Here is a 144,179-nt window from a genome sequence, read left to right on the forward strand (position 1 = left end):
CATAAAACATTGCTGTGTTACTACTGGTCTGTCCTCCATTTCTCCGCCTTTTAGTTCCCATAACTTGCATATGTAGGGTTCTCTCCCTTCACCCAGACCCTCAAGGCTATTATTCTCAGAGCACCTGCTCTTTCTGCCCTCCAAAGTTAGTCACTTTTTGGCCACTTCCTGCTGGACATTCTCACCACATGTGACTTTGCTCAACCCCAACATCTATGGCTCCCAAGGTTTCTTCTTCATAGATAAGTCTCTCTTAGCCACTCTAGGCCACACTGTGATAGTTCACTTGATCTTTGCTCCTGTGTGCCCAGAGAGCTGATTAAACAGTGTTGCTGGTGTGTCTGTGAGGGCATCTGCAGGGAAGTTCATCATTGGAGCTGGTAAAAGTGGCTGACCCTCTGCTGTGGGTAGGCCTCGTCTAGTCCACTGAAGGCCCAAATAGACCACCAAGGTGGAGGAAACAGAAACACATTCTCTGACTCCTGGAGCTGGTTCATGGGTCTGCTCAGCAGTAACAGTTTCTCAGATCTACTGGACTAGAATCTACTGCATTGGCTCGTTGTTTCCCAGATGTCAGATCTCTGAACTGCACCAGCAACTCTGGGATTTCTCAGGCTGTGTAATCATGTGAGCCCACTACCAATAACAAGGTTGACTGATACATAGATTATAGATGGATAGTTTATATGGCTCTGTTTCTTTGACAAAACCTAATACACTCTGAAGTATTTCTCAGTTTTATCTTGCCTCTTTGGTAATACCCTCAAGGCTCCACTAGGACCAGTCCCACCCTCCCATTTCCTCCCCCCAACTAGAGCATCTCGGTGGATGGCCCACTTAAAAGAATGTCCAAGTTATAGACTCTGTGGATGCAGCTTTTCTGAAATGCTGACTTTACTAACTGAAACCATGAAAGTGGATAAATTACAACTTATTAAGAACCAGATTCCCACCCCGCCCCATCTTCTTTAAATGATGTTTGATTCTGCTCCAAAACTAAAGTGATTCAAGGCACCTGCACTCTCTCTCCATGTCTCCAAGGCTTGGGCCCTCTCTCCGTGTCTCCAAATCTCCACCTTGCTGTTTTCAGGAAGACAGAGCTTTGGATATATTTCTATTAACAAGGAACTGCATATGTCCAGCGTGAAGTTCTGCTTTCACACCTGCTGCACTGTGACAGCATTCCACGATATTTTTTCTACTTCATAAAGAAAAGAGAAGACCCAGAACAACTGTTTTAAACCTTGAGAAGAGTTTGGACTCAATTTGTTAGTATATTTCTAAATTATTCCTTGAGAATTTACTACATATATACAATGTATTTTGCTCATATTCACTCCTCTCTCTTCCTCCCAGAATCCCTCCCACTTCATGTCCTCTTTTTTTTTTATTAACCCATTAAAGCTAATAAGTGATGCCTGCATGTGCATGGGTGTGGGCATCCATTGGAGCATGAGCAACCAGGGGCCACACCTCTGAAGACCACTGGCACCCCCTACACACAGCAGCCACCAACTGCCAATAGCTCACTAGTTAGGGGTAGGACTTCACAATCCCCTCTCTCACCCATGCTGGAATTCTGACTGGCTTGATCCTCTGCAGGTCTCGTGCATGAAGTCCAGCCATTGAGTTCTTGAGAGCAATGGTCCCATGCAATGGTCCCGTGCAATGGTCCTGTGCAATGGTCCTGTGCAATGGTCCTGTGCAATGTCCTGTGCAATGGTCATTTCCATAAGATACTGCTCCGCAGCAGTCTTCCCCAACCTCTGGCTCTGACAACCTTTCTGCTTCCTCTTCCACAATGTTTCCTGAGCTTTGGCAATATGGAGTATAATGTGTATGTCCCATTTAGGGCTGAGCATGCCACAGTCACTTATTCTCTGCACTTTCACCAATTGTGAGGACTTGATTTTAAAAAAAAACTGAAAATAGTGGTGGAAAGGAAATGGAGCTGATGCTGGGGAAATGGAGCTGATGCTGGGGAAATGGAGCTGATGCTGGGGAAATGGAGTTGATGCTGGGGAAATGGAGCTGATGCTGAGGAAATGGAGCTGATGCTGGGGAAATGGAGCTGATCCTGGGGAAATGGAGCTGATACTGGGGAAATGGAGCTGATACTGGGAAATGGAGCTGATGCTGGGAAATGGAGCTGATGCTTGGGAATGGAGATGATGCTGGGGAAATGGAGCTGATGCTGGGGAAATGGAGCTGATGCTGGGGAAATGAAGCTGATGCTGGGAAATGGAGTTGATGCTGGGGAAATGGAGCTGATGCTGGGGAAATGGAGCTGATGCTGGGGAAATGGAGTTGATGCTGGAGAAAGGGATCTAATGCTGGTGTTTGGTCAAAGCACTGGCTTTTCATGTGGTTTCTGGGATTGAACTCAGGTCCTCTTGTTGCCCAGGAAGCATTTTACTGACTGAACCATCTCCTCCACCATAAAGCAATTTTTTTAAATGATGGGGCCGGTAAGATGGCTTAGCAAAGCACTTATTGCACAAACCTTATGATCTGAGTTCAATCCCGAGAGCCCATGAAAAGGTAGAAAGAGAGAATGACCCCACAAAATTATCTTCTGACTTCCACACATGTGCTGTAGCACACGTGTGCTTGTGTGCACAATACATACACAAATAATAAAAAAAGAAGAAAAATTATTTTAACTTGTCTTAGTCAGCATTCTATTGCTGTGAAGAGGCACCATGGCAATGGCAACTCTTAAAAGAAAGCACTTAACTGGGGCTCACCCTTCCAGAGGTTTAGTTCATTTTCCTCATGGCAGCACACAGGCAGACATGGTAACATGAGAGTTCTACGTTTGGATCTAAAGGCAGCATGAAGAGAGAGACACAAGCTCTGGCTTGGACTTTTGAAAGCCTAAAGCCTACCCCCAGTGACACATATCCTCCAACAAGGCCATACCTCTTAATCCCGCTCAAGTAGTGCCACTCCCCGATGATCAAGCATTCAAATATATGAGCTTCTGGGGGACATTCCTATTCAAATCACCACATAACTGGTGCTTATATAAAACATGAAAGTTATACATATTAATAGGTTGACATATATTGTCTCCATAAATGTACACACTGAGTGGTATCCAAATTATTTGCCTCTTGATATTAATATTTGTTATTTCTGCATAGTATAAGTGGTCAAAATCTTATCTTCTAGGGTATGTGTACATGTGCATGTGTTTTTGCAGTGCTGGGGATCAAATCAAAGACTTGTGTGTGGTCAGCATTCACTCTACCACTGAATTCCACCCCCAACACCCTCATCTAGCTTTCTGAAATATAGCGATGAACAGTATCTTAAAACCATGGCTCCACACATGATGGCCAGATGTAAGAAGTTTCCCATTTTCTCTTTCGTCCACCTCTGTGGTGCTGTTGTTTTGCTGGTATTTCTCTGTTGTCCTTGTTTACAGCATCTATATTTAGCTATAAAACTTCAAAGTAAGGTTAATGTGGTTAACGAAAAATTAAATATAGCCAGTGTTCATGGTATCCTTTTGCTATCATTTCTCTGTTAGAATTTAATTACTTAAAAACCCATCTCCATGAGGGTCTGTTGGACTGACTGTATTGCTGAGCATGGGATCCAGGGCTAGTCTTGTGCTAGCCAAGTGTTCTGCTGCTGGCTCTTTTGATCTTATTTGAAACAGGCCTTTCTAAGTTGCCCAGGCTGGCCTTGAACTCTCCATTCTACTGTGTTAGCATAACAAGTTATGGGATTATAGGTATGTACCGCCACACCCCACACAGATTGGTTATGTGTGATTGGCTCCAGATATATAAACTGTTGACATGATCACTCCAAGGGATGGTTGAAGGGAAAGTTTTTATTGTAGATATGAGAGAGAGAACAACCAGAGGCACCTGGAAGAGTCCAGAGCAGAGAGAAAGTAGAAGATTGAACATGGTTAGGAGATTGGACTTGGCCATGAGAGGGGCAGAGAGAGAGTGAGTGATGAAGAGAAAAAGATGAGAGAGAGAGAGAGAGAGAGAGAGAGAGAGAGAGAGAGAGAGAGAGAACATAGTCAAAATAGCAAGATTATAAGGACAATAAAAAGCCAGGGCTAGGGAAGTTCATGAGCAGAAGTTTAAGGTAAGGGGTGGGGTAAGAAGAGCCAGGATGTCAGCGTGGACTCCGAAACGTGTAACTGCTTCTTATGATACTGAGGGAGCCTGGAAGAAAGCATGAGCTTTGGTATGTTAACAGGCATCATAGATGGCCATTTCTCCTTTCTGCCAGTGATAAGGGAACTAGCTCCTTTGATAGAGGGGAACTGGACCACAATTCCTGAAGAATGCTGGCTTTTGTCTAACCACCAGAATTTGGACCTGACAGATTAATACTATTTTTTTGTTTTGTTTTTTCCCTTTTGAGATAGGACCCCATGGAGTCAGGCTGTCTTTGATCTCTCTCGATAGCTGAGAAAGCCTCAGAATTCTGATCCTCCTTCTAACTCCCAGGTGCTGAGATGACAGATGTACACCCAAATACCTGGTATAGTGGTGCTGGGACAAACCCAGGGTCTTGTGTATGCCAGGAAATCATTCTGACAGCAGGGCCAGATCCCCAGGCCTGGGCAGGCTGTAGGGTAAAAGATCCGAGACCACTTCTGGGTCTGAAAACCCATCAATCCCTAAGCTTGAAATCCTACCAATCCCTGATCTTAAAATCCCACCAGTCCCTGAACTCAAAACCCACCAATCCCTGAGCTTGAAATCCCACCAATTCCTGAGCTTGAAATCCCACCAATCCCTGAGCTCAAACACCCACTAATTCCTGAACCCCCAAACCCACCTATCCCTGGGCTTGCCTTGAAATCCCACCAATCCCCATACTGGAAAATTCCACTTCCCAAGAAACCCTATATAAAGTCTGCCTCCTGCTCGTTCCCTGCTGTTTCTGCCTGAGTAGAGGAAGCCACCCTCGTGTCTCTCCCAATAAATCTCTTGTGTGAGGTTTATTGTGTGGTGTGACTGTTATGTAGTGTATTTTTTTGTGTGTGTGGTATTCCTTGGCTCCTGACTGCCAGGATACCTATCCCCTCAGAGCTGCAACCCTTAACGCCCGGCTACTCACAAAAGGCTCGTGGAGAAGCACACTGGTGTGGCACTCCCTCCTGGGAAGTTTGTCATGCTTGTCACCCACGCGCTTGGAAAACCATTGCTGACTCCGAAACTCATGGGTTTTGCTCTTTCCTAAGTTCTTTGGCAGCCCATCTTTACTCTTGTCGACTGGGTACTGAATTCTCAAATGTTAGTTACATGACTGCTGCCATCTGTGAAAACAGGCCCCTCCCTCATGACATTATGATTTACACATAGGGAGAATGCATTTCTTAGATGTCATGGCGGCACATGTCAGTAATCCCAGCACCTACAAGACCTAGGTAGGAGAATCCTAAGTTTGTGGCCAGCCTGAGTCTCAATAAATAAATAAATAAATAAATAAATAAATAAATAAATAAATAAATAAATAAATAAATAAATAAATAAGAAAAACAGCAACAAAAGGACAAAGTACTTATCACCAGACATATGGAGGAATGCTTCACGATCATCCAAACCTGGTGAGCCAAAGAGTTTGCTGGAGTTACAGCTAGGGGTATGGGTGTGGGAGGAGTTACTTGCAGGAGCAGGGATGACTGGAAGACATTACTGTAAAGCTCACCCCAACATGGTCAGAGACCCAGGAAAGCTGCAACTGTGGAGGTCCCCACTACAAAACTTGCAAGTGGCTCAACAGTTGGGAGAATCTCCTCTAACTCAGCTGAAGCTGTTTATTGTTTCCATAACCTCCAGGATGGACCCTGGTGAAGCTTGTCTGTTTCAGCTAGCCAAGTCACGTGATGTTTGTTTACTTCCTGAGTCTCATGAGCCACACCTCTCCTTGGCGGAGGGGATGCTTCAATTCAGAGGAAATTGCTGTATAAGAGAAGAGCCTTCAGTTCTAAGGTCTGGTTTTCTTGGGTCCCAAATGATGGGGATTGGGAGTATTTCTTTAAGCCACCCCCACACACATTTCACAGGTGACATCATGGAGTCATTGACCACCTGTGCGCTGTGGAGAAGGATGTCTTGAAAACAGGAAATGGAGTATACAGTGGTAGCAGGCTCAGCTCCAGAAGTTTCAGCAGGGCCTTAGCAGGTTTCTCCTTCCAAGTCACGTGTTCATTTTTAGTAGCTACGCAAATGATCTCTTCTTTTCCTTTAGAGTCTGATTGCTTTACAGGGGCTGGTTCAGTGATGACTTTTCTGTATCATTTTCCCCTGTAATGTGGAAGACTTTCAATCTGCTCACTGGATTCCTTTGTTTTAGGCAACAAAGAAAAGAATCGAATCATCATTTTCATTATTTCTATGCTACAGTGGTTTTCTTCTTCTAGCACACACTTTGAAACACCTGTCACAGATATCCTTGTATGATTTGTTGGTATTCTCAAGGTCACATTAGTGAGCAATTAAAAAATGTGGCTGTACACTGGTTATATCTCTGCTTTGCAAAGTGCAGCACTGTGGTTGTTTGAATAGTATGGCTCTATAGACTCATGTTTAAATGCTTGGCCCATAGGGAGTGGCACTATTAGGAGATGTGATTTTCTTGAAGTGGGTGTGTCACTGTGGAGGCAGGCTTTGAGGTCTCATATGCTTAAGCTACTTCCCATTGTGGCACAGTATCCTTCTGTTGCCTACATCAAGATGTAGGACTCTCAGCTCCTTCTCCAGCACCATGTCTGTCATGCCATGCTTCCCACCATGATGACAGATGACTAAACCTCTGAAACTGCAAGGCAGCCCCAATCAGATGTTTTCCTTTATGAGAGTTGCTGTGGTCACGGTGTCCCTTCACAACGATAGAAACACTAAGACAAGCACCGAACTTATGAATCATTCATGAAACTCATTCAGTGAGTGTGACCTACCACAAGGTTAGCGGCTTTTCTACTGTAGACATCTGCTGTCTCACAGATGCTCTGGCCAGGACTGTGAGTCCAGCTTAGCCAGCTCCTTCACAGGGCTGCAGTGAAGATGGCACCTGAGCCGTGTGCTCATCTGGATACCCGACAGGGGAAGAAGCCTCCTTCAAATTCACTCAAATTGTTAACAGTGTATTTCCTCAGGTCTACATGGCTGAGGCTCCAGCTCTATCCTAGGTGTTAGCCAGCGACCAGTCTTGTTTCCAAACATTGCCCAAGTGTTAGAGCGCTGCTATGAAGTTTTACCATGAACGGTGCCTCAAGGTGACTATATTCTCACTGGACCACTCCTGTGTGCTAAGAGAGAAGTCACAAATAATGTTGTTTAATCATGAAAATGGCACATGACAACTTTTGCCATATTCTGTTGGCTAGAACACAAGCCACGGATCCTGCTTTCAGCCAAGAAGACAGGACTATGCAAAGTATCAACACTTGGAGGTGCAGGTCAGCAATGATCAAGTTAGGTCTGTTCTTACATCTGCCTTTCTAAATGAAATAGAACAGAATTACATAGACAATGTTAGGAAGTGTCACCTAAGACTACAGCCATCCATCCCCTTCTGTAGACGCCACAGCATGAGTTCAACAAACTGTGAATTAACAGTATTTGAAAAAGAAAGTTTCATCTGTACTGAGCATGTGTAGCTTATTAACAGTCTTATTAACAGTAGAACATAACAACTTACATTGTGTTTATGTGGCCTTGGGTATTACAGGTGATTTAATATATGAAGGAGTTTGGGAAATGTGTAGTTCAGGGGTGGAACGTGTATTTAAAATGTGCAGAGACTTGGGTTCAATCTCTGGCCACACACACACACACACACACACACACACACACACACACACACGCTGTCCTGGTAAATTTTTTTTTTTTTTTTTTTTTTTTTTTTTTTGTCAATTTAACACAAGCTACAGTTGTTTGGGGAGAGGAAACCTTAATTGAGAAACTGACCTCGCTAGACTGGCCTGTGGGCGAGCTTATGGGGCATTTTCTTGATTGAGTGATGTGCTTGGACCCAGCTCACTGGGGATAATGTTACTCTTGAACACCTGTTCCTGGACGGTATTGGGAAGCAGGAAGAGCATAGTGTGGAGAGCAAGCTGGTAAGCAGTGTTCCTCCATGGCCTCTGCTTCAGGTTCCTGCCTTTGGTATGAAATCAATGCCTTCCCAGTGTGAAGCCATGTCACCACTTAGAGATTAATAAAGGAAAAACTCTGGAACAACAGGTTTTAGCTAATGTGCCAAAGAGAACAAGCCCTGAACAGCAATCCCAAGGCCCCAAGTTACATTTTGAGCAATTAAACATGTTTCACAGTAACAGAAGTTCCAAGATTTGGTTGTTTGGGAGAGAGACTGACAACGTAAAAATATTATCACAGTCTTCCTGCCACGGACCAGCGCTGCTGGTCCAGCTCTGAACCAAGGTCATCCTGTCTGCCTGGCAGAATTACGCTGATAAGAGAACCAGAGTGCGCCTTATCCATTTCTACTTATGCGACTTCAGGTTTCTTGAGCAGGGTTAACAGATCCTTTGTAACAACTTACTCTGTTTCTTCTACATCACCTTGAGTTCCCACTCTGGCTTTTTTGATGCAGAAGCGTAAGCCAAACAAACCCTTCCCTCCCCAAGCAGTTTCTGGTCATGGTGTTTATCACAGCATTAGGAACCCAAATAAGACACACTCATGCCCATGCACACACTATAGTGGTAGATGTGTATACAGTGTAAGAGAATGCTACACAACTTTACATGAGGGACTTGAGTATCTGAGGACTTTGGTACCAGAGTCCTAGCTCCAACCTTCTGTAGATATATGCCTGTCCTTTGGATCTGAAATGTCCCCCAAAGGCCTCTATGGTGAAGGCTTGGTCCACAGCTTGGCACTATCGGGTGATGGTAAGCACCTTTAACAGGTGGGACCTAGTGGGGGAAATTCAGGCCGTTGGAGACGTGAACTTGAGGGGGACATGGTGACCCCATCTCTTTATCTCCTGTCCGTTTCTTCTCAGCTGCCATCAGATGATCAGGCCTCCTTCCATCGTGTCCCACCACAATGCACTCTGCTGGCGTAGGCTCAAAGTGACAGGGTCAGGAGACTTTAGATGGAAACCACTCAACGTGTGAGATAAAAGAAGCCTTTCTCCTTTTTTGTGTTTGTCTGTATGTATCTTCATGTGTGTGGGTGCACGTGGAGGCCAGAGCACAACCTTGTGTGGTCTTACTCACACACCCTCCCCTTCTTTTTTAGGAGACAAAGACTCTCACTGGCCAGGAACTCAGAAGTAAGGTAAACCAGCTGGCCAGAGAGACCCAGGGGCATCCTGCATCCATCTCCCCAGCACGGGGATTTCAGGAGCACAACAATGGGCTTCGCTTTTTTTTCTTTTTGCGTGGGTGCTGGGGATTGAGCCCAGGGAAGCACTTTCCCGGCTGCACCGTCTCCTCAGCCTCCCCTTTCCCTTCATAAGCTTAAACAAATCTCAGGCATTTCATCACAGTAATAGGAAGCCGACACAGATGTAAAGGGATAAGTACACAGACCTTTGAAGACGATGTTGGGGATACACAGGTATGTGTGTACAAGATAAAGAAGCACAATTCTCACCGACAGCCAGGATCAAAAAGCTGAGAGCTGCTGATATCCGAGAGTCTCTGTAGATACTGAAGGTAAGATAGCAGCTAAAGAGTGCATATGCCCTGGACCAACTTGGCTTGTTCTCACTGTTCACTGTGCTCCCATGGCAACCAGAAAGAAACGTTCTCCAGCCTGCTCAACTCCACTTCTGCTGGCAGTGATGGTAGCCATCGCCATTCCGGGGTTCTCAGAAGACTTCCGGGACTATAATTATTTCCTCTAAAGTAGAGATGTCCAAGCTTTTGGCATTGTAATATGACATTGCCATCTATAACTCTGTTGGGTTGCCTTCATAGCTAGCCTTCGGTACATGAATGCCACAGACCACATGTCAGACATGCCTCATGTGCTCTTATCAAAAGCTCCTGTGTAACTCAGCGAGACTTGCTGTGTGTGCACAGTCCAGAGAACATGGTCTCTGGGCAACCCATTTTCTGTGAAGGATCTGATCATGTTAGTGTCTGATCATGTCAGTGTCTGCCATCCTCCTACCCTCACAGGCTCTGCTTCTGGCTCTACAACCCTGTTTACCATCAGAGGCCTTCCATTATTTAATTTGTTTGTTTTTAGATATGTATATCAGCATGAGTGTGTGTTGTGAATTGTGTGGTTTGTACATGGCATTAGATGAGGTGTGAGTGTGAGTGTATGTGTGCATGGTGTATGATGTGTTTGCGCTGTATAATGGGTGTGTATGTGTGCATGGCATATGATGTGCGTGTTGTATGGTGTATGAGTGTGTGTTGTATAATATGTGTGCTGTATGATGTGTACATAAAAAGAGAGTTTGGGTGGTGGAGTACACCTGTAATTCCAGCACTGGGGAGGCTAAGGCAGGAGGATTGTGAATTCGAGTTCAACCTGGGCCACCTGGCGAGGTCTTGTCCGAAGGAAGTAAACAAATAATATAAAAGTTGGTTTGCTTTCTGCCTCCCACCACAGAAGCCTTGACTCCGGGAGGGATTAGGTTTGGGGGCTGTAAGTGATACCCCAGGTCCTCATGTTCAGAGACAGGACTCTCGTATTTTTACTACCACCAATTCATTATTGTCTCTGCAAATATTTTTTTGAAGTATAATAAATAAGTCACTGCTCAAGTGACAGACAACTATGCAGATGACAGGGGACCATATGGTGGTTACAAGACAGAATCGAACGTTCTAAAGGACGAAACACTCATATTCATTTGCAGTGATTAACGAGGGTGTGATGACCATCTGCCGTGACTCATTAGTCTCATGGACGATTGCACCATGGTAAGCACCACAGTTCCACAGTCTGAGCAGGAAGCATGCATTTTCTGTGGCTTTCTGACTCCTTGCTAATGTTGAAGTAACACCACTGGTTCAGTTTGGCTGCAAGGGAGCTTGACTCTAGGTTCTTCCTATGTATTATTCTCTCCGATCTGACTCAGAACCGAGAAGGTTTCTCCCTGTATGTTTTGTATGTCTAGGAACCGATGTACATGAGCATGTGTCGGGGGCTGTGGGTGTAGAACCAGAGGCTGACATTGGCTGCCTTCCTTAGTCTCTCTGCATCTTATTTTTTGAGACAGTATCTCTCTCTGAACCCAGAGCTCACTGATTCAGCTAAGACACTTGGCCAATAAATTCTAGGGATTTGTCTGTCTTCACCCCACTAGTGCTGGGGTTACAGATATGGACCACCGCACTTGGCTTTTTGTAGAGTCTGAACTCAGGTCCCCAGACTTGGGCAGCAAACATCGAGTCATCTCCCTGGCCCCTCCCTTGGAGTAGCAGTAGTTATTATTTTCTTCCATCTTCTCCTGTCCCTCAGGAGGAGACAGGAATGAAGCAGAAGCAGGCATGTCCCAGCAGACAGGGAATTTTCATGCCACCAGACATGAGGGTGGGCACTGAAGGAGATTCTGACCTTCCTGGGATGGGCAGCTCTGCTGGGCAATTTGGATAGAGCTTGTTCATCTTCCTAAAACAGGTTTTCAATCCTAAGTGTCCATCCTGAGACATTTAATGCCCCTAATGATGTACTGTTCTCATCAGAGAGAGACTTTTAAGCTAATAACACATTATCAGACCAAAAAGAGTGGGGGAGGGGAGGTAAGCAATTACCTAATTAATGCCTCTGCTGCCACGTGGGGCTTCATCAACAGGGGTCACTGGGTAGGGAGAAGCGCCCATCTTAACCTCACCCAGATAACCACCCAGTTCTTCAGCTTAGCCTTGTGGATTTAGAGAGATTTTCTCAGCACCAGGTTCCCATTTATTATACCAAGCCACGGCTGATGCAGTGGCTTTGCTCTCAGCAAAGGGCTGGAGCTCCAGGGAGACCAGCACTAGCATGTGTCCCTTCACCTGGCCAGTGCAGTCCGTTCTGTTTTTGATAGATGGTGGGAAGCCCTTGCCAGATGCTTCCTCTATTATCCTTGGATAGCAGGAATCAAAGGCCGAGACCTCGTAGAGGAAGCACAGAACCACTCCTCCAATTGGGAAGGTCAGGTTATGGGATGGAGAGGTGAAGGCTAGAACACATCTCACAATGAAGGGAGCACTCTTTTCTTAGGGATCAGGCTGAGATGGGGCCAGCCCAAGGGGATTAAGGCTGAGAGACCACCCAGACAAAGTGATGGCACAGTTTCTTATTCTCCAGATGTCCCTAGGAAGAGGAGAGAGGTGGGGTCAGGGTGTGCGCTCAGATTCATTGTGGTTTGCCTTTTTGCTTAAGAAAGGGCTGGCTTAGAGCCAGAGTGAGCTACCCCAGGAGCTGGCAGCCGTGGGTTGGGAGGGTGAATTAAAGATGTGGGAAACGTGCAAAGAGAAGGGAGAAAGAGAGGGAGGAGAGAGAAAGAAGGAAAGACAGAGGGAGAGGAAGAGGGAGCACGAGAGTAGGGAGTGGAGGAGAGGTGATTCAGCTGGGAAAGTGTTTGTCACACACACATGAAGACCTGGGTTTGGGCCCCTAGCACCCATATAAAAAACTGAGTTTGGTGGCACATGTCTGTAATTATAGTGCTGGGGTGGAGGGAGTTGGAGACAAGCAGATTCCTGGATTCATTGACCAGTCCACTGGATTGACGGGCTCTAGATTTAGTGAGAGGACTATCAAAAAAAAAAAAAAAAAAAAGGTAAGAACATAAGCTGGAGAGCAACTGAGAAGGACACATCAGCCATCGATGTCTGGCCTCCACATGCTTGCCTGTATGCACCCGGAAACATGTACATATACAACACAAGCATGCACACATGTGCATGCCCATCCCCCCATACACACACCCCATCCCACCCCACACACACTACACACACACACACACACACACACACACACACACACACACACGCAAGCAAAACTGTGCAGAAGAAACTATGGAAAGGCTTTAGAAATTTTATTGTTTGAGCTCATTTTAAGATTGTACTCTAACAAGTGAGTCTGGTGTGATTTCATGTGTGTTGATGGAAGACCCATCAGTGTGTCTGTGTAGGTTTCTAAGTCCCACAGGGTGATATGGCACACAGACACTTGCTTACACAGAGAGGAACCAGGAGAGGAACTTGAAGCTTAAAGAGCCACCTCCCCTCTATCCCCAAGGGACTCTTCATGCCTCCCTCCAGGTGGCTCCTTACAAGCTGTCCTGAGAGTGAGCTCAGGTAAAGTGTGGCCAGGTCTCATCCCCCATAGCCGTCAAGATGGCCCTAGTGTGAGCTGCCTATGACGGCAGGGGTAAGGACGGGGCAGCGAGACTAAAGTCAAAGAAAAGAAGCCTGGAGAACAGGGTGGCTGACGCAAGGATCCTTCCATTGGGGAGACATAAACATTGTTTACCCCTCCTCATAAAGTCTCAACAAGAAACCGAAGTAGGATTCCACCATAGTTCCCCACCATCTGGGGAACCAATGTGTTTATTAGGCTTATTCACAGAGCGTGAGTAAGGGTGATTGACAGCCCAAGAAGCTGTACTGTGACGTCATCTAGCATGGACGGTGGTTTCTGTACGTGAGGGGCCACAGTAGTAAAAGAACTACAGACATGACTACTCCGTGATCGAGGGGGGAGGTTTTTATTGTGAATAAGAGAAAGAGAACAGCCAGAGGCATCTGGGGTGTCTGCCATGGCTACCGCTCTGGGACAGAGAGAGAGGGGCAAGGAAAAAAGGTGGGGAGAGAAGCGGACCAGCAATTACCAGGGCTGTGGGAACAGAGATGAGAGCAAAAATGATGGGAACAGATCTGCCAGTTTTAAGGGGTTGTGCTGCAGGGGGAGGAGGGCAGGGGAAGACCTGCCAGTTCTAAGGGGTTATGCTGCAGGAGGAGGGGGCAGGGGAAGAGACCTGGAGTTCTAAGGGGTTATGCTTTAGAGGGAGGAGGGCAGGGGAAGACCTGCCAGTTCTAAGGGGTTATGCTGCAGGAGGAGGGGGCAGGGGAAGAGACCTGGAGTTCTAAGGGGTTATGCTTTAGAGGGAGGAGGGCAGGGGAAGACCTGCCAGTTCTAAGGGGTTATGCTGCAGGGGGAGGAGGGCAGGGGAAGACCTGCCAGTTCTAAGGGGTTATGCTGCAGGAGGAGGGGGCAGGGGAAGAGACCTGGAGTTCTAAGGGGTTATGCTGCAGGAGGAGGGGGCAGGGGAAGAGACCTGGAGTTCTAAGGGGTTATGCTTTAGAGGGAGGAGGGCAGGGTAGCTGGACCGGCCTTGGAACCAGCATGGGGCTCTGATCTGTTGGAGGCCTGTTTGAGTCAATGAGAACTAGACACCCTTTCTGGAGGCTGGGGAGCTGTAGCAGTGGATAAGAAATAATGGTTTTTCCTGGCAAACCGCCCCGCCCCCGACACAGACACACTTTACAAGTTTCTGGCATGGTGTGAAGGGTGTGGGGAGATTCCCACTGACTTTAATGTAGTGTGATTATCTCATGGAAATATCTCATTCTACTGGGCATTTTTACCTGTGGATTATTACGATTTCCTCCTAAGCTATACTGTTTAACTGAAACAATGATTTGATACAATAATAGTGTTAGCTTAAATAGGATTTTGATGATTAAGGGTCTTTAATAAATATAGTAAGGGATTATGATAGAGGTTAGCAAAGTAGGAAATTTAATATAGGTAAAGATAGGATAAAATATTGCCCCACCCATGATTAAACAGGAGCTGCAGAGGATAGAAAATAAGAATAAGGAAATGTCACACAGCTAGTTTCTCTTGAGAAGCCCTATAGACTTGTGGCTCAAGTTAAAACAATTGAATCCCAGAAGCCCAGCTAGCTAAAATTCTTTTAATTTTAATGTTGAGAGATGTGTTTACAGGTTTTGGTGTGCATTATAGCTAAAACAAAGCTTTAAAAATAACTTAAGGCTAGATTGAGATGTTTTTGTTAACAGCTTTGAGGTGAAAAACCTGGGGAAACAATCCAGAGTTTAGAAAGGAACAGAGTTGAGTGAGGGACTCGTTAAGGTCAGGGAACAAGAACAAAGCAGCCCAGTTATTATTAGCTGACATGCCTTTCTGGTTAGGATTGGTCAGCGATCAAAGATGATTATTAATTCCTTGTGCCCATTTCTGCCCTCCTCTTCCTGTTGATGATGGATATGCACCCTGAGGATTTAAAGTAGAGCTGACTTTGTTTTTCAGATATGAAAGTTTAGATTTGTGATTCTTTTAAGATTTCTTATAAAATTACCTTTTGAGATAAATAATAAAATGATTGGTAACCACAAAATGTAGCCTGCCAGGAAAAGAACTGGCTGAGAAAAATACCTTGCTTGCTCACACTGTTGATCTATAACAAGTTGCTTGGACATGAATGTATGTGGGTTCTTGGGACAACTTGTTTTTCACCTGTAATACATAAAATGTTTAGTCATGTAAGGGATATGGAAAACATGCTGTTTTTTTTACTTGTATCCATTGTAATCATTCACTTGAAAAATAGAATGTAACAACATTGTAATTCTTATATTGTTTGAAAGATTTTTCTGGGGTATATAAACTATAAGGGAAAAAAAATAAAGTTAGTTAGAAGAAAAACATCAAGAATGAAAAAAGGAAAATACCAGAAAAGATGTAAAAGGAAAATTAGAAGAAAGACATCAAGATAGACAGAAGGGAAACATTAAAAAAAATAGAGTAGAACAAGCAACAATAAGAATAATAAAATGAGGCCGGGCGGTGGTGGCGCACGCCTTTAATCCCAGCACTCGGGAGGCAGAGCCAGGAGGATCTCTGTGAGTTCGAGGCCAGCCTGGTCTCCAAAGCGAGTTCCAGGAAAGGCGCAAAGCTACACAGAGAAACTCTGTCTCGAAAAACCAAAAAAAAAAAAAAAAAAAAAGAATAATAAAATGAAGAGCTAAGCTTTGGCCCTCAGAAAAATCCTCATGTGTCTGTTTGTCTGTTGCCAATGGCCATGTCAGAGGAGCAGTAGGTGGCAATTCAAGTTCAGGTGTCAGCCCACCAGGCAAATCCCTGATGGGTGAATCTCAGATAGACAAGGCCCTGAGACCACAGACTCCAGAGTGTCTTTTGCTTCTGTGCCCTTACATGTTTGCTGCTGCCATCTTTCTCTGGTGTCTGGCATGGAGTGAATGGGTGTGGGGAGATTCCCCACTGCCTGTAATATAGTGTGTTTATCTCATGGAAATATTCCATTCTACTGGGCATTTTTTAACCTATGAATTATTATGAAGATGATTTCTTCCTAAGCTGTACTTCTAATTGGTAATAATAATGTTAGTTTAAATAGAGTTTTGATGATAAAAAAATAAAACAAGGAAGTGTCACACAGCTAGAACACATGAGTTTCTATTGAGGAGCCATCTGTATAGACTATGGCTCAGGTTAATGAGTCCCAGTAGCTCAGCTAGTTTAAATTCTTTTTTTTTTTTTTTTTTTTTGGTTTTTTTTCGAGACAAGGTTTCTCTGTGTAGCTTTGCGCCTTTTCCTGGAACTCACTTGGTAGCCCAGGCTGGCCTCGAACTCACAGAGATCCGCCTGGCTCTGCCTCCCGAGTGCTGGGATTAAAGGCGTGCGCCACCACCGCCCGGCTAGTTTAAATTCTTTTAACCTTAATGTTGGGAGATGTGTTTAGAGATTCCAGAGTGCATCATAGCTGAAACAAAGATTTGAAAATAACTTAAAGTTAGACTAAGATGTTTTTGTCAAATGAGGTGAAAAACCAAGGAAACCATCTAAAGTTTTAGAAAGGTACATAGTTGAGTGAGGAACGCATTAAGGTCAGGGAACAAATACATATCTTCAGTTGACATGCCTTTCTTGCTAGGATTGGTTGATGACCAAAGATGATGATTAATTCCTTATACCCAAAAGATTTAAAGTAGAGCTAACTGATTCTTTTTCATATGTAAAGGTTTAGGTTTGTGATTCCTTTAAGATTCCTTATAAGATTGCCTTTCAAGATAAATAATAAAGTGATTGATTATTTCTTTGTAACTGCCAGTATAAAATGGCTGAGAAAAATACCTCCTGTTTGCTCATATTCTGTTAATCTGTAACAAGTTCCTTAGATGTAAATGTGTGTGGGTTCTTGGAATGACTTTGTTTTAATTATGTAAGGGAAATGAAAAAACATGTTTTTACCTGTATTCATTGTAATCATTCACTTGAAAAATTTAATGTAACCACATTGTAATTTTTATATTGCCTGAAAGATTTGGCTGGGTATATAAGCTGTAAGGGAAAGAATAAAGATAGAGTTAGATAGGAGAAGGAAAACATCAAGAATGGGAGAGTAAGGAAGAATAAAGATAGAGTTAGTCAAGGAGTTAGAATAAAGATAAAGAGTTAGAAGGAAAACATCAAGAATATAGATAGAGTTAGAAGGAAAACAACATCAAGAATACAGACCGAGTTAGAAGGAAAACATCAAGAATACAGACAGAAGGAAAAACATCAAGAATACAGACAGAAGGAAAAACATCAAGAATGAGAGTACGAAATCACCAGAAAAATAAAGAAGAGAGAATACAAAAGAAGAGTAAAGAAAAGGTCTGAAGGAAACCGTCAAGAGAGTGTGTGAGTGTCTTTTCCCTTAACCCCCTCAGATAAAAAAGTCATAGTACGGGCTGACTCTGGGGATTCCTTTCGAGCTCTGTGCTGCTGGAGGCTGGCTCCCTAGGCAGCCATAGTCTGTCCAGTGGTTCACCTGCTCTGCATCTCCTCTTCAGTTTCTCTGACCTGCTGAAGGCTTACCACTCATCAGCACCCTAGGTGAGATACTGACATGTTGGAGATGTATCTTTGTGTGTTTTCCTTTTTTGTTGGCCCCAGGGAGTTAAGTTTAGCCCCACTCACTGGCCCCTGACAGTTAAGTTTTACTCCCTTAGATAGAAAAGTCAAAGGTCCACCAGCTCAATAGGCCCCCCTCCAAGCCCTGCACTGCTGGAGGCTGGTCCTGAAGGCAGCAATGTAAATCCCACCACCACCCCTGTCTCTATACTCTGGTACCTCCTTAGCCCTTCCTGAGACTCTGAGTCCACATGTTGCATACTTCGTTGCATACTTCAGACTAGCTGACATTTGAGCTTATATACAGCTAATCTCCTGTCTCTGCCTCCCACCTCCACTTAGGAGTGCTGGGATGACAGATGAATTCCACATCGGGCTTTTGTACATGGGATCTGGGCATTGAACTCAGGTCATCGGACTGCAAGTGCAGCAAGTCATTACCTTCAGGCCACCACACCAGCAGCTTTCCTGACTTTTAACCAGGTGCCGTCATGCCCACTGACATCTCTTATCTAACACCTGTATTCCCACACTGGCCTCCAGTTTGGACCAAAAGGGGGCTCTTACAGCACCAAGTGAACTTCACTTGCTTTGCAAAGACTTGGAGATGCTGCTGCCATTAGAACCTCAGGCCATAGCAGTTGTTCAAGATGACCTACTCACTAAACCTAATCAGAGATACTGTCTGCTAGCAGAGAGGGCTTAAGGGGATCTAAGGTCTCCTGACACCCACATACACCATCTAACATAAACTCAGTTGTCATAACAGAAACCAGGATAGTTACAACTGGAAAAAGAAAATTAATTCTGATGCCAGGATGAATCAGATACTGGAATTGCCTGGAGAGAATCTTAAAGAAGCCATCATGAAAATGATATTAAAAAACAATACAGGGGCTAGAGAGGTGACTCAGTAGTTAAGAGCACTTGCTGCTTTTGCAGAGGGCATGAGTTCCCAGCACCTACACAGAGCCACTCACCTGTAACTCCCACTGCAGTGAATAGGATGACCTTTTTTGCCCTCCCCATGCACCTGCACTCACACACACACGATTTAAAATAGAGATTTTTAAAAGAGTGAATCCAATTATGATTTATGAATGAAGAAACAGAGGAAGTCTAGCAAGAAAATAGCACATATACTAAGAAACCTAGAGGAAATGATAGACTTGAAGATTAACTTCAAAACAAAAGAATCTCTCTGGATGGGCTCAGTAGAAGAATGTGTGTATCAGGGGAAATCAGAGAAAGCAATAGAGTATGTACAGTCTGGAAAACAGAGAAGAAAAAACTAAAAAGAAGAAGTACAATGCTTCAAGGACCCATCAAAATCTAACTAAAGATTCAACATCCACTTATTGGGAATAACATACAGAAATGAGAACAAGGCTGGAAAAGAGAGAATGACCGGAAACCTTAAACTCGACAAAATCCCTGTATCTACAGTTTGGATATGCTAAGTGGCCACAGTAGTATAGACGCAAAGACATTCACAACAAGATATGTTAAGCTAAATATGCAGAGAGGGGTTGAACATATCTATAATCTCAGTGCTGTGGGGTCTAAGGCTGGAGGATCTCAAGTTCCAGGCCAGCCTGGGCTACATAGTGAGACTTCATCTCAAAACAGAAAGGAAAAGGACACAGAGAAAGTCTGGGGATGTAGCTCAGTTGGTAAAGCCCTTGCCCAGCAAGCACATATCCCTCAGCTCAACCCCCAGCACCTCTTAAACTGACTCTGGTGGCGTATGCATGTAATCTCAGCACTTAGGAGGTAGTGACAAGAACACCAGAAGGTCAAGGTCAGCCTCAGTTACACACTGAGTTTGAGGCCAGCCTAGGTTACATGAGACTCCATCTTAAAATATAAATAGATAGCAGGAAGAAGGAGGGGAGGGAGGGAGAAAGGAAGGGAGGGAGGGAGGGAGGAAGGAGGAAGGAGGAAAGGAAAAAAGGGAAGAGAGGGGTGGGTAGACAGAGGGAGGAAGGAGATATCTAAATTTCACACATTATATAACCATAATAGGCCACAAATGTAAATGAGAATGGTAGAATTATAAGGCCTTTATGGGAAACATGTGACAAAGCATTTGAATTTGGGTTACATAAAGAATTCTTAGCCCTAAGCCCCAAAGTGTAACCCATAAAAGGAGACTGTGGGTAAACAGGAGCTCACTGGAAGTTAACATTTTTGGTCCCCAAAAGACCTTGTTAAAGGATGAATGAGAAGCCACAGACCTGAAGAAACGCTTGCCAATCACTGACCTGGAAAATCAATTTTTTAACCTATACGCTCACTATAAAAAGCTGATTAGAAAATGGGTGAAGAGCTGGAATATGCATTTTATCCGGTAGCCCTTACAGATGGTGAGTAGCACAGCTGTCCATCATTGCTCACTGTCAGGGACCAGTCATCAACCTAGAGAGTAGTTTAGGTTGACAGTGCTTGTGACTGAACACTATTTTCTGTGTTTGATAAGCTTATTGGGGTGCAGCCTCCCGGGAAACCACTACTACTACCAGACATCATGGTTGCTTCTAAGTGTTGACAATAATGAAGGGAGCTGCAGTGTGTAAGCTTTGGAGCCTTTAAACTCCTTTGTTTAATTACAAGGAGTGGCTGAGTCACATGTGTTTAACTTTCTGAGACACTTCCAGATTGCCTCCTCAAGTAGCCACATTGTTTCACATTTGCACTAGCACTGAATGAACCAGGTGGCATCTTTGCCAGTGTTTGGTGTCACTGGTGGTTGGGTTCTGGTCTGTTTTTTTCCAGGGCTCAACTGCCGTCCCAGAATTGCTTTGTACGTTTTTCATACTGTACATTTCTCTTCTTCTGTTTGTTTTCTAGCCCCATAGCGTCTCTGGTGAGGTGTCTAGTCAGATGGCTTGCTCATTTAATCACACTGAAGCGTTTACAGAGTTCTTGCGTATTTTGGATCCAAGCACTTTATTAGATGGTGCTTTGCAATTTCCCCCCATCTGTGGCATTTCACTCTTTTAATAATATCTTTATCAGATAGTAGGTCTTTAATTTGAAAGGATTCATGTGCACACATGTGTCCGGTGCACATGTGAAGGTCAGAGGACGACCTTGGGTGTCAGTCCTCAGGTGTCTCCCACCTTTTGTTTGATACAGGGTCTGTCACTGACTGGCCCGGGACTTGGCCATGTAGGTCAGACTAACTGTCCCCAGCTTCCAGGGATCCTCCTCTCGGCTTCTCTGAGATTACAAGCACATACCACTGCGTCTGGCTTTTTACACATGGGTCCTGGGGATTCAAACTCAAGGTCACACCCACATAAGGCTTTGCAAAAGGAGCCAGCTCCCAGCCCTCAGAAGACTTTAATTTACTATTTTTTTTTCTTTTAGGAATCATATCTTAAAACATTACCAAATCTAAGGTCATTTAGATTTTTCCTGTGTTATCTCTTACAAGTTTTATAGTTTTGTGTTTTAAGTCTGTGATCCATTTTAAAAATAACTAACAGTATGATACAAAACGTGTGACATCCATGTACAGTTCTGTCTGCTGTTGCTGCCATTTAAAGGATCATCTGTCCCATTTCTTTCCTGTATTGGTTTTACTGCAGCTGGCTATATGTATGAGGATTTGTTTATAAGTGTTCTACCTGTACCTTCATTTATTCTTTCATCTATTCCATGCTATTTTGATTACTGGAGCCTCATAAAAAGACTTGAAGCTGAGTCAATACTCTGACTTTGTTCCTATTCAATATTGTGTTGGCTCCTCTGGGTCTCTTTTTGGTTTTCCATATAAATTGTTGAATCATGTTGTATATATTCTTGAAAAAGTCAACTTTGGGAATTGCACTGATCAAGTTGGGAAGAATGTCTTAACAATATTGAGTCTTATTCATGAACATGGACTGTCTTTTCTATGACTTCCTCCAGCAGAGATACATAGTTTTCCCCATATTTTTTTTTGTTCAGACATATACCTAAATTTCTCTCTACTCATTTTTATTTGAATATAAGTTCTAGTTATGGGATTCTTGTTCAGAGAAACCGGACACTGAGACTTTCTGCTAGGGAGGAGCTTATACGGTAACATACATTTTCATTAGCTGTTCTGTAGCTATAACACTAAGGTGACATGAATGTGACAGGGTGGCCATGATACTGAGGCTGCAGGGACACAATAAGGCTGTGCGTTTTTAAGTACGCTGACACTAATTAAACCTTGTTGTCCTTTCTTTGTTCTAAAAGGGTTCTTAGCACAGTCTGAATACATTTTCTATACAATAATTTTAAAGTACTAGGCTGGGGATATAACTCAGTGATAGAATGTTTGACCAGCATATACAAGGTCTTGGGTTCAATCCTAAGTACAGAAATAAACAAGTCTGGCACGTGGAGCTAGCTCAGTAGTTCAGAGCATGCACTGCTCTTGCAAAAGACCTGGGTTTGGTTCCCAGCACCCCCATTAGGACAATTGCCCATAAATCCCGGTCCTAGAGAGATCTGATGCCTCTGGCTTCTCGGGCAACAGCATTCATGTGCACATACCCACAGAAAGACACATAGACACACATAATTAAAAATACAATGATTAAATCGATGACCTTCTAAAATATTTTTAAAAGAAAATTAGTAAACAAATTATAGAAATGTAAACAATGCTAAAAGAAACAAAGATGGATGGTGACACAGTTGTTTTATACATGAAGAAACTGAAACTTAACAAGGAAAACAGTCAGCTCAACTCCACGGACACGGGAGTGGCTGAGAAGAGATTTGAGCCATTTGTGGTTTAAATAACTTTTATGTTCACAGAGCCATTGTAACTGTCCTACCCTCTGCCTTCCCAGGGTGTTTCCCTCTGGAACAGAAAGTCACACTTGACCAAATCTGGAGTTAAGTTCATCTTCAAAGCAAGCACAAGGCACTTGTGCTTTTAAAATCACAACAAATGTGTTAAGGTCAAGGTTCTCTCTACATTTTCAAATGAGTCATAGCCTGAAAGGAATCTAGCTTCTGTGAATACTGTAAGACTCATGGTGATTCCTCTCCTTCTCATTTTGTAGAGGAAACACACAGGAAATAAATTAACTGGAAGTCAGAAGGACAACTATCACATCTGCCAATGTGTGCCCTAAGTAGAGGGACACTGTGTGGTGGGGAGGAGAGGCAGCAGATGAAGGAAGGAGAAGAAGCTCATCTTTGAGTGGTGAGTGAGTGTCACAGACCAGAGTTTAGAGCCTCATCCCCTGCCGGAGACAACCATCCGTCCTAGCTTTACTCTAGGACAGAGAGAGCATCAGGCAAACAGTTCCGCCATCCACTGACCACCTGCTAGTGAGTGGGCTATGGACCAGCTGTGCTCCCTACATTTCCAGAACGACAGTCTTCCGGCTGTGTGCGGCAGTCACAGACTTACTCTCAAACCCTTATGCTTCTCCTAATTCTCTCCCAGATACAATCCGACTCACAGGACTAGTCAGTTTTATACATCCTGAGCCAGTCATGGAGTCTAGGCTCTTGGGAAAAGTACAAGTAGAAACAGCCAGGAAGAATAGAAACTTGGTCCCAACAGTTAAGAGTTAGGTGCTAATCGTTACCATTCTGAGAATGTATAAAAAAGAACTACTGTCCACATAACAGTGATGTGCAGACCTTTTAGAAATTATTAGACTTGTCCCTGGAAAATATTGTTCTACGTTGGTATCATAGCCTCTGCTAGCTCCAAAGGTATATAAAAGTTCCACACTCTTGAAGACTATAGGGCTTAAACGTCTTTTGTTTTTGTAGCCACATGTCTGCCGCCAGCCTGGGCACAGTACGAATAGGATGTGCCTGGCTAGATATAATCATTTGGCTTGCAATATAAAAATCATGTATAGTTATGAGGTAAAGGTTAATTAATGCCTAGATATGGGGGTAAAGGTTAATTGATGACAATAAGGGACTGGAGAAGAGGAACAGAAACTAAAGTGACTAAATGTTAATGATTCTTAGAGAAGGATTAGAGAGAAATGTATCGAAACTGCTCATGCTTGGATGCTTTAGAACTTGTATAAGACAGCTCGAGCTAGTCAGGGCCACTTGCTTAAACAAGAACTGATAGTCAGTGTCTTCATTCCCACTGACTCCACACCTCCATCCTGCATTCCAGAACCCTGCTGAGGCAGGACTCGGACATCTAACCTCTTGGGAGGAACAGGTCAGAAGTTCAAAGCTATCACCGCTTCACACAGAGTCTAAGGAAGGCCTGAGCTACACCCCATCTCAAGACAAAACAGGGTCGATGAGATGCCTCAGTGGGCAAAGGCACTTGCTGCCAAGACTCAGGACCCGAGCTTGATTCCAGTGGCACAATGATGGAGCATCTTCCACTTGTCCTCTGACCGCCAGCCACACTAATCACACACACACACACACACACACACACACACACACACACACACACACACACAGATACATACACACATAAAAATGAAAACAAAAGCAGTTTTCCAGGTCCTGCATATCTTATCATTGTCATGTTGACTCATCCTCCTGAGGTGGGATAAAGGATGACTAGTTAAGGGGACTTGGGAAGGGAAAGAAACCACTCACTCACAGAACTGCTTTGTGCTTCCTGGTGGCTCAGAGTCAAGACCTTCCCACTCATCTGACCATGCAGGCCTGGCTGGTTGCACACCTTTAATCCCAGCCCGTGGGAAGCAGAGGCAGGTGGATCTCAGTGATTCTGAGGCCAGTTTGGTCTACATACCAAGTTCCTGGGCAGCCAGGACTACATAGCAAGACCTTGTCTCAACAAACCAACCAACCAACCAACCAACAACAACAACAAAACCTCCTAAACTGCCTACACAGGTAAAATGTATTTCCCTAAAGACATCTCAAGCAAGGCTGTTAAAAGCAAGTCAACTGTGTTTGCCTGGAGCTGGAGCATTTTTCATCTCGAGTCTCTCCATATCATTATTCCTCTAGCACCCCTAAATCTAAACAACACACCCCAAAAGCTGTCTTCCAATTCCATTTTCCCTTTTATTGAAAATAGTTTTTGTCTTGTATAAAATATCCTGATTATAATTCCCCCTCCTCTATGCCTCCCAGTTTCTCCCCACCCACCCCTCCTGTCTAGATCCCCCCTTTCTGTCTCTCATTAGAAAACAGACTTCTAAGGTAGAACAATAAGAAAAAATAAATTAGAATTAGATAGAACAAAAACTAACATCAGAACAGGACAAAACAAACAGAAGGAAAAGAGACCAAGAAAGGGCACAAGAAACAGACACAGACACACTCACTTGTTCACACACTCAGGAGTTTCATAAAAACAGTAAACCGGAAGCCATAATAGATACACAAAGGTGTCAATAGATTTACTTTTGATTCTTCTTGCTCCTACTTGTCCTTCTAGATTATGGTGATATTGGAACATTAACTAATATTTGTAAATAAAATTAATGTGTGATGTTTTACATGGGAAGTTCCGAAGTACACTAAAATTAGATGTGGCAGTTTTGTACATGAGAGATACTGTAAAATGACAGAGAGTTTAGCACATCAAAAATATTGAGAGTGCTTACTGGTGCTCGAAATAAAATGCTTTCTAATCATAAAAGGAAGAAAATGAAAACTGATTTTTCTCACAAGCACAACTGTTTAAAGACTTGAATTATCTGCTTTCCTTAAAAAACTCCATTTCCTGCCTCAAATCATTTATTTCTAACAAACTCTATGGTATCAAGTTCTTCTCTTATGAATTTGAGTTTAAATCGGACCTAGTCCATAGACACGGTTCAGCAGTTAAGAGAGCTGCCTGTTCTTGTGGAGGACCTGGGTTCGGTTCTCAGAACCTACATGATGACTCACGACTGTTTGTACCTCCAGTTCCAGGGACCTGATGACTCTCCTGAACTCTGGGGCCTCCTGCTTGCACTAGTGTGAGCACAGATATGCAGGCGTACACACACACACACACACACACACACATACACACACACACACACACAATGGCATATACACAAAAGGATGAAGGATGGGAAGGGAGCTTTTGCCCAGATAGTACACCTGCACACCTCTGGCTCCTACTTCCTTTCTGGCCACCTCCAGCCTCTTCTGCTCAGCAGTGCAATTGGGTTTGGATTCCTCAGCCCTTGAAGATGGTAGTTAAAGTTGCTCATTTTCTTATATATTTGTTCACCCTTTCACTCCAGGAGGACACTCCTAATGAAACGCTTCCTAGCTTCTTACATCGTTTTGAGGGTTCTCGTGATGTTTCTCAGTCGGTGTATGCATTTGTAATCCAAAGAAATTAAAGTTTATAGGAACACAGACAGAAAAATATCATAAAAACTATTGTATCTCTACACAGAAAGACAAGTGCAGATGTTTGTCTAAGGGATCCTGAGGTCACTGGAGATTAGGCTAAATCTCTGCCTTTCATTTTCCAGCCTTGATCACTACGTCAGCCACCAGAACCAGCCACTCGCTGAATTTAGCATGTTTTCATTGCTTAGAAAGTGTTATTTACATGGTTTGAAATTTAACCAGGGTAACTTCAATTAAAAGTTAAGTTTCAAATCTATGTTCTGCACATTTTAGGTGACAGAGTTACACTGGATCGTGCTATGTAGCTTAGACAGACCTGGAACTCACGATGCAGCCTCAGATGGCCTATAACTAACAATCTTCCCACCTCTGTGACCCGGTGCGGTGTGGGACTCTTTGATATTTGTGCCACTGTGTATTTTGAGAAAATAGAAAGTTACCCCCCGTTTGAAGTGTCACTGTGTCAAGTAGGCAATGAGTTGAATTTAATTTGCCCATTTATGTCTCTATCACCTGCTGAATAGATAGGTAGAGGAGCCTGTGTTTGATAGGTAAAGGATCCTCAGTCGTTTGTCTTATGCTTTCTTAGGTTTCATCAAAATTTCATAAAAAGGAAGACAACACAAAACTCCGGTTATCAAATGGAGGTAACTGAGGACTAAGGACATGTTTGTGTGTAGCTGTTTGATTCCCACACTTGACAGTTCACGAGCTCCTGTGGCACCAGCTCTATCCAAGCAAGCCACACTTCTTGCCTTTTGGAAATGCAAATCAAAACTACATTGAAACCAGGCACAGTGGTTTATGCCTGCGCTCCCAGGATCTGGAGGCTGAGGCAGGAGGATTGCAGTGAATTTGGAGGTATCCTGGGCTACATAGTGAGAACCTGTCTCAAATCACCCAAAATAAATAAAATGCTTCACTGAGATTCCATTTCACCAGTTAGAAAGGCTTCCATAAAGAAGTCAAACAATATGTGCTATTGACGATGTGTGCTGGGAAGGAATCCTTATACAGTGCTGCTAAGAATGTAAATCAGTACAGCCAAAACGGAAGTCAGTATGAAAGCTTCTCAACAGAAGAAAAGTAGTTGAAGGGCATCTTCATATCAGCATTGTTTGTAATAGCCAGAACCTGGAAACAACCTAGATGCCCTTCATCTGGAGAATGGATAAATAAAATGTGGTACATATACACAATGGAATACTACTCAGCAGAGAAAAACAATGACATCATGAGGTTTGCAGGCAAAGGGATGGATCTAGAAAAAATCATCCTGAGTGAGGTAACCCAGACTCAGAAAGACAAACATGGTATGTACTAAATCATAGGAGGATACTAGATGTAAAACAAAGATGACTAGACTGCTACTCACAACTCCAGGAAGGCTACCTAGAAAACAGGACCCCAAGAAAGACACAGGGATCACCAGATGACAGAGAAATGGAATGAGATCTACATGAACAACATGGACGTGAGTGGGGGTAATGAAGGGCAAGGGTCGAGGGAAAGAGAGCTTAGGGGAGCGGGAGATCCCAGCTGGATCAAGAACAGAGAGGGAGAACAAGGAATAAAAGACCATGATAAATGAAGACCACATGAGAATAGGAAGAAGCAAAGTTCTAGAGAGGCCCACAGAAATCCACAAAGATACCCCCACAATAAACTACTAGCAATGGTCGAGAGACAGCCCAAACTGACCTACTCTGGTGATAGGATGGCCAAACACCCTAATTATCTTGCTAGAAACCCCATCCAATGACTGAGGGAACCGGATGCAGAGATCCACAGCCAGGCCCCAGGTGGAGCTCCTGGAGTCCAATTGGCGAGAAAGAGGAGAGTTTGTATGAGCAAGAATTGTTGAGACCAAGGTTGGATAAAGCACAGGGACAAATAGCCAAATGAATGGAAACACATGAACTATGAACCAATAGCTGAGGACCCCCCAACTGGATCAGGCCCTCTGGATAAGTGAGACAGTTGATTAGCTTGATCTGTTTGGGAGGCATCTAGGCAGTGGGAGCGGGTCCTCTCCTCAGTGCATGAGCTGGTTGTTTGGAACCTGGGGCTTATACAGGGACACTTGGCTCAGCCTGGGAGGAGGGGACTGGACCTGCCCGGACTGAATCTACCAGGTTGAACTCAATCCTCAGGGGAGTCTTTGCCCTGGAGGCGATGGGAATGAGGGGTGGGCTGGGGGGAAGGCGGGGGGGGAGGGGGCAAGGGAAACCGTGGCTGATATGTAAAATTAAATTAAATTATAAAATAAAAAAGCAAAACAACCTAAAAAAAAAAAAAGAAAAAGAAAAGAAAAGTAGAACTTCAGTAGGGTCTAGCTCATCCAGGTTCACAAACTACAGAGATGCTGCTACACCCATCCTTATTGCTGCTTCCTAGTCAACAGCCTAAGTATGCAATTAGCACAGATATCCATCAACAGACGAATTCGTAAAGAAATGGAGTTTCAGTCAACCATAAAAAAGCATGAAATTGTATCGTTTTCTGGAAAACAGATCTTCGATGGAGCATCTAGAGGTTGGCACCACCAAGAACCAACTGTTTCTCAATAACACCACCATCTGGGGACTAGGGACCAGATTCAACACACAAGCCTTTGGGCTTTTTCAGGGTTTGGATATAACACATTGTATTATTAATCAGTGTTCCCTAGAACCACAGAATTTATAGAATGAATCTCTCTCTCTCTCTCTCTCTCTCTCTCTCTCTCTCTATATATATATATATATATATATATATATATATATATATATATATATATATATATATATATATATATATATATATATATAGGTATGACTTATAGGCTGCAGTCCAACAATAGGCTAGCTGTGAGTGGAAAGTTCAAGAATCTAGTAGTTGCTCAGTCCCATGAGGCTGGGTGTCTCAGGTGGTCTTTTGTATACGCTGGAATCCTGAAGAAGTAGGCTCCAATGCCAATGAAAGAATGGATGTGCTGATAAGGCGGGGTGAACAGGAGAAGAATGAATTAACCCTTCCTTCTTCCATTGTCCTTATATAGGCTTCCAGGAGAAGGTGTGGCCCAGATTAAAGGTGTGCCTTCCTGACTCAAGATCTGGATTAAAGGTGTGTGCCATCTCACCTTAAGATCCAGATCAAAAGCCTGTGTCTTCCCACCTCAAGACCCAGATCAAGGGCATATTGTCTTCCTGCCTCAAGATCCAGGTCACAAGTGTGTCCTCCATATCTGGATTATAGTTCATTCCAGATGTGGTCAAGTTGACAACCAAGAATAGTCATCACAATTCGTCCCTTGTCAACTTGACACACAATCATATCCCCTTATGACATGATTAATTTCCAAATGAAAACAATAGCAAACCGGTCATAATAATGCCTAAATATAATATAACTATCCCATATACAATTGCAAATGCACTACATATACTTAACAAGGTCGTAAGTACACCAAACATGATATAACTATCCCTCGTACCACAAACACATTATAAATTTATTATAGGTGGCAACATCCTTTGGAGGACATCCTTCTAGTACCTCAAACTTACATATGATAACCATTAATAGTCTCTTAATTGGTATTACAACATCTGATAAGGAAATTGAAAGAAAACACAAAAATCTGTTCAAATACATTCTTAACAAAATACTACAGAAACACTCATGTCAGTTATAATCCCCATTTCTGCAACTGGTCATGTGGTCTTAGATGGTATTTATAACTACCTTCCCTTACTACCTACCCATTCTGTATTTCCTCCACTCTCTGGAAGCACTTCAGCAGGTCTTGGCTCTTTTCCTGGAGGAGTGACCCACACCTTCATTCCTGAGGGTCTGTGCCCTTTGTTATCCTGTCTGAATTAGGCTGTTGTAGCTTCCCATTGACTTTAATCACAGGGTATGGTATGCTCTAAAGGATCTCCCGTAATCCAGATGTAATCTTTCTTACCTACGTTGTGGAGAAGCAATTCAATTTCCCTGTGATAATCTGGATCTATCACCCCTCCTAACACTGTTACTCCTTTCTTAGCCTGTTGGTTTAAGAGCATCAGGAACTCAAAGGGACCAGAGGGAAGTCTGGGTTTCCAGTTCAAGAGAATGTTTGTTGTGGCTCCTGGCAGAAGCACTCTGACCTCTGGAAACAAAACTTCTAGGCCAGCAGAACTTAGGGTTGTGGCAACAGATAGTGAAAACTTTCCCAGTGGGTCACTAGGGGTGATAGTGAATGGAACTATTGCCTTTCCACCCCTTGATTCCTGGATCCATGGATCCTGGCTACAGGAGAAACTGCCATATACTGGATGCTGATTCAGAGCATATGCTGCCTTCTGGAGAACACTGCCCCACCCCTCCATGCTGCTGCCACCCAACCGGCACGGTAACTGTGTCTTCAAAAGGCCATTCCATCTTTGGCATATCAAGATGTACAGCTCTCAGCTCCCTCTCCAGCACCATGTCTGCCTCCACATGTCCCACCGTGATGATAATGGACTAAACCTCTGAAACTTAAGCCACCCCATTAAATGTTTTCCATGATAAGAGTTGTCATGGTCATGGTATCTCTTCACAGCAACAGAAACCCTGACTAAGACATGTCGCTATCTACTGAAAGATGGACAAAAATGTGACTAGTGGCTAACAAGAACTCAGGCATTTACTCAAGAGCAATGGTGAGGTGTGCACTAACTCAGTGTAGACAGCAACGTCATAAACTGAAGTAACTGAGCAACCAAGATTACTATAGGAACCATCTCATTCTGTGCCCCTGAGGTCTCAACCTCCTCTGGGGATTGAGCTTGCAGCTCTGTGCACGCTGGGTAAGCTGTCCATCAACTGAGCTACATTCCTAGTCCTTTGATTTTCTGCCCTCCCCCTGCTATTTTAGATATGTACTGTGTCTTGTGGAGTGAAAACGAAACTTTGATTATCTTTTCAACTCCTTGTTCTCAGTTCTAGTTAGTCATATGTCCCCCTTTAATAAGAGTGTAAAGAAAACTCCACCAAGAGTATTTGAGCAATACCTCCCCCATCATTCTCTGTTTGGAAGGAGCGTGCAACATTGTTTTCAGACATTGTAAAACACTGGCTTTGCAAAAAGTAGGAGTCTCAGGCTGGAGAGATGGCTCAGCGGTTAAGAGCACTAACTGCTCTTCCAGAGGTCCTGAGTTCAATTCCCAGCAACCACATACATGGTGGCTCACAACCATCTATAATGAGATCTGGTGCCCCCTTCTGGCCTGCAGATGTATATGCAGGCAGAACGCTCTATACATAATAAATATATCTTTAAAAAAAAAAAAGATTGCAAAACATCATATTCGAACTTCTGCCCTCCGGGGTTCTCCCATTGTGCTATAAGCCTGTATTTAAGACCTTCTCCCTCCTTCAATAAATGGCATTCGGCATTCAAGAAAAAAATAAAAAATAAAATAAAAAAAAAGTAGGAGTCTCATCCCAAACCACAGTCTTTCAATTTATCCCCAAAGGGAACTAACCATTATCAGTCCTAGAAATTGAATCATGATTGAAACACAATATCTAATCATGATATAAAGACAATATCTAAGGTAATTGTGTTGTCACAATACCTGCCCTTGCCTGTGACCTCCATGTTCACAGTCACAGAGACTTTGCAGAGTGGCATCGATGTATCCAAGCCTGTAATGGGAGCATGATAAATGGGACAGCTTTGCTTTCCTAGTCACCAGCATCGTCTCTTTATCACTAAAATGACCTCCAGTTGAAGGTGACTGTCAGAACAGGGGAGGCAGGGTCTCACAGTGAGCACCTCTCTGCATCGAAGTGTCCACAGTGGGCACATCTGGGAGGAGGGGTCTCATGACGAGCACCTCTTGCACACCCCCAGATGTGTCCACAGTGGCAGCTTCAGTTTTGTTTCTCATATAGTGCTCAGCCTTTCCCTACAGTGCCATCTGCTGCCACATTCTAACGTTGCAGTCTTCCCTGTTAGCCGGGGCCTGAGGAGAGAAGGGAAAGGGAAAGTCGCTCTCTCACTGCCCTAAGGGTTGGTGAAGCACTCAGCCGAACACACTAAAATAAACAGGGTCTAAAATCTGTATCCTGTCTCACCTAGTAGGATGCACACTAAGCGACATGAGGGGATATCGGAGGAAAATGGAGCAGAACAAAACTCAAGTGCTAGGCACAGTGTGCACACTTGTGGTTCCAGTTACTTAGACTTCTGAGGAAGGAGTATCACTTGAAGCCAGGAGCTTAAGGCCAGACTCTTAAACTATCCAGAAATGGTGGCTCCTGCCTGTAATCCCAACACCCAGGAGACTTAGGCAGGAAGATAGTAGTAAAATCAAGGCCAGAAGGGATACAAAGCAAGTTATAGGTTATCTTGGACTACACAGTGAGTCCTTGTCTCAAAAACCTGTATGTAGGTAGATAGATAGATAGATAGATAGATAGATAGATAGATAGATAGATAGATAGATAGATAATCGGCAGATGTTGGATAAGGACTGGTGAAGTCCAGTTCTACACTGTGTGGTCATAAACCTTTCTGTTACTCATATCTGAACTTACTGTAGACAATGAGACATGTAAATATCTAAGAAGATATTCCAGACCTAGGTTCAGGAAACGCTGAAATCCAGAAGATCTGTCAGGCAGTGAGAACCTCACATGTAAAATGGGGAAGCGGAGGTACACATGCCATTTCTGGGGTCCACGGAAGGGCAGAGTCGTCAGGACAGTGAGTGTGATGCAGTGGTGAGAGCCGAGATGGAGGTGGTGACTAGAAAGTGGCACTTCATGGTGGCCCCAGCGAGAACCTCAGCTTTACCCTAAGTGATAGAGCAAGTCATTGGGCAGTTTTAAACAGAAGGGTGCCAGACACCCTTAGACTTTGAAAGGATTGTTCTGAAGTGTGATGGGCCAGGAAGAGAGGAATGACGTGAGATATTCCAGAGCTTACAACAGAAGCTGACAGAGAAGATTCCAGACTCTGCTGTAGGTAAAGAGAGATGAAAACATCGGTGAATAGGTCAGATACTGACTGAGAGGGACAGATGTAAAGAATTGTGCAGGCCTGGAACTAGGAAGGTGGAGGAGAAGGGTCAGGAATTCAAGGTCATCCTCAGCTACTGATGAAGTTTGTGGTCAAACTGGGCTATGTGAAATCCTGTTTCAAAAACCAAAGGCAAGAAGCAAAACAAAACAAACAAATGTTATGTGAGGTTATGTGGGAACGGTGGTGCTAACTTCTGAGAGCAGGGATTCTGGAACAAAAATACGAGGCTTTCCCTGAGCAATTGATTTGAGATATCTTAAAAAAACATAAAATGAGTATGTTAAAAGCAGCCATCTGAAGTAGGAAGTCAGGCTTGGCATGGTGGCCCATGTACCAGTACTACAGGGTTAGGACATGGCCCATGTACCAGTACTACAGGGTTAGGACAAGAACGTCTTGAGTCTGAGGCCAGCATGAGTCACATAGCGAGACCCTGTGTCAAAAAAGTCTAAAGGAAAAAAGGAAAGAAGAAAAGAGAAGAAGATTCCAGAATCCTAGAAGATGGACATCTCATAGCAGGAAGAGCATCTATAATGGCAAGTTTCCTCAAGTAACACCCTAAAAAAAGGCAGGCAGTAAATATCGAGCTCTCCTGAACAGGAACTTCAGTGGACTGGGGGCCTGAGTCATCCTAGGGAAGTGAACTTGAACTGTTAGAGAGCATGCCAGTGGCTGTATAAGATTCTTGGTGTGTGGAACACTGCCAATACACCCGCCAAGAGATCTTAAGGGAGGCTGGTCTAGGCTCATGATCTATCTGGGGTGGGACTACTGTCCATCAGGATGTGGAAGGCATGGTGGCAGGTGTGTGCATCTGCAGTCAGAAAGCAGAGAGAAATGAATGCTGTGTTCTCCTCATATGCGCCCTTTAAGTCTTGAGCATCAAGTTCACAGAATGGTGTCACTGTCAGGGTGGCTCCTACCCACTCAGTCAAACCTATTTGGGTTTAGCCTCATAGATGTGCCCAGAATAATAATAATTCTAACAGGTTGGCAATGGAGATTAATCATCATGTAATATATTAAACATGGCCATGCTACACAAAACACCTAAGATGTGTGTGTGTGTGTGTGTGTGTGTGTGTGTGTGTGTGTGTGTGTGTGTTGGGAAGCTACTGCAGCAGTAGGTTTCCATATGACTTTTTCAAAAGATCTTTAGAGTTATTTACCCCGCCTTCCTCTACCCTGCCTTTTGCTCCCTGACTCCAACAACCTTTTCTTTATATCCATTATTCTTCTTTACCATTTTCTACAGTGCATTCTATCTCTCCTCTGTTAAAAGCCACTCTTCAACAATGCTCCTGCTAGACACCAGAGGCTAACAAACATAAATCCCAGCGTCAGGAATAGGTTATTGCTTTTGAAGTTGAAGTTGTCAAGTGAGGGTCCATTAACCCCAAATAGCTTAGGCTATTGCCAGTGCCAATTGGCTGCCCTCCAAAATTTGGTGACAAGACCCTGTTGCTGTTTGGGCATGGTTGCACATGCCTTTATCCCACCACTTGGGAGGCAGAGACAGGCAGATCTCTATAAGTTTGAGGCATGTTGTACATAGAAAGTTCTAGGCAAGCTAGTGCTACTTTGAGAGACCCCATCTTAAAAAAAAAAAAAAAAAAGATACCACATACGTGAGTCATGGAACATGGAGAAATCAAGCTGCTACTGACCTGGAAGCCTCATCAGTGCTAGCCAGCTTTCATAGTGCTGGAAGGTGTTATATATGGTACCAGAAGAGAACGTGATCATCAGTCTTCCTCAGCTAGTGAAACACGCACTCTACAGTTAATGGCAGGCCTGGCAGGACATGCCCACTGATGGGCATTGTGGATGTAACCAACCAGTTTCTGATTAGATTTAAGTTCCAATCCACAAGGTGAAACCCATCCATTGTACTGCTATCAGGCATAGACCTATGGATCCTTGGGGGATTAGTAGTATGTACCTACTACTACTATCCTGCTAAATGGACATAGTATTACACCAGTTCCTGGTATTTATCCACATATCAATGCAGCTCTTAGCCCTTGTCAGTAAGCTTCTATTTACAGTAGACGGTTATTGACACAGAGACCTACAGTGGCCGAGGCATAAAGAATAAGAGACTGCAGAATGCTCAGCCCTAAATGGAACTTATACACCACGCCCTCTCCTCCAAAGGCTCAAGGATCATTGCAGAAGAGGTGCAGAAAAAGTAGAAGAGCCTTAGGCAGGAGCTGGCTACAAGGAAAACAGGACAGCTGCACATACGATCCCATGGTGGTTGTGACAACACACATGAGATCTTAAGCCAGACCACATTTCAGCATGGAGATCAGAGTTGGGAACACAACCCCACCCCTAGCTGTGGCACTATGGACAATTGGTGGCTGCTAGGAGAGGGGAGACATTTCTCTGAGATTGTAGCCCCTGGTAAGTAGATCATACTCCAGTGGAAAACCCTACATTCGAGAATATATGGGCGGCACAGATTGGTCTTGGTGGGTTAACAAAAATGATAAAATGCTGGGTGGGTAGGGAGGAGCGGGGAGAGATATTTGGGAAGAACTGGGGCCGAAGAGCAAATATGATCAAAATGCATTGTTCAAACTTCTCAAAGAATAAACTCTTTTAAAAAGTGGGTAAGAACATTAAACATAAACCTCCCACTGTAGGAATGGCCCAGTTAGGGCAAGATACCACTCATCAAAGGTTCTAAATGGAGAAAATGCAAATTGATTTGAAGTGAGCATATCTAAACTGAGAATGTTGCTAAGAGGATCCTAGGCTTAATGGAAGCTACCAAGGACAGCATAGTCTTAAGTCTCATCCACTGAGATGCATCTGAGACAGGGCAGATCACATCCAGAGGTCTAGGCAAGCACTGTCCACATGGTATGGGATTTTCAGATTGCAAAATGCAAGAAAAAGGGTGGCATGCAGGTTAGTACTAAGATTTCAGAGAGCCAATGAACAGACGTTGTGTGTCTGGATAGCATTCCCCATGAAGAGGCCCACGAGAAATCACTGTACAAAGCTGTGAAGGAGAAGCCTATGTTGCAATTTTCACCCTGGGAGTGTTTATGTGGTTGTTTGAATTATAGTGATGAATGGATACCACATATTTTGGTATATTTCCTTTATTTTATACTAAAAGTACATACATAAAGAAACTGAAGAGAAAATAGTAGAGATGTGATCTGATGAAGGAGAGGGGATGAAAATGGATTGCTTAGAACAGAGCTTGGCAGGATGGAGTGCAGAGTTGAAAGAAAATATGGGGAAGAAAGACTGGAGGTTAAATTGTGCCAGACAATGGACGTAGACAGGGTCTTTCATCTCCTCAGAGACCAGAAAGAATGTACAGTAGGAATGTGTGCTGTGGGCTTGAGCTACTCCATGGCAGGTTCATGGCGTGTGGGTTTGACTTGCAGCATGGCAGATTCCCGCCACGGTACACAGAGGCATCTCCAAGCCACACATTACACTGCGTGGTGAATTTAGCCTTTGCTAGTACAGCCAAAAAAAGAGGTTTCTGGGCTACACACTGCTTTGATAGAAGCATAGATCTACTGCCTCCCAGAGTCAGCAGACAGCATGGCTCCCAGAGCTGGTGGTGAATTATCTCCACCATGTTGAAAAGCTGAGATGGGCGGAATCAGTAGCCAAGGCTGCTGCTTCAGTACTAATGACTGCAGTTTAAAGCAGTAGATTCTCAATGAGGCAGATTCAGATAGAATAGGACTTTAAATGGCTTGGAAGAGAGAGGAAAAGAAATACAGACAGTTACATAAAGAAATAGTTTTAAAAAATGAAGTCTTTAAAGAGACAGTAAAGGTAATATAAAAAATAAACCACATGAAGATGGATATTACACAGAGAATCTGGATTGTGCTGTCTTTGGGATTTTTAACTGCAGAAAGACATTTGATTGTAAAAACTGCTGAGTTAAATCAATATGTATATTTTAAAGATATCTTGATTTCAAAATCTATGTCTAAGGATATGTTGCTTTGGAAAAGAGGTTCTGCTTTTGTTTCTACAGAAGATAAGAACCTGTGGATTGCTTCCAGGCTCATATGGTTTGATCAAGGAAGACCCCCTAAGAGGTCTCCAGATGATCCAACATCCAGAATCAGCTTCAAGGCAACTGGCTCAGACAACGCAGCCTCACAGACTACTCCAGTCAGGACTTGACCATAATTCTTAATTTTCTCAGGATCCCCATAAGATTACCAGTGCCCACAAACAGCAGGAAGTAGTATGAGAAGCTATGCCTAAATTCCCAAAATATTTTTCATAAATATTTATTTTTATTTGAAGGGGATTGATTATAAAGGCAATCTCTTTCTAAAGAAGAAAAGGAGATAGTATCGATATGATAGGATGAAAGAGTAGATTATTGAATCTACTTTTAAAGAGCAACAACTTGTTTGAAATTTTTTTTGTTCGTTTGTTTTGTTTTTCGAGACAGGGTTTCTCTGTGTAGCTTTGCGCCTTTTACTTGCTTTGGAGATCAGGCTGGCCTCGAACTCACAGAGATCTGCCTGCCTCTGCTTCCCAAGTGCTGGGATTAAAGGTGTGCACCACCCCTGCCCAGCCTTGAAATGTTTTATAATGCTATGGATTTCAGTTTATTGATACAAGTTTAAAGTTAATTTTGTTATACTGTATGTATATTTCTACTCTTGTTTAAGATATTATGTTTGTGGAGCTTATTTAAATTGTAATGGATAATTAAGAAATACAGATTAATAATTAGTTTTCTAAGATAGTCAAACTTATAGTCATGTTTAAGTTGTCTAGGTATACATAGATATATTTCAATTAGGTAGGTAATCTTCAAACACTTCAAAGGCCTACAGAATATGGCATTTAAAATGTTTTAAAAACTTAGACTTTCTGGACAGTGAGACAAGTCTGCTCCTGGCAGCATTGATTTACTTCAAAGAGGAAGATGGGCATCAAAGACACTCCATATGGAGTTTATCTTCTTCTTGACAAAAAGTTAGTCATTTGGGCAAGAAACTGCTCTTGCCCGGACTGTTTGATGGTATATTGTATAAACTGGACATGCAGGACTCATAGGAAGGTGACCACTGAACTTTGCAAGGCGAGATGGTCCTTTAGGTTCCTGCTTCACAGAAGAAATTGCCAGACATTCTACAGGACACAGAGAGAAGTGATGAGAGACTGTAGGCCTGTAGGCTGAAGAATGGATGTGCCAACATTGCAGAGGATCTTTGGGTGACTGTCCAGGTAGTCAGCTATCTCTGTCATTCTAGATTTTTGGAAGTTGCTTACAATGATCTTCCTGGTTACTTAGGTAATATTGTATCCTTCTGAGGTCTTTGATATAATTGAAAACTAGATAGTTATAATTTTCCTTAGTTACGATAAAAGATAAGTTAGATATGAAAACTTAGACTCACAAATATAGGATAAATAGAATATTTTCTTCAAATTTGCCAAATATAAATAGACTAGATATTGTAACTGCAATTCTTGCTTGATAACTGTTTTGTTATATATAATTTTACTATGTTAAAGTTAAAACTTTCCTTTTTAATTAAACAGAAAAGGGGAAATGCTGTGGAATAATGCTTTTGTACATTGGTTTAATCAAACTCTGATTGGCCAGTAGCCAGACAGGAAGTATAGGCAGGATAAGTAGACATGGAGAATTCTGGGAAAAGGAAGGCTGAGTGAGGAGATGCCAGCCCACTGTCCAGGGAGCAGCATGTAATGGCACACAGGTAAAGCCATGAAACACATGGTGACATATAGATTAATAGAAATGGGCTGAGTTTAAGTGTAAGAGCTAGTCAGTAGTTAGCCTGAGCTAATGGCCAAGCACTTATAAATAATATTAAGCCTCTGTGTGATTATTTTATAAGCAGGTCCCGGGACTGCAGGGCCCAGGCAAGACTGGAGAAACTTCTAGCTACAAATGTGGATTTCACAAATTATTATCCATATGGAAATCTTCCACCAGGAACCAATCTACAAGCTGACTTAGGCATTCTCTACACCAGAGAAGCATTGATACGCCACATGAGCTGCATATCCAGATGGCAGCACAGAGGGGACATGGATTAACACAAGGTGAGACTGGAAGGGCAGGGCACTTAGTCATTTGAGTGGAGGTCACCTAAAGCTGAGAAGAATCAAGACAGTCTTTCACTAGAGGTGAACAGTCTTTATTGCGTTTTATCCTATTAAAGATGGGTGAGAGACAGTTACATCACCTAGGAAGAACATTAGAACTTTAGCCCAAGTAGAGAACCCCACTTGGAGGCCATAATGACTGAGAGTTCTGGGTCTGGCGCAGGTGATGGCATGGGCATGATGCATACAGGACTCCAGGGAGGGGACTGAGTGGCCCCAATGAGATGTTTGTGGCTTCTCTGCAGGTACTTCCTTGCACACAAAATTCTAAACGGTCTTATTAAAAAAGAAACAGAGCCAAATACAGGGTTAAAAGCCCAAGAGATCCCAGCACTAGCAAATAGCCTTTAGCTTACCACTCGCTGCCGTCCTTCCCCTGAGAAACCTTCTCCTGTGTGACCTGTCTTTTTATTGCCTTTCAGTTCTACCTTTTCATTGGCTCTAAACCCAACCACATGATTTCCTCGTCACTGCCTGTCTAGAGAGACCTCCAGGTCTCTATGGTTGGTACTGGGATTAAAGGTTTAGGTCATTGATTGGCTGTGTCCTTGACCACACAGAGACTCTGCCTGCCATGTGATCAGATTAAGGGCATGTGCCATCACTTCCGGACTTCTGCTAAATGGTTTGCTTTTAGCTCTGATCCCCAGGCAACTTTATTTATTAACATACAAATAAAATCACATTTCAGCACAAATAAAATATTACCATACTTCCTGAGTTACTAGGCAGACCTGTGTGACACAGCCCTCAGGAGCCATCCGATGTCACACACTGCAAGTTCTATTGTGGCCCCTGCTCTGGTCAGAAAGGAAGGCAGACTGTGAACAGTGTCACTGCCCTGTCACCCAGGCTGAGGTAAGAGGAGCTCAGCCTCTCCTCAGCCTGCATCAAGGTGAGTAGGGGATCCTGGGGTAGGTGTCTCTATGCCTGTCCTGTCGAGATTGTCCCGCCTTTGAACTGAGGGTTGAAACAGTGTGTGACATGAGAAGGTCCTTGGCTCCCTGTTGTCTCTGCACACCAACCTGCACAGTGACACAAACATCAAGGTGGAGCAAAGTAAGGGAAAAACAATGAGCCACAGACCTGGGTGGGGTCTTCACAGGGTTGGCTCACCCTGAAAGATCCCTAGATTCTGTTGTCTCTGTAACGATGGAATGATAAGTGCACAGTGATGGAACCGGGTGAGGATGACACCTCAAAGTGACCTTGCCTTTCCCACATGCCCCATCCCTTCCAGAGACTGCACTGAGGCAGAAGGAATGCTGACCTCCCCCTCCCCATCACTGCAAGACAGAAACCACTGTACTGAAAAGCACCAGCATGAACTAGAAAGCATCTCCTATCTCGGAAGGAGCCATTTGCTAAGAGAATGAGCTTCTGTAGGAAGATTTCCTTTGCAGGAAAAATCCAACATTTATTACCAGGAAAGCATGGGGGAAGAAAAGGCTGGGCAATGAGACAGCTTTTGGTAGAACTCTTGATGGGCAAAGGTCAAAGTGGCCTGAGGCACCCGCTCCTTGGCCTATGCTGGTAAGGTCCATTTGGGGTGACCAGCTCTCTGGGCAGCAGCATATGACTGCTTCTTGTCTCCACTTCCTCTGTATGTGACTGGATGGTTGTTCTCTCTAGGACCGATGAGGTGGCCACAGCCCATTCCCTTTTCTGTACTTTGATGTGGGTCACAGGCCCTCTGGACAATGCCTGATTGCTGTTTATCTCTAACATTTCTGTGCATAAATAGATGTTTGTGTCCTTTGGGGCTGGCATGTGGATAGCAGTCCCTTCCACTCTTCATTTTAATTTGATTTGGGTCATAGGCTCTCTGGGCATCAACATCTAATTGCTGTTTGTCTCCAATTCCCCTGTTCCTACATGGATGGTTGGTCCCCTTGGGAGTGGGGAGTTGGCCATAGCCCATTCCACTCTTCACTCTGTTCTGATGTTGATCACAGGCTCTCTGGGCACCAACAACCAACTGTTGTTTGTCTCTGATTCCCTTATACATGGATGGATGGCTCTGACCCTCGGGGCGCATTAGTCTCTTTGGTCTGCTATTCTTAGGGTCATAGAGACCCTTAGGAGAGTGACTCAGCTGGGATGTCAGAGGTTCCACTTTATACCGTTGTTCCTCTGTTGGGTCCCCTACATTAAGACCCAGCCAGTTCACCAGGATCTGTACCACAACATTCATGATGTATTGCATTTCAACTACCATACTGTAGATGAGCTTTTCTTTTGAGTCTGACTCCTGGGTAATCACAGTAGCTGGTGTAGAGTTTTCACTCTTCAGAGAATCCCCCTGCCCCTTGTCTTTTGTGTTGAGGTTGAGATATTGTAGAAAAATCCTTTTCATTTTCTTCAGATTATTTTCTGGCAGAGCCTGCCCCTTTCCTGGCATATCAAAGGAGGGCTGAAACTCAGTTATGGATGATGTATCCTTGAACTGGGTAAAGCTTGGGGTAGAGGGCCTCCCTCTCCCTGAACTTTCTTCCTGGCATGTGGCTCTGCTTCTCACCAACTCCTTCTTCTTGTCATTGGGATGAAATGCCTTGTGATTCTTTGCTTGAATCTTATTCTTGGGAACTCCGAAGTTCTGAGTCTCCTGGCTCCGATCTCTCCTCATGAAGATATCATCTAGGTCCTGGGAAGTCTTGGGTTTTTTGGATCTATTCTGGAAGCTGGGAAGCAAATGCTCTGAAGGCAAACTTACTGAACTGAGGCTGTTTTTATGATGGCCCACAGGCCGGGTCTGTGGCTGCTTGTTTGATCTGAAGTCAATCTCACTACACACTTGTGTCTTTAGAGCTGAATCTCCTGAGTGCTGTGGAGTAGGTGTTTGGAAACGGCCTGGGCTTCTACTGGCCTCTTTAAACTCAAAGTCCCTGAGATGGATATTGATGGCTTGTCCAATGGGAATCTCTGTGAATCCCAGACTCACTTTCCACGCAGGAGTTGTCTCTTTTTTCTCCTCCGATCTATTGGTTTGTTTGACCACTGAAGGTGGGACCCTTTCTTGAGGGCCCAGCATTGTCCCACTCCAGCAGGGATGTCCTGAGGCCACATCCTCAAACCTCTTCCATGCTGCATGCTTGGGCATTCTTGAGCTGGTCCTCGGTTGCAGGCTGCCTCTTCCAGTCCCTTGGACAATCCTGCTCTTCTGGGTTTTTGCCTGGAAGCAGAAAGCCCGGGTCTGAGTGCTCAGATAGCTCTGCAGTGTATCTGGATGAACCTTGGTGGGCCCATGGCTGGCAGCTGGTGGAGTCGCTCTTTGCATCTCCTGAACCTCTGAAGGTGAGTGTGCAAACAGAGGACTCTGCAGCCTGGACGCTGACACCGTTTCTACCCTTGTCCCTCCTGGATCTTGGTGATGCAATTTTTCCAGGATCATGGCAGCCTTGGAATAGTATTCAACCTTGGAAACAGAAGAGGGTGAGGAGGGATAGACAAGCTGGGGAAGGAATGAGGCTGGAACCCCTGGTGGGATGAGATCCCTTGACACAAGAGTCTGTAGATATGGTCTCCATCTGTGTTTTGTAGGAAGCTGTTTGATGTTTGAGTCCAGCTTCCTTTGTGTTTTTGGGTCAAGGAAGGAAAGGTCCTGGGTGGTGTTCACATAGGACAGCTGCTCTGTCCTCAGTGCACATTTTCTGGGTTCCAGACCCTGCCCAGGGGTGCTGCTTGAAGTGCAAGGCAAGACTTTGGCCCTAAAACTGGGGCCCTCCTTGATGAGTTCATGTATGTTACATCTTGCTGGGTCCTTCTTTAAGGGCATCCCTGAGGGCGTAGTCTCAATCATCTGACTTGACTTGCAGCTTTTGTAGTAGAGAATGGAGGGCTGGGCAGGCTGGGGGAGTTCAGGCTTGTCCTTAGACTGGCGACGACTGTTTGCTGGGAAGTGTCCCTGCAGCTGCGTCAGTTCCTGGGATGGGAGGAACCTGAAGGGGGGGCCTTGTTCTCTCACCTTCGTCATCCTGTATTCACTCTGTGGCTCCTCATGGTGCTGGAGGAACTGACAACGCTCAGGAGGGATGGAGGCCGACCTGATAGCTTCAGCGGGTGGGATGTCCCTGGGTAAGTTGTGAGTGGGCTGGCTAATGGCTGCTTGATGATTTTGGACATTAGAGCCTATGGTGTCTTTCCACTCCAGATCCTGCTGCCAGGGCTGGTTTTCAGTCAGGAGGGATGCCTTTATCCTTGACTTTATGGTAGGACATGGTTTTTCACTGGCTCTACTTGTGGATGAAGAAAGTACTTGGTTTGGTGTAGAGCTTGGGAGGTTATACAGTGTCTGGACCTCTGTCAAATCTGCCAAGCTTGGTGTCACAAGCTGGTGGGGCAACGGCTGGGCCTGAGAAATCTGTGGAGGTCCTTGAGCGGGAGGTAGAGCTGGGAAAGGATCAACTGTATCACTGAACCTCACGGTTTTATGTCTTGCAGAGTAAGGCCTCTTGGAGACCCAGGCAGTAGCCACCACTGACTCAGAGAGCACAGAGGACATGCCCCAGAAAATCTGGCTAAATTTTTGCTGTATAAGATCCTCCAAGAACTTGAGGTAAGAGAGCAGCTGAGAGAGGGGAAGCTGATCCTGTTTCTCATTGGATTTCCCAAAGGGGAGTGATGCAGAGTCCAATATCGGTTGCTCGATGGGGCTGCAGAAGACAGAGGCAAAACCATCAGCTCCAAGCAGAGGGTCAAGACGCCCATCCGTTGGTGGAAATATGACACCTATATCCCATAGTTGCTCCGTGGCTTCTACCTCCCATATCCTTTACTGTCATATCCAACAGGGCGGTATCTTAATCCCACCGTTCTTAGTATTGCCAGTACAAAAACCCAAAAGCCCGAGCTCACATTCTCGTATGAATAATTCCACAAGACAGAGATTTCTTACATTTCCACAGGTTGTGATGGATTCTGGTTCTCTTCCACACTCTTTCTGTCATCGCTACAACCTGGAAATAGTTATGTAGGATAAGGGAGAGGACCGAGATCTCACAGGAGAGTGAGGCACCTCTCTTAAAGACCACCCATGTGAGGACTCTGATGCCAACCGCCAGTGTCCAAGCACACGGCACACTGAAAATGAGCAGGTGGCATGGAGGGACCAGATCTCTCCATTTACACTCACCTTGCTCCTCCCTCAACCCCTGTCATCCCCATACAACACCGTGAGGGACACTGGACCAGCCATCTGAAAGAGGAGTGGGCCCAAGAGAACTGCAGCTACCTGTTGTCAGGTGGACCTGGAAGTCCCCCATACACAGGCACACCATCACTCCACTGCCTTGAACCGCACCCCCATGGGCAGCACCCACCCCAGGCCAAGCACCGCTTCCTTCTATGCAGGGCCTGGGGAGTTTCCCTGATTCTGATTTCCTTCCCTCCTCTTCTTTCTCCGTGTTCCACATCCTGTATCCTCAGAAACATGGCTCTCATCACTGAGGCACAGGGCAGATGGAACTGCCTCTCTAGAGGAAAGCAGAAACCTACCTTTTACAGAAGCATTTTTCTTCCTGGTCTTGCTTGGCCTCTTCCTCCTCATCTGACAGTGAGAAAGGACAAAAATCAGCTGGGCCCATTCTTCCTCTAATTGACAAGCTGCCTGCCCTCTGTGCTCATGGATAACATGAAATCCACATTTCCCAGAGAGCTTTCTCCCATCCACCCTTGACTTAGTTGTTCTATGCATAAACACATTTCCTTTTGGCCTTGTTGGAAGACACAAGCAGGGGCTGTCTATACCACACTTACATGGATGTCCTCAGTCAGTGTTCCTCAGACAGGATCCCACCCAAGGCTGAGCTCTGCTGCTGCCTCTGGGCTGTCATGTAAGATCTACTTCCTGAGACCAGAGGTGACTCAAACCCTGATCTCAGGCCCTTGGCCTCATCTCCCCCCCCCCCCCCCCCCCGCATCACGTCAACATACACAAAAGCTTATCTGAGCAGAGGACAGGTGACCCCTTTCTCAGAGCCTGTCCTGTCCCAGACAGAGCTCCCCACCATTTCAGAAATGGAGCCCATGGTGCCACCGTCTGCTTTAGTGGCCTCTCTTAGTAGCCACACCGCACAGATGGTCTGAGAGCTTCAGGCACACACCTCAAGGCCACTCTCCCCTCTGCCCTACTTTCCAGTCCCTGAAGATGAGGTACTGTTCTTTCTGGAGATTTCCTCTCACCTGTCTCTCTGCTTGAGTAGGAAATGTGAACATAACAGTAGTGGACAACAGACTGAACACACTCCATTGTGTTTCAGCCAAGGCTTTCCTCACCTTTGGGGTGTTCTTTCCACTCCCAGGTGGTGGTGACACTGGGTATGTCTTCAAGAAGGGGATCAGTAGGAAGAAGAGCCCCACTCCACACATAATGCCAAAGATCACGTCCATTGCTATGAAAATGGAGCTGAGACTCATCCAGGAATCACTAAGGCTTTTCAGCTGAAGGACAGAACTCTCCATCTTCTGAATCTCACTGAGGCTCTCAAGCAACTGAGTCCTGGGAGCACAGCCTGAGGCTTGTCAGGAGGGCTCAGGCTCACATCACACAGCTGTGGCCTCCTCATCACAAAGGGCTGCTGGCAGGAGGGAGGGAGCCACAGCCCCTCCCCAGCATGCAGCCCAGCAGACCCTCCTAACTCCTGGGTTCCCTGCTCCCTCCTTCCAAGTCCTCCTGCTGAAGAAGTCAGACAGACCTTCCTTCCCCCTTGCTTTGTTCCACCTCTCTGAGCCCCAGAATCTCTCTGTCTCCTGGACGATGTCTGCTTGAGTCCATCAGGTTCACAGTTTTTGACACATTGGGCTTCTTGTGGAACCTGACTTGTGTCTCAGGGATTGTCGCCCTCAGGATGTCTTCTGTCTGTAGATCCACATCTGTTTATTATGAGGTCATTCCTTGCCTCACCTCAGACATGGAACTTCCTTTTGTCTCAAACTATTTCACTTTGCCAATTTGTAATAAAATCTAAAAAATATAATTTTAATTTACTAACTTCAGTTAATAGAATGTCAAGGAAAAATGAAATTCAATACTCTATCGTAAGAATGTATATGGCTAATTATGAAATAAACCAACATTTTTAGTGCCACAGTCAGCATGGATGTGTGGGTATCTCCCTGGATGTAGATAGCATCCTTTGAGTCCATGCTCAGGATTGGTAGACCTGTTTTTTAAGAACCTCTGTACTGATTTCCACCATGCTGCTCCAGTTTAGACTCCCAATAGCAGTTGGTGAGGGTCCCTTCCCCACGTCCTTGCCAGAATGTCTCATCTTTTGTCTGATCGAAGCCATTGTGGTTTAGGTGAGATGGAATCTAAAGTGGTCTTAACTTGAAATTACCTTAAGGATAAAGATGTTCACTAGTCAATTTATTGATCATTTTTTTTTGTTTTGAATATTTGTAATTCTTTGTACATTCTAGATATTAACACCTCACAGGAAGTGTGACCAGCAATCTTACCCCATGCTCTGGGCTGCCAGTTCCCTCTAATGATAGCATCTTTTGCTGTGCAGAAGCTTTTAAATGTCATGCTAACTCATTTGTCAGTTTATAGGGTCCCTTCCTGTGTTACTGGTGTTCTAGCCAGGCAGCTCTTGTCTATGCCTATGTATGACGTGTTTTCCTTTCTCTCTTCTAACAGCTTCAGTACTTCATGGTTTAAATTCAGATCACCTGTCTATTTTGAACTGATTTTTTGAGCAAGATGAGAGATGCAGATCTATTTAAACTCTTCTTTAGGTGGATGTCCTGCTGCGCCAGCACCATTTATTGTATTTGTTCCAATAAATAACCATTTATTCTAAGGCTCTTTCCCAGTGTGTATGTATACTCCACTGTGTACCTGGCTAAAAGACAATGAAGAAAAAAGTCACTGAGTCATTTTTCTACTCCTCTCGTTAGAATATGCTGATGTCTGCACTAAAGAATCTTGTCTGTCTCCATGGCATCCACAGGCCCTGCCTGTGGGGAAGGTGGAACTTTCTGTCAGCTTCTCCATGGCTGGACTGCTCTTCCTCTTGTATTTGCTTGACCACATCCTGCAGACTCTTTGCCCTGAAGTCCTGCAGTGGTAAGCCTTGTAGTGGTGGTGGTGGTGGAGAGGCACTTTCCAGTTCATTTATTGGGGCAAGTAGCACATCAGCTCCTGAGGTTCTGAAAGAAGGGATGAAATGCCAGGCAGCATCAGTCAATGTGGGACAAGCTGTGGAGGATAATGAGCCTTCTCCTCCAGGGGTCAAATGAAGACCAGTTGCCTCCCTGTCTTCTCCTCAATAAGATCTTGGGATTTGCAGAAGGGACATCTTGGAGGAAAGATGTAGGGTGGGGGGCTGAAAATTGGACATATCCGCATCAGCCAGCCCTGTTTGCATTGTCATAGTGCAGGAGGTCACCCATGCCTCTCTGTTCTCATAGATGCTCCAGAAAACCTGCCTGAGCAGATTAAGAAAGAGTCTCAGCAGAGCCTTGAGAAGTGAATGCTCATCTGTGCCTGGCTGCTGGGCTGAATCTCTTGAGGAGGGCAGTGTCCCTGCATACCCTGTCCCAGGTCACCACTAACATAAAGATGGCAAAGTTGGGGGCAGCCAGTTGAATCATCTCTCATTGGTATCACATAGATACAGTTTACAGCAGACTCAAATACTGTAGTAACTGAAGTAGAAATCCAACATAGTTTTCATAAATTGACATTCAGAACACTGAGGCATGGCTGAGAGGAATCTAAAGGGATAGGCTCTCAGACCCCTGTTCTCCAGCAGCACAGTTGTTAAGGTGACAGATCTTTTGAACTTCATCTAAAGACTCAGCAGAATGACAAACCGATGCCCAACACATCAAATGGAGCAAGCAACTGGGCTTAACCCTGGAAGAGACGGCAGAGGACGGAAGCGACCCCCTCAAGACCCTGCGCTTCTGGTTCCAGCACTTACCAAAAGCCTCAGTGATACAGAAAGTGCTCAGGGGAAGGAATGGAGACTGGACACATGGAGCCGGCCAGAGTCCAGCAACAGACCCACCTAAATCAAGTCAACTGATTTTGTCAGAGAAAATGGTCCATCCGCAAAAGACTGCAGAACAAGTATTGGAAAAACAAACAATACAAAATCCATGTGGAAAAATTCACTGCCACAAAGGTTATGGCTGACTGTAAACATAAAATTAAAACATGATGTGGAAGCTGTAAAAGTCATAGGAGAAACCCATACAGCCTCACGCCTTATGACAAGGAAGCCTGAGACACAGAATCACACAGGGAAGATGACCTGTGGACACTGGAGCTCTGCTGCCACCAGCCTAGAAAACAGAACTGGAGGTTGGCTGGAGCAGATCCCCACTAGGCCACTAGAGGGAGCCTGGCCCTGCCACACCCCAGGACCTCAGAGCTTGGAGACAACAAATCCCTCTTCTAAGCCATCTGGATTTTTTGTTATTATTACAGCACAGGAATTGGTTCAGGCAAACGTGCTCTGCCCTTCTCCCTTCCTTGTCCATAGATGCCTCTTTGTAGCCAGAAGGTTTCTCCAGTCCTGTCCAGCCCTGTGGTTGGGATGAATCTCTCCCACTTGTGTCCCACAGCTGCTTGACCCCAAGTAAACACATAGAAGCTTATATTATAACTGCTCGCCAGTAGCTCGGGCTTATTACTGACTAGCTCTTACACTTAAATTAACCCATAATTCTTATCTATGTTTAGCTACATGGCTTGGTACCTTTTCTTAGTTCTGCCTTGCCATCTGCCAGTCTCTGTGTCTCGCTGGAGACTCCTGACTCTCCCTTCCTTTTCCCAGAATTCTCCTAGTCTGCTCACCCCACCTATACTTCCTGTCTGGCTACTAGCCAATCAGTGTTTTATTAAGCCAGTGTAAAAGAGCATTATCCCACAGCACTTCTCCCTCCTCCATCCTGTTGCATGAGGGACTGACTAAAAGCAGAGCCCTTTCCAGGCCCAGGTTGGGTTGTAGTTTCCAGCTCTAATTCATCTGGGAGCTCTGCTCTTGACTCTTCAACTTCTGGGACTAATGAGGAGAAGTGTAAAGAAGAAAAGATGGAATTTTTTTTTTTTTCGAGACAGGGTTTTTCTGTGTAGCTTTGCGCCTTTTCCTGGAACTCACTTGGTAGCCCAGGCTGGCCTCGAACTCACAGAGATCCGCCTGGCTCTGCCTCCCGAGTGCTGGGATTAAAGGCGTGCACCACCACCGCCCGGCTGGAATTTTTTACATATGTTATGATATGATTTTTGGTTGTCAGCTTGACTACATCTGTAATTAACTAAAACCCAAAAAATGACTGGGCACAACTGTGAGGGATTTTTGCTCAATTGAATCATTTGATGTGGGAAGATCCATTTCTAATCTTTGAGGTGAGAAGACCCAGGTTTAATCTGGGCCACACCTTCTGCTGGATGCCTATATAAAGGACATGGAAGAAGAAAGCTTTTGCTCTTTGCCTGCTTGCTCTTGCCCTCACTAGCAGTTCCATCTGTTTACTGGCTTTAGAGCCTACTTATTCATGATTCTGGCATATACTGAAGACCAGTTGAGACATCCAGCCTTGTGGGCTGAATATCTGCTGGATTCTTCGACCTTCTGTTCATAAGCACCCATGGCTGGATTAGGTGGACCACAGCTTGTAAGTCATTCTACAAGTTCTGTTACTCTCTTACTCTGACGAACAGATGGCAAGTCTCCTCCCTGCTGTTTGTGGAGGTCATAAAGTCCAGAGCTGCACAGGCCCATACCCACATAGACTTCTAGCTATCAACTTAAACATACCAGGCCCTGTTGTATAACAACACTCCCTGCCAATTTTCTTCATATGCATGGGTAGATATCAGGCATTGCAGCACAGCCTGCAAACTAGGAATGTATGACAGCTAGGAATACCTGTGAGTGTCACTAGGAAGAAGAGGTGTGTATAGCACATACAAATGTCTAGGTTTCAAGCTCCACTGGGCACCCCATCCCATTGCACATGTCTATAAAGTACTATGTATGAGACATGGCTGGACACTACTGTCCATCCACATAATGTGTTTTGTATAAGGCCATGCTAAACACTTCCACTTCTCATAGCCACGTAACATACACTGCTATTTATCAGGGCTAGCTAGACATCATGCCACTGACACTCCACATATACTAGACAGTATCACACTGTGCAGTATATGCCCCATCTCACATCCCACTCTGCTAGCTGCCTGGTCCTGACTGACATCCTTTACCATGTGTGGTGGTTTCAATAGATAGGCTTGGCCTACAGGGAGTGGCACTTTTAGGAGGTGAGGCCTTGTTAGAGTAGTTGTGGTTTTGTTGGAGGAGGAGTATTATTGTGGGGGCAGGTTTTGAAGTCTCATGTGCTCAAGCTACACTCAGTGTGGGAAACAGTTCACTTCCTGTTGCCTGTGGATCAAGATGTAGGTCTCTCTGCTACCTTTCCAGTACCATGTCTACCTACATGCTGCCTTGCTTCCTACCATGATGATAATGTACTAAACCTCTGGAACTGTAATCCAGCCCTAATTAAATATTTTCCTTTATAAGAGTTGCCATCACCATGGTGTCTCTTCACAGCAACAGAAACTCTAAGACAGAAGTTGGTACCAGGAATTAGGGTATTGCTGTAATAGGCCTGACTATGTTTTGAGGACTTTGTATTAGGAAAGCAGTGAAATGCTTTAAGTGCTGATTAATGGGTCATACTAGTAGGAGCATGGAAGACAGTGGTGCTGAGGGTGATTTGAACTGTGGGGGCCTGGTTCAAGAAGTTTCAGAAGAGAATTTTAGTATGTTGCCTAGAGATTGTTCTTATAATATTTTAGTGAATAATGTAGCTGCTTTTTGCCCTTGTCAAAAGAGTCTGCCTGAAGCTACAGTGAAGAGATTTGGATTAATTCTGTTGGCAGAGGAAATCTCAAAACAATCTAGTACATACTCTATTGTGTGGCTATTACTGTTAACTCTAATGAAGATTTATAATGAAAAGGAGAAAGCTGAGCAAGAAAAAAATAGAAAATGTACAGATTGTGGAGAAAAGGAGCCCCAGGAAGTGGAATGAAGCTAAATCCTGTGTTCAAGGAGATATACAGATTAAGAAATGAAGTAAAGGGATGGTGACCTCAGGGCAAGACCTCACACAGCTAATCTTCCAACTTGTGAAAAGGAATTAAAGAACAGCTTAGGTCCAGACATGGTGGTGCATATCTTTAATCCTAGTACTCAGAAGGCAGTGGTTGGTGGACCTCTGAGTTTAAGGCCAGCATGGTCTACAGATCAAGTTCCAGGAGAGCTACGCTTAAAGGGTAATGAAGGAAACCATTGAAAACAGAAAGCCTGTGAAGATGTAACTGAATGAGGGGGCCATGCCAGCAGAACTTGGAAGCTTTGGCCATGTGGTTCTGGCTTTAGAGTCAAGGACAGAGGTTATGGAATCTTCTTCTGTGACTAAGGAAAGCTGCTGAGGCCAGGCATGTGTCAGGGGTGTCCCTAAATGGAGGCTTAGTAGAGAGGGCATTGTGTGAAGCTGTGAAGGTGAAGCCTGTAATGCCATAGAGACCCCAAGATGTTGGAGATGCCAGAGCTGTGGGATACCTACCAATGAGAGCTTCTAACAGGGAGAGGAGCCAGCCCAAGAAAAAGAAGTGTGTTGCAGTCAACAAAGCTAAAAGGAGTTGGAAATCTTAAGAGTGTTTGGACATCAGACATGGAGATGCAGAGTTTGGAGTTTGCACAGCTGGTTTTTGGTCTTACTTTGGTCCAGTATAACCTCATTAACCTCCCTTCCCTTGGTTTTGGAGTGGTAATGTATATCCTTTGCCATTATATGTTTGAAGTATATGATCTGCCTTTTGATTTTGATTTTATAGAGGATTAAAGCTAAGAGATTGCATGAATCTCAGAAGAGCCTTTGGACTTTTAAGCATTGTTGAGACTGTGGGGACTGTTGAAGTTGAACTAAATGCATTTTGCTTATGTTATGGTTACAAGCCTGTGGGGGCCAGGGAGTGGAATGTGGTGGTTTGAATAGGTATGGTCCCCACAGACTCATGTGCTTGAATGCTTGGCCTATAGGGAGTGCACTATTAGGAGGTGTGGCCTTGTTGGAGTAGGTGTGGCCTTGCTGGGGGAGATGTGTCACTGTGTAGATGGACTTTGAGATCTCATATGCTCAAGCTATGCTCATTGTGGGATGCAGTTCACTTTGTGCTGCCTGTGGATCAAGATGTAGAACTCTCAGCTACCTCTCCAGCACCATGTCTGCCTGCATGCTGCCTTGCTTCCTGCCATAATGATAATGGACTAAATCTCTGAAACTGTAAGCCAGCCCCAATTAAATGTTTTCCTTTTTAAGAGTTGCCATGGTTATGGTGTCTCTTCACAGCAATAGAAACCCAAACTAAGACACCATGTCACCACTGCCCCATGTAGAACTCAAGATAGCAGGTGTTACTGGACTGTCCCCATCTCTGCTGCCAACCAACACAAACTGTTAGCGATCAGGTTCTTCTGGACCCACATATGTTGCCGAATATCCTCCATCCCACTGTCTTAGTTGGGGTTTTTATTGCTGTGAGGAGACACCATGACCAAGGCAACTCTTACAAAGAAAATTTTTAATTGTGGTAGGTTGCTTACAGATCAGAGAGAGGTTCAATCCATCATGGCTAGGAGCATGCATTATTAGGTATCAGGCCCTTCTGGGTACCACCATATTGCTGCTACTTCAAACACTGTTAGAAATCATGTAGGGTATATGTGGGGTGGGGGGGAGTAGGACCTGATATGCAAAGATTTAGAGGTGGTGATATGGAGGTGCCCACCAGTATAATCCCATGAATGGCAGTGCATGTTGAGTGTCCTCATGAGTGTATGTAGCAGGGCACAATATCTAGCACTTTATGTGAGGTGGAGGGGGTGTTCAGCTGGAATGGATACATAGTGCTGTGTTTGCAGCTATAATGGAGAATGGTCCAGGAAGGTCTAATACTTAGTTGTGTATGAGGACATTCCCATTATGTGTCATCCTGCATGTACTGCTAGTCATCAGGCCTTGATGGACATCCCAAGGTTACCTACCCCACATACACTGTTTTAACTGGATCAGACACGGCTGGACTTAAGATAGCTTATAGCCCAAGACCGGGGAGGCACAAGGCTGTCCTTGACTGCTGGAACATTTTCATAGTGGACATTATGACCTTGGTGATGCTGGTAGCCCAGTGCCAGTGTTCTCCTTCACTCAAGTTTTAAACGTTTATCTTGATAAGCTGGCAAGTTCTCAAACTGCTAAAGGAAGCAGATGACTGCTGTGTTTTTACTTCAATGAAGCATGGTTTACAAACTCAGCATAGTGTTTCAGGATAAAGCTTTGAAGGGACACATTTTTGAAACTGTACCCAGGCCCTTTGGGAAGCTTATTTTCCATCAGTCATCTGTAGCTGTAAACATTCATGAGGACCATCTCCTGTCCTGTTGTTATGGTAACTTCTGTAAAATGTTGAACATCTCTACCTTTAAACAAAGATGCATCACAATTGCTTCATTGAAGTAACATGCTCACACTGATAGGTTTGGGGGCTGTGGAGATGGCTCAGTGGTTCAGAGTACTTGTTCTTGCAGAGGACCTGGATTCAATTCCCAATATCTACATGATGATCACAACTGTTCCTAATTCCAGTCGAGGGCACCTCCAACAGACATACATGCAAGTAAAACATATATACATAAAATACATAATAAAATAAAATACATAAATTACAGTTTAAAAATTGTATACACATAATTACACATAAAATACAAATTAAAAATCTATTTTTTAAAATCAGCGAGTCCTTTCTCTTTTAATTTATTCTTCTTTCATACTCTATATCCCAACCACAGCTTCCCCTATTATCCAACAACAGTTTTGAGAGCTGTTAGTTACTATGAAAAAAAATAAACAAAAGCAGATTTCTGCTTGGTCAAAAATATAACAAGGTCACCTTTCAGTTCACTTCAGCTATGTATACAGCACTACGCTTCTGAAATTGGAGTCTGTGGTTTTGTAAAGGCTTGGGAACAGATGACTGCTGACCACAGAGCTTTGCACAAAGTTACACAAAGTTTGGATAGTGTCCTGCTACGTAAACTCTTCAAAGTCCTCAGAGAGACGAGAGGGTATTCTGCATCCATTAAGCAATAACTGGATACTTTAAAAGGAATATTTAAACAGGGCTGTTTAATAAGAAAATATAAAGGAGTAAAACCACAAATCTAGAGGCAAAACTGAGGACGTCTATAAAGTGAAGCAAGAAATCGAAGACTGATTAAAAAAAAAAGGTGAAAGTATTTTCAGGTAGAACAAAGGAGAAATGGTATACAGGATGTTTGGGGGGAAGGTTTCCAAGTCTGAGAAACAAATATCTGTTTTAGAGTGACCCATCACATACACATGCAGAGGATGGAAAAAGACTCAGGAGGAAAATTGACTTTTTTTTTTTTATGATGTTGGACACCACAAGGCGGTGCTATAAGCCATGACTTTTTATGATGTAAATTTAGAATTCACTAAGAAATGGTTAGTTAACATAGATTGGGCTCAGGCATTAAGGGGAAGACAGGGGCTGGGGTGAGGCAGTGAACACTTGGGCTCCTTAAGGGAGGGGCCCGTTTCCGTTTAGACCATCAGCTCCTTGAAGACAGGAATGTCTTCAGTTCTGATGATCCCTGAATCCAGCAGCTAACAAAGACCTACCTAGCAGGGAACCATTTCTTGACTGTCATGTCCCTCAACGAAGGGAGCTAGGAGCTGGAGGCAACCCAAAGCCCGACCTTCAGAAAGTCACTCCAGGTTTTTTACAAGTGAAACAGGGACTTGGGAGGAAAGAAGTTATGCCAAGAGTTCTGTGGACAGAAACCATTAGGGTGGGAGAGGCGGCATGAGCAGGCACATCCCTGGAGATAAGTCATAGCAAATACAAAAGTTGCGTCCTTCACTCTGCCCTCACAGGACTTGGAGTCTAGGCTAGAGCCTCCTTACCGCAAACCAGGCACGGGTCACATGACTTCAACCTTACCAATCAGAAGCGCTCTCCCTGCTTGACCATCCTGATTGGCTAGGTTCTAGGCATGTGATCGATTAGGTCATGGATCAGGACTCACAGTTGGAAGTTCGAATTAGGCAGCTGAGACAGTTGGAGTCCATCTTGTTATACTGAAGGCAGAGCTTTCAGTACAAGGACACCAGTGGCAGAGGCAGTGTGTGGAACCACAAATCTGGGAGAGGTGCTTCCTGTTCTCCTCATCCAACACCCAGGTACAGTCTTGCCTGTTGGCATTTGCCATTACACTGTTGGCGTGGATTCTTCATTCCGTTGGTTTGGTGGTTTGCTGAAGCCACATTGGGTTGGGTTTTATGTTACTGGCCACTGCTCCTCCTAGCTAGCTAGAAGAGAGCCTAGGGGTTGTTATGGCCAGGATTTTAAACTGTGGCTATTTGTGGTGGTTCAGGCATCCGGCCACCGCCTTCTTCCATGTACCTAATTCTCTCTCTCTCTTTCTCTCTCTCTCTCTCTCTCTCTCTCTCTCTCTCTCTCTCTCTCTCTCTCTCTCCTCGGCACCCTACACTCTAGACACTACATAGAATAGAAAACAGGAGACATCTGTTTGTGACACTGGCTAGTCACACATAAAAAACTCATCTCCAGCTCCTGAAAAACGTCCACATTTCACTCTTTATGGTGAGCATGGGATTTTACCCTGGATTCTGTTTATAGGCTGTATGTATCACGTATCAGTCTGAGTATGTGGAACTATCCCTGCCTGGATTGATGAGTCCTGGATGAACTTATTTTATCGTGACCTATTGTCTTTCTCATGTGTTGCTGAAATTGGTGTGAAATACTGAGTTTTCTCACTTAAGATTTTCACACCTATGCTCATCGAAGAAACAGGCTTATAATTTTTTCTGTTTATGGCATCTTCATTTGGTTTTGGTATCAGGGTGGTCTGGCTTTGTAGAAGCAATTTGAAAGTGTTCTTTCCCTTTGATGGACTAGTCCGAGGATCATTTCTTCTTCAATGGTCTGATAGGATTCCTCCTCATTACTTTGTGACACTGGACTTCTCCGCTGCTTAGGAATTTTTTCATTATCATTTCAACTTTGTTATTGGTCTACTAATATGTTTTACAAGTTATTACCTCAATTTTGATAGGTCATGTGTGCCTAGAAATGTGCCCATCTATTCCAAATTCCCCAGCTCACTAAAGTATGTTTTCAAAATATTTCCTAACAGTCCATGGAATTCAATGGTACCTGACATAATATCTTCTTCTTCTTTTCTGTAATTATATCCATCTGTGTCTCCTCTTTCTTGGTTAGTTTGGGTAAAGGTTTGTCAGTTTTGCATATCTTTTCAAATAGCTTTGTTCCTGTGCTTTCTTTCTGGAAACACTTAGTTAATTTCAGTTTGATCTTTTTAGGCGTTGCTGCTTAGGGACTGGATTTCTATGACCTGAAGTGCATCATTAGGTTGCTCGGTGTAGTTCTGATTATTGTTTGATAGTTAGAGGATGAATTTTAGTCATCTGCGTCCCTTTCCCCTCCCTCATTCTCTTGCCTCTCCCTGTCCTGTGTGTCTCCTTCTCAACAAGCCCTGCTGACTTACATGCATTCTTCTTAGTGTGTGGCCCCCTAAATTTCACTAGAATGTACTGCTCTAGTATGAGTGAGAGATTATTTGCTAGAGCAAGGGCAAGGGCATCTTTCGCCCTCGTTTATTTGTTTGTTTGCTTGTTTATTCTTCTCTCATACAATACATCCAACCACAGCCTGCCATCCCTCCACTTCTCCCTGTCCCTCCAACTCCCCCTCCCTCCAGATCCTCTCCCCTCCCTCCAACTCCCCCTCCCTCCAGATCCTCTCTCCCTCCCTCCAGATCCACTCCTCCTCTGTTTCCCTTCAGAAAAGAGCAGGCCTCCCAGGCACAGTAACCGACAGCATAACAGGATACAGTAAGACTAGGCACAAACTGTCCTATCAACCAGTAGGAGGAAAGGGGCTTCAAGATCAGGGAAAAGAGTCAGAGACGCCCCCACTCCCACTGTTAGGAGTCCCATAAAAACCCCAAGCTAAACAATCACAACATATATGCAGAGGACCTGGTGCAGACCCATGCAGATTTCATGATTTCTGCTTCATTCTCTATGAACCCTATGAGCCCTGCTTACTTTATTCTGTGGGCTGTGTTCTCCTGGTATCCTCAACCCCTCTAGCTCCTACAATTCTTCCCCCCCCCTTCCTTGGGGTTGCCTGAGCTCCACCTAATGTTTGGCTGTGGGTCTCTGCCTTTGCTCCCATTAGCTGCTGGAGGAAGCCTCTCTGATGATGACTGGGGTAAGCACTGATCTATAAGTATAGCAGAATATCATTAGGAGTCATTTCATTGACTTTTTTTTTCCAGTCATGTTTGGTTCTACCCTAGGTCTCTAGGCTAGAACCTAGGTCTTCCAGTTCCTGGCCATCCAGGCAATGTTGGGGCATGAACTCCTTCTTGTGGTGAGGGTCTCAAGTTAGACCAGTTATTGGTTGGCCACTCCCACAAGCTCTAAGGCACCATTTCCCCAGCACACCTTATAGGCAGGACAGGTTGTAGGTTGAAAGGTTTGTGGCTGGGTTGTCGTGCCAGTCTCACTTCTGGGAGCCTTGCCAGGTTACAGAAGACAGACAGCTCAGACTCCATATCTTCCATTACTAGGAGTCCTTGCTAGGGTCACCCTAATAGGTTTCAGGTAGTTTCCCTGCACTAGTTTTCCACATTGCCCACCAAATGTCCCCAATTCCAGTTATCTCTCAGTACTCTCTCCCTCCATTCCTCCCTGCCCAACTTTATCCCTCCTGTTCCCATCCCCATCTGCCCCCAGTCCACCTACAAAATCTATTTCCCGTTTCCAGAGAGATCCATGTGCCCTCCTCACTAGAACCTGCCTCCCTTGTTACTTAGCTTATCTGGGTCTGTGGATTAAACCATGGTTATCCTTAACAGCTAATATCCAATTATAAATGAATGCATGTCATGTTTGTCTTTCAGGGTCTGGGTTACCTCAGTTAGGATGACTTTTTTTTTCTAGTTCCATCCATTTGCCTGCAAATTTCATGATGCCTTTTTGTTTTTTGTTTTTGTTTTTTGTTTGTTTGTTTGGTCTTTGAGACAGGGTTTCTTTGTGTAGTTCTGGCTGTCCTGGAACTCACTTTGTAGATCAGGCTGGCCTCAGACTCATGGAGATCTGCCAGCCTTTGCCTCCCAAGTGCTGGGATTAAAGACATGGATGTCATTTTTTTTTTTTAAACAGATGAGTAATACTCCATTTCATAAGTATACCACATTTTCTTTATTCATTCTTTGGCTGAGGGACATCTATGTTGTTTCCAGTTTCTGGCTATTATGAATAAAGCTGAGTTGAACATAGTTGAGTAAGTGTCCTTGTGGTAGGGTTCCAAGAAACTGCCATATTGATTTCCATAGTGGCGGAACAAGTTTACATTTCCACCAGCAACAGAGGAGTGTTCCCCTGAGCAAGGGCATTTTGACAGTGGCTACACCACTGAAGAAATGATTCCTTCCCCACCAGTGGTACCCGCCCGTAGTCCCTCAGGAGCCGTGAGGTCTCACAGACCCCTCTCCTACCAATGATGGGGAGTTGAGGAGCCCAGTCTTGTTTAGATAACCACAGCTGAAGTGAGTTCATGAGTGTGTGGCCATGCCATGTCCAGAGGCAGATTTTTTGCTGCACTTCTCCCATCCTCTGGCTCTCAGTTCTTCTCATCCCCGTTCCCACTGTATTCCTGGAGTCCTGGAGGGGGCGATAGAACGGTCTCAGTGAGGGCTGAGCACTCCATCATCACTTATCCTTGTCACTTTGGCAAGGTTTGCACTAGCCACTGCCTACAGCAGTAAGAAGCTTCACTGATGTTGGTTGCAGCATCAATCTATGGGTATCAACGTGTATTTAGAAGGCCATTTGACAACACAAAATTAAAACAACAGTAGTAGCTTCCCTCAGGCCCATGACTTTCCGAACCAAGGGTCCTTGACCAGGTTTACAGAATCAGACGTGAGTGAGTTCCCTCTGATCAGAAAGTGGTTGTTTCCTCCCTAACAGTTAAGCTGCAGTTTCACTAGAGAGCATGTCTTGCTTGGTAAGTCATTACTGTTGCACCTATTATTCACAGCTGAGTCAGACTGTTGGTGACCTTTCTCCCCGAGCAGTCTTATAGCATCTTTTGGCACTGTGAAGGCAGCATCTTCAGGCATTGTGAAGACTAGCCCATAGGGAGAAAACTTCCAACTCATCTTCAACTTGATTTCTCTATGTCCTGTGACCAAATTAAGTAGTGTCTCCGGTAATAGGATCTTACCATCAAGTTTTGGTGAGCAACCAAGAGCAGTGGCAATGGTCTATATTGTTTTGAGAGTCTTTGGGGTTTCCTTGGCTGACACTGGAATCTTTACTTAATAACCTATGCCTACTAAAAGGAGTTATATTCATTCATCCAGGACACCATCATAGAAGTTTCCTTTTAGATTGTAGTTTTTAATAAGCTTATATGATCATGTTTCCTTGTGTCTGTTTCATACATCCTTAGTTTTGGCTACTGCTCCCACCCACTTTTTCCCCAGGCTCCCAGCAATCTTGATTAGATCCTTCCACCCCTAGTTCCCCCTTCTTGTCTGATGTTCTAAGGCCTCTTGTCTGATGTTCTTAAGGCCTCCTTCATACCTCCATCCATCTAATGGTCCCTTTCTATCTTTCTGACCATCACTAGCATTCAGTGTTAAACAAATAACATGAAAAATTTATAGCTGAAATTTGCACATAAGAGAGTTCTCATGGCATTTGTCTTTCCTTGCTTAGGTTACCTCAGTATGATATTTTAGAGACACATTCATTCACTTGTAAATTTCATAATTTCATTTCCTTGCCAATAAATAAAATTCCACTGTGTATATGAACATTTTCATTTCATCCATCCGTTGGATATCTAGGCTTGTTCCATTTCCTCCCTATTGTAAATAGAGCAGCAGTGAGCCTGGAAGTACAAGTAACTCTGTTGTAGGGCATGGAGTCCTTTGGGTATATGCCCAGAAGTGTTGTACTTGAGTTATACAGCAGTTCTGGATTTAGTTTTTGAGGAACCTGCAAACTGATTTCTACAGTGGCTGCACCCATTCATACCCCCACCCACAGTGAGTAAAGGGTCCTCTCCCCCAACGTCCTTGCTAGCATTTGCACTGGTTTATTTTCTTGATAATATTCACTCTGATTGGAGTGAGATGAAATTTCCAAGTTGCTTTACATTTGCATTTCCATGGTGACTAAGGATGATAAACACTTGTAAAATACTTATTAACCACTTGTTTTGAGGACTTGCTGCTCAGTTTTGTAGGCTGTTTTTAATCAGATTGTTTATATCTCTGATTGTTTTGTGTAGGAATTTACTGATATGAACTTCCCTCTTAGACCCTGCATAGAATGAATTAAAAAAATGCCCTCCATAGGTTCACATATTTGAACACTTGGTCCCCAGTTGGTGGTGCTGTTTGAGGAGGTTATTGTACCCTTAGGTTCAGCCTTGCTTGAATACATCCCTTGGGGTGGGCTTGGAGCCTTTACATACTCACTCACTTTGCTCTTCTGTGTGGTTGAGATATGATCTCTTGGCTTCTTCCACCTTTGACCACACCTCACCTGCCATTAGGATGCTCCCTCTGGAAGCCAAAATACACTCTACTATATGTTGCTTTCAGCCGTGCTGTTCTAGTATAACAACGAACGTGTAACAGGTCTGCTTTTGATTTTTTTAAATCCAGCATTGTGGCTTGGTTGGGATAGACAATGCAGAGCCGCAGACAGGAGGAGCCGGCAATGCAGCAGGATCCTCAGGCCAGCTCTCCTGAAGAGGAGGTCCTCATGAATCATTACAAGATCATCAAGACCCTCGGCACAGGTAACTTTGCTCAGGTGAAACTGGCCCTCCACCTCCATACAGAGGTACAAGTTGCTCTGAAGACCCTGGAAAAGGATAAAAAGAATGCTTCTTTGATTGCAAATGAGCTAGAGATCATGAAAATACTAGACCACCCTAATATAACTAAATTGTTCCATGTCATGGAAACCACTGAACACATCTACATGGTTCTGGAATATGCCTCCGGAGGTGATCTGGCTGGTCGTATATTAGAAGTGGACTATATGAAGGAAGGGGAAGCCCGGTGCATCTTCGCACAGATGGTATGTGCAGTTAACTACTGCCATGAGAATGGCATTGCACACAGGGACATCAAACCAGAAAACATTCTGATGGATGCACATAGAAACATCAAACTGTGTGACTTTGGCCTGGCCATCAAAGTTACCACTGAGCAGAAGTCAGTGTTCTGTGGCACCCTTCCATATTGTGCTCCAGAGCTTTTCAGCAGCCAAGGCTATGATCCCAGGGCACTTGATATCTGGAGCATGGGAGTGGTACTATATATCATGGTGACAAAGCACTACCCATTCAAAGCAACAACATATGAAAAGATGAAGGAGGAAATGCAAGAACCACATTACTACATTCCACCAAAGCTCCCAGCACACATTGCCAACCTCATCGTGCAATTGTTCACTATTGATCCTGGGCAGAGGCCCAAGATACGTGACATTATGGAACATCAGTGGCTCAAGGGCAGTGAAGAGTTTTCAAAACTAACCCAGTCCCTAGAAACACTCCCCAACAAGCCCAACCCCAATATTATGGCAGCCATGTGGGGCATGGGCTATAACCCCAAGGACATTAGAGACTCCTTACATGAAAAAAAATTTAATAGCATCATGGCAACTTACTTAATTTTAAAACATCAGCCACCCTGGGTGGACAACATTAACAATACTTTTAAGCTCATGCAGCCCAGTATTGCCATGGAACCTTCAGAGTCTTCTACCTTCCATCTCTTCCTAAAGAAGACAGGGAATGAGACTGACCATTCCACCTCTACCCTGCCAGCAAAGTATCAGTCTCATGACAATGATAACAAGCTTGTAAGGAAGGAAGACAGCAAGAATCTCAGCATGCCTGCCATTCTATGCTGCCAGCATAAGAGCCTGCCTCACCCTACAGGCACCCAGTGTGGTCCTTTGCAGCATACCCATGAGCAGCTCCTGAGCGGCAGCCTGCAGAAGAGAAGCAGGGCTTCCAAGAGTGTGTCCTGTGGTCCTGTGCAGCATGAGCAGCTCCTGAGCAGCACCCTGCAGAAGAGAATCACGGCTTCCAAGAGTGTGTCCTGTAGTCCTGTGCAGCATGACCATGAGCAGCTCCTGAGCAGCACCCTACAGAAGAGAAGCATGGCTTCCAAGAGTGTGTCCTGTAGTCCTGTGCAACATGACCATGGGCAGCTCCTGAGCTGCACCCTGCAGAAGAGAAGCAGGGCTTCCAAGAGTGTGTCTTGTAGTCCTGTGCAGCATGAGCAGCTCCTGAGCAGCATCCTGCAGAAGAGAATCACGGCTTCCAAGAGCATGTCCTGTGGTCCTGTGCAGCATGACCACAAGAGGCTCCTGAGCAGCACCCTGCAGAAGAGAATCACATCTTCCAAGAGTGTGCACTGTGGTCCTGTGCAGCATGACCACGAGCAGCTCCTGAGCAGCACCCTACAGAAGAGAAGCATGGCTTCCAAGAGTGTGTCCTGTGGTCCTGTGCAGCATGACCATGAGCAGCTCCTGAGCAGCACCTTGCAGAAGAGAAGCAGGGTTTCCAAGAGCATGTTCTGTGGTCCTGTGCAGCATGACCATGAGCAGCCCCTGAGCGGCACACTGCATAAGAGAAGCAGGGTTCCCAAGAGCATGTCCTGTGGTCCTGTGCAGCATGACCATGATGAGCAGCTCCTGAGCAGCAGCCTGCAAAAGAGCAGCACGGCTTCCAAGAGTGTGTCCTGTGGTCCTGTGCAGCATGACCATGAGCAGCTCCTGAGCAGCAGTCTGCAGAAGAAAAGCATGGCTTCCAAGAGCATGTCCTGTGGTCCTGTACAGCATGACCATGATGAGCAACTCCTGAGCAGCAGCCTGCAGAAGAGAAGCAGGGTTTCCAAGAGCATGTCCTGTGGTCCCTTGCAGCATGACCATGATGAGCAACTCCTGAGCGGCACCCTTCAGAAGAGCAGCACGGCTTCCAAGAGCATGTCCTGTGGTCCTGTGCAGCATGACCATGAGCAGCTCCTGAGCGGCAACCTGCAAAAGAGCAGCACAGCTTCCAAGAGTGTGTCCTGTGGTCCTGTGCAGCATGACCATGAGCAGCTCCTGAGCAGCACCCTGCAGAAGAGAAGCAGGGCTTCCAAGAGTGTGTCCTGTAGTCCTGTGCAAAATGACCATGAGCAGCTCCTGAGCGGCATCCTGCAGAAGAGAAGCAGGGCTTCCAAGAGTGTGTCCTGTGGTCCTGTGCAGCATGACCATGAGCAGCTCCTGAGCAGCACCCTGCAGAAGAGAAGCAGGGCTTCCAAGAGTGTGTCTTGTAGTCCTGTGCAGCATGATCATGATGAGCAGCTCCTGAGCGGCACCCTGCAGAAGAGAAGCAGGGCTTCCAAGAGTGTGTCCTGTGGTCCTGTGCAGCATGACCATGAGCAGCTCCTGAGCAGCACCCTGCAGAAGAAAAACATGGCTTCCAAGAGTGTGTCCTGTGGTCCTGTGCAGCATGATCATGATGAGCAGCCCCTGAGCAGCACCCTGCAGAAGAAAAACATGGCTTCCAAGGGTGTGTCCTGTGGTCCTGTGCAGCATGACCATGAGCAGCTCCTGAGCAGCACCCTGCAGAAGAGAAGCAAGGTTTCCAAGAGTGTGTCCTGTGGTCCTGTGCAGCATGAGCAGCTCCTGAGTGGCACCCTGCAGAAGAAAAACATGGCTTCCAAGGGTGTGTCCTGTGGTCCTGTGCAGCATGACCATGAGCAGCTCCTGGGTTTTCTTTCTGAAAACCACATCTCCCAGGTGGAGCCCCAGAGTGAAAATACCCCTAAGTGCAGCTCATCCATCCAGGATACACCATCTACAAGGAGCTCCAAAGAGGGTCCTCAGGATGTGACCACCACAGACACTCATCCCAAGGATAGGAGCTTGTCCCCCCAGGAAACATCTGAACCAAACCTCACCAGTGCCCAATCCCAGAGAATGACCACAGCCTTTCTTCACAACCTATGGGGTGGATGGAAGCGGGTGAAGAGGAGAATTGTGAGGTGTTTACGGAGATTATGCTGCTGTTTGCCAGCCCAAAGGAGAAGCTGCACTTCCCAGAGGAGAGTGGCTCCACTGGAAGGAGGGGACAGTGGAGTCACATAGAACCAGGTGGAGGGAAAGAGTGGAGTCACACAAACCAGGTAAGGGGGACCAAGATGCATTTTATTTAATTTATGCATTTTCTAACATCCTTTGGCAATGGACACATGATGAGTGTACCTGCTTCTGTGGTGAGGACCCATCCTCCCAACCTTACATTACTCTTCTTATGTGGAACCTGAGGAAGTTGACTAGAGGTAGAGAGCAGAGGATGGGGACTAGAAGCTGAGGGAGAGGACAACTGGGCGGGGGTTGGCTAAAGGGAGCAAAGATCTAGAAGGAGGAGTCAGGTGGGGGACTCTGCACAGCAGGACCGGCACAGTCAACCACAAGCTCTGTAGGTTTCAACCACAGACAGTGCCTTTAATGTGTCTTTCTGATTTTAAGTGATAAGCCTCCAGCGATGCTGAACCACAGGTGGGGATCTGCTGGGGTCGACTGAGACAGTTGCAGCAGGAGGCAGGCAGGACATCTAAGTGGCAGTGTGTCCATATGTCCTGCATGGAAGGCTTTGTCCAACATAGGAGGAGGTAAATGATCTATCACAGGCTTCTCCCCAGGAAATCCCAGCCAGGAGGAATCTGGCCCAGGATGGCATTCCACAGTATCCTGCTTGGGATGGAGCTGAAAGCTTACCTGAAACTACCTGGGGTGAGAAGCGACTGTAGCCCTCACTTGGGGTAAACATCGAAGACATGTGATGGGACAAGTACCCCTGTCCTGCTCACCTGTCTGTCTCTCATGTGTGAGAGGAGATGGCTTAGAACATTGGAGGAACAGTCTTCTCACCAGACAGACTGTTACTACCTAGCCTACCCCAGCTTTCCCAAGGTATGTTAGCCTGATTGAGTCCACACCCCAAGCAGTCTTTTGGGACAAGCTGTTGACACTTATCAGGGTGTACAGCTCCACAAGGACAGTTTCAGAGACCTCCTGACACAGGTTGTGAGTTCTTTGTGCAGACTTCCTTGTCTCTTCAGTGCCTCAGTTCCTCCTTGTCACTTGGCTTGACAACTGTTTTACTCATAGTCATGCCAAGGTAGAGTCACCTTAATGGGTTGCTGGTCTCAAACTGTCACACAATAGAAGATGCTGCATCTGTTGGTGCTGTAGGATTTGGATTCTAGTGTGACTAGGTTGGTGGATGGCCTTGATGGAGTAAGCATAGGGAGGTAGGATAATGTGTGATTAGGAGGCAGTGGGATTCCTGTGTTGGGATGCCTCTAGACATTCTTTTCAGGATGGGTGAATCCTGTGGCCCCTGTGGCCCTGTGCAGAGCAAAGCCTGGGGAAACTGAGCTTGACAGTGTCCCCAAAGAGTGCTGTATGCCCTCACTCCTCAATCTCCCCTGGCAGGTGTTCATTTTGCTACCTGCCCCATGGCTCTGCCTCCCTTACAGGCTAGAGGAACCAGTCTCATGGCATTCTGGGGCAGTGAGTCAGAAGGGGGAAGGAGCCCCTTATGCATGGCCGTTAATCAGAGCCAAGCCTGTCTTTTGTCTGACAGGACAGTGCCAGCGAGCTGGAGAATGTGTGTCACTTTGGCTGGACTCCTGAGATGGTGCTCCACTTCGGAGAGGTGAGTGGGTCTTGCCAGGCCTGGGGCACAGCAACTCCAGATGCTATTGCTAGTAGTTGAGGAACTAATCTGAGCACAGTGTTGGAATTTAGGGTCAGGCCTAGACAGAAACATTGTTCATCATAGGCTGAGGCTTTTAGCCAGCAGTGTCAGCTTGTGTGTCTTGCTGTACACGTTGTCTGCCTGTTCTCCTGCATGCTCTACCTCAGTGGTAGAGAGGGGCTCCTTGGGCTGAAGAGTGACCACACACACAATGCTGAATTCAGGGGCCAGATGTATGGGGCTTCCCCTGCTGAAAAAGTACTGCCCTCTCTGAAACGGTAAGTTTTGGGGATCTGATCTAACCTCAGTACTGGCCTGAGTACAAAGGAAAGTGTGAGGCTGCTGAGGCTTGCCTGCCTCAACCCCAAGAGTTGCTGGGTTCTAACGGCTCCCTCGGGGGATGGGGTGAGAAGGTGTGGTGTCAATGACACAGACACTGGGAGTCAGGTGAAAGGCGAACAGCAGGCTCCTTTATTCAGTAATAGGGGAAGTCTTACATACCCTCCTCCCAGCACCCAGGCTGTGTCCCAATCTGGTGACGTTGTGTGGTTGCCCCTCATGGACTAGGCACAATCAGGAGCTCTGGATAGCACCTGTTGCTAGGCCTTCAGGCAGACTCCAGGTTGGCTCATAAGAAAGTATGTTATGTGCATGACTTGGCAAATGGTTTGAGCCAATTTCCTTGACCCTATGGACCTGTTCTACTACACCCAAGGACAGCTGTCACCAGCCCTGCCTTACAAAGAAGCAAAAGCTAACTGAGAGAAGGCATAGATGTGACTTTGGAAGGGCCTTGAAGACAGCTCACCTCTACCATGGCCTTCTGTGCTGAAGTGGTTTGAAAGAAAATGTCCCCCAAAGGGAGTGGCACTATTGGGAGGTGTGGCTCTATTGGAGTAGGTATGACCTTGTTGGAGGAAGTGTGTCACTGTGGAGGTGAGCTTTGAGCTCTCATATATGCTCAGGCCATGCCCAGTGCCTCAGACCATTTCATGTTGCCTTTTGATCAAGATGTAGCTAGCTAGCACCATGTCTGCCTGGACACTGCCATGTCCTGCCATGATGATAATGGACTGAACCTCTGAAAATGTAAGACATCCCAATTAAATGTTTGTAAGAGTTGCGGTGGTCATGGTGTCTCTTCACAGTAATAGAAACCCTAAGACATGTGCCCAGACCATCATGGAGAAAGAGCTTGTATTAAAGATGGACAGCATCTTTTCACACCTGTACAGCATGGCAGCCATTCCGTATCACTGCTGTAAGGACCAGCCTCTAGCAGCTCAGTGTGGGAGGGGGAGCGTATGGAATTGGCAGACCTTTGACTTTTCTATCTGAGGGAGTAAAACTTAACTTTCACGGGCTGGTGAGGGGGGGCTAAACTTAACTCTCTGGGGCTGGCCAAAAGAGGAAAACACAAACAGATACATCTCCAACATGTCAGTATCTCACCTAGGGTGCTGATGAGTGGTAAGCCTTCAGCAGGTCAGAGAAACTGAAGAGGAGATGCAGAGCAGGTGAAGTACAGGACAGACAAACCATGAGGACTTTTCTGAGGACCAAAGCTTAGTTCTTCTTCATTTTATTATTCTTTCTGTTGCTTGTTCTACTCTATTTTCTGATGTTTCCCTTCTGTCTATCTTGATATCTTCCTTCTAACTTGCCTTCTACATATTTCCTGGTGTTTTCCTTCCAACTAACTTTATTTTTTCCTTTTATAGCTTATTTACCCCAGCAAAATCTTTCAAGTGATATAAAAATTACAGTGTGGGTTACATTCTATTTTTCAAGTGAATGATTACAATGGATACAAGTAAAAAACAGCATGTTTTCCACATCCCTTACATGATTAAATGTTCATGTATTACAGGTTTTTTTCTCAGCCAGTTCTTTCGCTGGCAGGCTACACTTTGCATTTACAAAGAAAGAACCAATCATTTTGTTATTTATCTCAAAAGGTAATCTTACAAGGAATCTTAAAAGAATCACAAATCTAAACTTTTATATCTGAAAAACAAAGTCAGCTCTGCTTTAAAGTCAGGGTGCAATAGCCACTCCTCAGCAGTTTTTTCTTTTTTTTTTTTAAAATCAGGAAGTTGAGGGCAGAAATGGGTATGAGGAATTAATCATCGCCTTTGGCCACCAACTCATCCTAGCAAGAAAGGCATGTCAGTGAATAATAATCGGATGCTTTGTTCTTGTTCCCTGACTTTAACAAGTCCCTCAGTCAACTATGTGCCTTTCTTTATAATGTTTCCTTGGGTTTTTCACCTCAAAGCTATTAACGAAAACATCTTAGTCTAACCTTAAGTCATTTTCAAAGCTTTGTTTGTCCGGCCTGCCAACAGTCAGCTAGGCGGATTGAAGAGATGATGAAGAAGACAGAAAAGAGTCGAGAGGTCTGCCGGTCAATGCCCCGAGTTTATTTCACAGTCAGCTTATATACAGTTTTGAAGGACAAAGGTAGAACAATGCACAGCACAGGCATTCAGCCACTATCTATCCTGCCTTGCGTCAAGGAGCAGGGAGTTTCATTTTCTATCTCAACGTACCTCTGGCTGGCATCAGCAGCCTGCATCTAGCTAGCTAGTGTATTCCTTCTTGTGGGCTAATCAGGACTTTCTCACAGCCCTTCAAGGAGGCTCTGTGGGCTAATCAGGACTTTCTCACAGCCCTTCAAGGAGACTCTGTGGGCTAATCAGAACTTTCTCACAGCCTTGGAGCAAACAAGCTTGAGCTCTATTGACTCAGAATAGACTTCAGATTCAAACTGGGAAACTGAGTCAGTTGTGGGCTCCCACATTTGTCTCAGCTGTAATGCATGCTGAAACCTGTGAACACATCTCCCAACATTAAGATTGAAAGAATTTAAGCTAGCTGGGCTTCTGGGACTCAATTGTTTTTCCTAATCATTAACCTAAGCCACAGTCCAAACAGCTCCTCAATAGAAACTCACATGTTCCAGCTGTGTGACACTTCCTTGTTTTACTGTTTATCCTCTGCAGCCTCTGCTTTATCAGAGGCAGGGGCAACATTTTACCCTACCTTTACCTATATTAATTTTTCCACTAAACTAACCTCTCATAATCCCTTACTATATTTACTAAAGATCCTTAATCATCAAAATACTATTTAACACTACTATTGTTCAGTTAAACAGTACAGCTTAGGAGGAAATCATCTTCACAATAATCCACAGGTAAAATGCCCAGTAGACTGGGATATTTCCTAGACTGTGTTAAGAGCCGTGGGGATCTTCCCAGGCCCTTTCACATCATGCCAGATACCAGAGAAAAATGGCAGTAGGAAACCTGTAAAGGCACAGCAGTAGCAAGAGACATTCTGGGGCAGAAGCTCTCTAGGCCTTGCCTATCAGAGATTCACCCATCATTGCTTCCTGGTGAGTCAGTCCCCTGAAGGTAATTGCTACCTGCTGCTCCTCTGACATGGCCATCGGTAATTCTGTCAATGGCCAGCTACATCATCTGTATTGGGTCAGGACCATGCATATGAGGTGAGCCTCACACAGCCTGGCATGTGAAACAGGCCCAGAGATACTGAGCAGCTTGCCCATGGGGCCAGAGTGGGTCCAGGTCATCAGATGACTACTGAGCTAGGCCCTTGGACCAGCTGCATTCCAGTGAAGTCAGGTCCTGGGCAAGGGGAGAGGTGGCAGCTATGTCCCTGTTAGGGGACACTAGACAGATGCTCCAGAGACCCAAGAGCTTGAGCACTAACTAGGTGGTGAGAGAGGCTTTGAATAGAGACCATGGAAGTAGCTGGGTAACTCTTCGAGGGTATGATCATGTTCTTGCTGCCTTTGGTCTTCAACACGAGAGAAGATAGTCAGGTGATAAGCAGGTCCACAAACACAGCACCCCACTCAGTGCCTGCCTGCACATTACTCATGCTGCTGGACGGTGTGTGTGCAGTTACCAGCAGCTACTGTGTGCCGGGATCTTTACATTCACCATCCCAGAGTAGCCTGCTGATGTCCACCTCACAGGGGAGGAAGCTGAGTCTCAGAGATGTGCAGTAGCTTGCTCTTTGGGACACAGGGTATTTGGTAGGGATAAAAGAACTCTTTAAGTTCTGAGCCAGGCCTTTTGGTCCCAGCAATAATGTCTGGTGTGGCAACATCAAGGTCCCTTGGAGTTTCAGAAGTGCATGGCTTTGCTTTCACTGCTAATTAGCTCAGCAGCTGTGCTAGGTGTGTCCTGGAAGCTTTTTTGACCATGTGTTTACCCTAACTCAGGTGGAGAAGTGTAAGGTAGAATCCAGGAACACAGAGTGCCCAGGTGCAGGCATGTTGATGGGGAGCTGTTTCTGTCCAGCAGCAGGTCCAGCCAGGCCAAGCTCATTCCTGCAGATACAAGTCCTTGAGCTTGCCCTGCTGGTTTCCACAGAAAGAGGTCACATAGGAAGGAGACAGGCACAGTATTTTCCCCTTTAACCCCTGGACCCCACACAACACAAACTGCGTTCTCTGCCATGTACACAGCCCTTGCTATGGGGGAATTTCTGACAATAGATGCAGTTATAACATGTAGTCTGTGGCTCCTTGACCTGATGATGTCACTGCTCAGTTGTGGTGTCAGTGATGTGGAGAGGGCCTTTGAAGCCTCCTAGGGAGAGTAGCACATGATTTTCTGAGGCTCTGGAAGCCAGTTTATTTTTGCCACACAGTCTCAGAACATGACCCCCTGTGGAGAGTGACAAAATGATTTACCTTTCTGGGGCCCATCCAAAGACTGGGGCATCCTTCTGCCTTCCTCCACCAGTTCTGAGGTTTGGCAGGAGGGTCTCATTGGGAGGAGGTCCCTAACGGGGAAGTCTCCTTAGAAGAAGGTGACAGTGGGAAACTTGCTGTGAGAAACAACCCCTTGAGCCCTGTTTGCATTGTCACAGTGCAGGAAGTCACCCATGCCTCTCTGTCCTCACAGATGCTCCAGAAAGCCTGCCTGAGCAAATTACAAAAGTGTCTCGGTGGAGCCTTGAGAAATGAATGCTCATTTCTGGCAGCTGGGCTGAATCTCTTGAGAAGGGCAATGACCATGGACCCCCACCCCCTGTCCCAGGTCACTGCTAATGTGAAGGTAGGAACTTGGGGTCATCCAGGTGCACCATCTCTCATTGGTATCACATAGATAGAGTTTACAGCAGACTCAAATACTGTAGTAACTGAAGTAGAAATCCAACATAGTTCTCATAAATTGGCATTCAGAACACTGAGGCATGGCTGAGAGGAATCTAAAGGGATAGGCTCTCAGACCCCTGTTCTTCAGCAGCACAGTTGTTAAGGTGACAGATCTTTTGAACTTCATCTAAAGACTCAGCAGAATGACAAACCGATGCCCAACACATCAAATGGAGCAAGCAACTGGGCTTAACCCTGGAAGAGACGGCAGAGGATGGAAGCGACCCCTCAAGACCCTGCACTTCTGGTTCCAGCACTTACCAAAAGCCTCAGTGATACAGAAAGTGTTCAGGGGAAGGAATGGAGACTGGACACATGGAGCCGGCCAGAGTCCAGCAACAGACCCACCTAAATCAAGTCAACTGATTTTGTCAGAGGCACCCAGAGAACCAAGGCAGAGAAAATGGTCCATCCACAAAAGACTGCAGAACAAGTATTGGAAAAACAAACAATACAAAATCCATGTGGGAAATTCACTGTCACAAAGGTTATGGCTGACTAAATATAAAATTAAAACATGATGTGGAAGCTGTAAAAGTCATAGGAGAAACCCATACAGCCTCATGCCTTATTATAAGGTGCTGTGGATGATTGATTGATAAATAAAACTCTGATTGGCCAGTAGGATAGGGAGGATAGGGTAGGCAGGACAAAGGAGAGAAGGATTCTGAGAGGTGGAAGGCTGAGGCAGAGAGACGCTGCCAGCTGCAACCATGACAAGCAAGATGTAAGGTACTGGTAAGCCACGAGCCACGTGGCAACTTATAGACTAATAATTGAAATGGGTTAATTTAAGATATAAGAACAGCTAGCAAGAAGCCAAACAGTTTAAATAATATAAGTGTCTGTGTGTTTATTTTATAAGTAGGCTGTTGGACTGCCGGGGCTTGGCGGGACCCGGAGACAAAACAACAAGGAAGCCTGAGACACAGAATCACACGGAAGATGACCTGTGGACACTGGAGCTCTGCTGCCATCAGCCTAGAAAATAGAACTGGAGGTTGGCTGGAGCAGATCCCCACTAGGCCACTAGAGGGAGCCTGGCCCTGCCACACCCCAGGACCTCAGAGCTTGGAGACAACAAATCCCTCTTCTAAGCCATCTGGATTTTTTTGTTATTATTACAGCACAGGAATTGGTTCAGGCAAACGTGCTCTGCCCTTCTCCCTTCCTTGTCCATAGGTGCCTCTCCATCCTCCATCCTGCTGCCTGAGGGGTTCGGCTAGGAGCCAAGCCCTTCCGAAGTCTACACTGGGTGGTCATTTCCAGCTCTGACTGTCTGCAGCCCTACACCAGGCTGCCAAACTCCTAGGGCTAATGGAGAAGAGGTGGGACTTAGAGCTGATGAGTCTCTACCTCGCTATCTTTAAGACCGGAAAGGCTAGAGCAGCACACACCATCATTACTGCTCCGCATACTAAGTCTTAACTTCTACTGAACAAACCATCCTGCAGCTGCTCATAAATACTGCTAGGCACCAGGCCTTGCTGGCCATGCCCATGCCCCACAGGAACCTGCCTGCTGCCCCATGTACACTGCTAAGAATCAGTGCCTGCTGTTGCCCCCAGCTACCCACCATACTGCTCCTAGATACACACTCTGCTGCTGGCATGCATGCATTGTGAGGTGTCAGGTTCTGTTTGATACCGCTACCCTACATACCACATACAGAATCAGGTATCATTGTGGGTCCCCTGACCCCGATCGGCAGTCCCAGGATTTGGAGGAGGCGTCTCAGGCAGCAGTGAGTATAGGGGATATGAATGACCCAGGAGACTGTTTTGACTATTTTGAAATAGCTCAGCTTATATAGCTTGAGTCAGGGGGGAGGGGAGGAAAGAGGCCGAGGGAGGAAGTGCTGCAGTTGGGGTAGGGGCTCTCCATGTGTACCAGTCAGATTAGCGGACTGCTGGTCACATGGTTTCTGAGAAGCCAGTTCCCTTGGGTGGAACAGAAGCTTGACTGACTATCATGATGTGGCCTTTGTCTCTATGGAATTGAGTAGGCCCAAGCCTGTTGGGGAAGGAGCAGCCCCACCCCTGCTGTGCTCTCAGAGAGATGTCCAGGATATGGGCAATGCTCTACTGCCCCTCAGCTGGCTTGGGAACCCACATATCATGCCTTTCTTATACCCCACCCCAAGAGCTAAAACCTACCACACTACTAGGTTTCAGGTTCTGCTGTCCCATGTCTTGACCTCACCCAACACACAGTATTTGGATTCGGGACCTGTTGCCTATATCCTTCCCAACCAAATAACATTGGTAGTTAGTTAATTGCCTCTTCTTGATACCCCCACCTGTTCCAAATTCCCAAATGCACTGCTAGGTGGTAAAGCTATGCTTGACAACCACGCCCAAGCCTCTGATGCCCTCCTCTGTCATGTTCTATGGGATACCAATCGTGAAGTCCTGTATACATCCATTCCTATGTATCAGGTACTATTGGACCATCTCTCCCTGCCCACATAAAAAAAGGCCCTGCTGGACACAGACCAACCTCATGGTCACAGAAAATACACTATTACTTTTCAAGCCAGGCTGGACAACTCCCTGCTTCTCCCTAGCAGTATAGGTCAAGAGGAAGCAGGGTTGGATATCAGAAATGGCCTAACACCTAACAACAGCTTAGGAGGTAGAGCTGGGGTCAGAGGTGTCTCGTTGGGCCTGATATCCAGCATTATAAGCATGGGAGGGGTGTCCATAAGGGTTTCATCTATAAGTTTGATAAGTCAAAGAATGTGCTGAGTAGTAGCATGGATGGAAGTGGGTGTCATTATATGGGTGGAGGTTGGAGTGATACACAGCACTCTATAGACTTTGGCAGTAGATGAGGCTGTGTCCACACGTCCAGCAGGGTCTGATACCATGCACTTTATGTGTGGCAGGGTAGAGAAGGACTGGATGCTGAGTAATGTTTCAGGGACAGAGAGCAGGTGGTTTCCGGCAGTGTCTGACCCCAGAAGTGTATTTCAGGTGCTGGTTAGGGAGTAGCAGAGGGGTGTCCTGCAGGGCATAGTACCTGCAAGTTTAGATTGGGGAGTGGCATGGTGTGTTCAACTGTATATGGAAGGTCTAATAGGTCTAGATGGTACCTATGAATATATGAGGGGTAGAAATGGCTTGGGAAGAGGTATGAAGCATGGCCTGATACCTGGCAATTAGTGTAGATGTCTATGCTGCAGGGACTGATACTTTCTAGTGAACTTGAGGCAGAAGTGGTGTGGAAAAGGGCTATACAGCATGGCCTGATGCCTGTCAATGTGTATGTGAGGGGTGTACTCCATGGCCTGCACTTTCCAATATATGTGGGGTATTAGGAAGTTGTCCAGCTGCCTCAAAAAAACAGTAGTGTAGGTTGTGTGGCTATGAGGGGTGTGGGTATATAACATTGCCTGGTACCTAGAAAATTATTTGGGACACAGAAGTGGGACCAGCTTTATCTGATGCATGCACTCTGTATTGGCAGGTGGGGTGGGACTAGGTGTCCAGCAGGGTCATACACCTAAAAATAACTATGTGCTGTACCTGCCCCTTGCCCTGTTGACAACCCACATTTTTGCTAGTTTTCAGACCACGAGGGACACCTGCTGGTGCTCCTTAAAGACTTGTAGGTGTCAGGCCTTCCTGGATAACACCTCCCAGGCCCCTGCACCTTGTCACTGGGTATCAGGCCCAACTGGACAACCCTCCACCTTTGTTGCCAACTGACATACACTGCTAGTTGTCCTGATCTGTGGGACATGCCACTCCATGGCAGTGACCCACACACATTGCTAGTTCAGCTGATGGCCCCCTCTGACCGCCAGTGTACGTCAGTCAGTATCATGCAGAGTTGAACACAGCCCTCTGCCCACCTCACTAACACTGCTATGTCTGACTGCTGAACAGCCACCCTCTTCCTCAAATACGTTCCTGGGTATTAGACCCTGCATAGTTTCAGATACATAGCAGTGTATCCAGGGTGGTGTGGAGTGTCCAGCAGGGCCCCATACTCAGTAGTACATATGGAAGGAACGTTGGTGGCTGGGATGGCGGGTCTTCTTCAGTGCTTGATACCTAGCCCCTGTGTATGGGGCAGGGGATAAGTCCAGCAATGTCTGACAGCTAGTAATGGATGTGAGTCAGAGGCAGGGAGGGATAGCAGCCCTGATCCCTTATATTGTATTTGGAGTGAAGAAGGATGAGTGTCTAACATGGTCTCATACTATATAGAGTAGATGTAGAGTAGAGGAGGCAACCACAGGGGGTTGTCCAGCCTCATACCTAACGATATATATGGGGCAGTAGTGGGGTTAAGTTGTCTAGTAATGTCTGATACCTCACACTGTGTATGGGATGGTAGCCTGAGGGGTGTCTAGCAAGACCTAATGCCTACAAATTTGGATGGGGAGCTGCAGGGAGAGTTCACCATAGCCTAAAAATAATAGTGTATTTTGAGTGACAGTGGGATATGGGATCTATCCGACAGGCCCTGTTGCCTTGTACCAATATGTGGAGTGTATTAGAGAGTTCAGTAGGACCTGATACATAGCAGTGTATAGAGGGCTGTAAGGGGTGTCGCGTGAGGCCTAAAATCAAGCAGTGTATTTGGGGCTGTGGCGGCAGAGAACCAAGTGTCCAGAGGACTTGATACCTGGAGTGCACTGGCAGGTTCAACAGTGAGTGGTGAATTTCTGTCAAGGCCTGATACCTAGTAAAGTGCGATATGGGGCCACCAGGACATGATACTAAGAAATTCATAGGTGGAGGGGACAGGACTGTTTGGTAGGGCTTGACAAATACCATTGTATGCTGGACCATCTGGGCTGGTTGTTTAGCATGTCCCGACACCCAGGTACTTTATGAAGGGTCGAGTGGGTGGTGTCTAGCAGGGCCTGACATGTAGCAGTGTATACATACATGGTGGGGCTGGGGGCTGTGCCCAGGAAAGATGACACCTATGAAGACAAGGAGTGGGGAGGTAGCAGGGCCTAATGTCCAGCAGTGTAAATGAGGGAATGACAGTAGGGTGTCCACCAGAGCGTCTTCCTAGTAGTATGGGGAGGTTGGGATGGGGAGCATGCTTCAGGATCCCCACCGGTCCTGTGTTTATGGCACAGATGCCCTCCTTTTAGGGCATCTGGAATCAGGCCCTCCTGGACACTCCTTGCCACATCACTCTATACACACTACAGTGAAGGAGGCACTCATGGATACCTTGCCCCCAGGCACCAACAGCGGTCACTGCTGGACATCAGGCACCACACCTCTCCCCGGCGTCCAGTTCAAGATATCCTGTTGGTTATTAGGCACACCATACCACCTTACATACGCTCCTAGCAATCAGATACCCACCTGTCTCCACACACACACACACACACACACACACACTGCTAGGTGCATGCACTGCTGTGCACTGCCCCCACCCCCACCTCACATAAAGTGCACAGTATCAGGCCCTGCCGCCACTCCCAACCCCATGCATATACTTCTAGATAGGAGGCCTTGTTAGACACCCCACTGATGCCCCACATACACTGTTAGCAGTTAGGTCCTGCTGGACTATTTCCCCTCCCAAACATAAAGTACCAGGAAAACATGCCCTCCTGGATATCCCATCCCTAGGGCTAACCCAAAATACGCTATTAATTATCAGGTCATCCTGCTGGACATCTTGCTCTTAGCAGTATACCCGCATGTACCACTAGGCTATAACTTTAATGGGCCTGATCTGCCACACCACATACAGTGTTAGTTGTCAGGCCCTGCTAGACACCAACCCCCCTCCCACAAGCACTGTCAGTCACCACTTTTACACTTCTGTGTGTCAGGTTCTAGCAGACTCCTTCTCCCCACATAAAGTGTTAGGTATTAGACTCTACTAGACACTCACCCCACCCCTCACTGCCACCTGGCATACACTGGTGGTTATCAGGACCCATAGGACACTCCACACATTTCCAATGTGTCACACACATTGGTAGATCCAGATCGCACTGGACATGCCAGCATACTCACCACATTACATACACTGCTAGGTATAAGGTCCTACTAGACACCCCACCCTAAAATGGCCTAGGGAAAGTCAGGCTGCCCCAACCCCATAACTGATCCTATACCTCTGTGGTGGTTTGAATAAGAATGTCGCCTATAGGCTTCTATATTTGAATGCTTAGTCACCAGGGAGTAGAACTGTTTGATAAGGATTAGGAGGCATGGCCTTGTTAGAGGAAGTGTGTCACTGGGGATGGACTTTGAGGTTTCAGAAGCCCATGCTAGTTCCAGTCTCTCTTGCCTGCCTGCCAGTGGATCAGGATATAAGATCTCAGCTACTGCTCCAGCACCATGCCTGTCTGCTTCTTACTACGATGATCATGGCTAATCCTCTAAAACTGTAAGCATAAGCAAGGCCCCAATTAAAGACTTTCTTTTATAAGAGTTACCTTGGTAATGGTCTCTTTTCACAGCAATAGAAAATTAACTAAGACAGAAATTGCTACTAGGAGCTCTGACAGACCTGACCATGCTGTTGTTTGGAAGAATATGGAAGACTTTGGGACTTTGGACTAGAAAAGCAGTTGATGGCTGTGAATGGGGCTCAATGGGCCATCCTGGCAGGAACATGGAAAACAGCAGTACTAAGGATGATCTGGACTGTGGGGGCCAAGCTCAGGAGTTTTCAGAGGGGACGAATATTATCAATTGGGCTAGAGATCATTGTGGTATTTTGGCAAAGAATGTGGCTACTTTATGCACTTGTCCAAAATATCTGCCAGAGGCTAACTTGAAGAATTTTGGACTAGATCAAGGACTGGCAGAGGAGATTTTAAGAATTGACTATGTCATTTGGTTACTGATGATCACTCTTATGCAGATCCTCAATGAAAATGAGCAATGAGGGTAAAGAAAAGCACAAAATCAAGAGTTTGAGGAGAAAAGAAGCACCAGGAAATGCAATGTTGGGGCCAAGTAATGTATATTCTGTGCCATTGTATGTTGAAAGTTTGTGATCTGCTTTTGGGTTTTGATTTTGCAAGGGGTTACTGTTAAGAGATTGCCATGAATCTCAAGGAGATGAGAAGTTTAAAGAAAAGCCTCATACTAGGAAGAAGGGAGTGATATCCTTAAGGCAAGTCCCCAATCACCTAATCTTGCAACCTATGAAAAAAATAAGCCTGAGGGATTTTCTCAGTTTAGAAAACATCAAGTCAAAACTTATTCAAATGCAAGTCAAGGAGGGGGCCAGGTTTCAGCAGAAGGGAGACAGTTTGGGCCATGAAGGTCTGGATTTAGAGTCAAGAAGGATACAGGAAATGGGTTGTATAATCTTCATCCACAGTTAAGGAACACTTTTGAGGCCAGGTGTGTGGCAGAGGACTAGCTGCATGGAGGCCAGGAGAGGCCGTAATGTGAAGCTGTGAAGGTGAATCCTGCATTGAGTTGGAGACCCCAGGACATTGGAAGTGCCATAGCTGTGGGATCAAGGAGAGCTGAAGACAGGGTATGGGATGAGAAGAGAGAGAGAGAGAGAGAGAGAGAGAGAGAGAGAGAGAGAGAGAGAGAGAGAGAGAGAGAGGGAGGGAGGGAGGGAGGGAGGGAGGGAGGGAGGGAGGGAGGGAGGGGAGGGGAGGGGGAGAGGGAGAAGAGAAAAGTGTGTTGCAGTCAACAAAGCTGGACAAAGTTGGAGTCTGAAGGGTGCTTTAACATCAGACATAGAGACAAGATTTGGAATTTGCCCAGTTTGTTCTTGGTCTTGTTTTGGTACAGTATTTCCTCTAATTTGGAATGGCAATGTATATTTTGTGCCATTCTATGTTGGAAGTATGTGATCTGCTTTTTGACTTTGAATTTGCAAGTGGTTACTGTTAAGAGATTTCCATGAGACTCAGAAGAGACTGATAGGTTTCCACTAATGCAAAAGGCCAGATCAGACCAGATTAAAAGTAGATACATGCAGGTTTATTTGGCATCACTCCCCAGAATGGGGCCAAGGATGTCACATGCCTAGGCTAAGGCAGGGAGGTTTTATAGACCTTAGGTGAGGGGTGATGATCTCTCAGCCAGGAGCTGGGACTGTGCCCAAGTATGGTCAAAAGCTAGAACCCTTTCGGGAGTTCTTGGGTGGCTGGCCATGTCAGAAAGGCAGGTTGCATCTGGTGCCAGAAATGCGGAACTGGGCTTTTGGCCCCATTTCTTTATTCAGAGTTTTCTCAGTGCAGGCAAGATTGGGGGAAGTAGGGCAGACAGGGTTTCCAAGCTGAGTGTTGCCACCTAGCAAGGCGTGATGATTCCCCTGCAGGCTTACAGCAGGCAGGGAAAAATGATCCACAAAGAGACAAGAAAGAAACCTGGTTCAGCCCAATTTTATTGTAACCAACACTGGACCAAGACTTCTAGAGTCTGGCCCAGATCATTTTACTTTAGCTGTATTAGAGCACAACACAATTTTGGAAAAAAGTATTCAGGTAACAATTAACCCAGTCCCAAGTGCACAATAATTTAAGACATGTTTACATTGAGATTTTTTACGGAGTACATATGGCTTCTTTCACAAGAATGGGTACTATTGACTCAGGGACAGTGCCCATGATCTAGGGTCTAGGGAGCTTGACTGAGGTAAATATAACACCTATGGGTGTCAGGATTGGCCTGGCCCTAAGATAACAGAGAAGTCACTTAGGCTGTTTTAGCACAAGTGACATCACTCATAAGAGTAGGTTTATGATCTAAAAGCAATGCTCAGGTCTTGGCTAAGTAAAGAACATAACGTGAGGGAGATATGGACAGAACTTGTCTCCTTAGACAGCAAAGGATCACCAGGTTGTAAAACTACATCATCCCCAGAGTTCCAGGAAGAGCAGCTGCACACCTCATTCCACTGAAGAGGTAAGCTGTGTGTTTAACTTTCCTAGCTTCTCCTGTGCTTATCTGTGTGCACAAGACCTTTTTGCCCTCTACAGCAGGGTGCAAACAGGATCTGATACCTTGCAATGTATGTGGGATGTTGCCTGGGGCTAGGGAGTTGGACAAGGCCTATTATCTAGCAATGTTTGTGTGGCAGACATGGCATCCAATCCAGCAATAGCTGATCCCATAGCAGCAGGGTGGTGAATGGTGTCTTGCAGACCTGATCCTTAGCAGTGTAAGTGGGGTGTCAGGAGAATATCCGTCACTGTCTGATACTGTGTTGTGCAGCAGCAACAGTTGGTGTCCAGTAAGCCAGGACACATAGTGCATGTTGGGTGGTGGCAGGGACAGAGGGGAGCACTGTCCAGTGGGACCTGATACCTAGCATTAAGTGTGAAAGCCAGTCATTTAAATCATTGGGTTTTTTAAAATATCAGACAAAACAGTTTTGAAAGCCATAAAACATTAAGAAAAAAAGTAGCAAAATCAGATGTCCACTTAGTCAAAAATATACTAGGTCATTCTTCCATTTCAACAATCTATTTAAATATTACCCTGCTGAGATCACCTCAGCTCTGCATGTAGTAATAAGCTTCTGGAACTAGAGGTTTGAAAACAAGTGACTGTTGGTGGCAGTTTTTCATGAAGTTACCAATTTTGATAATATGTCAATGCATAACATCTAACTCTGGAGATATGTATAGGGGCTTGCTGAAGTTCTGGTCTGAGAGACAGGCCAGAAAGCAGTTCCAAAGCAGCATAGCTGTAAACATTGCTAAAGAGCATATAGATGATAGATAGATAGATAGTTAGACAGACAGACAGACGGACGGACGGACGGACGGATGGATGGATGGGTGGATGGGTGGGTGGATGGATGGATGATGGATGGATGGATGGGTGGATGGGTGGATGGATGGATAGATATGAGTGCACATGCATGCACGAACACATGCACACACACGTATATTTGTCTTTGAGTGCCTCCTAATTGATTGTAGGAATGCAACAAAACTCATCACAGCATCTTTTCAGCAAAAAGGAGGAAAAGAGACCATCAAAAGACAAAGTGTATGACATTAAAACAAGAAAAACAGGGTTGGGGAAGGGCTAGCTAAAGGTACCAATGAGCCATTTTGAAATCAAAACTGCCCTTTTTATTTTTTGTTTATTTATTTTATTTTTTTTAAAGATTTATTTATTTATTATGTATACAGTGTTCTGTCTGCATGTGTCCCTGCAGGCCAGAAGAGGGTGCCAGATCTCATTACAGATGGTTGTGAGCCACCATGTGGTTGCTGGGAATTGAACTCAGGACCTTTGGAAGAACAAACAGTGCTCTTAACCTCTGAGCCATCTCTCCAGCCCTTGTTTATTTATTTTTACTGATTTCACTACATAAAAATTCTCAGTTAGTGGAGACTTGTTTTTCTTCTCTAAGACAGACATTCATCACCAGTTATTTTCCTTCCAGTAATGATTTATCTGAATCCCACATTTTGTGTTATATTTTCATTTTTGTTCAGTTCTAATTTTTTATTTTCCTTGAGTTTATCTCTTAACTGATGAACTATCAAGAAGTATGGACTTTAATTTCCATGTGTTTGTAAATTATAGCCTTAGAATTTTCTTTTCATTCATGCCTTTACATATTGAAGCTTATACATTGCACTATGCAGTATCATGCTTACTAATGCTCAGTATGTTCTCCGAATACTTCTGGGGCAATAGGTAACAGATCTCTTTGCCTTTTACTTGTAGAGCAACCAGTAGAGAATGTCCTGAATCCATGACCCCAGATGCCAGAGGCCTGTTTTCCAGAGGAGCTCACAGAGATGGGCAGAGGGAAGTTTGTAGATTACCAGGCATCACTCAGGGATTGAAGAAAACCATCATCAGTGGTTAGTCTAAACAGTAGTACCAAGATGGAGCATGCCCTGGTGTGTTCTATCTGATTGTAACAGCATCACTGGGTCCCAGTGTCGTACTGTGGCTTGTGTGCTTTCTGCTTTTGAGGTTCTCCTTCAGCACATTATGAAGAAGAACCTGTATTCACAGTCGTTCCAGTGGACTACAAGGAGAGAGCAATCCATCGTGACTCATTCCTCTGCCTGTGTTCATTAGGGATTTTATTCCTGTCCTCAGGTGTGAAAAAGATGACACCGCTGCTTAGTGACACAGCTTTCCTCTTCAGCCCTCATAGGCTTTTACAAGCACGCTCAAAACACGACCAGGGTTATTGTTGTTGGAGTGAATTAAGACGGAGGACATGCCAGGAGTGGACTACAGCATGCAGACTATACCACTAAGATGAGGGTGGGTATCAAACACTGTGAGCGCTGTCTTAACCACTCCAGTTGATTAAATGAGGTCAAAGACCACAGGTTTGCACACAAAGCATCTCTAGTGATGTCTCAGCTGAGGATTCAGGAAATGGCCCACAGTCTCGGCACAGATCCAATGCAGACTGAGGGGCCTTAAGAAAACCCCAGAAAGTGTCTTGATAGCCAGTTCTCACTGAAGTTACCCTCTGCCCTGAGCCTCCCATGAGACCCACATCTGGCTAATGCTTAACTTATGGACAGACTCAGCCAGGCCAGCTGGTGTCTTAGGTCTTTGGTCATAATGGTCGAGAGCCCACAAACAAGGACCTCTCACCAATCCTCCCAGTTCACATAAGGCTTGAAGAACTTCCTTCAACTGTGAATTATAATAAACATTATGCTTTCCTAGCTGGGCTTGGTAGTATAGGTGTAGTCCTATCAGTGATGAATATGGGAGGTTCAGGGCTAAAACAGGAGGATTGTCAGTTCAACCCTGCTTGGGCCACAGTGAATTCAGGACCAGCCTGCACAACATAGCATAGCCCTATCTAAACTAAAATGTGTAAAGAGGACTGGAGATGCAGCTCAGTGGCAGAATGCTTGCCTAGCCTGTGGAGATTCTGGTCTCAATCCCAGCAAAGGAAATGGACAGCAACAGGGCTTCCTGGAAGCAGGGCCTCCTGTCACTGTCAGAGGGCATAGCATTCGAATGATTGCAAGTTGAGGTCTGGTTGATGTTGTCAGCTGAACATTTCCCAGCTGGCTGTGGCTTTTCCCCTGGAAGCCAGATCTTGCCGTCAAACCACACACTCAAAAAGGCCCAGCCCCTGAGAACTGGGCCAGCCTTGGCACCTGTGCCATGAAGGAAGCAGAAGAAGCTCCCTGAGAAAAATGCAATCTACAGGCTAATTCTAGAGACTGGATAAGTAGTTTAGAGAGCTGAAGACTGGAAACAGCTCTATCTAGAGGTTTGGAGGGACAGCTAATGACGGCACACTCTAGGAAGGCCCACTAACCCCGACAGGCTTTGTGAGCAGTGGGTGGTGGCAGGGATTCCTGGAGCTTCCAGTTTGCATTCTCCCAGGAGAAGGGGCCAAATCTAGGGGAGACCTGGATCTGCACATTTGCACCCTAGATCCGGCATCTCTGGGTCCATTCCTCCAACTCTCCCTGCCCCATGGAACAGTGCAGATGTTAGACCAAAAGCAGCAGCCCGGGACGTTTTCAACAAAACTGCCTTCACTCACTGTAACTTACCAACTCCTAAAGTGGTACCCTCCCCTCCCCTGCAAGGGACTCAGCAAGCAAAGCCCAGTACTTCCTGGTCCATATTACATTTCTAACAAGTCATTATGACAACTATCACAAATACACACACACACACACACACACACACACACACACACACACACACACACACACACCACTCGTGCAGTTCAACAGCTAAGGAAGCAAGTTTAGTTCCAAACACCTGGGATGCCATCCCAGAACCGGGCTAACCCCAGGGCTCCAGATGCAGCTCACTTGTTCAACAAAGTCTTGGGACCACAGCTCATCATCGTAGCTCAGGAGTCCTGGATTGGAGTACAGTTCATCCTCTTTTTGCTCTGGCTTAGTGTTTTCCTTTCTTCTCCTTTCCCCAGGCTCTCTAATAGAAGATTCTGAGAGCCCCTTCAGCCAGTGCATGATGTATATATACTTCTGCATGGCTTCAGGCAGGATCTCTGAGTGTCTTGGTCTCTGGTGACTGCTGATATCTGGAGGCAAGCAGGTAGGTAGGGATACCCTCATGGTAAGTTTTCATGGAGGTGCATGCTAAGATTCAGGAGAGCATGATGAAGCAGGAATTTGGTCCAGCTTTACCCCAGCCATACCAGGGAGAGCAGGGTTCAGGGGAGCTGCACTGGCCCAAGATGAACTGGGACAGCTTGTCTTAAAGACCTATGAGAGGGAACTTTGCAAGAGGAACGTCTAGGACAGTTGTGTGGGAGAACACTTGGAACCACCAAATATCCCAGTTACTTTGCAAACCCAGTGCCCAGTTCCTGAGTATTTCCAGTATTGGGTCTTTGGAGAGGTGACAGGAAAGAGGAGTAATGATCTTGGCCAGATCATCACACAGCAGAGGACCGAGGGCAGCAGGGACCCCAGGCAGTAGGGAGCTCGTTGGCTTGCACAGCACATGTCCCGTTCTAAAGGAAGAGGCCCACATGTGGGACAGTAGAGACTTGTGACTGATTTGGCCTTTGCATGGACACCTGCAGGTAGGTGTAAAGCCTTACCTGGCTCTTCAACAACACCAGGAGCTGGGAACCTTGAAGATTCCTATTTCAGTGGGGTTATAGGAGCTTGGCACTACAAGGCTCATATCATCTCCAACCTTGGATTCTGTCTCCTCCACACGCTCAAACTCCATGAACTTAGGAATAAGAGAAGCTCAGTCTGAGGTGTGATGGAGGTCATGTTCATGTTCAGCTCCCAGCACCAGAAGACTGCTAAGGGCAAGCATGTGAAGCAAGGTCCTGGGCTGGGCTGGTCCAGTCCCAAAGAGGTTGCTGATATAAGGACAGAACCACAGTTCTGGAGACATCTGAAATCCCTTGGCATCTGCAGGACTCCAGTTCAGTTAAGGTGGCCCAGAAAGAGCCTTCAAGTAATCCTTCCTCCAGGCCCATCCTGACGTCACTCAGAACTACACAGAAGATCTGACTGACAAGCTGGTCAGGGATGTGACTGATGGAGCACACCAGGGATCTTGGACCAGATCCCGAGATGCCGAAGCTGAGATTGGGAGAGCTGGAACGACCTAGGAGAGAAGGGCCCAGGAGATGCCAAGAGGAAGTAGAAAGGAAGCTGAGAGCCGTGGCTGCTTCCCTCTGGGAGCTTTTGTTGGCTTGTGTGCACAGCAGCATCACATGGAGCAAAGGCAGAGAGACCAGAGACATGTCCTCAGAGTGTGGAAGGGGCTTCTCTCCTCTCTGCATGCTCTTTTCATTTTCATCAACATTAGGAATATAATTGAGTAGGGTTTGTTGAACAGCAGTGGTTCACTTTCAAGGCACCAGCTCCCCAGTCAGGGGTTGGCACAGGCTGGCACATTGTTCCTGTTGCCCAAATCCTAGTGTTGGAGGAGACCACATGGGGCTGAGGAGACCACTGGAGACCCTGTTCAGAACCAGGAGAAGACAGTGTCTGTGGTTACAGTCATCTAGTCTACCTGGCCATGTAGCCGAACAGACTCACAAATTGGCCAGAGTGGTTGGGAACCACTGGGATGAGCCAGCATCTCTCAGAGGTTGAGTGGGAGTTGTGTTTGAGGAGACAGATCCAGGGTCTGGAAGTGGATCTTGACCTGATCCCGCCTGTTAAGTATGCAGAGCTGGTGAACACACTGCAGTAGGCAGGATACCGGAAGTCCAGGCCCCATCTGGCCGGCCATACCAGGTCCTGGGCATTTAATGTGGTAGAGAGAGGAGTTAATGTGGGTTCTCGGTGAGGTCAGAACTGCCAGTCACCTGGGTTGGGGCCCCATACATCCTCATATCAAGTCTCAAGGGTGCTTTGTTGGGACTGAGTAGCAAGAAGCTCCTGAGCTGATTCCACAAGGGGATGAAGGAAAGTGTTGGGCTGCTGACACACAGAACTTAGCTTGACTTGCCATGCCTCATGCCTAGAAGGTAAACGTTCCCCACTCTGTGCTCTACCCTGTCCTAGGCTCAAAGCAACTGCACTCGTGACCATGGACTGAAACTACTGAAACTGTGAGCTCAAACCAACTCTCCTTGCAAGTTGATTTTCTCAGGGACTTATTCACAGAGCTGCAGAGCTAACAGGCACCTTCTTGTGCCTTGCCAAGCTGCCACTCCACTTGGTGGTAAATGGTCATGAAGGATTTGTTAAGTCCACACGTGAGTGAGTGCTCAGAGGGAAGTTTCCTTGTTTCTGAGCAGGAGTGGAGAAGCATCCAAGGTTCGCGGCTTTGTTCCCATGGATCCCACCTGGAGGCCCTTCACCCACTCCACATGCCAATTCAGCCCTTCTGGAAGTCCTTGAAACTCCTCTGCCCCCCTCCCAGATGGCTGCATCTCTCTGGACCCTGTTCCTCGGGGCTGCCCTCCTCACACTCATTGGATTTTCCCTCCTGAATCACGCTGACAGGAGCTTGTACCTCCTGAGAGAATGGAAGCCGTGGCCTGGGGTCTTCCAGGCCATAGAGGGTGCCAGGTGAGCGCAGCAGGGATTAGAAGCCAACAGGTGTAAGGGCTTTCAAAGGCAGTAACTCTCTAGGTTGCAACTCCCTGAGCTGTCACAGACACTCCCGCTCCTCTCTGGACCCCTCCACATCTGATCAACGTCAGGCTCCATCTCTCATGTAGGCCCCCACAGTTCCCATCAGTGCAGCCAGTAACACCTCTGAACTGGGGTGACCTCATCTTAACTCAAGATGCAGTTTTACTGAAGTGATAAGAAATCACCTGGCTGAGGGGCATATATAGTATTTGCCTGGAAATTGACTCATGGGAGGGCAGGGGACAGTAAGATAAACTGAGGTCTCTAGGAGACAAGGAAACACGGTCAGTCCTCATGGACAATATCTGTGTCATTAGACAGATGTGGTTGGGGTCATGGGCCTCCCTCTGGGAGCTGAGAATGAAAAAATGATAAAGATCTGGGCAGATGAAGTTCTGGGAGGTATGAGGGACCATCTAGGAGGGGACTATGAGTCAAAGAAAGATCCATGTGTTTTGATGGCAGCAGACTGCCTCAGAGCAAGGCCCAGGGGGAAAGGCATGTCACCCCAGACCCCTTTCCTCTCACCCTGCATCTTCCTCTGCTGCCTGCCCCTTCCTGGGGCCCCAGGGAAGGCAGACTCACTTCGGAAGGCAGTGGGCTGTAGAAGCTAGGTGGTAAGAGCTGAGAAAGACAGGTCCTCGGAGAGGCAAACCCCAGTACAGCAGTCTGGCCTGCCAAGGCCATTCACCATTACTGTGTCCAGGCCACAGATTTCCTTCCCTACCGTCTAGGGCTTTCTGCAAACCATGGAGACAACCCAAAGTCACGTGTTAGAGACAAGGTCCCAAGGAGGTTCCTCCTCCATAGAGTGTAAGACCAAGGACAAGTGACATGGCCTGAGTGACTTTGGGATGCCCTGACCTCTGCCTCTCCTGGCCACCAGCAGGGACAGGATGGAGAGCCACATCTGAAAGTTCTGTGGGAATGAGAGCTCACGGGTCTTAGGGGATGGAGTGGGGTAGAAGTGCAGCCACAGCACCCCATCTTAAGTGGGCCTGCCAGGGCAGGTGGCTGGGAGTCCTGGGAGTCCTGCACCAACAACACACCTCTGGGCCCATACTGAAGGTGAAAGAACTGGAGAAACAGGTGACCAAAGTCAATGCTCAAGGTCATGGCTTCTGTGTAGCTGTGCCCCCACCCGCTGCCCTCCTCCAGCATCCCTGGGAGAATAACTGAAGGACCTGTGGAATATTGCCTTCCATTTCTTAGAGGGAACGAGGTGGGGCCAGTGAATGCTGTTTGCTTCTTAGACTTATCTGGAAGGGGATCGCTGTACCCAGACCTTGAGAGGCTGTGCCTTCTTTGGGCCTGCCCTCTGAGCCTCAGGGAGGGACTGGGGACTTTGTCCCCATCTTCCACAGTCCTGTGCTCCCTGCTGCCAGTACTGAGACAGCCCTAGATGCCTTTCCAGTCCCCTGGCCCCACAGCTGGCCACAGCTGTAGATCTGCCGCAGAGGAAAATGAGACTCTTGTGATTGACTTCTCTGGGAAAGACATGTCACTTCCTGAGCTGGACTAGGGCTTCTCAGCTCTCGCCTCGCACGTGCTTACTGTCCTTGAGAGGGAGATGGGGACTATCCTGCAGTATCCCAGGGCCCACTGAGCACAAGCCCCCAACACTGCTACAGCCCAGGCTCCCCAGTGCTCCCAGCCTTACATGTTCCGAAGACACTAGGCTGAAGGACAAAGCTGAGGGCTGGGGTTGCAACAACAGCAGCAGCTTCGTCTGCCTCAGGTCTTCACTGACTGGCACCTGTCCTACGTGCAAGGACCGCAGGGGGAGGATGCCCCTGACCTGGGCTGACATTGCCTGACCACAGCCCGCCCTACAGAGATAGTCTACTCCTTTCTCTCCCTACTCTGGACCCTTCCAGATGCCTTGGCTGTTCTCTCCCTCATACCTACAATAAAAACCTTCCCCTCAACCATACCTTGGAGTGGTCATGTCCTCAGTTTATATAGATTGTTGATTTGTACTAATATACACATATTCAGGAATTCATCATTCCTGACAACACTACACTGTGATCACGCCTCCTGCTCTGCTTCACGTCCCCACTCACATCCGTGTCACTGATACTCCCCCTTTTACTGAACTAGAGCCCACTCCCTGCTTATGACCCACAGAACAAAACAGAAACATTACACAGTGATGGGACTGTTTCATGTCAAACTGTTTCTAGATCCATCTACTTTCCTGAAAATGGCAACAGCTCATCCCTCATTGTGGCTGAGCAGGGGACTCCTCCCCAAGTCTGTTTATAAGCTATGCTGCCAGTCAGCAAAACTGACTGGCGTACAGGTCTTGCACTTCTCATCTGCTTGGTCCCTTCATCCCTTCAATCTTCTCTCTCACTAACTCCTTTGGGACAGAAATGGATAATCTAAGTGTAAGTCCGGTCAGAGGAGGGAAGGGAAAGACGGGGCATAAAGAAATAGAGGAGAAGAGGGGAAAGGGATGAGTTGAAGGGAATTGGGGAGGGAGTAGAGTTTGTCCTGAAAAAACTCCTGTCATGGAGGTGAGGAGAAAGGACTGTGTGTTGGGTTGGGGCAGAATGTGGGAAGACAGGAGCAAACTTCAGCCTGAAGAATGGAGTTGGAGGGTGCAAGCTGTGGCCCCCCATGCAAAGAGGCCCTGATTGGAGAGTCCCAGCATGTGCCAAGGCACACAAGTATGATGCTGGCACGGAAATCTGCTCCTGTCTTAGGTTGCTGAGTCAGGGCATGGCGGGAGAGAAAGGAAGCCTCTTCCACCAGTGGAGACCCATCATCCTCCTGTGTACTCAGGCGTTTGGGCTGATCTGTCAACATCTCTTTGTCCTCCAGACCTCCCATGGCATATCCTGATATGCCAAAAAAGCCTGGAGCTGGAGGGCCAGAGTGGAAAGCCTGCTGACAGATCAGATAGATAGTTTTTCCCTCATCATACCTCAAAGCCAGTTAGTGGCACCTTTCCCTCTGGGTCGGGGAGGCCTGCATAAACCACTGCTCCCTTTTACTCACCCGGGCTAGTGTTATGTCAAGACCAGACTTCAGAAACTCATCGTTTACCACAAGCAGATACTCAGTGGACTCAAAATTACCTCCAAGTGCAAGATGCCCTCAAGTGAGCTCCCTGTGTTTCCTTTCAGCTGGTAAGCCCCTCCCTACCAGGAAGAGAACACTGCCCAAGAGAACACTGCAGATACCTGCCAGCAGGGGGCCACACAGCACTACTAGCTGCCATCTGGGGCTCCATGGCAATCAAGATCTCTTTTTAAACCTGACCCCTAAGGTTGACACTGGGTACAAAGTAGTCCTGTGGCTGCTGGCCTTTGGAGACAGTGCTCAGCCCCAGGCCTGAAAAGGCCTACCTACCTTGGCACAGCAAACCAAAGCAACCTCAAACATTGCCCACTCTTGGCTTTGGTTTTCTACTAGAGACCAGAGATTTAGGTGAGTAAGGGGCCCTTGACCAACACCTTCACCTGGTGGTGGGGCCAGTGTGTTTCCTAGCTGCCTCTGGGTATCAGGGTGTTGAGACCCACAGTTCTGCTGCAACCCACAGACTTCTCCTGATGCTCTTTACTAGAGACATTGAGGGACTTGTCCTTGGGAAATAAACAAGTTTGGTCAGTTACTGTGTAATCTTTGAGCCAGGCATACGGCCCTAGCCATGATGTCCTTTGTGGCCCAGGCTGGTTGGGAGTTCACATGCCAACTCCAGAGATCCACCATGGCCTTCCTTTCTGGTCTCGGCTCCGCTGGCTCTATTTGATGTGTTCAGCATTGAAGCTCTCTTCACTCTGTCTCAGTTGGGCAAGTGTAAGGGAGATGGAGAGTGGGAGACAGAGATTCCAAGGTGACATGTTCATAGGGAGCCATTTCTGACCATCTTGCTACAAGGAAAAAGATCAGGGCCATCAAGGCCAAGCTCAACCCTTGAATCAGAGGCCCTGCTTGGTGTCCCTCCCCAGGGGAGGTCACAAAGGAAGGAGACAGGCTTTGTACCCGCCACTCTTTAGTCTCTGACACCAATGAAAATGAACTCACTGTTCTCTGCAGAGGCTGTAGCCTCGGTCCTGGGGAACATGGGATTTTGTGCCAGGCTATCCATTTGTCCAGAATGTTCTTCCTCTTTTATACCTGCTTGATTACATCTTATACACCTTATGCATCTTGGCCACCTCGATACAGCAGCCTGGATTTCTGAGCCATACGGGCAGTGATGGTGCAGAAGGTCATTACATTCCTCTTACTGAGAAACGTCACACATGTGGTTTCCTGGGGGTTCTGGTAAGATAGCCAGTCCTTCAGGGTCCTACAGGACAGTGACCTGCTGTGGGTGGTGACAAAAGGGTTTCTTCTCCAACACCAGTTCCTCACTAAACCTTCACCTTCTTACCCCAATTATGTTGTGTTCTAGAGAACATGGGACTTTGTGTTAGGCCATCCATTTGTCTGGAATACTCTTCCTTTTTTTACTTGGCCAAACTTTGCTACCTGTAGCCAGACTTGCCTCCACCTGGCAGCCTGTACTCTGGCCCTGTTCAAAGGGATAGGACAGATGGTCATCATGGTCCTGTCCTCTTACTGAGGGACTTGACATTTGGTTTCCTGGGGCTCTGTAATATCCCCCAGAGCCTCAGGGCTCACAAGTCAGGGACACATTGTGGACGGTGACAAAATTGCAACACCAGTTCCTAATAGGGCATATATATATCTCACATGTGGAGGGAAACATGCTAGCATGCTGGTCAGATGCAGTGGCAGGCTGGTGGGTGACCCAAGCCATGCAGGCATGGTGGTGGGGCAGTGGTGGACAGTAATTCATGACCCAGACACTGTATCTGTGCAGAAATGGTTTATTATAATAGACAAGAGAAGAGAGGAAAGAGAGAGAGAAGAGAGAGAAAGAGGGGGGAGTCAAGGGGTGCATACCTCATGGGAGGAAAAGCAAAAGGAAGGAGAGGGGTTTTTCCTTAAAATGAGGCTTTTATGTCAGGATGCAGGGTGGCACCAAGGGGTGGGTTAGAATATTAACAGCCTGTACCTCTTCCACCATATTATTTCCTGTCTTGGAAGAGTATTCTAGTGGGGAAGCGTCACAATGAGTGCTTAATGTTGCAAATGCTCCCCTTGGACTCTGCATTTTCCCAAACCAGGAACGTAATCCATGTCTCTCATCCTATGCAGATGCTCCAGAAAACCTCTCTGAAGCAGCTCAGACTTGTCCCTTCATGACCAGCATAGGATGATGTGAGAAGCCTTTAGGGTTTGATTTTCTTTCCTGAAGATCCTTTCTCGTGGTGCTGCTCTTATAGAGAAGGCGAATTTGATTCTTGGAAATCAAACTTGAAGTGAGTTTAATGTCATTGTTGCCTAAGATGTCAGTCTGTGCTAGACAGTGAGACTGTGTCTCAGAAAAAAAGAACACACAAGCACACCCCACGATTCTCCACAGAAGATAAAACACACAAAACCACCAGTGGCCAGTCCATAGGTGACACTGAAACTCTGATCACGTGGCAGCCAGTCAGCCATGCCTTACCACAGACCTTTTGGCAACTGGCTCAAACTGGTAGGGCATTCACTTCTAGTGACTTCCAGCCCAGGACTCTCCCTATTTCTGAAGTGCTTGGATTAGGGAAGACTGTTTAAGCCCTGAAATCTTCTCAGAGCCTGGCCCTCCCCTCAAGGCTGGACATGGGATAGAACCAGTCTGAGAACCATGGAAGCAGAGAAATTGAGCAATGAAACCTCCCACCCCACCTCACTAGGAAGGCTGCAATGCCTGAGGCAATATGAGGTGATTCAGTCCCTGGCAGACCAGCTCATGGGAGCCATTAGGAACACATCCCAAACAGCCAGACCACTTCCCTTCAGTATCTCCAGGACACCCAAGTCCCATGGCCTCAGGGCCTCTGCTGAGCACAGGCCCAGGGTGTGCTCACCTCCCTGCTCCTTTCAGTCTTCAATTCCACACAGTCAAGACAGGACTTTGCCTCCAGTGTCCCTGGGGACTGGGCTGGCCGCCATGATGGGCATTGACAATACCCTGACGTGAGTGCTCAGGTTAAAACAGTCTACTTTCATCTGTTTAATCGCTTGCCAATTTATGATTATATACTGTTTGCATATGAACCTAGTAAATAATTTTACAAATTAAATTACAATTGTTTTAATCTACAAATTAAAATTTTCATTTTCTCTTTCATTTTACAATGGAATTTTTAAAAATATTTTTCTTCCCTATACTCAGATTTAGTTCAATAATTGGCTTAACAATTTTTATAGGCATCATGGCCCACTTAACCAAGCTTCCCAAATACAAGAACCTTTAAACACTGAAATACAAAACCTTCCCTGCCTCTGACACTGCTCACATGAGAGCAGCTTTGGAGTCCCTGCTTCTCAGCTCTTCCTCACAGCCTGGTTTTAGTCACTCAGTGATCAGGTTGGTTTTTCTTGTCAGAGTTCCTTGAGATCAGCCAAGCTGTCACTCTCTCTCCCACTAGCCCTTGGCCCCTTCCTTTCTCCTAGTTGTGGCTGAGCTTACCCAGAATCACCGGTGTGCCCTGGGTATGGCATTCATGCAGTCATGAAAGAAGACACTGCACTAAGACAGCTTGAAGAACTGAGTTCAGTCCTATGCAAGGTCACATGATAACAATAATACCAGGTAGAAAGAAAAAGCAGCCCCTTTCCACCCTACATCTCTTGGTTGCTCGTTCTTGACTCCACCATCTCCAAGATATACAAGAAGTCAATTTCTGAGGTTTATAAATGACTCAAAACAAGGCATTTTGTTGGAGAGCAAGGTGACATGGTACCATCCCCATGAATGAAGAAGACTACCTGTCTATAGTAATCTGAGCTCACAAGATTTTCAGAGTAATTCATAATACGTCCACCACTGTCTTTTGAGATCTAGGGTTTCTGATGAGAAATCTGATAAGGGTCTTAGGATGTGGTTGTGACTCCCACAGAATGTTCCTCACATGCCCTGGGTATATTGGAAACACAGCCTCAGTGTCAGTGAGGGGCTACAAGCTTCTAAACCCATCAGTTTAAAGCAAGAGGAACTGACCACCCTCAGTGAAGAGATGAGATCTATAAAGGCCAAGTGTTGATACAGAATTTTATAGTCCTAAGGTGTAAGGCCACTGAAGCTCACTACATCCACTTCCAAATTAAAAAACGCCAGTGTCCATAACTCAGAGAAGCACAAAGCTTCCTGAGTTGGTCATTATCATTGTTACTATTGCTCATTATTGTTAAGAGGAAAAAGACTTTGTCATGGGTTGCATGTGAAACGACCTGCACTGCCGTGTGTTTGAACCCTTGGTCCCTGAGGCAGCACGGTTTTTGAGAAGTTAGGGAACCCTTGGATGTGTGTCCTGGCTGGAAGTAATAGAACTTAGGAGACCTGGGAGATGGTCAGTGCAGTGGAACCAGTTGCTTCACACCCTGTTCCAGTGCCAGCGGCTGAGCCCACCCCCACGCTGAGCCTGATCCTCTGAAAGCCCTGAGCCAAAATCACCTCTGCCTCCCAAGCTGTTTTGTGGTGTGGATTTAGGAGGAGACACGAGGAAAGAACTTGAAGGTGATAATGGGTTGTGGCTAGCTGTGATTGGTCCATGGTTCCCGTGACCTTACAAGGAGCCATTGTGAGGAATGAGAGTGGCCCACATATAAGGCACCGGGCTGGGCCTGGGTCTTGTCCTTAAACTGCAGTGAAGCTGCTGGTTGGCTGAGGGCAACTGGACGCAGACTTTGCTTCTGAGAGAGCTGTGTTTTATATTGTCCATCTTCAGACCTGATATCAGTCATCCACACTGGTCTGAACATAGTGAGTTTGCTTCCTGAGGGCAGGGTAGAGGGGTTATTTTGTTTCCTGGATTTTGATTTATAGCTTTTTAGTTTGAGGTTTACATTGTGCTTCTGTTTCAAGTGGGTTTTTTTTTAATCACCCATATTTCTATTTTTAATTATTCAATTTTCTTGGACATTTTTTACTTTGGTTTATTCCTTCTAAAACTTTTGTCAAAATACATTAACTGTGAAAAATGGGTATTGTGTTATGGTGAATAGGGTTGCATTACGGTGGATAGTAGGGTTGCAGTATGGTGAGCACCTTAACCACCTACCCCATGATACTGCTTCTCCTAATCTGTTAACTTAAAAGTTAATCTTGGGCTAAGCATCTACCCTTCCCACCACATCACCCTTGAGACAAAATATGGACTAACATCTTGAGGTACAGCACATTTCCTTCAACATCACAGTGTCAGGGAGGACCACCATCCTTTTGATGCCCATAAATATGAGTTTAAGAAAAAGGAATTAAGTGTCATGAGTGTAGAGATGATGAGGTTTTCAGTAGTCAGAGTCATTAGAAAACTTTAGGGTCCAGTTGAAAAGGCTATAGGAACAGTCTAAGCTCACTAGCTAGGCAATACCTATGTCTCCAATCCAGGGAAGCACCAAGCTCTCTGAGTCTGTCTTCGTTGTTACCACTGCTCTTTTATTATTATCAAAGTTAAAATGTCCTCCATCTTCCTTAGTGTTTGGATGTGAAAAGTCTTACACCATCTGTTGTTAAAATTCCTTCCCTGAGGAATTTTAGCATCATCTCTACCCATCATCCTGAGGTCCCAACAACAAACCGAGGCTGAATTCCATCAAAGTTCACTCTGAAGAACCAATGAATTTATTGAGCTTGCATACAGAGACTTTGTAAGAGGTGCCTTACAGGGGTGTGGACACTATTCCCCACAACTAGCCACACCTGTAAAACCAAAGCCTTATCCAGCACCAATCAGGGTTTTCCCCACAGCTGTCTAGATGGAACCCCTGCTTTCCTCTTCCCTGGTCTTATAACCTTTAGCCCCTCCCCCATGGCACATGCATTCTTGTTAGGTGGTAGGGAGCAGTTGGATACTTAGGTGAACATCTGTTGGGGTGGGGCTTCAACCAGCTCCCACTGGGAAGGTCTTTTGCAGGCAGACTCAGATGAGCTCTGCAAGATGATATTCGCTTGTCTGGGAAGGACAGTCACCCATGACACAGTCCACCCCACCCTCTGGCTCTTACACTCTTTCCGCCCCGTCTTCCGCAATGGTCCCTGAGCCTTGGGGGGGGGGGGGTGATACAGATGTGTGACTATGTTTCTCCTACTCCCGAGAGAGAACAACACATTGTCATGACTTTCTATTCATCTGTCCATCTCCAGAATGTGGCAGTTTCTCCTACTACAAAACACAAGTGAGAGAAAGAACAAAAAACAGGAAATGGAAAACTATCCCAACAGACACAGACTGTAGTAATAACCCATGATTGTACATACAAATGTGGGGAAGCACTTGAGCTGGTCTACCATTAAGCCCATCAGTAGCAGTTGCTTTTCCACTGGAGCCTATGACTTCCCTTATCCCAGTTTTTCTCTATGATCCCAGCACTAGATATGAATTTGCCCCATGAAGCAAGCCTTAAGTCCAATCGGAAGGTTGGTTCTATCCAGAACCACTTGATCCACTACTGCACAGCTAGCACATTTTGTCTGGCACTTCCGTCATGATGCATGCAGGATCCACAGTAGAGCAGGACATCTACTCTTTAATTCTCCCCAGAATTCTTAGCAACTTTAGGCACTACAGGAGCTAGCTCACAGAGATGGAACAGTTGAGTTCCAGTCCCAGCTTTGTTTCTCCAAGTCTGGAAGCCAAATCATGCAACCTCTTCAGCAATAGTTTCTTACTATTCAGTTCTGGAATGAAACCAACTGTGTCAACAGCCTTCACTGCTTTGGGGGCCTCTGGGGCGTCTGTGGCCAGCAACTCCTGGGGAGGTAACTCATTCCTAGCACTGAGATTCCCAATAACCAACTTCTGGGATCATCAGTTTTTACCTTTTGGATACTTTGACATTTATAGGCTCAGGCAATTTCAGATATTCCCCAAACATGTTGGTGGGTATCCCTTGTGCCTTACCCAACCATAAAGCTCTCATGAATTCCACAGAAACATGGCTTTTGCATTCTTTGTGAAGTTCCCATACTGGCTTCATCAGGAGCACTTGGATGCCAAACATCTCTCAGATGAGTCTCCAAATCTGTAAGACACTCAAGGGTTAGAGATAGGCTATACACATGTCACAGTGCCTTTATACAGAGGATAGCAGGACAATGTGGCAGAGGCCAGAGCCACCCTCTTCTGCTGAACAATGGGACGGTGAGACAGAAAATCTTGGTGAAGTACTTTGAAAATTCATTGTCATCTGTTCCAAGAAAGTGTCAGGAGACTGCAGAAGGTCACAACTGAGGAGATATTGGAGTAAAACATAAGCAAGGTCTAACACAGCACAACTCTATTATATCAGTTGTTTTCTCCACATGTTGGGTATAGTAGACAGAGGACGCTAACTTTGCTAGCTTTCCACAATCCTCACTTGTTCTCAGAGCCCTTCCATACCCTGGAGGTCTTCCATGGATCCTCCCTGCATTTCCCACCCCTAATAAGCTTGGTGGGGTTGGCTCATGTTGTTCATCCCTGCTCAGGGCTAAGGGTGAATGCAGTCCCTCTCTCTCCTGCTGCATCCACTGCTCAGACTGGTTCCCTGGGTTAGAGAGACTCAGGGTTGGAGCTGCACTGTGGCCTCTCTATCTACCACACCTGTTTCCTGGGGGAGAACCTGGCTGGGCAAATTCTCCCAAGCCCTAGCAGAGCTTTTGCAGAAGAAACATCACCTGCTTAGTCTGGATGTGCAGCTGCCCATTCCTTGTCCAGGCTCCATCTTCCACACCTGTATTGTTTTATCATGGAGGCCTTTGTAAACTGTTTCTCAGGCTTTAAAGTTCATTAGTATGGAATTTGATTTTCTGCCAAATTTTTTCTTAGAACTCGAGCTCAACACAAATTTTGCCACTTTTGTCTTCAAATGACAGAGACAGCCCTCCTTCCCTGCACTGCCTTTCTTGTCTCTAGGCTGATCTTGTACTTTATGGACACTCTTTACATGTTCATCTATGTCACTTGGATCCCCCAAAACCTTTCCTACTTCAGAAAGATCCTTACCCACCAAAGGGTCAGCAAAACTGCTGGAGCTCCATACCAGTCTCAGGTCCTCACTAAATCCAGTTCCTTCTTAAGTCTCCGGTGAGCACCATCCTTCAGGCCCTGTGACTTGGGCATCATACATTACTTCCCCCATACCTAGTTCTTCCTCTGTGGTCCTCCGGGCCCTGACATCCTCCATGCTGATGACCAAGCATCTCCAATGGCTCCTTCAAGCCAGTCCACCAGAGGCTGGTTCCCTTGATCTGCCTCAGCCTGTGCAGCTTGTGTCTCAAGGATGGTTACGTTGCTCAGCTTCACTGCTTCCACAGCACTCATAGTGACCCCCATCTGCCCTCACATCCCATAGCCTCACAAGCAAGACTGTAAGAGACTCTTTTATTTTATTGATTGTTTAAAGCTTTCCCCTAATTCCAGCAATTCCAGTGTTGAATATTCTTTGATAGGGTCTCTTGCCCCTGACCCTTGATAAGATTCCAGCTGCCTGGTGGGTCATGGATTTCCCAGGATATCTTTTGTTGCTTCTAGGTCACCCCTTTCCTCATTGTTACCCACATCTTCCCATGGGTTCCAGGTTTTAGGGTCCCAAAAGCAGCTCTGTATTACTTGTTGAATCTGGGTCCTCTTCCCCTTTCACCCCTAGCTTTAAAAAATGGCAGGCCAACACCTTCCTTTCTCCGACTATTTTACCCACGAAGTCAGAGGCCGACGAGGAAGCCACCATCAGCCTCATATCCTTTTCTTGCTGCAATCCCTCCCTTACACCTGTGGTCTCTCTCCTTCCAGGCTGCCACCCCAGCCTTGGAGAGATCTCTTGTTATCCGGCAAGGCTGTCTCTGAGGCTGCTAACCAACACCCCCACCTCTGCTACACTATTCCCAGGCCTTGTAATGTCTGCTATACATCTTCAGCCATTCACAAAGCATTTCCATACTTTGGGCATGGATTTTACCCATCAACCAGGCATGCCACTCCATACTACCTGGAAGAAGACTGCAGTCCTGAGATTTCCCCCACCGACATGTCCTACCCAGCTGCCTCATATTAGTTACATCCCATTCCTCTCTGCACTGTCCATGTCCCTGTTACTATTCCCACAAGCCCTATAGGAACAAATTACCATATCAAAATTTCCTCTGCAAACACCTGCCCCACATGAAACTGCTTCATATGTCTGTTTCATTCTCCCTATTGGGAACAATGGTGCTCTTCCAAAACTCATCCTCAGTGTTGTATCCTGCTGACTATGCATAGTGTTGCTAAACTCCTTCTCTGGGGAAGACAGATAGCAATGTCTACCCCTCCTGTCCCAGTCCCAGTGAAAAACCTCTGCAGGATTCCACCAAAGTTCAGTCTGGGGAACCAATGAATTTACTGAGCTTCCTTAAGAAAGAGTCTAGGTAAGGGGTGACTTACAGGGGTGTGGAGACTCCTCCAGCCAGCCGCACCTGCAAAGCTTTAACCAGCATCAATCAGGGTTTTCCCCACAGCTGCCTAGATGGAGCCCCTGCTCTCCTCTTCCCTGGCCTCTGTAAACTTTAGCCACATGCAGAATTTCCAGGGAGTAGGAGCACCTGAATGCTCAGGTAAGATGAGGACCTTACGCAGGACTCTGAGCCTCTTTTTTTTTGGGGGGGGGGGCAGGGAGGCTTTAGCCAGCCCCACTGGGATGATCTTTTGCAATGGACACAGATGAACTCCCCAAGATGGTGGTTGCTTTATTTGGGGCACAGTCACTCAGGACACCATCTCATGTGTTTTTGACTGCTTAGTGTCTAGCAGGGGTGCTGTCTCAGAAGGTAGTGAAACCCATTGGTGATAGAGTCTAGCAGGAGGAACTGAGTCACTAAGCGGGTGGAAGAGGCCTGCCAAAGCCATGCAACCAGCTACCATCTTCCCAAGCCACCAGTTCCTCCCAGGACAATGCCTCCCCTATCCTCAGAAAGCATGAGCCATATTAACCCCTTCCTCCCTTGAACTGCTCCTTCTCAGGGATGTGGTCACAGCCAGAAGAAAAGTAACTAATGTAGTCCTTGGGGACAGATAAAACCACTTTGGGGTCATTCCCTGCTATTATTGGAACATTCCTTGCCGTGACATCACACAGAATCACTGCAAGAAATGATATACATGTGTCCATATAAGGCACTGGCTCTGGCTGGATTTTGTCCTCATACTGCAGAGAAGCTCTTGTTGGATGGAGAGCAATGGACTCCAGCATTGGTTATGAGAGACTTGAACTGCCCCAATCTCTTGGACCTAGACATGGGGGAGTTTTCCTCTTTGTCAGTTTGGGTTTTAGTGGTTTTTGTTTTTCATTTTAATTCATCTATTTGTTTTTGCTTTAGACTTTCATTTGTGCTTGGGTGTTCATTTTTCTTAATGTGTCCTTTAAAAATACTTTGCCATGTTTCACTTTGGTTTTATTTTTATTATTTTAAGTCTTAACTGTGCAAACTAAAGGATTTCCCTGTGATACTTCCATCCATGTAGTGAACTTGGGTCATTTTCATCTATTCTGTGCATTGTAGCAGCTCTTTTGCATTGCCAATGTCCCCCCTTTTTATGAAGGTCCCACCTGCCTACCCATAGCACTACTAGACTCACCATATCTCTGGAACTGGCATGTTACAGACAAATTCCCTATGTCCATGTATATTCCAGAAAAATGACAAAATTTCACTCTTTGTGGCTGAGCATGGGCCTCTTGCTCCGAATCTGCTTACATGCTTGTTTGCCACACCAACTCCAGTGTCGTCCGTGTGACATGAACAATTGTGTCAATATGGCGGATGGGAGATACGTGTCCCACGGGACTAAGCTCCCTGGAGGTCCCTGGCAGAGTGCCTGCGTTATGCTTCCTTCTTGAAGAAGATGTACTTCACGGATCATGAGCTCCCTGGGCTATGGGTTCTGTACAACTGCTTTTCTGATAATGTTCTAATTAATCTATGAAGCACAGCTAAAATTAATGAATGCTTGGGTTGTGAACTATGGAGGAAATGGGAAACTGGACATAGATCTTAATCAGACTCATGATAGCGTGACTGTTGGGCTGGGACCCAATGACCTGGTTAGGATTATGAGAAAGAATAGTCAAGAAAATAATTCCCTAGAAGATTCCCCCTCTTCTGCAAGCTCTTATAGGAATAGAGTGAAAAGAAAATGAAACTTTTGGGGATATGATGAATCAGATACAGCAGAATGAGCTATTTCTTAAAAACCCCGAGCCGCTAGATAAAGAAAGTACAAGAGTCCATATTCCAGCAGGTAAAAAGGTTTTATATTAGAAGACATATGTGGTGGAGAACTGAAGAAAGACTTAGAGAGGGTCTGCAACATCCAAATTGGCCAAGTGGGCCATGAGAACCAGAGAAATAGAAGTGTATAGTAAACTAGAAAACTGCTGGGCTAAGATAAGGGACACAGATGCAACCGCAAGAAGTCTGCACAAGTCTAGGGACTGTACTAAGTTTAGAAACCACAGACTGTTCTCTGGGCCATAAAGTTCCTGTGGGTGAAGGGATATGTCTAGCGCCGATTAATAATTGTATGCTTGCTGTTCTTTAAAGGTGATGTAATTGAATTATTGCCAAGCTCTTGTTGTTCCTTGTATGACTTGATAGTTTTCTTTTCTGTATATAAACTACTGATTTGTAGAAGTAAAATTGCAGCAGATTCAAACCACTTCTGAGTGTGTTGTCTGTGTGTCAGTCACCGAATCCTTGCCTTCCTGACTCCCCAAGCCCTGGTTCTCCTACGGTCGTGGTACTTCTGGTAGGCCAGTCCGTGGCACTTGTTATTGGACAGTTTATATATGGAATTATCCTAGGATTCCATGTTAAACCCACCATGAACATGAAGCACCTTGTGTGAACTACCAAGGAATCTCATGACAGATACTGTTATGTTGTTGTTAGGAGAGATTGCATTTCTCTTTCTATCTGGCCCCCTATATTGATGTCTTTAAGTCTTTTGTAACATCCTGAGTTTGTCATCACACCCAGGGTGTAGCATCAGGAAGGCAGCCGGCTGTTGTATATTTTGTTTGTGTTCTGACAAATAAAGCTTGCTTGGAGATCAGAGGGCGGAGCTAGCCACTAGCTAACCATAGAGGCCAGGCAGTGGCACACACCTTTAATCTCAGCACTTGGAAAGAGGAAGCAGGAAGATCAGGAGTTCAAGGCCACCTTGGGCTACACTGAACCAGTCTAAAAGAGAAACAGAGCTGGGCTGTAGTGGTGGCATAAGCCTTTAATCCCATAGCTAGGGAGGTGGAGACAGGAATATAAGGCAGGTGGAGACAGGATCTCAGCCCCATTTAGTCTGAGGATTCGTAAAGGTAAGAACTTTCCACTGGTTGCTGCTCTGCTTCTCTGATCTTTCAGATGTCACCCTCATATCTGACTCCAGGTTTTTATTTAATAAGACTAATTAGGATCATGCGTCAGCAGGTATTGCATGTTTGAAAACATTTTAGATCCATGTTGGCGTGGATGACATGAGCCTAGCAATCCACCCATTTCCTTCAGGATTTCCAGCTCTCTGGGTATGTGTCAAATGTCCCCTAGGGATCCACTGAGTTTAGTTTCTATTGAAATATCACCTTCTTTTGACTTCATTTTATTTTATGTCTTCTCTCTCTGGGTGATTCAGGTCAAGGGTTTGTCAGTTTTGCTTGCCCTTTCAAATCCCCAGCTCTGTTTCCTTGGTCCTTGTTTCAGCCTCTTAGTGTCCATTTATTTCCAGCTCTGGTCTTTCCTATGCTTTGTCCTGTGCTTGGGATTTGGGGTTTTTTTTTCTTCAATGCATCTTTCGATGCTTGAGGTATCTATGATTTTCATGATATAGGAAGTGATAGCCATAAGCCATACACTTGCTTTCTAGACCTGCATCATGTTTTTTGTTTTTGTTTTTTTTTTTTTTTACTTCTAGTATCATGTGGTAGTGCCATTTCCACATCTATGAAGGGTCTCAGGGGCAGCCCCTCAGATGAGGACATCCTCAGAGATAACTATACAAGACCTTAACAACACTGGCTTCAGGCTCATTTTCAGAAGTGAAGCTCATCTGCCACATCCCTACCAACACCAGAGTAACCACCACAGTCTTGGACAAGGTCATTAACAAGCTCTCAGACATTACTTCTGAGGTGGACCTCATGAAAGTATAGAGTATCATGAAGCTATTTCAGTTAGTTAGCACAGAAGCAAAATCTTATTTGTGCACAGAATTTGTGACGGGGAGATTTGGTCAACCTCATAGCAGCTTTTGGCCTTATGAAGAAGGAGATGCACCCCATTTTCCAGCAGGTGGTGCCCACAGTTGAGTACCTTCATAAAAGAAACATCAGCCACTGGGACATAAAAGTCAAGAACATCCTCATAGATGTGGCTGAAATACACAACTATGTGATTTTGGGATGACCATCAAAGCTACCAGTAGCCAGATGTTGATGGAGATCAGTGGTCCACATTGTTATTTAGCACAAGAGGTTTTGGAGGGCAGAGGTTCCCACGGACTCTCCAATGATGTGAGGTGCCTCGGTACTCTGATTCCCTTTATGAATACACAGTACCAGATGATCATCTCCCAAAGAGTCTGACTCCATCAAACTCCACACACTTGGCAAACCTTATCTCCTACTTTATTGTTGTAGATCCCACATGAAGGATGACCATCAGCCAGCTTGTGGGGCACCCAGTGCTATGTCTCTGTGATGAAGGTTTGGCACTAGCCTACAGAGAGACAGTTTCCACAATTTCAGTGACCATGATTGTGGAAGCCATCTGTAGCATTGGCTATAAGGTTCAAGAAAATCATGTGAACTCTAGGAAAGAGAAGTCTTAATGATGTCATGGCTACATACAATATATTAAATTATTGATTAAGCAGTGGATACATTTTTAAATGAACAGGGAAACTTGTAAAGCCCAGTTCAAACATGAACCCTTCAGGTGGTCCTACCTGTTTTGTCCACTTTCATCTCATCTGGGAAGAGCCAACTGCAGGAGGTGGATGAAAAGGGAAGGAGCAAGGGCCGCTCGAGGTTCAGCTTACGTGATCTACAGTGGTTCCTGGATGTCAACTGTCCTTGTAACCCTGCTCCACAGAGTGATACTGTGCATGCTGACAGCATAACCCCACTGTCAGTAGACTGAAAGTTACGTGACATTCAGTACTCCATCCCTGGACATCCTGTGTTACCTCGAGGACACAGATTATAATTCTAACCCCGCCCCCACAGGGTAATAATGCTGTGGTTATCTAGAGCATAAACACCAGTTTCCAGGAGATTGACAGTGACATAACATTCAGTAATTCACCCCTTGAGACCCTGTGCTACCTGGAGGATGTGACCTGCCATTGTCACCCTGTCCCACAGAGTGATGCTGTGGGTGCTCATAGCATCAATAGCACTTTGGAGGAGACTGAAGTTGACCTGAGGTCCAGTCAAACACCACCTGATGATATATCCTCCATGGACCCTCCCCAGAGTGGGAAAACAAAATGAAAATGGCTGATGGGGGCTTGTACTCCAAGGAGCCATCATCAGGTCCTATCATCAGCAAGGATCAGACTCAAGTGGTACCCAAGACCACAAGACCAAGGGGCTGGAAGGGGATAAGGAGACAGATTAGTCACATGTTTCACAGTTTATGTTGTTGCCTTTCTACCCCCAAAGAAAAGCAGCACACTCCCCAGGTAAGGGACAGCAAGGAAAGAAAAATGTGGTCCCATGGGAAGCACAGTATAGGCACAGCCACCAACATTAGATACATGAAATACACATTCACTTGTATATTTTATCATCACTTTTAAAAGAACCTTTGCCACTGACAGGCTCCACCCATTTACAGGACATGACTCTTAAGACATTGTTCACCTTAAAAGCTCTCCTCCTGCATCCGCCTATGTGAACTCATGAAAAGTTGAACCAGAAGTGGACAACAGAGGATGTGACAAGAGATGGGGAAGGAGGGAGGGCAGGAGGCAGAAGAGAGCACCGGTTCACAAGGGAGAAATCGGTGGGAGCTGAGGTACAGCAGAGGGAGCTCAGTACTAGGTCCTGTCTGTGTCCAAGTCAATAACAGAGTCCTTTTCATGTGTTTTCTTTCAAGGGGGGAAGTACAGGCCCAGCTCCATTGCCACTGAACCACAGGGCTAGGTTCAGCCTGGTGTGGACTAAGAGCCACAGGAGGGAGCCAGGCCGGTGCTCCAGGAGTTTGTGTGTGTGTCCAAACACCTATCTCCAAGAAGACACCAATGGTAATCAGGTACTAGCTCCTCTACCCATCCTGTTGCTGCTGGGTCCCTCCCCATCAGGTCACTTCGCCCTCAGCACTAATGGTCAGAGAGAGATGTGATCCACATGGCTTCCATGTTATGAAGCTACAGCTAGCTTCTCCAACACACATAGGATGGAACACCCACAGTGCTCCCCAGGGCTCAGGGTCTTCACCAGCTTGTCCCCTCTCTCCTACTAACATTATCACTGAGCAGCTGGGCAGAAATACAGAGACTGCGTAAGCACATGAGAAGTGGGAAGGACAGACAGAGGGGGAGGAAAAGGGTGGAGGGGAAGAGAGTAGAGGTGGAGGAAGAAAGGGCACGAAGCAAGGTGAAGGAGGAGAAGAGTCTGTCGAGTGGAAATTTCAGTCACAGAATTGAGGGGCAAAAGTGAGTATGTTGGGCTGAGGCAGGCACCACGGACATGCAAGAGTAGGAGCAAACTCCCCCTGAAGAGCAGAGTTAAAATGGTGTAGGGCATGGCCAGCTATGAGGAGAAGAGGGCTGGGGAGTCCCAGCAGGTGCCAACACACAAGGAGGATGCTCCCTTGGGGGCCAGCTGCAGTGGCAAGCTATGGCAGCAGGGTGTGCCAGGCTGGGAGAAGGGATCCCTGTCCTCCTATGGAGCGCTCTCATCCTCCCCCTCCTCCTGCCTGACCCGCCATTGTGCCAATCTGCCATCTGTCTTTGTCACCTCAGCCTCCTCCCTCCTGGTCTGGCACACCAGTGTGGCCTGAAGTTGGTGCTGTCACCAGCCAGCCATGACCACCAGGTGAGCTCCATGCAGCCACACCTAGGGAACAGGGCCCGAGACAACAGCTTGCTTGAGGGGCCAGAGAGGTTTGGGTCAGCAGGTGACCAGGGAGCCAATCCTTTGGGCTGTAAAATCAGCAGCTGGGGAAGAGCTTTTCCTTTACTGTTGCCACGTGAGGAATGCCTGGTAACGAGAAACCAACAGGGAAATCATGGGATCTGACTGTGTATGGCTGTATAATGAAGACTGAGTCTTTGAAATGCACAGAGGTGCTCACCAAGAGGCTGGCTGGCTTTTCTGTGGCATGTACACATCCATGCTGCTCAAGAGATATTGCCAGTTTCTTTGGTCTCTTTACCAAGAAAGGGGAAGGAAGCGGGGCGCAGGCTGACAAAGCCTGCTTGTCTGTCCCCCTGCTTACCTATGATGGTGATCAACTTGACCACACCTGGGAACACTGAAGCCCAAGGAGCTGGCCACACCTGTGAAGGGTTCTCTTGATCAGATTCTTTGAGGTGGGAAGACCCGCTCTAAATCTGGATCATTTGAAGTCAGAAGTACCCCCCCCCCGCCCCTAAATCTGGGTCATTTGAAGTCAGAAGTCCCACCCTAAATCTAGATCATTTGAAGAAGACCAATCCTAAATCTGGCCACAGCTTCTGGGCAGCCCACATTAAAGGAGAACATGGAAGATGGAAGCTTTCCGCTGCTTGCACTCACTCTCACTGCTCGCACTCACTCTCACTGTCAAGTTCATCTACCCTGCTACGGAGGTAGCCCTTTACTGGCATTAGAACCTACCTCTTTGGGGTTCCAACTTAGACTGAAGAGCCACTGAGACATCCAGCCTCACGGACTGTTGGCCTTTCAGTCAGAAGACAGCCACTGTTGGACTAGCTAGACCCCTGTCTGTAAGTCACACTAACAAATCCTCCATATATATAGAGAGAATTCCATTCTATTAGTTCTGTTCCTCTAAAGAACTCTAACTAACACACCTGCTCCAACTGTTCCTCATCTTTTCAGGGGGAGAAGATCTGCAGAGTCACTAGGAGACACTGTATACCATGCTCTTGACACACATCCTCTTTGTGGAGCCCACAGATGTCTATCTCACAGAGGAAGATAATCAGTGAATGTTCTAAGAGATGCTAAGTACTTCCTCCAGGACACAAATAATCTTGTCAGAGAACCTTGTAACTCAGCCAGCCAGGCCTTTGGTCCCAGACACAACACACTTTGGCTCCCAAGGCAGATCTTGGAGCTCAAGTCCAGCTCTCTCAGGAGCCTTCTTTTCTTTCCTTGGTTCTGTGGATCCGTGTGTTTGGCGTGTAAGCTTCTCTCTGGGAGAAGTGTGAGTGAGGTAGGTACTAGAGGGCCGAGGGCCCAGGACCAGGTATGCTGGTGAGGAGCTGTCATCTGAGTGGGCCCTGTTGTGGTCTACCCTGACAGGTCAAAAGGGAAGGAGACAGGCACTGTACCTGCCTCAAGAGCCTGTCAACTCCAGCCAAGGTGGTGTTCTATGTAGAGGCTGGAGGCCTTGGATCTGAGGAATGTGGAACTTTGTGCCCGTTACCTATTTGTCTAGAACACTCTTCCTCTTTCTGCATTCAGGTGAATGCTCTCCCCTTCATTCATCCTGGGAGGCTTTCTCTTCCACAAAGGAGCCAACACAAGGTTAAGCCGTGCGTCTGAAATCAGTTGCTGATCAAATGTATGGAATGTCCTTGTTCGCTCCTGTAAGGTTAGAAGACACTGCAACTGAACCAGGGCTGTCATGTGGGTAAGCCCAAAGTCAAAATCAGCCGAGAGTGGAGATTCACTACTTGTAGAAGGTAAGGAGAGCATGGGCATCATTTGGAAGGCAATGTCTGATTTAAATACAGAAAGCAAGGAGGTTTTATTCAGGGAGCTTCAACATATTCATAGACGGGTAGGTCCATTCCTGAAAATGCTGTTTATAGTCATGGAGCTCATGCTTAAAAGATTGAAGTAATGGACAGAAATGCCTGAGGGCATATTTTCTTTACGGTAGTTTGAATACTGTATAGTATTGAAATACTTTACAGTGGAAGGAAGTCTGATTCGTTGGTACAAGCCTTCAATCCCAGCACTCCAGAGCAGAAATAGGCAGTTCTCTGATCTTGAGGCCAGCCTGCTCAACAAAGCCAGTTTCAGGCCAGACAGCCAGGACCAAACAGTGAGACTCTGTAATAAAAATGTGGAAGAGGTACTTTAAACTAGAATCAGTGTAGGATTCTGCCCCAGAAGGTGTCAGACTTCCTTTGTGGCTGACAGCCACCATCCACTAGGGTTCATGTTGCTACCTCTGGGGCACACGGCTTATGGGGAGCAGTTTGAGCACGGGTAACCACTTCTACTAGATTTTGCATCCAAAAATTGCTGGTGAGCTGTGTCCACTCACTGGAAATAGGAGCAAAACGCAGTTACGACCTGCCAGAAAGCATTTAATGAAAACAAATGCAAAATGTCAGTCATGTCCCTTCTGGCTCAGTGTCTGGTCTCCTGTTCCTCTGCAGGTCTCACGGGATTCTGATGTGGCCCTGAAAACTCCTTCTTCGATGACTTCTGTTGGCACTTTACCTTCAACTCTGTTCTGAGGATGTTCATTCCTGCTTGTTCGTGGTCCCTTCCCCAGGCCTGCTCACCAACACAAGGTTCAGTGGGCCCCCATCCTCTATGATGGGCTAGCTGGCACTATCCCAGTGTGATGGCACAGGCTTGTTCATGCTTATAGAGCACAGATAGTGTCTAAATGGAACTAACAATACAGTAGATTCCATGATCCTTTCCTGTTGGCATTATACTTCATGGTCCTTGTATTAGGCAGGGGCTAGCTCCTCAATGAACTGCCAAACATAGGACAGGAGAACAGTCTCTGTGCCTGCTCATGACCCTGAAATAGGATCAAGAGACGCCAGTAATGGTTGACTGTTGGTCAGGACATAAACAAGGTGGTGGTAGTTGACTCCACCCCAAAATGAGGACGCAAAGACAATAGTGAAGCAGGCCCTAGAGTAGACTAGTGATGCAAAGACGGTGGTGAAGCAGGCCTAGAGAAGACTAGTGCCTGTAGCTGAGGAGCTTGTACAGCTCAACTCTCCTCATGGGCTTTCGGACCAGACGAGTGTGTGAAGCACGCTGCCACCCTTGCTCTAGTAAGCTGTTCAGTCTTGGGGGTTCTTACCCCCCCCCCCATGCATATTCTTGCATCTTCTTATCTATCTACCTAGACTGAGTGCATGGTAAAACAGGCTTTCAGGAGAAGCATGTTCCTGTCCTGGGTGTGTCCATGCTGAGGGAGGGACAGAGCAGGAATGGCAGGGGCAGGTGACATGGGAGCCCATCCTGCTTGGCCTGCTTGTTCTGATGTGTATTCTACTTCCCCTGCTTGCTCTCATTAGTTTCTGGATGCTTGATCTTCTACGATGTCCCATCTGAGCTCTTCTGTTTCCGGAGCACAAGAACCCAAACTGCTGCTGAGTGGAGAGCAGAGGGAACTGGAGCCCTCTCCATAACACTTGAGCTCTGTCTCACAGGCTCCAAGCTCCTACCTGGATCCTGGGTATTCGGGGCTCTTGGAGACAGGTCAGGATCTCTTCTCATTTGCTGCTGCCCTGCACTTGGATGCCAGGTGGAAAGCCCACCTCCTCTGAAGGGCCTGGCACTCTCCACGGCAGGAACAGTCTGAAAAGGAAGATGGAACTCCACCCTACCTTCCAGGGTATGATGGCTGACTCAAGGGAAGATGGAACTCCACCCTACCTTCCAGGGTATGATGGCTGACTCAAGGGAAAGCTGGGCACTGAGAAGCAGGCGCATTGGATTAGGCTAGGTTTTCTAGGCTTAATTTGGAGATTGGTAATAGAGGGACAGACAAGCTAAGGAAAAGGTATCTATGGTGGAGACTGAAAATGCAGTTTGGATATCCTCCTCCAGGTCTAGCCTGGAAAGTCTGCCTGACCCTCTCCCTCTTCACCTTGTCAGAGCTAGCCCACATCCTACAAGCAGTGCCCAGGTCTAGTCTGGCTACCACACCACAACCAACCTTTAAGATTCCTCCAGCATCGGACCTGCCTGCCATGACCCACAAGGCCCTCTCACCACACATGCAAACTCTCCCACTCAGCCAGATCTACCCCATACTCTAGAACTCACATCCTGCACACCAGCCAAGTCCCCTAGGGCCACCTGACTTTATTCCACCGCAGCCATTTGCAGCCACTAAGCCAAACCTGCATGCACATCCTCTCATTTGCCCCAACCAATCTGTCCATATTGGACACAGACCTAACAAAAGAAGTCCATAGGCCCAGATCTCATAAAAACACTGTCAGTAGGAAAGACCAAGCCGGTTTCTCCCCTCTCAAACCTACCAGTCTTGTAGAAATGTTTGCCAATGAGAACTATCTAGATAAACCCAGAACAGAGAATTTAAAAGAACAATTATAAACTCACTGGACATCAAAAAATAATAAAAAAAATCAGAGCAGAAATTAGTGCAATAGAAATAAAACAATAAGAATAAATTAATCTAAGAGCTGGTACTTTAGGCAGATAAGATTGTAGAGCCCTGCCCAACTATCAAAAGAAGGGATTCAAATTAACAGGAAAACTACACCAGACAACCAAATAAATTCAGAATATTTTAAGGGAGTACTTAAAACCCTATTCTCCATTAGGTTGGAGAACATAAAACATAGGTTGAATTTCTATATTCAGCCAAACCACTAAAATTAAACCTAGAAGAAGTGAACAACTCAAACACTCATAACAAATGAGACTGAAATAGAAATATAAAGCTTTCCAACTAAAAAAATTCAAGAGGGAGATAGATACATAGCAGAATTCTACCAGACTTTCGAAGCTCTGCAGTCAGCCCTTCTTAAGAATTTTTTTTTAAAAGGAGCGCTCTCAAACTTCTACAAGGTCAGTATCATATTAATACCCAAACCAGGTAAAGACACAAGAAGAAGAAAAACTTCAGGCCAATATCCCGGATGAACATAGATTTTAAAATTCTCAATAAAATACTTGTGGACAGACATCAAAAGGGTTATCCACCCATGATAACCAAGATGGCTTTATCCATGAAATGCAGGGATGGTTTACTATATGAATGTCAATAAATACAGTAAATTACATGAATGAGCTTAAAAGACAAAAAAAAAATCACATGATTATCTTAATAGATGCAGGGAAAAAAAGCCTTTGACAAAATCCAATATGCCTTCATGATAAAAGTCCTAAAGAGTGTAGAACTAGAGGAAGTATACCTCAACATCATAAAAGCTAGATATGAGAAATCCAGAGCCAACAGAACATCATTCTAAATGGAGAAAAACTTGAAACAATACCACTGAGGTCAGGAATGAGACAAGGCTGTCCTCTGTATCTACTCCTTTTCAATACTGTGTTCACACCACTAGCTGGCAAAAAGTAAGAGAAGGAAATTAAAGAGATACAAGTTGAAAAGGAAGCCAAACTATCTCTGTTTGCAAATGACATGTTATACACTAGAAATTGTTGGGCGCTCGGCAGGGTCCAGTGGCCTTTGGGATCTTGTGGGTGGAACAAGGAGCACTGGGTTTTTGTTCCTTTGCTAGTGTCATGCTTGGCAAAGCTGGCAATGGACTGGCACCAGGGCTCCGGGGGTGGGGGTGGGGGTAGGGGTGGGGGATGAGGTTAAGGTCATGGCCTGGAGCTTGACATTTTCCTTGTAAAGCTGTGGTCAGATGGTCCAGGCACTGAGATGTGAAATGGCTTGCTGACTGTACCAGCATGTACCTTGCAAAAGAAGAATTAGCATTGCTAATTCTGAGTTCTAACTCTGAGGTCTGATGAACTTTGCTGATGGTTTCTGCTTCCTCATTTGAGGGGTATATAAGGAGCTGTGATACTAATAAATTTGCTGGCTTGGGTCACAGCCTTGCAGCTCTCCTGACTCCAGTTTGTGACTCTTTCCTTTTCCACCCTTGATCCTCACTTCATCATGAAGCCAGGAAGAAGTGCTGGTCAGGTTTAAGAAGTCCCAGAAATTCTACCCCAAAACTTCTAGAAACACTAAACAAATTCATCAATGTCATGAAATACAAAATCAGCTTGCACAAATTCATAGCTTTCTGTATACACATATAGAAAAAGATGTCATGAACACATTCCCATTCACAATAGCCTCAAGGAAAATAAAATATCTAGATATAAACCTAACCAAGGAGAAGGACCTTAAAAATGAAAACTTTAAACCTCTGAATAAAGAGATTAAAAACACTAGAAAATAGAAAGACATTCATGCTCATGGACTGATAAACTTAATATTGTGAAAATGACCATTTTTTTTACAAAAGACACTATATAGCCCAAACAATCCTGAATACAAAAACAATGACGGAAGGACTATCACTCCACATCTGATATATTACCGAACCACAGTAATAAAAATAATATGATCCTGGCACCAAAACAGGCATGTAGACTAATGGAACAAAATTGAAGACCCAAACATGAATACACATAGTCTCAGTCATTTATAATTCACAAATATACCAAAAACATACATTGGGAAAAAACATCTGAAAGAACCATATGTCCACATTCAGGAGAATAAAATTGGACCAGTATCTATCACCTTATACAGAAATTAACTCCAAATGGATCAAATGCCTAAATGTGAAACCCAAAATACTGAAACTGCTGGAATAAAACACAGGCAGTATCCTACATGATGCAGGTGTAGAAATAGTCTTTCTGAATAGGACTCCATTTGACCAAGAATTAAGGCCAACAATTGACACATGGGACAATCAATCTGATGAAGAGGAAGCCCATAGATGGTAGAGAATATGTTCCCACTGTACATCTGACAGGGGTTAATACCCAGAATGTATAAAGAACTCAAAAAATCAAAACAAATAATAATGATCCATTAAAAAGTGATCCTGGAACCTGAACAGAGTTCTCAAAAGAAGAAAGGAAAACAAAACAAACAACAAACCAACGAACAAAAAACCAAGGCCAAGAAATATCTTGAAAAGAGTCATCATCCTTAGCAATTAGGAAAACAAATCAAAACTTTGAGATTTCATCTTATCCCAGTCAGAATGGCAAAGGTCAACAACTAATGCCAGAGGGGACATAAGGAAAAGGGGGTCCTCATTCACTATTGGTGGATTTCAAACTGTTCCAGCCATTCTGGAAATCAGCATGGAGAATTTTCAAAAACTAAAAATTTAACATATGACACAGCTAGTCCACTCCTTGGCATCTTCCCAAATGACTCCACATCCTACTCCACAGATACTTGCTCAGCCATGTTCACTGCTGCTCTATTCACAATAGCTAGGAAATGCAAAGAACCCAAAATGTCTTTCAACTGATAAATGGATAATACAAAGTGTTATACATCTACACTATGGAACACTATTCAGCTGTTAAAAAAAAAAAGGAACTTATAAAATTTGCAGGTAGATGGATGGAACTAGAAAAGATTGAGTGAGATAACTCAAACTCAGAAAGACAAACATCAAATGTCATCTGGAGCCAGCTCCTGGCTCCAAAATTTCAGATATAATTACATACCCTGGAGTAACTAAAGAAACCAGGAAAGTAAAAAGGACTACTGAGGGTGTGGGGGAGGAGAGCAATAGACAGGAGGAATAGCAGAGTACTAGAGATCTGATGGGGAAATGGGCAAAGGGAGCTCTAGTTAAAGAGGGAGATAAATACAGAAGGAAGAGGGAGGGAGATAAATTAACAGTAAAGATGTCTGAAAAAACAATGAATCCTATGATTATTTACATAAAATACTTATACATAAGATGGTGTATAAACATACATGCTTTGAATGAAATTATCTCATCTGAGCAGGCAATGCTCCCTCCATGAGCCAAAGACAAACCAACAGAAACCCCAACAGGAGGCATGAGAGGCTCTCCTTTGAGCTGTTGATCAGAATTGTCCAAGAGACTCACCAAACACTATAGGCTATTGCTATGGTTCCTGGTTGCCTCTGACAGGTGGAAGGGAAGTCCCTATTGCTGAAGATACCATGCATTTCAGACACAGAGTCCAGAAGTCCGTAAGCTGGACTGACCTGAAAGCCTCCTCCCTGAGGTCTAGCTTTCATGGTACCAGAAGGAACCATGCAAGCTTCCAAAGAGGGAAGCAACCAACAGTCCTACCCAGCTACGAAGCCTAGGAATCACAGCAACAACCAGCATGGCACCATAACCCTAAGGGTGCAATAACGGCACACATACCTTGGTAGTCACCAACAGCTCTCTCAGTAGACTTAAGACTTGCTCAACAAGACAGAAATCATGGCTGTTACTACAAACTAAGCCAAATATCCAGGGCTAGTGTAGTCATTAACTTGGATTAGAACCTTCAAGGGCTACTTTACTAAACCAGCACAATCCCTAACTACACTCTAAATATTTACCCTTATACCCACAGATAAGTGGCATTCTCATTCTTCATCAAGTAAACAGAAAGAGACCATTATAGAAAACCAAAATTGATCGAACTTGTTTGCTCGCTCATGCTCTCCATCATGATGAAAGGCTGACACCATTACAGAGTGATTGGGTCATGGCCCACTGTCATAATAAACTTTCCTTTCCCCAACTGAAAATGGCTTGGTGATTCAGTTTCCCAGAAATATCCACACTTCTGGAGGCCCCAGTGAGATTTTACTACCACATTCCTCTTGGGTGAAAAAGACCCTCTTTCGTGGCAGCCCCACCTTGGAGGCACCAAGAGTTGAAGGTGCTCACTCTGGATGGTATGTTGGGGTCTCCTAAAGCCTGTACTCCACTGATGGACTCCAGTAGTGGAGGGGACAAGAGGTGAGAGTGGCCCCCAGGACCAGGTAAGATAGCTGGGGTAGGAAGGTAGGAGACAGGACCAGGTAAGACAGCCGGGGTGGGAAGACAGGAGACAGCACAAACTGACTCCCCACAGGAGGGCTCAGGGCCCTTGAAAAGTTCCCAGGGCAAGCTCTCCTTCTGTCTTGTCCAAGGTACCTGGGATCTGGGTTTCTAGCTAGAGCAGGGATCAATGGAAATAACTAGAAATTAACTAAAGTCTGGGCGAACGAGCATGAATGTAAGAATGAAACCAATGGTTCCAGTGGCCTACGGCCACAGAGTCTGAATGACAACCCCTGAACAAGCACTCAGTTCAAGTACTAAGAGGTGACTGAGCACGCGTCTGTGATTTATACGTATGGCTCTAAGACCTCTAAAGTTGCCAAGAATCGGTTGTCCAAGTGGGCGTCAGACTGACAGGAGCTCTCTGGGCTGCCCACCTCTCACCGTGCATACGCTCTGTACACTCCAGCCACATCTAAAATCCAATCATGGGTTCCTCTCAGTTGATGAGCCCTATGGTGATTCAGATGATGTTGGCAAACTTCAGGAAAGGGTTCTGATGATTCTGAATCCCTGAGTTTTCAGCAGTAGCCAAGCCCCTTCATGGATCCCTAAAGGGAAGCAAACTGGGTTTGTTGCTATGGAGACTAGAAGAAGATGAGAATTTCAACCTGATAAAATTTGCCCTGGCAACCCCCATGTGTTGCACCCATTTGTGCTCTATGCATATGAAAAGGGAGGAGTTGGATTAGGCCTGTGGAATGACAGTGGGGTACTTGTCTAAGGAACTGGATCCAGTGGCCTCTGGCTGGCCTCCATGTGTTTTCAGGCTTTGGCGGCAACTTTCATATTGATTCAAGAGGCAGATAAACTCACACTGGATCAGAACATTACCATCACGTTTCCTCACCAGGTAGTTTCCCTGCTGAACGGCAGCACAAGCTGAGGGATGACAGAGGAGAGGGGGGCTTGCTATCAGGCCAAGTTGGAGGAGAATCCCCAAATACAAGTTGAGGCAGTCAGGACTCTAAACCCTGCCACTTAATTACTTGATGAAAAAGTAGAACCTCTCAGTCTTTGAGAAAGTAATGGATGAAATCTCATTGCAGCAAGACCTGACAGATGCCTCTCTCCCAAACCCTGACGTGAAACTTCATTGATAGGAGCTGCAGTTTGCAAACTGACTAGATATGCCATAATTGTGGTCCAGGAAGTTCTAGAAGCAAAAAGGCTTCCAAGTGCATGGTCAGCACAAAGAGAAGAACTGGATGGCTTAATCCAAGCTTCCTCAGAGTAGAAGGGAAGTGGGCCAGCATTTACATAGACTCAGTGTGCTCTTGGAACTCTGCACATACATGGGGCAATTTACAAAGAGAACTGTTGACTTCTGGGAGAAAGGAGATCAAAAAAAGAACACATTTTCCAACTAACTAGAAGCTCTCTGGGCTCAGAAAGCCTTCCACTGCCAAAGCCATATCACAATAAAGACAAAATCAGCCAAGGGAACCAGTTGGCCACAAAGCATCCAGACAGGTGGTCCTTCAAGAGGAAGTTGTTCCAAAAAAATTCTTGAGGTCTTCCCTGCATGTTTCACACTTTTCATCACCCTGAGAACCCTCAGTGTAGATGGGAAGAAAAGGAGAAAATCCTGATATCAAGGACTAATATCACTGAGTGGGAGGAGGGATGGCTAATCATTACCACAGATGGGAGAGTAATTGTCCTAAAGGGGATGGAGCCCAGGCTGGTCAGACAGGCCCATGAGATTACTCATTTGGGAAAAATGGTCCTACCGAGACTTGGACAGAAATATCTAGAAGTCCCCAAGGCTATCAGACCTCATCCAACAGGCAAGCTGGGCCTGTGTCCATATGTCCAACATAACCCCAAGAAGAGCTCCAAGGTTCTGCTGCAGTCACAGAGCTATGGAAAGTCTCTCCCTCCCTCTCTGTCTTATCCCTCTCCACACCTTTCCTTTTCCCCCTGCAGCTCATCCATCTTTCCCTCTCTCACCTACCCATTAGCTCACCAAATCACCACAGTGCTGACCATCTGTGTCTGTGCGAGCTATCTTTTAGAGATTAACAGTACAAGGGGACAGTTTTCATTAGGAAACAAAGTTTTGGTGATCCCCTGCATTCAGTAATGGACTTCATAATGTAAGAAGTGCTACCCTAGACAATGACAGGTCTCCTTTATTCTTTTTACATTTGTGTTTTCTGGATGTTTGACAGGAATGTGCCTGTTTGTGTTAGATGTCTTCCCTTGCATAAAATTTTAAAGTTATTTCATCCTCTGGCACCTGTAACATTTTGTTTTTCTTGTCTACTTTATGGTCATTGTATAATACTGTGGCTGAATATTCACTAGTTGGCAGGCATTTGTAGTGTTTGTAGTTTGTGATTGTTATCCGTCACTCCTGTGATTATGCATGAGTGTTCATTTTCTCCACATTAGCCATGGAATTGCAACTGTTTCAAATTCAGGGATTTCCACTGTAAAGAATCTATCGAGCATGTGTGTGTGTGTGTGTGTGTGTGTGTGTGTGTGTGTGTGTGTGTATGTGTGTGTGTGTATGTGTGTGTGTGTGTGTGTGTGTGTGTGTAAGAGAGAGAGAGAGAGAGAGAGAGAGAGAGAGAGAGAGAGAGAGAGAGAGAGAGAGAGAGAGAACGCCTGTCTGCCTGATTTAGGCTCTTCCTGATGAGAGAACCAGGATGATGGATCAGGACTTTGGTGGTCCTGCCTTCTTGGATTATTCCATAGGTATGCTGCTTTATATGTAGAGTGCCTAATAGCGAGCTATGAGCCAGGGCATCTGCTTTTGGTGTGGGAACAAGGCCTAACTGGCCTATCTTAGCCAACAACTCTTAAGAAATAAACTCTCAGTAAACGTAGTGTCCAATTATGTTAGAGGTACTAATTTCTCCTTCCAAGAGTTTCTAACAAGTTTGGTTAGTATATACTACCTATTCTTGAGGACTGCTTTACTTAAATTCATCCTTGTCTAACCTAAGATTTCCTAAGCAGCTTTAGGAAATCCTTTGTAACAACCATTTATTATTTCCAGTTTCTCTTATATTACTTCTACCTTCTATTTCTCAGAAATGTGGTATGGATTTGCCACCCCCTAGTTGTACAAAAAAAAATCAGTTTCTGTGGTTTATAAATTACCCCAAACAAGAAACTTTATTGGAGAGCAAGGAGGCTCCATTCCCAAGGCTACCAGATGATGCATCAACCCAGTGTCTTTTGGAAACTTGGGCTTCTGTTGAGGGTCTTAGAAGAATATTGTGATTAAAACTATCCTCCTCTGAGGCCCATAGATGTTCATCACATGCTCTACAGTCAGTGGGAAACAACATTTTTTTTTCCAGCAATGCAGTCAGTGAAGGGCTACCACCCTTTAAACCCATCTGTATATGTTCCAAGATAAGAATTGACCCTGAATGTAGGTGTAGTGAGGTCTGTAAAAGTCAGAATTATTACAGAAAGTCAGGGCTGAAGTGAAACACTGTTGAAGCATCCCTCACATTCACTCTCTAAGTAGCAGCACACCAGCGTCTATACTTGGGAGGTGCAAAGCTTACCCAGTCTGCTTCATCATTACCGTTGCTTTTATTGTTATTAATGTTGACAGGGTTACTGATGCCAGCGTGTCGAATTTTTATGAGTATCTCATGTGTTTGAACACTTGGAATCCAGCAAGTAGTGCTGACTGAAACACTGCGGACCCCCTAGAAGTGGGACTCAGAAGGAAATAGTGTGTCCTTGGGGAAACAGAGGGATTGCCGATGCAATATTCCTAGCTCCATCACATTCCTGATGTCCAAGCCATGAGCTGCTCCCACTACCTTCCCCTTAAGTGTCTCCTGAAAATCTGAGTCTACAAAGCCCTTCCTCCCTTAAGTTGATTCTTGTTAGAGAGTTGAACATAGCCATGAAAAGTACAGCGGCTGAGGGGCAGAACGCGAGGGGGAAAAACACCACCATCGTGGGGTTTGCAAAGGCTTGAGTGGTCCATTTCACATGACATCACAAGGAGTCACTGGCAGACATGCTGAACACCAGTCCATATAATGCACCACTGGGAGCTGAGTTTTGTCTTATACTGCAGAAAGCTGTTTGTCGGGCTGGTTAGTTGTTTGTGGTTGGCTGGTTGGCTGGTTGCTTGTGAGCAGTTGGACTCAGCTGTTTCTGATAGATTTGGACTTTTCCAACCTGCTGACCCTCAACACTGTTTGTTTCCCAGTGTTTCAGGTTTGGCTTTGGGGTTTTAGTGATTGGCCTTTTATTATGTTTTTTTTTGTTGTTTGTTTGTTTTGTTTGTTTGTTTGTTTGTTTTCCGGAGCTGAGGACTGAACCCAGGGCCTTGTGCTTGCTAGGCAAGCGCTCTACCACTGAGCTAACTCCCCAACCCCTTTTATGTTATTTTTAACATTGGTTTAGATTATAATTGTACTTGCATTTTCTCTTTCTTCATTGTCACTTTTTTCATTTAAAACTCACTTCATTGTTATTTTTTATTTTGTTTCTTTTTTTATTTTAAAACCTTTGTGTTAGGTCCAAAGGAAACTCCACTCCCCCAAATTCTGGCAGTTAGACAAAAGACAGCATTCCTCAGGAACTTGCAAAGCCAGTTTTCCTCTAACAAAGGAGCCATTTCCCTTATCACTGGCAGAAGGGAGAAATGACTATCTGTGGTGCCTACTAGCATATGAAAGTCCATGCTGGCCTCCAGGCTCGCTCCATATCACAAGTACCATTGTCCATTTTAGAGTCCATTGCTGGCATCCTGGCTCTTCTCACCACAACCCTTGCCCTAGACTTCTCCAGCTCATGGGCTTCCCTTCCCCCAGCTACTCATTTCTACTTATAACCCTGCTATTTTTGACTGTGCTTTCTCTCCCTTTTCCTCCTCTCTCAGTCCTCTCTCTCTCTCTCTCTCTCTCTCTCTCTCTCTCTCTCTCTCTCTCTCTCTTTGCTTTGCCACATTCTCTTTGTCTTCATCTCTTGCTTTCCTTCCCACCCCTCCTTTCATGGCCTGGTTCAGCCGCTGGCCATGTTGAGTCTACTCCTTTCTCTCCCTGCTCTGGACCCTTCCAGATGCCTTGGCTGTTCTCTCCCTCATACCTACAATAAAAACCTTCCCCTCGACCATACCTTGGAGTGGTCATGTCCTCAGTTTATATAGATTGTTGATTTGTACTAACATACACATATTCAGGAATTCATCATACCTGACAACACTACACTGTGATCACACCTCCTGCTCTGCTTCACGTCCCCACTCACATCCGTGTCACTGATACTCCCCCTTTTACTGAACTAGAGCCCACTCCCTGCTTATGACCCACAGAACAAAACAGAAACATTACACAGTGATGGGACTGTTTCATGTCAAACTGTTTCTAGATCCATCTACTTTCCTGAAAATGGCAACAGCTCATCCCTCATTGTGGCTGAGCAGGGGACTCCTCCCCAAGTCTGTTTATAAGCTATGCTGCCAGTCAGTTTGTGTACATGTACTTATCCTTGTATTCCTGGGAGAAGCCATTTGGATGGTGAAGAGAGGTTTTAGTGTGTTGTTGAATTGGATGTGAAGTATCAAGTGCTCTCACTAATGATATTCACATCTTTGTTCAAGGAAATTGGCTTCTAAATTTGGTTTGTTTGTTTGTTTGTTTGTTTGTTTTTGTCCTTATTTGATTTTGGGAGCAGGGTAATACTAGCTTTGTGATGGGTTTGAGGGTGTTCTTTACTGTCTCTTTTACGGGATATTTTCAGGACCATTGGCGATCATTCTTCTATAAGGTCTGGTAGACTCAGTGAATCCAGGACTCCTAGGCTCTTCTTTGTTGGAAGCTATTTTTATTACTAGTTCAGTGTTGCTGCTTATTATTGACCTGTTCAAGTCTTTTGATTTCATATTATTTCAATATCCACACAAGTCTAGCAATTTCTTTCATGTTTTCTAACTTAACAGTATAAAAACCTCAAAATATTAATGATCCTCTGGAATGTGTTTGTGTCCAGTGAAACATCACCTTTTGCCTCTAATTTGCGTCTTATCTTTCTTGGTTAATTTGGGTAAGGGTTTGCCAATTTTGTTTGTCCTTGCAAATAAGCACCTTTTTGTTTTTTCTGTCTCTGTATTGTCCTTCGAGTGTCCATGTCATTGATTCTATCTCTGCTCTTTACTATGCTTTTTCATCTATTGCTGTGGGGTTTGCATTGTTCTTATTTCCCTATGACCTTGAGGTGCATCATTAGGTTGTGTGGAGTATCTCAGATTTTATGCTGTAGAATTCATAACTATAAACTTCTAACCTGCTTTATATTTCTTCCTAGCATCATGTGGTACTACTGTTTCTCATAATAAAGTGGTTGAGATGGAGGCAATCCTCATGGCCAGCCCCATGAAGAGGGCATCCTTCAAAATGATTACAAAATCTACTGTCCCTGGGCTATAGTGCATTCTGGGAGGTGACGCTGGTATGCCACATTCTCACACATATACAAGTAACTGTCTAGGTCCTTGAGAAAACCAACAATGACTTGTGTGGCATCACCTCTGAGGTAGACCTCATAAATCCTTAGAACACAGGAACATTATGAATTTTTTATATGATCAATATATTATTAACCATTTATATGATAATGGAATGTATGGTAGGAGAAGACCCAGAGAGGTGCCTTGGGGAGCTGGGCTGTATAGAGGAGGAGGAGGCAGGACTAATTTTCTAGCAGGTTGTGTTACCAGTTCACTTCCTACAGGAAAGACACATGACCACTGGGATATAGAACTAGAAAACATTCTAGTGGATGCAACAGGAAATTCAAAGCTTTGTGACTTTGGGATGGCTACAAAACTCATAGATGGGCAGATGTTGGGGAAGATCTGTGGGTCCCTGTTCTATTTAGCCCTAGAAAGCCTGGAGAAGATCCATGTAATGGCTGTACTGTCAACATGTGGAGCCTAGGCATCCTTTATGTCATGCTCACAAAATAGTTTCCATACTTAGAAACAATCCTTTCAGGAATGCACCAGCTTAATCACCACCATAATGCATCATCTTCCCCATCACTTATCCAAAACCAGCCAAATTATTGCACAAATGCTAATGGCCTCCCCTCACACACATCCCCTGTACAGGATGACAATAGATCACCTTGTGGAACATTGGTATGCCTCTAAAGAAAAAATTTTCATCGCCTTGGAGACCATGTAAATGATTGGATGCAGCCTTCAGGGAATTGGGTCATATGTAAAACACAGGCTACTAAATAAGGGTCACAGGAACATTCAATATATTGAAACATTGAGTTGGGACAGCCCTTTGTGAACTGTAAAGCCCTGTTTAAATACCAGTGCTGAGGTCCCCTTTCCCTACCCCTCCCCTTGAAGAGGAGAGTGAGTGAACCTGCCTTTCCAACCTTTGTATATTACCTGGGAAGGATAACCTGCAGGAGGATGATGAGGAAGGAGGAAGGGCTGCAGAAAGCACAGCATGCCTAACACCCAATGCTGCCTCAAGAAGATGCCCTGCCTGGGTACCACAGACATGTAAGGTGATGCTGTGACTGTTGACATCAATTATTGGTGAAATTATTAAGGCCACTCCATGTAGTTAAAAGGAGATTTATTTAATGGCATAACATTTTTCTGCTATGTGCCCATCCCAAGGTGAGCCTGTCGGGTCCTGCTCAACCTGTTAAACAGTTTTGAAGGGGAGAGTGTGGAAATGGGAAATGGTAGCTATAAAATATAGACATAGATGAAGAAAAAGAGACACAGGATAGCTTCAGGAGGGTCCTGGGTCAATACTGCAGACCCTGAGTTTATTACTCACAGCCTTTATATACCCAAAAGCAATGGGGGCAAAAAGACCTCCCCGTTTCAAGGACACCACAGTTCAAGGTACAAAGTACAATCAAGCCAAGAAAAGGAAGCAAGTGATCAGCATACACAAGGCAAATGACACCTTACAGTGTCCCACCACAGGGCCTCAGGAAGCCACTAGGCCTTCTGAGGTGGTGAGCATAGCTGGGCTGTGAAGGTTCAGAACTATCACACAGCTCTCCTCAGTGTTTGGCCATGGAGGCCAGGCAAGTAGGTTTGCTGCAGAGCTGCAATTGACAACACTTTGCAGGAGAGCTTACAAGGTAGACTCCTGTCACTGGCATCTGAGGCAGGTGTGCCTGGCATGCTATTGTGAATTCATGAACTTGTGCGCATGCATGCATCCCCATTGATAGGTGACAAAGCAGGATTCTACTCACACTGAACCACTCACCTACCCTGGAAGGATGCTCCTGTGGTGCAGGGCTGAGATTTGTCTGTGTTTATAAGTTTTAGTGTAGGGTTTGGGAGGAAGTGGGAAGCAAAAGGGGAGGGCAGGGAGGAAATGACTCGCTTAGGAGACCCTGGACCTCAACAATGCAGGAAGACATTAATCATGATGCCCAGACATTGAGTGCCTCTGAGCATTCTCACCAGTACACTGCCTGAGCTATGGGTGCCTTGATTACCAAATGGTCATCAGGTATGATCCTTTGGGGAAGTTCCATAGGGCAGCAGGCATGGGTGATGTGGCTACAGTAGAGCACTTCACCTCCCTTGGATACTATGTGGGTGAATATGACAGGAGAGACAGGTAATAGGGCCTGGAAGGGAAGATGGGCACGGGGGTGGGTTCTGTGTCAGGGCCAATAAGGGAGAAGCACCACCTTCCAGGACTCCTTCCTAAGTGAGGGGAGAGAAAAACAAAAAACAAAGTACAATCAAGTGTAAACACCTCCTTAGTACTCAAGACATCTGGTGACCACGCCTTATGGCCAAACATCCTGTAATCAATTAGGCCTTGAAGTATAAGACACCTGGTAACCAGGCTTTTGGTCAAAACATCCTATTATGAAGCCCTGCAGCAGGGGAAACAAGCTTGGACTCTCTGACCTTGACTCAAAAAGAAAACAAGCCACAAGCTTGGGTCTCTGTGGACCCCTACAAATTCCCCCTTCTTTAATATAAAGGGTCCCTCGAATCCCTCAGATGACGGTGCCTGTCTTAGGTCGCCTTCTTCAACCATCCAGTCTTACCCGTCTTTCCACCAAGTGTGCTCTATCTTAGGTTGACAGGTGGCAAGAAAGACTTACCTGTCTCTGACTACCAGCCTCTGGCAAGGGAGGGTGCAGAGCTTAACTCTATGCAGCTCTGAATCAGCTTTCCACTAAGAGCTTGCAAGTAGCTTGAATAATCACAGCAATACACCTGTTCCTTATGGCTGCTATATCTCCTAGTAGTAGTAGAAGATGATCAAGATAGATTGACCTTTTTAAATGATCCAGGATATCCACAGCAATTTTAGCTGCATCAAAATCTAACTTTGCCTTTTTTTAAATCAGTAAACTCCTGATGCAACGACATCAAATCTAAGGACTCCTTTAGCATCATACCAAATTCCTCTCAGGTGAGCTCTAACCTTTTCCATCCAGTAACACTTTCATTTTAAACAAAAGAGGTTACACACACCCAGTTAAAATTAGAGTGACATTTCAAATGAGCTCATATCTTTAACCTTTGAATCTCATCTCCTAACAATTGTACTACTTCAAATAAAGCATTCAGCTTATGCTCCACTTTTACAACAATATCTTAACATTAACAGGTTAACATCCTAATTCTAATATAAATTTAGTAATCAACAAATTACAATTCTCAACAACTCCAATCGAAATCAAGGGACAAAAAACTGGTTTTGTGGTGGGTGAGGTATGAGTAACTCCAAAATTCTGAACCTTTTCTTTTCCCTTTCCTAAAATCAAATGCATTTCTGCCACCAACTTCCAGAGATACTTTTGGGCTGTCCAGTCCTAGACTACCAAAATAGCAGCAAAACTTTTGTCCTAGTTCCTCCTCTTCAATCTGGGAGGCCTCTTTAGTACCTCCAATTTGATTTCTCAACCAGTCTAGCATACTGCCTCTATAATAAGTGTTTGATTGCTCCAATGAGTCTCTTTCCCACAGAGGGAAAACTCTGAGGCAGCTGATCTCCTGGCCTTCTATTTCCTCTGGGCAAACAGCAGATTAACACTACATTGGTAAAGGTAACCTCTGCATCCCAAGATGTGGTGTGGATAAACAGCCAAATACCTAGTCACAGATAGGTGCTTCTTGGCCAGATTCAAAATAATTATAACTCACAGAGGTTTGGGAAATTTGTTTAGCAGTTCTATCAGGGAGCCAGAAATCATTCCTTCCCTTCCCAGACTGCAGAATGCAACACCAGAGGATCAGGAACACAGGTTCAGCAAATCTCACTCCATTTCCTTGAGGGGAGCATCAGCAACCACAATGTCATCAAGGCTGGCATTCCTCTGTTCCACATACCACACCAAGCACTCAGGCAGCCATTGAGCTTCATTTTCTTCCTGTGAAAAAACAAACATGCCCTCGACCCCATATTAAAGCAGGGTTGGGACCCTTCCATAATCCAGAGCAAGGATCTTTCCATTTCACCTAAGCAAAAGTCACTCAGTTTCCCTCATGCCAAAATCTATCTGCAGCAGATTGCTCACAGGCATCCACATTCAAAAAATTCAGAAAGAAAAGGGCATGATTCAATGCATTATGTGTGACTGACTTAATTTTTTGAAGCTGCATCTTGAAACTGCCATGGGCTCTCTCAATGATGCCTTGTCCTTGAGGATTATAAGGAATGCCTGTTTTATGCTCAATTTGCCTTTGGGAACAAGGTTGCTGAAATGTTTTACTACTTTATCCAGATCCATTATCAGTTTTAATAATTTTTGTTATCCCCATATAGGAGAAACATTTGAAGCAATGAGCATTACATGCTTAGTGGCTTCTCCAGATAGTGCACTAGCCAGCAAAAATCCTGAATAAGTGTCTATTGTCACATGTATATATTTTAACTTACCAAACTCCACAATATGAGTGACATCCATTTGCCATAAATGATTAGGAAGAAATCCTCAAGGGTTTACCCCCTTGTGAGGCACAGGAAAATACTTCAGACACACACCACATTATTTAACTATCTGAAGATCAATGGAGACTTGAGGGGTGGTGGAGGATGGCTAGGGAGGAACTAACTGGTCTGTTGTGCTTGATTGAAGAATTTCACTCTGAGACTCTATCCCTGGGTCTTTATGAAGCAGTGGCTCACACTGAATGTTGTGGCTAAATCACTGTCCCAGCAGTATGTCATGAAGGATGAGCTGTCACCAGCCAGTCACTTTGTGGCATTACATTCCAGAACCCTGACCATCTGGTGAGACCCATGTGGCCCCACATGGTTTTGAAATAGGGCTAGAAGATAAGAAGCAGCTTCATTGTGGGTTGAGAAGGTTTGGATGTGTGGTCCACTGGGGCAGACCTTTGGTTCAGCTGCAGATTAATGAAGACAGGCCTGGGAAGGGGAGTGGTTCTGTTGCCTTCTTGGGAATGAGTCGGGAATCCAGCATCAGGTGCTAGTCTCATAGTGAGAGCTACTCTCTGGGATACAGAAATGAACTCTGGAGGAGGTCAGCTTGTTCTGTTAAGGCACTGCCATGCCCATGCTTTCCTATGGATAAGGCAAGTCAGGAGCCATTTACTGCAAAAGAATATAGAATTTGAATTTGTGTCTGTCGGGCCTTCACATCTGGTTCCTCATTCAGTCACCTGTACTGCAGGGATATTAGTAGGGCTCTGAAAACACCTTTGGCAATAGCTGATGTTTGCCTTGCTGTCATTTGAAGTAAAGAGGGGTTTTTGTCAAGGGATGATGTCTAGGCCATCAGGGCCACAAGTCATATTCAGATCACATACTGTCAGGGATGGGCCAGCAGTGTAACAGCATACGGCTGTTTTTATGTGGGTTTTTTCCTTCTTCTGTAAAGCTCATTCCCACAATTTGTAAAAACAGAGGTGTCACTGTGGCACTAAATTCCCTGGGCATTGTCCACATAGGGCTTTGATTTTCCACTTGAGAGCAGAGAATTAGTTGAGGACAGGGCTCCTCAATACACTGCTTCTCTGTACCTTGTTGTTGGGAGCCAGTGTGGTCACCATCAGCCTCTGGGTATCACTCTTCCCATTCACCATCCCACGGCAGCCCACAGACTCCCCCGCTCAGGATGTGGGAAACACTATGGACGTTATCAGAGACATGAAGGAGTTTGACCTTAGGATAAACAAGTTTGGTCAGTCACTGTAATCTCTGAGCCAGGCATATGGCCCTAGCTATCACGTCCTTTGTAGACCCAGGCTGGGAGGGAGTTCACATGTCAGCTCCAGAGATCCACCATGGCCTTCCTTTCTGGTCTCGGTTCCACTGGCTCTACTGGTGTGTCCACCATTGAAGCTCTCTTCACTCTGTCTCGGCTGGACAAGTGGAGGGGAAATGGAGAGTGGGAGGACGGAGGCCCCAGGGTGACATGTCGGTGGGGGAGCCGTTTCTGACCATCTGACCCAGAGTTTGCTGCAAGGAGAAAGATCAGGGCCAGCCAGGCCAAGCTCAACCTGGGAGTCAGAGGCCCTGCTTGGTGTCCCTCCCTAGGGGAGGTCACAAAGGAAGGAGATAGACTTTGTACCCGCATCTCTTTAGTCTCTGACACCAATGAAAATGAACTTGCTGTTCTCTGCAGAGGCTGCAGCCTCGGTCCTGGGGAACATGGGACTTTGTGCCAGGTTATCCATTTGTCCAGAATGTTCTTCCTCTTTCATACCTGCTTGGCCACATCTTATAGTTGTAGACAGGGCCACCTCAATATAGCAGCCTGGATTACTGAGCCCTATTGGCAGCGACGGTTCAGAGGGTCATTACATTCCTCTTACTGAGAAACGTCACACATGTGGTTTCCTGGGGTTCTGGTAAGATAGCCAGTCCTTCAGGGTCCTACAGGACAGTGACCTGCTGTGGGTGGTGACAAAAGGGTTTCTTCTCCAACACCAGTTCCTCACTAAACCTTCACCTTTTTACCCCAATTATGTTGTGTCTTGGAAGAGTATTCCCTTGAGGAAGCATCACAGTAAGTGGTGAATGTTGCAGAAGCTCCCCTTGGACTCTGTGTGCATTTTCTCAGAAGAGAAGCATCACCCATGTCTCTCCTCCTATGCAGACGCTCCAGAAAAACTCACTGAAGAGATCAGACTTGTCCCTTCATGACCAGCACAGGATAATGTAAGAAGCCTTTGGAGTTTGATTTTCTTCCCTAAAGATCCTTTCTTGTGGTGCTGCTCTTGTAGGGAACCTGAATTTGTTTCTTAAAACCCACGCTTAACCAGGTCAGAACTGCCTCATCAGGTCAGCCTGGACTAGATAGTGAGACTGTGTCTCAGAAAAAAAGAACACACAAGCACACCCCACGATTCTCCACAGAAGATAAAACACACAAAGCCACCAGTGGCCAGTGCATAAGAGACACTGAAACTCTGATCACATGGCAGCCAGTCAGCCATGCCTTGCCACAGACCTTTTGGCAACTGGCTCAAACTGGTAGGGCATTCACTTCTAGTGACTTCCAGCCCAGGACTCTCCCTGTTTCTGAACTGCTTGGGTTGGGAAAGACTGTTTAAGCCCTGAAATCTTCTCAGAGCCTGGCCCTCCCCTCAAGGCTGGACATGGGATGGAAGGAACCAGTCTGAGTACCATGGAAGCAGAGAAATTGAGCAATGAAACCTCCCACCCCACCTCACTAGGAAGGCTGCAATGCCTGAGGCAATATGAGGTGATTCAGTCCCTGGCAGACCAGCTCATGGGAGCCATTAGGAACACATCCCAAACAGCCAGACCACTTCCCTTCAGTATCTCCAGGACACCCAAGTCCCATGGCCTCAGGGCCTGTGCTGAGCACAGGCCCAGGGTGTGCTCACCTCCCTGCTCCTTTCAGTCTTCAATTCCACACAGTCAAGACAGGACTTTGCCTCCAGTGTCCCTGGGGACTGGGCTGGCCGCCATGATGGGCATTGACAATACCCCGACGAGAGTGCTCAGGCTCTCAGGAGTCCTCTGAACTCCACAGAGCCCACAGTCCGCCACCAGCCTGTCCCGCTGCTTGTCTCACAGAGCTGCAACAGGGGATTGGACACTCGGTGTCTACAAACCATCTGCTGTGGACTAAATTGGACTTGGGGAAGATGGGATGAGGATGTAGCCCTCAAACACTGCCCTTCTTGTGCCCAGGGAGACAGCTCTCTAGACAACATTCTTGTCAAGCAAGCATGAGGACCCGAGTTAGATCCCAGGAACCAAACAGCCTGATGGGGCAGTGTGTGTCTCTAATCCCACCTCTGCGGAGATGGGGACAGACAGAGCCTGGGACTCCCTGTGCACATGGTGCAGACTAATTGACAAGTTCTGGCTTCAAGTAGAGACTGCCTCAAAAAATAAGGTAAAGAGTGAGAGAGGAGGAGGCTTGGTGCTGACCTCTGTGCCACTCACACGAGACCAAGCATGTGTATGTGCCCTTGGACACATAACTCACACAGCTCTACACAGACAGACAAGGTGGGAGGGGGTATAAAGAAGAAGAAAAAGAAAATAATCTGTTCACATTTCATCTCTCAGAAATAAAATTTCTTATGTGTGAGACATATTTTTCAACCTTTAGTAGTCATGATTTTGTTCAGTGTCAGGAGCCAAATAGTCTAACTGATTCTCATGGGAAAAAGCTGTGTCACAACCTTCTGTTAACAGTTTCAATAGCAACCATTTTTCAACAAGACCACAGTATGTACCTTTTGATCAACTCCCTGAAACATAATGGTTTGCTGTATGGTCCGTTGATCAGGCCCTGGAACAAAGAGACCTTTTCCTGAACCCTACCTTACCCTAACTTCTTCCTAGTAACTTTCCATACCCCTATCTACTTCTCCTAGCTCCTAGCATATATAAGCCTGACTCCCCTTGCAATAAACGAGACCTCGACGCAACTCAGACTGACTTTGTCTTCCTTTACGCACCTGGTCTCCTTTCTCTCTCACCCCCATTGATCTTTCAGGAGGTGCCTCCTCGGGTCTCATCCAATAACCTGGCCCACGGGACGGGTCAGTTCAGGATCATTCTAGTTAAAGTCTCCTGCAAAACTGTAGTTAAATTTGATACTTGCCTCATTAGCTGTGGTTGCTGCACTTGGCTTGATTCTGGTAAGAAAAGCACCTCACATGCTATACATCCTCATCCAGAACGTGGACATACCATCAAAATCTCCTCAAATGACTTATCATTGACTTTGACCCTGTTTGGTATGGGTAGATGGACGATGGAAATGAGCCCAAAACGCTCAAAGCACTAGATCTGTAGTCTTGGTTAGAGACGGGTAAACCAATCATCATGGAGAGGGCTGGACCTCTGCTAAGTAGAAGCAGCAGCAAGCACCATGTCAGCATGAGGAACCCTCTGAAAATTAAGTTAACACAGAAAGTGCAGAAGCCTGAGCTTAAGCAAAAACAGGCAGTGTTCTTCCCCCACACCCTAAACTCCTTCAGGCTCTCAGTGGGTTAGAAGATGGTGGACTGTTCTGAACCCAGTGTTTCTAAAGTTTTTATCCCAGAAAAAAACCCAAAATGGTTTAATCTAGTCAGAATTAACCATCACAATTTTCTATTTTTTTTTCTGGTGGTTTTTGTTTGTTTTTAATTATCTTTAGGAAATATGTTTTCTTTGATTCATCTGTTAGAAATAATCTTTTTTTAAATAAAATGGGAAACTAGTACATGTGCAGTTTTCCCACTTTTGATTTTATGTAACTATTAGGAAGCTCGTACATAAAATACTAAAATGGATAATAAAAGTTTAATGGATATACTTTCTGCTCCCTCACCTCATGTGTCGTTCATGGATACCTCAACTATTTTGCAACCTACTGAATCACAGAAAGCCAAGGATCAGGCAGGAGTGCTAATTTGCAGATGAAAATGACTGGTGATTGGCCATGCATTGTTGCTCTCTGGTTTGTTTAAATCTTTTCATCTGTGCACGTGGATGTGTGTGACTGTGAACACACACATGTACTTATATGTCTGAATGCTGCGTCAGGTATGCTTTTATGTGGTGCCCAATTCAAAGATATAAAACTCACTGAGCCCTTATCTTCTATGATGGGCCAGCTGGCACTATCCCAGTGTGACGGCACGGGCTTGTTCATGCTTATAGAGCACAGATGGTGTCTAAATGGAACTAACAATACAGTAGATTCCATGATCCTTTCCTGTTGGCATTATAGTTCATGGTCCTTGTATTAAGTAGGGGCTAGCTCCTCAATGAACTGCCAAACAGGAACTAACATAGGACATAAGAACAGTATCTACGGCTGGGTGTGGTGGCACATACCTTTGATCCCAGCACTTGGGAGGCAGAGGCAGGCGGATCTCTGTGAGTTCAAGGCCAGCCTGGTCTACAGAGTGAGTTCTAGGATAGCCAGAACTGTTACACAGAGAAACCCTGTCTCGAAAAATAAAAACAAAATAAAAAAAATAGGTTGGTAGTGGTTCACTCCACCCCAAAATCAGGATGGTGCTTTGTTCTGACAACCTTTTTGTACGCTGTGTGAAGATGTGTCTTTGTCCTTCCTGACCTGCCTAAGGCACCTTTTGATTGTTTTAATAAAGAGCTGAACAGCCAATAGGCTAGGCAGAAGAGGATAGGAGGGACTTCCAGGGAGAGATAGGAACGCTGGGAAATAATCCGAGACACAGACAGATGCAGACGAATTCACATTACAGTACTGAGGAGAGGTGAGTTAAGGAGCCACGTGGCAGAACATAGATTAATATAAATAAGTTATGTAAACTTTAAGAGCTATTTTGGAACAAGCCTAAGCTAAGGCCAAGCTTTCATAATTATTAAAAGTCTCTGTGTCATTATTCGGGAGCTGGAAGCCCAAAGTAAGACCTATTTGGCATCCAACGTGGGGCACATATATCCAACCACAGGGCCTAAAAGGCTGAGAAAAGCTCCAGACAAGGAGCGGGCTGCAGCTTCCTAGCAACAGCAGTCGCTCAGCAGGCCCCATGCTTGTGATGTACAGAGGCTCCTTTAAAAGGCCCTGCTGTGGAGCCAAGCACTTGAGTGGGGCCTGTAAGCAGCCGGTATACTACTGCTAGAGGCCAAGTAGAGATGTCTGCCCCACCAGAGGCCCAGCAACTTCCCAGAGCAGGGGCAGGTAGGTGCACATGGCCAGTGCCCACAGGCAAAAGGTTTGGCTCTCACAGAAGGGCAAGCAGTTGCTGCAGACCAGAATGAGTGGGGTAGCCGGCAGGACAGACCCGAGAGGTAGCCAGCTGCCAGTGTCATGTGCTAAGTAGAGTCACAAGGAGCTTGCAGATGCACCTAAGGACCCAAGGAACATTTGCTGGAGCCCTGGTGCGCAGACGCCCCATTCTCTCTGGCAAGCTTGTGAGTGCTCAGTGTGTGAGACCACCTCTTCCTGTTGGGTAGGTTGTGGTGGGTGGCCTGGCCCTTTAAGGCTTGGCTCACATGGTCAGAGACTGGTTGCAGGAATGAAGAAAGCCAGCTCCAGACCAAGAAAACCTCTGAACAGGTACTGAATGCTTGAAAATGTGCTTAGGGGCTGAAGAAAAAAAAAGAAAATGGATATAGACAGTCATAGGAAAAAGTAGTTTGAAAATAGTAAAATGAAGTTCTTAAAGAGAATAAAATAATATAAAAAGAACAAGCCACATAAGGATAGGAAATACCATAACACAGGGCATTTGAACCCTAAATAGTGCTACAATGGATGGTTTAAAAATAGAAACATAAAATGAAAAGATAAATGACAACTGAGATTGGTTACCCATATAATTACTGTCATTCTGGTATTTCATATTTTATTCTTAATAGCCACAGTGGCTTTCTGTGCCCTCTCAAAGAAAAAATGCTTTAGAAATACAGGAAAAAGAAAAATATAAAAGGTAGATTGATAAAAGACATGCCTTAGAAGAAAAATTAGAAAGACTGATAAATAAAAATGAGAACGAGACTAAGACAGAGACAGAGGGATTCAGACAAGGGCCCACCACACCACCATATACTGAAATAAAAGAAGGTTAGCCCAAAGTTGTTAGAAAACCAGCCTTAGCTTATCCGGTGACTATGACAAAAGTTACAGGTACTAGAACAGCTTGTTCAAGAGCAACTGGAGGCTCAACATGTAGAAGAGTCCACCAGCCCTTGGAATCCTCCTACATTTGTCATTAAAAAGAAATCTGGGAATTGGAGGATGTTAGCAGATATGAGAGCAATCAATAAAGTCATTCAGCTTATGGGTTCCTTACAACCTGAATTCCTTTAACTTCTTTATTACCTAAGGCATGGCCTATCATAGCAATTGATTTAAAAGACTGATTTTTCACAAAACCTTTGCATGAGCAAGATAGAGAAAAGTTTACTTTCACAATGCCTACTTATAATAAGTCTCAACCTGTTAAAAGGTACCATTATAGGGTCTTGCCACAGAGAATGTTAAAAGTCCTACCTTATATCAATATTTTATATAATAGTCATTAGAAATAATTAGTAAATAGTTTCCTCAATCTATAATTTATCATTTTACGGATGATATCTTACTGGCTAATTCAGATGCGGATATCTTAGAAAAAAAAGTTTGATGAAGTAAAGAGAATTTTGCCTTGTTGGGGATTACAAATTGCTCCTGAAAAAATACAAAGAGGAGAATCTATTAATTATCTAGAATACAAGATAGGTTTATTGAAAATTCAACCACAGAAGGTATAAATCAGAAGAGATCAATTACAAATTCAATGATTTTCAAAAATTGCTGTGAGATATTGGCTAATACCCACAATTGGATTGACAACCCAAGAGCTAAACAATTTATTTCAAATCTTACAAGGTGATAAGGATTTAAATAGTCCAAGGAAATTATCAGCTGATGCTGAGAGAGAATTGGCTCTGGTAGAAAAGAAATTACAGGATGCACACGTGGATTCCTTGGATACAAAGCTTGATTGTATTTTAGTTATTTAGTCTTCTATTCATTTTCCCACAGGAATTCTTATTCAGAGAGAAGATAATATCTTAGAATGGGTATTTTTTAGCACATAGAGTAAAAAATTAAAGACTTATGTAGAAAAGCTTTCTGAATTGATTCTGAAAGGAAAAATGAGTGTCAATTAGCAGGAATGGACCCAACAGAGATTGTGGTACCTTTTACTAATGCTGAAATTTCCTCATTATGGGCAGAAAATGAACAGTAGCAAAGAGCTTGCAGTAATTTTATGGGAGAGATTAGCAACAAATATCCCAAAAGCAAGAGACTTCAGTTTATAAAAAGAACTAATAGGATCTCCCTCATATAGTAAAAAGGACACAAATTTCTGGTGCTTCTACATTCTATACTGATGCAAATAAGTCAGGAAAGGCAGGTTATAAGTCAGAAAATATAAAGTGGCTCAAAGTACATATACTTCAGTTCAAAAATCAGACATATGTTATTCCCAAAGTATTCCCAAATTATTAGATTTTCTAGAACCTCTTAGTATAGTCACTGACAATATGAATAAAGAGTTGTTTTACATATTGAAAATGCTGAACTTATTCCAGATAATTCAGAATTAACTTTGATATTTATTCAACTACAACAAGCAATCAGAAACAGAAATCATCCATTGTATATAATATTTTTATCAGATCCCTTATGGGACTACCAGGCCCTCTAGTACATGATAATGATAAAATTCATCAGCTATTAATGGGAAATGTGCTAGAACAATCAGAATTTCATAAGAAACACCATGTTAACAGCAAAGGTTTGAAGAAGATTTTTCTATCACTTGGCAACAAGCCAAGGAAATTATAAGGAACTGTCCTACTTGTTCTTTGTATAACCAAACTCCATTACCTGCAGGAAGTAACCCAAAAAGTACCCAAAGAAATGAAATTTGATAAGTGGATGTGTTTCATTTTGCAGAGTTTGGAAAAGTAAGTATGTACACCATGTCATAGATATATTTTCTGGATTTGAACAGGCAACAGGTTTAAGTTCTGAAAAGGCTGATTCTCTAATCATTCATTTATTAGAAGTTATGATTATTATGGGGATAGCTGTACAAATTAAGACTGACAATGCTCCAGCCTATGTCTCTAGTAAAATAAAACAAATTTTTTACATATTACAACATAAAGCATATTACAGGTATACCACTCAATCCTACAGGACAAGCAGTTACAGAAAGATCTAATCATACTTTTAAAGAGATGCTCAATAGACAGAAAGGGGTAATAAAGACCCCCCAGGGATAGATTACATAGTGCTTTACTAACTTTAAATTTTTTAATGCTAGTGAGCAAAAATCATCAGCTGCTGAGAGACATTGGATTGTGGGGGAAAAAAACTGCTGAATTAAATCAGCCTATATATTTTATGTGTTGCGTTGGGGGAAGAGGTCATTCATGCCTTTGTTTCCATGGGAAATGAAAAGCTAAGGATTCCTTCAAAATAAAGATCAGATTTGACTGGGGAAGACCTCCTGAAAATCTTGGCTGCAGACATGAAGAAACCAAGAAAAACTACAAGACAGGTTATGTATATGCTGATCCCTCTCATACAGCTCTGAGACTTGATGAGACATGATAAACCTTGTTAGCTACAAAGTCCTTATGACTTATTATTATATGCCATCCTTTCAAATGGCATAGATGGAGATTTATACTACAGTTTGGTTATGCAGTTTAAACAGACTCATAAAGTTGACAGATGTCTTTTATCTGCTCAAATATAAAGCAGAGAACCATCTTTAACTGATTTGTACACACTGCACATTCTGTACTTGTGTTTATGCAGATATGTATGTTACCTTTGAAAGTCTGTGTGTTTTCAGAACAAAAGGACCAGACACCAATGAAGATAAGACAAGTAGCCCAGGTGATCTAGCCTCTCAGAATGCCTCTGTTGCCATTTCCTCAAAAATCTGCATGCACAACAACTTCAAAGCAGCTAAGTTGGTCCAGCCTCACAGATTACTCCATCCAGGACTTCATTTAAGCCCTGCACTTTCCCATCACACAGAGACTAGACAAAAAATAATACAGCTAGCTTTCCCATGACTTGACCATTATCCCAATTTTCTCAGGGTCCCCTAAAGATGCTGTCACCCCCCAGACAACAGGAAGCAAGTTTAAGAACAGGACACCCACATTCCTGACAGGTGGGGTGGTGGGTTCTGGTCATTCAGTGGGTTATGGATGTTTGTTGTCATTTAGAGGGGGTGGGTGCAAGTTGTTATTGGTCGTGGTCAGAGAGGAAACTAAGCAAAGGAGGTTAGATTAAGGGATCTCTTTCTTTCTTTTTCTTTCCTTTATCTTTCTTTCTCTCCTATTTAGTGTTTGGGTGTGGGAAGAGGAGATGGGGGATAAGGGATGAACAGAAATAAAAGGAGGGATTTAGAAATAATAGAATAAAAGGGTAGATTATTGAATCTGCTTTTAAACTAAAAAGCAACTGCTAGTCTCAAATGTTTTACACTGGTATGGATTTTTGCATACTAATACAAATTTAAGGTTGTTTTTGTTACAACAGTGGTGGTCTGTGAAATAGGGCCTATAGAAGACCAGGTGCCTTTGGTTGATGAGATTCAGCAGCTCAACTCTCTTCATGGGCTTTCTGACCAGAGGAGTGTGTGAAGCACGCTGCCACCCTGCTCTAGTAAACTAGTCAGCTTCAGGAGTGCTCACAACCCCCATACTTAGCTCATATATTCTTACATCTTCTTATCTATCTACCTAGACTGAGTGCATGATAAAACAGGCTTTCAGGAGAAGCATGTTCCTATCCTGGGTATGCTCAAGCTAGGCCTGCTTGTTCTGTATGTGTATTCTACTTCCCCTGCTTGCTCTCATTAGTTTCTGGATGCTTGATCTTCTATGATGTCCCATCTGAGCTCTTCTGTTTCCGGAGCACAAGAACCCAAACTGCTGCTGGGTGGAGAGCAGAGGGAACTGGAGCCCTCTCCATAACACTTGTGCTCTGTCTCACAGGCTCCAAGCTCCTACCTGGGTATTCGGGGTTCTTGGAGACAGGTCAGGATCTCTTCTCATTTGCTGCTGCCCTGCACTTGGATGTCAGGTGGAAAGCCCACCTCCTCTGAAGGGCCTGGCACTCTCCATGGCAGGAACAGTCTGTAAGTGATAAAATGTTTGGCTGAAGAAAACCATAAATCCCGAGACTAGACTCTCTTGCTGTCATTACTCAACTGTTACTGGTCAGCCACATTCATATCTCAGAAAGAACTGTTTGTTGAGACAGGCAGTTTCTCAAGATATCCCACTTTGCCTGAGCAAAACAGTGCCCAGAAAGGAGGTCGTGAGGACAGACTTTCTTAAGACTGTTTTAGCCTGCATGTACCCTCCACAGCTCTATCAACTTCTTTATTCCTAAGCTCCCTACCCCTACCTATATAAGAGTCCTGACCAGCTCCCTCCTTCTTACAGACTTTCCATTCCTACAGGAGAGAGTCTGCCCTTCTTGTGTGCTCTAAGAAGAACAGACTATCTGTTGAGGTCAGAATCTCTTTCCTGACTTTTGTTTCTGTATCCTGCATTCTAAATCTAACATTTGGTGCCAAAACCTGGGAGAGCTTCTGGGGCCATCACCCACTGGTGGCTCTTGGTCTTCCTTCTTAATTTGCCTTACTGCCCTTGTCTACTCTTGGGATCCATTCCTTCAAGAGCACAGACACACCTGGTGATCTCAAATAAAGACTAAACAGTCACCAGTCTACTTGAGATCTCTGATCTTTTGTCCTCTGCTTCTGTGAACAGGTCAAGTTCCCCACTCAGTCTCTGGTTCTTTGGGCTTTACTGGCACTCTGTGTAAACACAGCTCATTTTCTTGGGAGATGGCTACACTGCTTTTCTACCTTCCTATCATTTTCTCTACCCCTGCTTCTCTCACTTTTCCTCCCTATCATAGCTGTCTGGCCTCTAGATAAGAGGCCATTTTCCATTTGACTGGACCACTCGTCCAACACAGCTAACAAGTTAGACAAGATAACTCATGAGACCAGAATCAGAGGTGCTCTGTTAGGTCTCTGGAACTCTGGGAGTCCCTGCATCTCATCTTGAGACTCACTCAGTTGACAGTTCCGGGAACTTTGCACAGGATTCACAGTCTCTTGACTCCTGGAAGGTACAATTCAGGAGCAGTCTCTCCTACTTTCCACATGTTTAATTAACCCTTAAACTCAAGGGATACCTCAGTGGCAGAATTTGACTCCCATTTTTACCTTGGTCCCACACCCGCTATGGGTTCCAAATGACCTTTGCATTCCTTTAACTTTACCTTTCACCCTAAGGTACTCAAATTAGGAGAACTGAGGCCAGTGATGACTCTTTGCTTCTCAATACAGGTTTGGTCTCAATATTCACTGGATAACAACCATTGGCTAGAATTCTGAACTGTTGATTTTAGTATCTTAACTGATTTACTTCATAAAACAGGATGGAAAATGGTCTGAGGTTCCCCCATATAACCTCATCTACACTTTCTGCTACCCCTAGCCCCATGTCTCTTTTCTATCTTCCTTCATGCCTGTCCTTTCTAAACCAAATTTGCTTAACACTCTCTCTGATCTGGTTCGTCTGGTTGATACAGCCCTGCTACCAAAGCAGCTGTCAACATTCCTGAGAAACTGCACCTCAGAGAAGCCGAGCTGCTGTGATTGAGTGAGTGCAGAGCGGCTGCACTGCAAGGCCTGTTACTTCAGCCTGTTCTCTCTAGGTCCATTCTCTTTTCATGTGGAGACCACATATTTATAGAATTTCCTGTGTACATCATGTGTGTGTGGTGCATGCCTGTGGGGGATGCATGTCTCGTGTGTGTGTGTGTGTGTGTGTGTGTGTGTGTGTGTGTGTGTGTGTATGAAGGTTTATCTGTATGTGTGTGTATGTAGAGGCAAGAGGTCAACCTTTGGGTGCCAACAAACTTGACTATTAAAACTCCCCTCTCTCTCCCTCTCTCCCTCTCTCTCTCTCTCTTTCTCCCTCTCTCTCTCTCTCTCTTTCTCTCTTTTCTCTCTCTCTCTCTGGTGTGTGTGTGTGTGTGTGTGTGTGTGTGTGTGTGTGTGTGTGTGTGTATGGGAGTATGTTTGCTACTATGTGCCTGTAGAGGTCAGAAGATAACTTGTGAGAGTAAGCTCTTTCTTTCCACCATGTGGGTACTAGGAATTGAACTCAGATCATGAGGCTGGGTGGCAAGTACCTTTACCTGCTGAGGCAACTTACTGGCCCCACTTTTAAAAAGAAATTTTTTCTGAGGCAGGGTCTCATTATAACCCTGACTGGCCTGGACTCTTTATGTAGAACAGGCTGGTCTAAAACTCATCTGCCTGCCTTTGCCTCCTTTTGGAGATTATAGGTGTATACTAGCCTGCTTGGCCTTAAGTACTGTGTAGAGTTATGGTAAACTCCTCAAAACATTTAGGGAAGAAACTATTCCAATCCTCCACTTTTTCATTTTGACGGTGTCAGGGATTGAACTGGGACAGCTTTCTGCCCTTGAAAGGACCAAGCAGACGCCTTAACAGGCTGCTCAGTCTTCTCTCAGAGATCAGGCCTCAATTTCAGTTTCCTGAGGCTTGAGCTAGTAGTTTCTGGGAGGGTCATGAACGAAAGACATAGTCCTAGCAGTAGCTCCCTTTCTGCACGTACTCTGACTGCTCAAGGTTCAGTCAATTGTTTACTGTCTGGGACCCCTCACCAACTTAAAGCTACGTGCATGGGTCAATGTGAACTGTGAGGCCAGCCAGTCTCCATGGCAGCTCAAGGACAGAGCCTGGGCCACTGAGTCAGCCCCCACAGTCAGTATGTCCAAGGCTAGCCAGCCTCCATGGCAGCTCAAGGACAGAGCCTGGGACTTGTCCAGGCCTGCCCCAAAATGCTAACTGTAACCCCCAACCAGTAAATCCAGAGGTTACATATCCTCACCCAATCATATGATGCAAAGACTTGTACCACCCTGCTTGTGGTTTTTCCCTTTAAAAACTCCTCACCCTGAGGGCTCTGGGCCGTCCTCCGCTACCTGCTGTATCGGTCTGTTAGACACGGACCAAGCCCCGGCTTGCTTGTTATCAATAAACCCCTGTGTGTTTTGCATCGGATATCGGCTCTGTTGTGGTCTTGCTCCAGGGGTTTCACAACACAGGCACAACACCCTCAATTCCCTATAGTCACCTCAGAGTCCAGAAGTTGTGCAGATGGCATCCTTTCTAACCCATTCTTTGAGGGCAGCATTACACAAATACTCAAATCAGGCAAAGAATAGCAACAGCAAACCCACATCTGTCATGAACACAACTGTAAAACTCAACCAAGTATTAGTGCATTGTCCAGGTGTGGTTGGGGCAAGCCTGCCATGCCAGGACTCCTGAGGTAGAGGCAGGAGGATCAAGAGTTCAAGATTAGCCTGAACTCCATAGTGAGGCCCAGACTAGACTCAAAAGTAAGTAAAATTTAGAAAGCAATCACTCAAGCACATCAATTCCAAATATAAAAAGAAATTATACACCTGTTGCTGTAGATTTGGGGGGCAGTGTTCAGTAGCCAGGTTTCCCTGGCATTCTCCTCACTTTGCCAGGGCCCAAGCCTGCCAACCAACCCTGCAGGGCCTCAGTGCCTGGAGGGGTGTGCCATGGGAGGACGATGTGAAAGCAAGGAGAAAGGAGGAGTGAATACTGTCCCATTGGTGCCTATGGTGATGCCACATGGCTTCAGGCAGTCAAGCAGCCCGCTGAACTTACCTACACATCAACACAAGAACTTTTCAGATAAACTCACACACACAAATAAGGATGTACAGATTCTAATTGAAAACTGGTATTCTGCGGTTATAAATAACTATCATTCGGTATATATACTAAGCACATAAACTCACATTTTACCACTAGCTACGTTTTGCCCACACCATGGATGTCTGTCTAGGGTAGTGGTTCTCAACCTTCCTAATACGACCTTTTAATAGTTTCTCACGTTGTGGTGACCCCCAATCATAAAATTATTTTCGTTGCTACTTCAAAACTGTAATTTTGCTACTGAGCGGTGTCTCAGTTCCTAAGATTATCAGAAATATGTGTTTTTTGATGGTTGCGACCCGCAGGTTGAGAACCGCTGATCTAGAGCATAAACTCTAACAAAAAAACAACAAAAAAAAATTCATTAAAATTTTAGTATAACACAATGATAAATAACCCCACGGTTTTAAAAAGTCATTCACTACCTCAAGCCTTTTCTTCCTCCACCAGCCTGACCAGGCTCAGCCTCCCTGGCCGGCCCTGGTCCCTGTGACCCTCGGGGGCCACCCACAAAGGTTCAGGGTGCTTTGGACACCGAGGAGGCCTTCAGGGAGAAAGGAACTGAGCCTTGCTGAGCTCCGCAGTCAGTGGAAGCAGGGAAGTAGAGGGCAGATGGAACTGCAGCTCCAACATCTGCAGTCTGGGACCACCGTACTCAACGACTGATGTCCGTGAGTTCAACCGTCTGATCCATAGAACACTTTCATGTGAGGCTCTGACTAAGCAGGCTGGCCCCGCCCCCGGCATCCAGCCCCACCCCCCTTCCCAACCTCCTCGGCCCTCCCTCCAGCAGCCCCGCCCCAAATAATCAAGAAGGCTCCGCCCACTTGGAAGGTTCCTCTGCTCTGGGCTTCTGCAAGAGGGTCATGGTCTCAAGCCAGGATGGTGCCTCTGTGAAGGGTCCCCATGCCAGGGACAATGCCTCCTACCGGAGGCGATCAAGCATGCAAATGAAGCTGCACTCCTCAAGGATCCAGTTCGCCAGATCCCAGGATCCCAGCTAATACCAAGTGCTGTTAGCTTCGGGCCTAGTCGTCCCTGGAGCTCTTCTCCTCGCGACCTTCTCCACTGCTGCATGGAACCGCAGAGCCCAGAAAGGAGCAGGCCCCTCAGTCCCTGAAACCTCCTCGCTGGAGTACAGAGGGCCCCCGAACCTGAGGACCCGAGGCCTGCCAGGGAGGCTGTGCAGGGCCAGGCTGATGGAAGAGCAAGATGCTTCAAGAGTGGTTAATTTGACTTTTTTAAATCGTGGTTTTAATCTCTTTACATAAAAACTTAGAATATTTTTGTTAGAGAAATTTCCTAGATAGGTAGGTCTGAGTGGGATAGAGCAAAAGTTGTGTAGAAAAGGCAAGTTACAAGTGTTTTCGTGTGCTGGTTTTTGTGTGTGCTGGGAAGCTACTTCTCCTATTCTAAATGTCACCTTAAAAAATAATTTATGTGTACGAGTGTTAGACTACATGTATGTTTGTGCACCATGTGGGTGCCTGGTACCCGCAGTCACCAGAAGAGGGCGTCAGAACCCCGAGGACTGGAGTTACAGAAGGTTGTGAGCCACCATGTGAGTGCCGGGCACTGAATCCATCCTGTAGGAGCAATCAGTGCTCTTAACCTTCATCTTCTGATGGAATCAACAGGAATACACAGTGGAAAGGCACATCGGGGATGACAGGGATCTGTGGACTTTATTTTGCACTGTGATGTATCTGTTTTTAAAAAATTAATTTTCCTTATTGTTGAATTCATACATATATACAATGAAATAGAATTATGTCTGCTGCTATTTCCTCCCTCCAGTTTCCCCCAAAACCTTCCCAACAGGGCCCTTCCCAACTCGATGTTCTCTTCTAGATGTTTCTGTTTTGCAGCCACATACGTCTGCATTCCAGTAGTTGGTGACTAGTAGAAGGCCAGGCACAAAGAACACAGCCCTTTGAGCTACATAAGAAGCTCAATGGGATGCACCCTGAGCTTCCTGCTGTGGGCTCTTTGAGGAGTCTTTAAGCTTCTTCCATGTTGCTACTTGGTAAATAAAATGCATGGTGCAAAAGTGATGCTTGGGCTGTTTATTGACATTCACCCGCTGTTGGGATTCATTTGCTTGGTAATGTGGTTCAGGGACCCATTTAAACTTTCACGAAAATAGGAAATGAATAGTTAAGAAAGAAAAAGAAAGAGAGAAAGAAAGAGAAGAGAAGAGAAGAGAGGAGAAAATAAACTATCTACTTGAGAACATAATTTCAGAGTTAAGAATTTGCCCAGTGGAGACCGCAGCTGTTCCCTAAGACACAGACTCCACCAGCTCTGACTGGACTAAGAGAGCCTTCATCCAATAATTGATGGAAACAGATGCAGAGATCCATAGCCAAGCACCAGGCCGAGCTCTGGGAGCCCAGTTGAAGAGAGGGAAGAGGGATTATATGAGCAAGTGCATCAGGATCATGATGGAGAGAGAAATCTACAGACACAACTGAACCAAGCTAGTGGGAACTCACGAACTTTAGACCCACAGCTGTGGAATCTGCATAGGACCAAACTAGACCCTCTGCATAAGGGAGACAGTTGTGTAGCTGGGTCTGTTTGAGGGGCCCCTGGCAGTGTGATCAGGAACTATCCCTGGTGCATGAGCTGGCTTTCTGGATCCCATTACCTATGGTCAGACACCTTGCTCATCCTTGATGTAGGGGGGAGGGGCTTGTTTCTGCCTCAACTGAATGTACTAGGCTTTACTGTCCCCCCATGGGAGGACTTACCCTTTTGGAGGAGGGAATGGGGGGTTGGGCCGGGGAGGAAGTTGAGGGTGGGGGAGTGGGAGGAGGGATGAGAAGGGGATCTGTGGTTGGTATATAAAATGAATAAAAAATTTAAAAAAAAAAAAGAATTTGCCCAGTGCTGTCTAGCCAGAATCCTCATAATCCTTTCAAATAGTTCCACTTCCTGGTAACTAAGCATTGAAATACAGGAGCGTATGGGAGCCATTCTTACACTTGATCTTAGCCAAAAGGCCGAGAAGCGATGGGAGCCATTCTTATTCAAACCATTACAAGCCTCTTGAGATCTTAGCACCCTTCCTTAATCCTGAAAACTCATGCTTTCATTAACATAGTAAAATTATTTGTCATATTTCGTAAAATCTTGCCTTCCTCCTTTCCCTCCATTCCTCTTTTGAGATCCTTGAATAAATGCACTGATGCTCCAGGTATGACCCCTGGAGGGTGTTTCTCTGCTTTCTGTATTCCCCTTACTTTCAATTGTTACCCTGCTCTAGAAAGTGTTTATCCAGCTCCTCAGTACATCGGTAGTACTTCTTTTCTAGAATGTCTGCTTGGTTTCTTTAAGAATATACCAAGTTTTCTTCTGCGTGGTTTTCATACCAAGTTCTTCATAGGGTGGCT

General features: G+C 45.4%; 2 protein-coding genes and 2 long non-coding RNA genes across 4 annotated transcripts; 2 read left to right on the forward strand and 2 right to left on the reverse strand.

Annotated features, from left to right (window-relative positions):
* Positions 1–40,708: 40,708 nt before the first annotated feature.
* On the reverse strand, positions 40,709–46,186 carry LOC131910589 (spermatogenesis-associated protein 31E1-like). Its single transcript, XM_059262476.1, has 4 exons — positions 45,446–46,186; positions 44,827–45,068; positions 44,228–44,288; positions 40,709–43,985 (listed from the first exon to the last, which is right to left on the reverse strand). Exons 1-4 carry the CDS (start codon positions 45,790–45,792, stop codon positions 40,859–40,861), a joined length of 3,777 nt encoding a protein of 1,258 aa, XP_059118459.1. The 5' UTR covers positions 45,793–46,186; the 3' UTR covers positions 40,709–40,858.
* Positions 46,187–61,182: 14,996 nt separating this feature from the next.
* On the forward strand, positions 61,183–72,099 carry LOC131910966 (serine/threonine-protein kinase par-1-like). The gene is made up of 3 exons (XM_059262954.1): positions 61,183–64,703; positions 66,170–66,241; positions 71,227–72,099. Exon 1 carries the CDS (start codon positions 61,201–61,203, stop codon positions 64,663–64,665), a length of 3,465 nt encoding a protein of 1,154 aa, XP_059118937.1. The 5' UTR covers positions 61,183–61,200; the 3' UTR covers positions 64,666–64,703; positions 66,170–66,241; positions 71,227–72,099.
* An 11,692-nt stretch (positions 72,100–83,791) lies between these two features.
* On the forward strand, positions 83,792–88,915 carry LOC131910968 (uncharacterized). Its single transcript, XR_009379265.1, has 2 exons — positions 83,792–84,463; positions 86,407–88,915. It is a non-coding gene; the product is annotated as an uncharacterized LOC131910968 (long non-coding RNA).
* Positions 88,916–102,876: 13,961 nt separating this feature from the next.
* On the reverse strand, positions 102,877–111,743 carry LOC131910969 (uncharacterized). The gene is made up of 2 exons (XR_009379266.1): positions 109,870–111,743; positions 102,877–109,820 (listed from the first exon to the last, which is right to left on the reverse strand). It is a non-coding gene; the product is annotated as an uncharacterized LOC131910969 (long non-coding RNA).
* Between the last annotated feature and the right edge of the window lie 32,436 nt (positions 111,744–144,179).

The sequence above is a fragment of the Peromyscus eremicus genome, chromosome 5 (genome assembly GCF_949786415.1).
Source record: "Peromyscus eremicus chromosome 5, PerEre_H2_v1, whole genome shotgun sequence".
In the NCBI taxonomy this organism is placed as follows: Eukaryota; Metazoa; Chordata; class Mammalia; order Rodentia; family Cricetidae; genus Peromyscus; species Peromyscus eremicus.

What these genes read in the sequence shown, in the direction of transcription:
- LOC131910966 (XM_059262954.1), top strand. Translation starts at nt 61,201, where the DNA reads ATGCAGAGCCGCAGACAGGAGGAGCCGGCAATGCAGCAGGATCCTCAG.
- LOC131910589 (XM_059262476.1), bottom strand. Translation starts at nt 45,792, where the DNA reads ATGGAGAGTTCTGTCCTTCAGCTGAAAAGCCTTAGTGATTCCTGGATG. An exon ending in GAAAAATGCTTCTGTAAAAG is followed by an intron (nt 44,289 to 44,826) that starts GTAGGTTTCTGC and finishes AACTATTTCCAG; the next exon opens with GTTGTAGCGATGACAGAAAG. An exon ending in CCATCACAACCTGTGGAAAT is followed by an intron (nt 43,986 to 44,227) that starts GTAAGAAATCTC and finishes TGTCTTCTGCAG; the next exon opens with CCCCATCGAGCAACCGATAT.